The sequence below is a fragment of the Lissotriton helveticus genome, chromosome 5_1, assembly GCF_964261635.1.
Source record: "Lissotriton helveticus chromosome 5_1, aLisHel1.1, whole genome shotgun sequence".
NCBI lineage: Eukaryota > Metazoa > Chordata > Amphibia > Caudata > Salamandridae > Lissotriton > Lissotriton helveticus.
The window spans coordinates 522,759,348-522,903,526 of record NC_136065.1 but is presented as its reverse complement, the minus strand read 5'-3'; the positions used below and the strand labels follow the sequence as shown (position 1 = coordinate 522,903,526).

Below are 144,179 nucleotides of genomic sequence, written 5' to 3'. Positions count from 1 at the left end.
GGAGGAGACCAAGAGGGAGGCCCAATGGCAGCGATCCTGTCTGTGGATCTCGCAAAAGCGTTTGATAGCTTAGAATGGCCCTATTTATTTTCTGTTATGAGAGCCTTCTGGCTTGGGTAAGGATACGTTCGCTGGACCGAAATATTATACTCTTCGGCGTGCGCTAGAGTGGGGACGGTCATCTCTTCCCCCTATCCAGTGGGGCGAGGCATACGACAGGAGTGCCCGCTATCTCCATTATTTTTTGCCCTGGCCATAGAGCCATTGGCTGTCAGAGCCAGGCTGGGGAGAGCGTTCCAGAGCTTACGACTCCGAGGTCAAACACATTTTATCTCGCTACATGCGGATTATCTCCTGTTGTTTCTAAAAGACGCGGGAGATGGCTTGAAAGGGGCTCGAGCACTGTTCCAAGAGTTCGGGGACATTTCTGGACTCAGAGTCAACTGGGCGAAGACTTGCGTCTTCCCGGTTGACCCGGCATGCAGCCCGCCTGCAGCTGCGCAAGACATCGCGTGGGAACCCCACTGCCTTAACTATCTAGGAACACATATTTATCACACCCACGAACACCTACTGGACGGTAATATTGGCCGGGCAATGCGAAGCCTCAAGAATAGCATGCAGTTCTAGGGAACATTGCCTTTATCTGGAGCAGGTTGTGTGGCCCTATTAAAGATGGTAGTGCTTCCCCGGCTACTTTATTATTTCCGAACGTTACCGGTGTGGATACCCGCCTCCTTATTCCGACAGCTCAGGTCTATGGTAGGTGGCTTCATTTGGGGGAGCGGAAGGCGGAGAGTAGCACTTGATACATTAATGCGCCCGAGAGAAGAGGAGGGTCTTGCGGTCCCTGATTTCGAATTATATTATCTAGCCGCATAGTTTCAAGGGCTTACTCAAGCGGTGGCGCTGGAATTTAGGGGCCCTGAAAGGGACTATGAACCGGAGGTGCCTCGGCATGTGCTATTGTTTATTATATTCCAGCAGAAATTGTGCGTGAATTCGCTGTCCATTGAGGAGCGCACTCTGCAGCTTTGCTGGTAACGCTATTATGGCAGAGTCAAGGTGCGGAACCCCTATGCCCGGGAGATACCCTTGGGTATGTGTCCCGCCCTTCCAAACGGTGGGGAGTGGGAGTCGCTCGGACTACAGGTGGTGGGTAGACCTGTTTGATGATGGCACGCTATTACCCTATGGCGCCCTGCAGGAGAGATTCGGGCTCCCGCGCAGACACTACTTACTCCATTCGGCCCTCACGGCTGCAATACAAAGTTACTGGGAAGAGGGCCTTTCGGAACCCCCGGTGAGCTCGGTGTGTCAGTATGTGGTGATGGCAGCAGGCACCTACAAGGCTGTCACCTGTTTATATAGGCGTATGCTCTGTGAGGGATTGCAGCCTCTGCAGAAGTTGCGCGAACAATGGACGACAGATGTTGGTAGAGACATACCGGACCCAGCTTGGTCGCAGATTATTAAGAGGGCATGGAAGAGTACCAGAAATGCCAGATTTCAATTGGTTCATTTCTTCATACTGAATAGGGCCTACCTCACCCCGGCAAGGATCAACCTATATTTTCATGTAGACACAGCGCAGTGCCCCCGCTGCAGGCTTGTGGATGCGGGCCTATTGCACATGCTATGGGATTGTCCTCAATAGGTTACATACTGGGAGGATGTAGTGGAGTTGCTATGCAATATCACAGAACGGTAGATTACTCTGGATAAGGGTACCTGCCTATGACCTTGGTTCCCCCATACCAGAAAGACCAAAATAACGAGTAAATTCCTAGACCTGGGGTTGATGTTGGCCAAAAGGGAAATCACAATCCATTGGATAGCTGCGGGGGGGGCTAGTTTTGCTAGATGGAAGGGCGCATTGCTTACAAGGGCAGGAAGTGAGAGTGTGATTCGCCTGCAACAGGCCCAGAGGTCCCACAATGAGAAAGCGCTGGATGCAGCCTAGGCGTGGGAAACCCTAGTTACATAATTGAAGGCTACAGATGTGGACTCGGGATCAGAGCTGAGCGAGTCTTCGGGGGGTGGAACTTAGTGGACGACTGCAACAATACAAGAGACGAAATGTATGAATATGTTCCCACTCCTATTATAGTCATGACCTTCTATAACAGTTGTATGTATAGTACCCTGTACAGTTATGTTTCTCCAAGTGGTTATTGAGATAAGTTACGCTGTAGTAGGTGCACGCCGGTGAGAGTGGGCGGGGGAGGGAGGGTTACGGGGGGATGAGTAGTGGAATTAATATTATATAGCTTTACAGCACATGTATAATTATGCTGCAGTTGGATACATTATTAGTACTATGAGGATGTTGGGGCTATTTAAATGTTACCAGATGACTGTTTCTTATTTATCCTGGCCTCTAACCTCGACTGTACTTCTGCATACCAAGTGATTTTGTCATTCTTTCAAATGAGACAGTAGTGCCTGCCCGACTGTAATTACCTACTGGGGATGTTGTTTGTGGTTGAAAATGAATAAGCAGATATTTTTTTTAAATAAACTGAGGAAGAGTATATAAGGTGTTTTTAAATGTGCCATTAATTTGGGTGATCGCCGTATTAAAGACATGATTGAGATCTTTAAAGCAAGATGTACATCGGTCGCACTTTACGGGGCTGGGATTTGGGGAGCAGAACCTTGCTATGATCTACAAGTGGAAGAGAACTCCTTTTTAAAAAAGCTTTTATGCCTCCCTGTTTCAGCCCCCTCTGATCTCATCCATTGCGAGGTTGGTCTTAATTTTTTGAGTGATTTAATAGCATTGAGACCGCTTCAGCTTTGGCGTTCGATATGGTCTAAAGATGAGACAACTTTTACTAAGTCTATCATAAACGATTGTCAATGCCTGGAAAATTACCTTAAGATACCTTGGCTGAAATATTTAACTAAAACTTATGGGGATATTTTTGATCAATCTGTTTTAAGAAAGCATAATGAGACATCAGTAACATCTAAACAGGAGTTAAAGAACATCTTCTTGTCACATAAGAATGCATGCAGGAGGGAATCAATTAAGAAACAAACCACATACCAGTTTTACCACCTATATATGGATACGGTGGGTTTCCAATCCTATCTCTCATTAGTCACAAGATCTTCCGATCGTTATGTATTAACCAGATTGAGGTTAGGCCTTGTGCACCATCTGGTTACGTTTCCTGTGAAGAACCAGCACCCCGTTAGTCCTTGTCCTTGTGACGGGTCTACAAAACAAAGCACTCTGCACTTTTTGTTTTTATGTGATCTTTTCCTGCCTTTAAGGATTGTTTATCTCAAGCCCTTGTTTAAAAAGTATGAAACTAACACCATCGATGCTGCTATCACCCTACTTTTTGCACTCAACGATCCTCATGTATGCTTTTATACTGCCACATTTATTTTAAGTGCAATTAAGATAAGAAAGAGTATGCTGTTCTAACGTGAACTTTTATCCGCCGTTCTGCTAGGGGTAGTCCTATTGCTTCTGCACTTTGCACTTTAGTATTTGCACTTTTAAGTTATAGTGAAAGGATTCATCGCTACAAATATCATGTTATGCTGCTACGAGTCTATTGTTAACATCTGGAGTTATGTGTTAATGAATGCACTCTATACTGCATTTTATTAAAGTGCATTTAAGATAGAATGAGTGTGCTGTTCTAATGTGAAATTTTATACATGGGGATAGTCCTACCGATTTTGCACTTTGCACTTTAGCTTTTGCACTTATTATGCCATTGCGAATCAATTTTTTCGCTATTGCCATCAATATCAGGTTATGCTGCTACGAGTCGATTGTTTACACCTGGAATTATGCTTTAACTTATGCACTATATACCGCAATTTGAAAAGCCCCGATGGTCCTCCCTAATTTAAATATGCAATGCTACTCTGTGCTCACTGCTTATTTTAAGAGAAGATAAGAATTGTCTGTCGGATAATGTAAAATGATAACCGGTTGTGTTTTCATAATGTATGTTGATTTGTATCATGGTATTTTAGTTTGTTACGTGCTATATATTGTGCTTTTATGGGTGTATGTCCCAACCGAATAAAGCTTATTTTTATTTGATTTGAATATGAATATATGTAACTCCCATCTTGATTTCATGTGATATCTTTTGAAAGTAAACATTGAAGATAGTTAAACATGATGATGGATGTGGTTTAATAACTCAGTTGTTTAAGCAAGAAAAGAGTTTCATCCGGTTTAGCAAGACCACATGAAGGAGCAACAAGATTTGGGAACACGGCCTCACTTAGGTCGGTTAAGAAAGCCCTCACTAAGCATGGGCGTAAAATCCGTTCCGCTCGCGGATTTTGCGGATTTTCGGTAAATTCGCAATCCGCGAACTCTCGCGAACTTACCGAAAATTCGTAAATCCGTGCGAAGCGGATTTTTTTGCTTGGTCGCACTTGCCAACTAGAATACTATACAATTTCGCTGGAGTAACTTGCGAAAACGTAGATGCGGCGGGCAGCGACAATCTCGCAATTGCGAGATTGCAAAATTTGCAATTTCGCACAAGAAATCCACCAGCAGGCAGCATAAACCTTGAAAATTATGATTTTTATCAGAATAACTCCTCAGGTTGACATTTGCCTGCACTTTCTTTTTGCAAGGAGTCCATTTTGGGGGGGGGGGGGTGGGTTTGAAGGAAGTGCCCCACAGTCTCCAACTTCCTGTTCCTGTCCAGCAGGCTCCTCTCAGTGCTTTCTTCATGTGCTGGTCACTTTGATTTGGATCTTGACCTGGAAGGATTACTTTTTGTGGATGCTGCTGGATATTTGGATTTTTCCAAAACAGAAAGCACTCAGCAGGTGCAAAAGTTCAATCTTATCATTAGTAACCATTCCCTGTAGTGCTTCCTGAGGGGCCCCTTCAGAGTTCATTTGCCTACTTGCAACTATTCTATGACCCTGCTCTGACCCTCACATCAGGCTCAGAGAATAGCTACAAGTATACAACAAAGGTCCTGTTAAAAAAATTACACTGCAACAGAAAGCAATTACAGACATAACTGAAAGCACTCAGCAGGTGCAAAAGTTCAATCTTATCATTAGTAACCATTCCCTGTAGTGCTTCCTGAGGGGCCCCTTCAGAGTTCAGTTGCCTACTTGCAACTATTCTATGACCCTGCTCTGACCCTCACAGCAGGCTCAGAGAAAGCAATTACAGATAAGGAAGCAGGTTCCAGCCAGGAAGTTCAAATTCAGTAACACATTAATCAGCCCCTAATTCATTTATGTCAGTTGAGGCAGAGCAGGTGTGCTTTTCCACCCATAATCTACAGTGATGAACTAGAGGGTGGCATGGGTGAGCCAGAGGGTGGCATGGGTGAGCCAGAGGGTGGCAGTGGTGAAACAGAGGGTGGCAGTGGTGAAACAGAGGGTGCTGTGATGAACCAGATATAGAAACAACATGTTCGCGACCGTTGCTACCCGAAAAGTAAGTTCGCGTTTGTGAACTGGTACAAAATCCTCGCGAACTGGCAGAAATCCTTGCGAACACAAACAAAAAAAAATCCGCAAATTCGCGAGATTTCGCCGGATTTTGCGGATTGCGAATCCGTAAATACGCAATTTCGCGGATTGCCAATTCGCAAAATCCGCCCATGCTTACTGGTTACTCACCTAGGGTGGTTTCTTGTGTCCCCACACTTCTACGTCTTCTGGGTGTAGTCTTGACTTGAGTCGTGGTTCGCATACCACTATTTTAGTTTATGGTTTGGTCTCCCCGGTGACCACTGTGTATTACGTGCTACTTACCTGTTTCTATTGAAAAGTATTGTGTGCATTGTGTGTATCTCCGGCTAGGAGATACCTGTATGTACTAGTGAGTGTTATATAATAAATACATAGTTTTATAAATATACTGTGTGGTTCTTTTTCACTTAATCTATATCAATAAGATTATGTTCTAGTAAAACAAGCTGCTTTACACTCCTTATGGACTAAGCCTGAAGGCTGCTCTCCACAGCTATCACTTAGAGAGTTTTCTAAAGTTGTCTAAGACCACTAAAATCACCCTAAGGGTTGTCTGGATTGGTGCAAGGTGCCCACTTACATATGTGTACACCATATACACCAAGCCAGTTTCTCACAGTCAGGATTGGCCAATTTAACTGCCATATCTTATGGATTACCTGTTAGTACCAATTGGTCTGTATAGCTTGAATCCAGTGGCATAGTAAGCACGGGACCCACATCTGGGCGTGCCATGCCCACTTTGGGCAACTACAGCAACACAAAAAGATGATGGACGAAATGCTGAACATTGTCAAACATTCACCCCAGTCGTTGATCTGGGTTAAATACAAAAGGCACACACAGCAAAGTATGTGCCAGGATTCACTGAACCACAGACAGGCACAGTCAGTGACCCAGAATGCACATCCTTCCCTCGTGTCTTGGGATGTAGACTTTAAATTGAATCCAGGTTGCATTGTCAGCCCATGCTCCTGCTGGCCCTCCCCAAGCTCTCACATGCTATGATCTGGCAGAAGAGTGTCTCTTACCCTTTGATAAACTGGCTCAGTTATTGCTGTTTTGGAAGGGCAGCTCTGACCATGTGTGAAACTGTGACAGACTGGCTATGTGAAAGCGCCTGCCCAAGAGAAACAGTCATGGTCGAGCCTGTTGAATCAGGAAAGTAGGTGTAGCGAAATAGAAAAAGCCACCTACTTGGGATCTAGAGAACCAAGTTCGAGATCTAGAAGCAGATCAAAATTCTGTGTGTGTCTGCAAATCGCTTATTGATTCCACATCTAACAAATAAATACATTTAAATAATGAACCGTGAATTTCTTTGCTGTGTTAATATGCTGGAGTCTGGAGAGCAATATTGAACTTATTTTGATTTAATTTGATATATATTTTATATCAGGTGATAATGAGGTTGCAGAGGGCGTGGGCTAGTGGTTACAGCTTCCGACTATGAAACAGGAAAAATGGCCTCGGCTCTACATCATATGACTTTGGACACATTTGTTCATTTCCCTGAGGAGTAAAAAGTAAAAGTCCACAGTCCTGTGCTCAATACAAATGGAGGTCAGCACACAACTCTTTGCAGGAAGGGACGCCCATTCGGCAGCACTGGACATGATGGGAAATATGGTCCCCTACAGTACGGCAGGCTGCAAGCATAGGAGTTAAGGGACTACCTAGTGAAAGGAATTCAGCTGGCCGCTGACTTGTGAGGTATATGAAAGCAAGCCAATAGGAGTGCATTACAAGCACTCTTTCTGAGGAGGTGCACAATTTCTGCCCAATCAAGTTGTGTAAACACGTCTCCCAACGTGTGGGCGGAGCCAAAGCCTCCCTCTTGGCGATCATCACATAATTGTCTGGCGAGAGCTGCACTGTCGAGCCAGACCATAGAAATCATAAAGCTAAGGAAGGTATTCTGTAGCCATTAGTGAGACTGTTCATTTATAGCTGGTAAATAGACTCAAACAACTTTGGAGCCACAGGAGATAATAGACAGAGCAATCTGGCAAAAGTGAGTTCTTGAATGCTGGAGGGGCAATATGTGGGCTGTATGGGTACCGAAGGGCGGTCAAAATGATGAAATCAGCAAAGGGGATCAAAGGCTAGGCAAGTGGCTGTAAGGGCAAGGTAAGGGTGATCAACAAAGATAGCCTCAGAGATTCAGCTGAGCGATTGTCACTTAAAACCCTCAGACTCTTCACTGATCTGCTGTTCGCCCGCCTCGTCTCTGCGCCAGACACCTCCAGACACTGGTGCGCTTTACCTCATGATTTTTGGGCTCTGATCACACTGCTGTTTGGATGCACACTCGTAGAGCCGCCCAATGCAGTGCTGTCTCCTCCACCTGTTCCCGTTGGCCCCACGTGTCTGTCACGGTGCAATCCTCACTATTGTCCCACAGCCAGAGCCACCACATCCCCGGCGTCCTCTGCTGCAAAACTGATTTAAAGTGTAAAGTGTGTCGGGATAGAGACTATAGGTTCTAGTGTAAACCAGAGAGAAATATCTGTATCTGATGACAGGAATAGTAAAACAATGCTCAATTAATTTGTTTTCATATTCTTTTTTCCTTTCTTCCTTTTCTTATCAGACCTTTTATAATGATCTGATTTTTGGACTTTTAGGAGCATAAAATAATGTGGTGAACAAGGAATTTCTAATGATATAGAGAATATAGTTTAGAGGCACGTCAAGGGTTTTTTCGGCCACTACCGTAACAGGAGAGTAGGAGAACTCCAGCGGCACATGTAAAAGCACCTATCGCCCCCACCACATCACCTATAATGAAGTTGTGGCGGCAATAGAGGTTGAGCCTAATGTACAAGGCAGCATTAAGCCACTTAACGTGGCTTAATGCTGCCTTTTACAAAAGGCACCCTTTCACGCTATGGTTAGCGTGATAGGGGTGGGCAGTGGGTGTTGCAGTGGGTGTTCCACCGCAACATCCATTCATTTCTATGATGCCCCTTATATACAAGGGTGGCGTACACAGGAGGCAGTGCCAAAATTATAGCAGGTTAAAACTGGTCCTAATCCCTTCGCCGCAGGGCTAATTCACCCGCGGCGCGGGGAGAAGGGAGCTGAGCGCGACGCCGCGGTGCTTGTGACGAGCTTGGTTCGTCATGCAGCACGGTGGCGCTGTGCTCATGACGAGCTGAGCTCGTCATGACCACGCCTGCTCAATGGAACGCCCAGCACAGCAGAGGAATTATCCCCATGTGGGCATTATACGGCCGTTACGACGAGCTCAGCTCATCATGAGCACAGTGCCACTGTGCCTCATGACGAGCTGAGCTCGTTATGAGCGCCGAAGGTGTTAAGATGGCAAAACTAGGAGGAATACATTCTTTCTCCTTTTTTTCCATGTGTGCTGCCTTGTGCAGCACACATGGAGAAAGCAAAATGCCATTGTTTGTTTATCTGTACGAAGGTGTCCCTTCCTGCACATAAATAAACTTTAAAAAAAATGCAATTTTATCACTTTCATGTGTGCTGCATTAAGCAGCACGCATGAAAGTGATAGAATGGCATTTCTAGGATTGTTTATCTGCAGGAGGGACACTTTCCTACACATAAAACATCCTCCCCTGCACAGAGACACCCTTGCACTCTGGTGCAAGGGTGCCTGCGTTGGCGCTAATTTGCTAAATTTAGCACCGTCGCAGGGGGAAACGCAAGGCTGCACCACATTCTTGTAAATATGGTGCAGCCTTGCATTTCAGAAGTGGACGAGAGAGGAGTTAAACAAGGAAGGCTAGCGCCTCTCTCCTGCGATTCCTTGTATATATCTCCCTCAATCTCTTGAGATTTTGTTTCATCATAAAGATTAACATTTTGATGTTATTAGGTCAGAGTAATATTGAGTTCCAGTGAACATATGATGTAAATATAGAGTAATAGGTGCTGTGAAATAAATTATTTCTAACACGATTTGGAGTACATTGAGGAGATTAGGCCAATGTAACCTTGAGTTGTATTGAACCTATGATATAAACATGGAGTAACAGGTGCTTTATGTAGAAAAAATGTACTATGAAAAGATTTGGAGTATATTTAGGCTTATTACTATGAAGTAAGGAATTTTAGATGAGTGAAATTGTCCATATAGAACCAGAGAAAGAGTTTATGTAGCACCAATGGGAATCCACTTTTGTGTAGATATGCTGGAATTTTTGTTTGTGAATTACAAACTATCTGGATGGAAATTGTAGTAGTCTAAAAAAATAGTTTTGTTTCTATAATTTCAGCCCTGAAGAAGCGGTCTGTACACACAGCAAAATCAGTTTTCGCTGGAAATATTGTATATTAAAGAATTACACGTATGAAATGAGGTTCCAGTCACAAGTGTATTAATTCATGCTGTTGACTGATGATTTGAAGAACATCCTTCGTTCAAGAATAACTTACCTTCTGTTTGATTCCTTCTATCTGCATAACCACATGCTATTGACTAATCCTCATGAGATTTTGTTTTGTACTGTTTGGGATGATGATGATAATCTTTATTTAGATATGACAAAGATATCTTTAAAAGAAAATTACAAAATTCACATTGTATACAAACTGTTAAAATAAAAAGAAAACAAGGCGATCAATTAGACAATCGTATTAAAAATAGAGATCTTCCACATCCTGGACCTCCTAATTCCATAACATTTTAAAAGAAAGAAGAAAAAAAATAAAAATTTAAAACGTAATGTACAAAACTATTCACCCCATTTTTGTTACACTGACAGTCAGTGGTATCGTACATGTAAAAGACAAACTAGTGTTCTTAGAGGTACCACTCGATGTGTTGGCCAGTTAAAAAAAAAAAACATGATGTTCTTTTCATTTCATCTTCCCCTTTTTTTTCTTTTGGGGATGTGGAGGAAATATATTAGATGATTTAAACAATAAAATAAGGGGGAAGCATTAGCAGGACCTCTTTTGCATAAAGTTACGATATGCTTGCTGAATAAAAATTATTAATCCTATGTTTAAATCTGTATTTTCGGGGTTCAGAGCCATGATGATAGCTTGCCTACAGGTCCGAACACCCAGCCTGTTCCATTCAGCTTTGAGTTTGCACCTGCGTTGGGAATTAAGGGTTGGGCAAAGGCAGACCACGTGCAACAGAGTTTCAGCTGTCTTGCCGCACCCTTTACAGGTTAGGTTTTCCACCGTACGTCGCCAGGGGGGCAGATCTTGCAAAAATCGCCAGTCACCCATTCTAATAGCCATAAGGCTACCTTTTAAATACAGTGAGTATGTGCAAGACAGGTAAGTGGCGGAGGCTAACCGTCTGTAAGAATTTACAATAGCCCAAGCATGACTGCGTTTGGAAAAGAGGGCTTTGTCCGTAATGAGTGAACTCATTCTCACACATTTTTTAATACCGGTTTTGAATGCTGTCTGGCTAGGGTTAAGGGCCCATAAGTCACTCGCCGACATTTGATGAATAGAGTCCTTAAAAAGGTGACCAAACGCACCTCCTGGATTTTTCTGGGTGATTTCTAGCCAGACTAAGGATTCTAGTGTGCCTAGGTCCGCTTGTCTCAGTTTATGACAGAGGTTTAAGTATGCGCCGATGTTAGAGGCCTCATAATTTAATAACCCCAGCTCTAATCTTATCTGTGCTGCAGATGCGGAATTTGGCAGATGGAGGACCTTTTTATAGATTTTATTTGTGTGTTGATTTAAGACAGTGTTCAGTTTGGCCCTAAATATCTCTATGCCGTATGATAGGGTAGGGCCAATTTTTGCTCTCGGGACTTCCAAAAGTGGCGAGAGAGTTGGGCCAGAGAGATTTTTTGTGAGCTTGGCTAGTGACACCCCAAGGGTCATAGCTTTAACTGCAATCTCGTTGCGCTGTTTAATGAGATTACCTCTAGATTCCAGGTGAACACCTAGATATTTGTACGAGTGACCTGTAACAAGGCTTGTGTTGTTATATGACCACCCACCACCGACATGCCGTTTCCTTCCAAAGGGGACAACTTGCGTTTTCTTTAAATTAACCTCTAGTTGGCATCATCTTGTTGCTGCTTCCTGTTCCGGAGTGCTGCAGGTGTGTGTACTGCTTCCTGTTCCGGAGTGATGCAGGTGTGAGTGGGCGCGCTGAGCGGACGCGCTGGGGCCACGGCTCTGATCGGCCTTGATCTCCTCGCCTCATCTCCTTGTCTCCCCCCTCAGCAACTTGGGCGAAGCGGCTCCCTGGCTGGCGTCTGGCGTTTTGCTCGCTTTCCCGCCCCCTCCCTCCCTGCTACCCATGGAGTACGGAGCGGGAGCACAGGGCAGGGCAGAGAACCGCAGCGGCCAAAAAGCGGGAATGGCCGGGTAGCGGCAGGAGCCGCAGGGAGGCGTCTCAGGAGCACCTCAGGAGCTTCTCGGAGGAAAAGCACTAGCACAGGCACAGCAGTGGCAACGGGCAGGATCCTCCATATCCACCATATCCATCAGTGCCCAATCAGTTGCAGCAGCTGACGCGGGAATTGGGGAGCCAGCAAAGCAACAGTGGACAGCCCGCCCTAGCCCACCTTAGCCCGCCCCGGAGCAAGTCAAGCCCCTTCCATGAGTTGCGAGTAGCGGTTGGACCTACGGTTGCCATTCAGTGCGGCAGGAGCCGAGCGGCGGCCGGGAGAGGTGTAGGAGCAACTTGTGCTTCCCGTGCAAGGGATAGCTGTAGCTTCGCATCACTGCTGGAGTCGTAGGACACTGTTCAGTGCGGTGAGTGGATATTTGTGGACAACCTGTGATCAGGTCTTTTGTGGGGCGGGACTGCTCTCAGCAATTTTAGCAATTTTAGTGACTTTAGCGCCTAATTAAAGCACTGTGAGCACCGGTAGTGAAAGCGAGTCACAAGGCGCAAGCAACTTAAGCAGCATAACCCACAGCAGCCTAAAAAGCCAGCAAAAACCTCTAAAACGCCGCTGATAACGCATAAAGATGAAGAAAAACACCTTAAACTGTATAATATAGTCTAAAAGTGATTAAACAGCCCAAAAAATTCTCCAAAAAAACCCAAAAAACTTGAAGCATGAGATCAGGACATGTACGCGGGGCTCCCAAAGCCGCTGCGAACCAAACTGTGAGGCGGAAAAGGAAGTTGAAGTCCCCGGACGGCATAGAGGGACAACCACAGGTCAAGTCAAGACCTGTTACACAGGAGGATAACACCATAATTGAAATTCTACAAGACTCCCTGAGGCTAAGCAATTCAACTTCAGGGACTAAAACAGCAAAACGCCATCTATTCCAGCCTAAAATTGATACTAAATTCTGCTTTCTTAAAAATGCAGGTGACACCCTGCTCTCATGTCCCAGGGCACCTGAGGGTATACCAACACCTCTCCTGCCTTCCAGACAAGAGGATCGTTGTACGGAGGAAGGGATTGAAGGGTCTACCGCCCAAGGAGGAAAAAGGGAAAGGCAAGGGTTAGACTGCCCAACAACAACAACAACTCCATATGGCCCAGCAGTCACCGTAAAATGGAATTTCAAAACCCCAGAGAGAGAGCGCACTGAACTGCATTCCGAGGATCTACCAACATGTGCGCAAGACAGGGGAAATAGGATTGAGATCTATGGAGTAAGGAAAGGACAAGTAAATAACATTGAAGTATCAAGTAACAACAACCGCAACCCTGCGAAAGCCCACAACAACACAATGGCCTCAACACCCAGGCCCACCAACCAACATAAAAATAACGGCGGAAATTGCGCATCTCTAGAGCCATTAGCCATCTGTGAACTAGACAACCCAACTGTAATCTTACAGTCGAGACTCAAACCCGATCCTGAGGAGGTACCCCTGGAAGCAAACACGGACGACCTAAAGGCAGAAAGGGGACCTTCTGAGAGCTCAAGGGACAAACAAGGCTCAGAAGATGGAGCACGATACGTCTCAATACAACAACAACGCGATCCGGCGATGCCCCAAACCTATATGCCGAATGACCAAGTAGAACCAGTTCAACAAGCTTACCCAGACAAGGACGAGTGGGAGGCACTGCTTGCAAACCAAGGAGAGATACCAACAATAGACACAAGTGGCAAAATCAGCAACGAGGCTGGAAGCCCTCAAGTGGATATGCAAGGCACCGATCACGGCAATGCTTGGGCAAGTTTACTTAAAACTGTGAAACTCCTAGTGGAGGCCCTGCAATACTAGACCGATAAAATGGACTTGCAGCTAACCCTCCTGAACACGCTGGCCGTCTATGTTGTGGCAATTGACGGCAAGCTGGGGAATCTGAATAAAACGCTGGAGAGCACTCTTTATCATACGTCAGTAGTGCATCGAACCTGTGGGTGCAGCCCAATTGTGGACAAATTAGCAACTCGACATGCTGACGGATTTATGCTTACAAATCAGAAAGGCATCAAACAACGCCCACACCCGGCCCACCGAAGAGCAGACCATGCCTAGTCACTGGGAAGATACAGCAAGCGACCAGCCGGGGGAGGGCGGCAAGGAGCACGCACCGATTACATCCAACAAATTGGGAACCACTATCAAAAATAACAACAACCCACAACCTACAGTACCTTCTCCTAGCCACAGCCATAGACTACCACAGGCAGAGGCACAAAACTTTGAACTGAAATTAAATGCAAAACAAAGACGCGCACAACAACGAAAAGGTCGGAAACACAAGCAAAGTCCCACTAGGAATGGCTTCCAAAGACTCTTTGGGGCATCTTCACTGCAAGGAGGGACAAAGCTACACTCCACTGGGTCATCATCAGCTCTCAAAGGGACAACGCAACAGAACATTACCACATCTGAAATAACCGCCACTAAGAACTCTGCAAACATGACTAGTGGCGTCCAAGACTTCTTCAGCAGAAAGAAAGAAAACTGCATACTCGCGGATGCCCGAGGGGAGGAGGGAGCTAACCCTTCCCAGTCCCCTCGAGTTGGAAACCTCACCACTAACCAAACTAACATCAGAATGGAAGAAGACAAAGGGACGAGAACCCACATTAAAATGATAAACCAGGACTCTAGACACACTGACAACGCCACAGTTACATTTTCAAAAAATAACATCGCCGCGGTGGGGTAAACAAACCAGGGGAGTCTGAACATCCAACATAGCGAACAAACAGCTAAAGGGGAAAATGAGAAAGCACAAAACAGTCGGCTTCTGCCCATAGACGCAGCAGCCACACAACAAGTGGCTAATAAGCACCAGACACCTCAAAAACTTAAATCTCCTGATACCCGAAGAACCAATTCAAAATAGCCAGAGTCCAAACTGGCAAAGAAATTCATGCCACATACAAGGAATCCAAATGACATCGAATAGCGCATTGAACGAGGCCATTAGGCCAATTCCCCAAAACCAATTCGGTGTCTCTAACTGGACAGGGGCAAGGGACACTAATGCAATATGGTTCATACCTGAATACGCCTCTAAAGGGAGGCACGACATCCTGAACCGAGGTAACATACTGCGGTTACTTTCCCACATACCGCAACTAGCAGATGTAAAAACAACAGACTTGGAGTCAATAGAATTTATTAATTGCGGTGACGTAAAGGTAGGCGAAAAAACAAGAGCTACATGGACCACTGTAACAATAGCACATAAAATACTCTCAGAAAGGGACATCCTAAAATCCTGGGGGATAGCCATCGCCCCGTATTATAAACCGGGTTACCCGGATCTGCTAATCCCAGCCCCACGAGAGGGTCTGTGACAGTATCTACTAGACCAACTGCATCAGTGCTGAGAGGAGCCTCAGGGTATTGCAACATGGACATGAGGCATCAAACAGAGCAACTAAAGAGCCACATCGATCCCCTTATTATGCAAGCTCGGGAAGGAGACACACGATGGTTCGCAAGAACCATCAACAATACAAAAGATTGACGCAATCTTCGCTCACTTTATAAGGGAAAAGAAAAATTGGACACTGTACGGATCTGTTCATGGAATATAAACGGCCTCGCCAATAAAGTAACTGATGTCGACTTTGTCACCTACGTCAGGGCCTTCGACATTGTGGCACTACAAGAAACATGGGCAGAAGATCCGCCCCATCTTCAAGGATTCTTGCGGTTCCACACAAATGCCACCAGGGGGGCAAAATATGGCCATCTGCAAGGAGGGTTGGTCATATATGTGGCGAACACAATTGCTTGTTCTGTTCGCATTTTTGGCCCTCCACTGCATTCATCACTAGCACTTACTGTAACTTTCTCGCAAACATCGACAAACCAAAGGGACATGAGTATCATGATAATAAACGTGTACATTCAACCGAAATTAAAAACCAAACTTATTAAGGAAATGTACAAGTTTGCTGAAACATGCCTAAGAGAGGGCCCCACAACCGATCTTAATTTAACCGGGGATTTAAATTATTATCTAATGGGATCTTCGTCGGATGAAGAAATGCTGTTGCATAACGCAAACTGGAATATCCCGCTGCAAGGGAAACCGGAAATGTGTAAGCAAACCAAGATGGGAAAAACGATCTTGGAGGATTTAGAACATCTTAACCTGAGGGCTCTAAATGGCAGACTGCCAGAAGATAATCCTCCGGTAGCCACACACAACTCTACAAAAACCAGCTCATTTCTGGACTATACCTTTGTTTCTTTAGGCCTCTTCCACCAAATCAGATCTTTCCAGATGGGCAATAAAGGCGACAGCGATCACCGGCCCCAAGAAATAGCTCTGAGAATAGTGACCTCAACATTCGAACGCTGCCGGGAGCCTCAAGGAACAACAACTACCATCGACCTAAGATGAATGAAATTCAAATTAGCAGCAAGCAGCAAGATGCTGGAAAATGCAAAACAACTTTTTTTTTAAAGGGTCGGAAACGGAGAAGTCGAGAAATGGAAAAACTTCTTATCTGGGATGGAATCATACGCTACCAAGGTTAAACCACCAAACCAGCAAAGATTCAGTGGCACAATGCCCATGTCATACATGGCAAAAAAAGAAATTAAATATGCAAAAAAAAGGATTAACCAACTTCTGAGACACCTTCGGGACAGACCCAGTGATAAAACTCGACTGAAAGCAATACAGAATCGAAGGGCAACCCTTAAAAAACTGAAAAGGGACGCGAACAGAGCTATGGAGGAAGATCTCTGGGCCAAATTACACGCCGACGTCAAACACAACAACAGCTCCAGATTTTGGAGGACCATAAATCAATTCATCAATACCAATCATGATGGAATCTGCTCCTACATCTCTGAGGAAGTCTGGGCAAACTACCTCAGGTCCCATTCCCACCGAGGCAGTGACCAGAGAGACCATGATCAAGCAGAGCGAAACAAAGCAGATTACCAAAAGACACACAAGTCCTGGGCGGAAAACAACCTCACCTACTCTGAGAACTCAGGAACAGTTACATCTTCCGAGGACCCCCATACCAACAATATAGATGCCATCAAACGGCAGATAGGAAAAGGGAGAAGAGAAGGCGCCGCGGGCCCAAATGGGCTGCCACCAGCATTGTATAAACAGGAGGCAACCTTCTGGGCAGAAGCTCTGGATCCACTCTTCAGAGAAATTAGATCACTGAAGTCCCTGCCTAGCTCATGGAGAGGCTCAATCATCTCCCCCATCTATAAATCCGGCGAGAAGTCGGATCCACAAAACTACAGATTAGTGGCATTATTAGACAACGAAGCCACATTTTTTGCTGGTTTGCTATTGGAGGATCTCCAGGCTTGGGCAGAAGAAAAATCCATAATTCCCCTACAACAGACTGGCTTTATAAAGTCGGTTGGGACAATGCCAAACATACTAAGCATGGCCATGCTTATGGACAAGGCTGAGGCCACACGGTCGTCTCTATTTTTATGTTTCATTGATTATAAAGCCGCCTTCGACCAGGTCAACCGCACCAGACTGTGGTCCAAACTACACAGCTGGGGGCTGCCACAGCCTTTACTCAAACTAATAATGAACTTACATACGAATACGTGGCTACAGGTGAAGCTGGGAAACGGAACGCATCTATCAAGGCGCATACCGACGGAAAAAGGGCTAAAGCAGGGTTGCGTCTTAGCACCCACACTTTTTAATCTGTACATTGCCGATTTAGTCCCGCTACTAACCAGCTGCAACTCTCATGCCCCGAAATTACGAGATATTTTATTACCTTGTCTCCTCTACGCAGATGACATAGTCCTGATCAGCAAAACAAAAGTAGGGCTACAACATCTCTTAAACACAAAGCGGGAATTTTCCCAAGCAAATGACCTGACCATTAACCTTGGCAAAACAAGAACAATGATAGTCAGGAGGAAAAGACGTCAAACTGCTGCCTGGTTCTGGGGTGAGACCAGAATAGAGGACACGATGGAATATAAATATCTAGGCGTGAAGTTGGATACAGGAGGACGGTTTGTGGCACAGAAGACCAGCATAAGACACAAAGGTCTAGCTCTGGCAATTACCCTAAGAACATTAAACTCTAAATTAACAGGCCCATCGATCCTACCACTCGTTGAGGTTGCTCGGGCAAAACTCCTGCCAACAATCACCTATGGCAGTGAGGTACAGAAAGGGAAGGATGCAAAAATACTGGATGCCACAGTAACAACAGCATATAGGGTCATCTTCGGGCTGCCGAAATACACCTCACCTGCCCAAATTAGACTCGAATTTGGCATTCTGAAACAATCACTTGCTAGACAAGGGGCCTTTATAATCATTTCGGACAAAGTGCGAAGAGCAGAATGTGGCACGCTAAACGAACAGTTGTGGAAGGAGCTACAATCGCACCCCGCATTACCAGCCGCGGAATATCTACACAGTAGCCTTCATAATTTGATGCTAAACCAGCTCTGGGAGATACCGACAACCAGCCATACTTTAAAAAAAATAGTGTGGAAAACTGTGAAACTCCTTTCATGGCTGGAGGACAAGGATGCACTATCAAAGAGATCCCACGGCTGGATGACCCTGAACACATACACGAAGCCCGGCATACAAACCTATTTCAACTTGGGTTATGATAAAAACATAAAAATTGCTTTTATGAGATATAGGCTCGGACTGCTCCCTTGTGCCGAGCATCTCCCTCCCTGGCTTCGGATCCAAGCTGGCTCTGCGTGCCGCCTATGTGGATCGGCTCAGGAAGACATGCTGCACCTACTATGCTCCTGTAAAGAACTTACAAAGGAACAAGTTACATTTCTCAAACAACCTTTAAATCAACGAGGGATCCGTACCAGGAGGCAAGCTTTGCTATCATGTTTCGAACCGAGCAACCCACAATTGAACTGTAGAACAGTAAAATATCTGAGACTGTGCGGCAGCAAGATGGCAGAATTACTGACAATAGGAACCGAACCAGAAATAGCACTTGCATAAACGCAAGGGGTCTGTGAACACTTTGATGATATGATTTAGGTATCCAGACAATATGGCTTTTTAGATACAAGAGTTTTAATTATGTACATGACAGTTTTTAAATGAGTATATTTTTTGTATTGCAATGGTTTTAATTAACTATGCACTATGATTCTTCCCTTCAGATTCTGCTCAGCCCCGGCAGCTTCGGCCTCTCGTGTCTCCAGCCGCCGGCAGAGGTCTTCTCCGTCCGCTGTCCTTCAGTGCAACCGGACTTTTGGACGGCATTAGACCCCACCTCATAGTGGAGAACGTGGGGACGGCGAGGCAGTGGTCGCGGGAGCCGCGAGCTGCAAACCCGGCAGCGGGAGGCGCGAGCCGCGGGCCGGAGCCGTGAGTGAATCGGATCTACAGGAGCGGCAGGAGGCGGTCTAATTGGGAACACCTGGAAAGTGAGCTCCGAGCGCGGTGCTCGGGGATCAGAGGACGACCGCGAGCTGGCTGCTTTGTCCTGTGTTGGGAAAACGTGACGGTTTGCCGGTAGAGAGTCAGTCTTTGCTGCTCCGCAGGAAGTTCCCTTTTGTTACGTTGTGACATTTTGTATCCAGCGCAGTTTCGGATAAGGAAGCCCGAGGAGCCTGGCTGGTGAGTGCATGGAGCACGGGGAAATTATCTAACTATAGGGGCTCCTTCTCACCAACTTTCACTCCTGACGCTGAGAGGAGCTGAGAGGAGTGCGGGTTTCGAGGGACAGAGGGGGTTGCCTGCTGCTCTGGACCTGACCCCACGGCGCTTACACCCGGGGACAGGACTACACTCCCCAGGGTGCACCTGTGACTGCATACCTGTTCTGGCTCGGGGGGGGCATGCACATAAGCCATTCCCCCGCAGGCCGCAGCCAGGACAAAGCCCGAGTCAAAGGATGAGCATGTTTGTTTAAAGGGGATCTTTAAATAATTGCTGAAATTGACAGTGTGTTCATCTGCCTCTGGGACCTACCCTGTTTCTGAAACATCATACCTCCAAGCCGCTGCGGAGTTTCCTGTCTGCCTCCCGCCGCCCCACTCGATAACAACATCAGCTGAGTGGTGCCGCCGAGCGGAGAGCGGCAGGGGACTTCACTTCCCAGCATCCCATGCGGCTTGTGCTTGAGGAAACCGCACCAGGAAGCGCATAAAAACGGCATCAGCCCCGCCTCGCGGGACGCCGGGCGAAGCCCGGGCCAAGGGCGGGCCCGTTTAAGCCCGTTCAAGACCGGGTAAGACTGGACTGGGCCATCCTATTTACATTCATATTTGCCCTGTATTACCCACCTTGCCACCTTCATTGGATATATTGCATGCTCTATTCCCTCTATTATTGGTACAACTATCTCCACTGTTAAAAACACCATGAGCACTAGAGGTACTAGGAGTAAAACAGCACAGGGTGCAGCACAGGTCATCGGACCAATTGATCATTATATCACTAGGGCAAATGAAGCAATTGACCAAGGTATAATCCTTTTAGAGCGCAGGGTATCCCAAGATTTAGCCCTGGCCAAACGGTCATCGCTGGGTTCCCTAGCCGCAGCTAGGACCCTTATTTTACTACGGGATCCTGGCCCATTATTGGAAGTACATGTAGAAACCCACACTGTGCCAAGTGTGGTGGATTTGTCGGCATCCCTGGAGTTCTCGGACTCGCAATCGTCCATGATGTTAGAAAAAACCCCTGTTCTTTTTGCAAGCCCGAGGCGGGAGGATCCCGACTCAGCGCCAGATCGGGGAACGAGGGAGGGGGCCATACCCAAACAAAAGAAACACAAGAAACCGCTTAAAGCGAAACATACTAAGAAACACACTCATCACAAAGAACCACCTACTAACCAGGCAACAGGTTCAGCAGGTTCAACGCCGAGAGAGTTAATTACTAAACCAACAGAAATAATAAATCTCTCCATGAACACAGCGAACCTCAGTGTAACTAGTAACACGGGAGGAGGGTGTAAAGTTTGCGGGGTAAATAACCAATTATTAATTAGACTGGGTGAACTTGTTAAAACCTACATGCAACCCATTGAAATGAGTCTCATTAAGATCGAAAAGCAGATAGCTGCTCTGAATGCAACTTCTAATATAATGAAGGGGCGGGGCTGGCGCAAACAGGGGGCACAAAGTGAACAGCAAAACCCCTAAGGTAGGGGTGCAACCCACAAAAGTCGTTACTGAAGCGACAATTGCAAATCCGAAGCCCCCCCTGTAGTGGCAAAGAAGGTCCCGGAGACAATAAAAACTCCACTCCCCCCTGAAAATTCCGAAGTCTGTCCCTACTAAATCGTCAGGGGCCCAACATACCAACACCAGGAATAGGGGGAGGGGTGGGTACCCAATACACTTACCACCAGAAGCAAGCCCTTACGTCGTAATTATGACTGGGGTCCCTGAGCTGAGTCCCAATGTGGAGGAACCAGGTTGGTCCTTAAAAAACAAGGTATTGCATTGGTTATCTACCAACAGACCGTCCCCACCGCAATTGGCTAGCAGAGTTTCAATGGTCCGCAGGGTCCCCTGGATAGGTAAGGAGTCGAAAAGAATCCCGGGAGACTGTGTTATAGTCAATTTTGATGACCCGAGGAGGAGCCTAGCTCGCGGCCGTGATGGTCGCCCTTTAGCTCGGCTCCCGCAGCCCTCCGTCCTGATTGACGATCCTGTCTTTTATCCTGTCCGAGGACGACACATCTTTTGGGGCATTGAAACATAACGGCTTGTTTGTACTTACCATCCGACCCCGGGGTCTCGGTGTGCAGTGGCTCCGGAGTTGTGGCCTCCGAGGGATCGGGGCCTCTGCGAGACTTGGACCGGGACCTGGCTGGCGGGATCCGACGGCTCTCGGCCCCGGCCGAGAGCGAGAACCAGTGTTGGGAGCCGATGTGCGAAGATCCCGGCGATCCTGACCCGGGCCTGCCCTGGTGGCCGCGCGGCCGACGTGGGTGAGAGGCCCCGGGACCTGATTCTGTGAAGGGGTCTCCCTCCGCCGCTGCTTGGTTCGGCGGCCCTGGTCCTCGGGGCCCGGACTTCGCTTGTTTGGGGCGCCGGAGCTGGTGCTGGCGGAGACCCGTTTTGGGCGGATATCCTTTTGGCATCGAGGCCGCCCTTGCTGGGACCCCCGGAGCGTGTAAAGTCCTACATTTGCGAACTGTTATTTCCGGGGGTCTTGGTGGGCGGCGACTGGGCTGATTCACGAAATGGCGGCCGACCCTCTGAAACGAGAATCACCCTGTGGCGGCGGGCCCGTGTTGCCTAATCGTGTGGGGAGCGGATCTGGTGGACGTGAGCCGACGGTCAGAGATATCCTGGAAGCCCTGAGATCCCTACACGCTTCCCTGGCCCTGGGAGTCTCGGTGGGTCCGCCACGATCTGCCGCCATTTTGGGCAGCCATTTCTTCTTGTCGCCCTCTTGTTTCGATGACTTCATTGCCTCGCCCCCCTCGATTGACTTGAGTGTCTCCGCCGCTGATCGAAGACCGTGTAGTGTGCCGGTGACTTTGGGGCGCCCTGCTTTTCATGGTTCGGACCCCGGGGACTTGGATGCTGTATTGCGACCATGTTTGACATTGTTGCCTGAAACTATTGGTGGACTGCCTCCTGTGCTTACTTCGATGACTTTGCCTGTGTCTATAATTGGGACCACTTCGCCCGATCCAGTGGCGCAACTGAACTCCTGTTTTACACTGATCGTGCTGCGATTGTTGATGCATCTACACTTTTGGTTCGGACAATTGCTCCCTTGTAGATCTATCTACCCCCCACGTAGCTATGTTAGTCACCATTCCACTCGACTATATGCTGATTTCGTATTTAGTATGTGGTTTTACATTGCCATGTGGTGGGTGGGATTTGTCGCTCGAAAGGGTTGGGGGTGAAATGTACGACTTCTGTTTGATTCCCGGTATACGATTTAGTAGCATCATTGTTTTTAATCGTAGAAAGGTGGGCGGTCCCCTTCTCTTAATGTTTTATAGCGCGTGATGGGGTGTCGTCCTGGTCTGTTTTTGACTGTAGTTTTCTGGTTGGGCGGAGGGCTGCGGCCGCCCGTTCGGATTATAGTTATTCTGCTCCTCCCTCCTGTCCTTTTTTCTTCGCTTTTGTTGTTCCTTTTTGTCTCGTTCTTCTTTCTTACTTCTCGCTATATTTCGGGTTCTGGTTTAGGGCGACAGGCACGCTGTCTGAAGGGTAGGCCATAGCCTTCTACAGGGGTGCAGGGTGGGTCGGGTGGGTTGGGTACTATTTTTTGTTTGTCCTCTGGTTCTATGGTCCTTTTCTATCTCTTTTTCGTGAGGCCGCATCTGTCCTGACCTCCTCTGGTGTGTTTCGGGTGGGGGGTGTGGCGTCGTTAATCCTCCTGATAGGTTTCGGCTGTCTTTCTCCCCGATTGCCATCCCCCACTTGGGCCGCTACTCCTTTTGTCTCCTGTCTTCCTGCCACGGGGGGCCTGGGTCGGCGTGTCTTCTTCCTTTCGTTTTTCTTATTTCTTTATTTCCCTTTTTATTGTCTTATTTTGTTTTCCCTCCGTTTTCCCTTCCCTTCCCCCTCCCCTTCCCTATTTCGTCCCCCCCCCTTTTCCTCTCGGTGTCCTAGAAGTTCTTATGACGAGTTGGTTTTGGTTTATTGTCTTTCCGATCCCTCTGTTCTGGCTTGGTAGTGTCCTGGGTGGCGGGCATGTTACGAGAAGAATGCTCGGGGGCTGATTGTGTCTCACATATCCTGATTTCTTGAATGCATTGTATTATCCCCCCCGATCTTCTGGCCCCATGCCCCCTTATTAAGGTTGCAGTTGATTACGGGATATCGGATGCCTCCGTATTGAAAGTGCGCCTGTCATACGTCTTCTCCCCTTATTATAAAATTAAGCCTTATTTACTCCTGTGTTTTAGCCCTTTGGTTCCCGAATTTTTTCTCCCCCCTTTTATATTGTACGGCCTCTGCTTTGTATTGATTGATTATGTGATATTTGCCTGGTGACTCCTGATTGTTTTGTACATTGCGGCCGGCCGGATGGGTTGTAGGCCTTGACTTGTCTCTCCTTTTTGATGTCAATAACGGTTTTCAAAAAAAAAAAAACATTTGATGACCCATACACAGTTGAGCACATTTGTTCCTGGGGTATGCCGGTAACGAACAATGGGATTGGCACAAAAAGACTCTCCTTCTTCTATCCTCCAATACCTCGTTACAACGAAGGCCCAGAATGGAACTGGACTCAAGTAGGAAACCGGGAAAGGAGAAGGGAATGGGTCGACTGGTCAGGAACCGGAGGTAGAGACACTGCTCCTCTGGCAGGTTGGAGAGGCATACCAGTCGCAAACAGATTTAACTGTTTAGAAATGGTGGATTGACCACCATCGCGTACTGGTCAGGGTAGCTCGGAGACAATATTTCTTGGGTCCAAATTCCAACAACCATCATTTAGCTCCCCAAGTTCCTCCACAAATAAGTACAAAAAAGAAGTGGTCCGAGTTACCAATCATATGTATACACAAGTATTTACTTCATACCAAAAGACACCACATATAATTCAGTACAGTGGAATATAGTCACTGATGCAATATTCTTAGTCAAATTGCATTTATTCTCCACAAAAGTTCATTCATTTAAATTTCAAACAAGAAATTCATCATATTGTGATTGATATTCATTCAATGTAATTGTGAGTTCATTACATTGGAATAGTGCTCTCAGTGTAGAGGGGAAGGGGAGTGAGAAGGTTTGTGAGGGACTGGGTAAAGGTGGTGTGACATGGAAAACATCACAGTAAAATCAAATACGCCTTTACAATCAAGGTAGTATTAATGTTCCCAACATACATCACACATAGGTAAGAAACATGCATTGCTTTAGATCCTATGGTGTGGCAGGTTGGCGCCGATCCATTAGAGACATTAGCTGTTAAGAAGGCGTCACCCGGTAGGGCGGGGGAGGTGGCCATCCCAAGATCACCAGAAGCAGGTTTGGTCCATGATAGATCTATAATTTCTGTCGAACCCTCTAAAACACAATCAAATGTTCCTGTGCCAGAATTGTATCCCCCGATAGGCACAAAAGCTTCCAACGTTCCCCCCAAATTTAATGACTCGTCAAACTCCATTCTAACCCTTTCCATTCTATTCTGGAACGTTGCTGGTCTTCGCTCCAAAGTAAATCTTAAAGCTTGGTTGGATACAGTTAGTGTACACCAGATAGTATGTCTGCAGGAAACCTGGGCCATTGACCCTATACACCTTCTCGGTTACAAAACATATCATGTCCCGGCCAGCTCTAGAACTCTCGGTAGATCTAAGGGAGGTCTTGCAGTATATACCGCAAATAACTTACCACCTATGGACATAAATGTCCTTTTGTCTGGCGAGAATTACCAAATCTTAAGGGCTTCATTTAATAAATGCATGACACATTTCCTGGTTAACTTTTATAATAACCTTCAGTCAATTGAATGTGTAAAAATCTTAACTGAAATTACATCTTTTTTAAACGAACAGCGGAATAAACATATTTCCTCTACCTCCTATGTGATTTGGGGGGGGGGGATTTCAATATTTCATTATGCAATAATTATAAGAATGGCACCTGTGGTCTCCAGGATGAAAATGGATGTTCCCTGACACACTTTACACATACGAAGCTAGGTAATTGCCTAAATGAGTGTCTATTTTCACTAGAGATGGACTTTGCGAATGACCTTGTAGATCCCCCTGCCGATTTTTTGCCAATGTTCCATGGCAGGGGTCTGTCAAGTGTCATCGATTACATTTTATGTTCCCAGGTTATAAAGGGTCAATTGGTCACCTTTAAAACAGGCTCGGATATTAGTAGCGACCATTTTCCCAATAGTGTTACCCTGTCAATTAAAAATGTTACACCTTTATTAACGAGGCCAAGTTTACTGAACCAACAATCGTTGTCTATGGACAAAGTAAACGGTTTTTCTGTAAAATGGTCCAAAATTGACCCCGCAGTAATCACTAGTAAAGTGGTATCCAGAGTCAGCATGGGCGTAAAATCCGTTCCGCTCGCGGATTTTGCGGATTTTCGGCAAATTCGCAATCCGCGAACTCTCGCGAATTTGCAGAAAATCCGTAAATTCGCACGCTGCGGATTTTTTTGCTTGGTGATACAATATTGCGGCGCGCGGCGTTCACTTTCCGTCATTCAGCGTTTGCCGAGTTGTTTTTCTCGATATTTTGCGAGTGCTGCGCCATTTTGGATCTTGCTGCATAATCCAGCAGGAGTTTGGCGCCCGCGAATACGTAATCGCGGCTTGCCACCTTGCACAGCACGCATCGCGAGAGTTCGCAATTGCGAACACGTAGGTGCGGCGGGCAGGAACAATCTCGCACTCGCGAAATAGAGATTTTGCAATTCTGCACAAGAAATCCACCAGCAAACAGCATAAACCTTCAGAAAATGATGATTTTTATCAGAATCACTCCTCAGGTTGACATTTGCATGCACTTTTTTTTGCAAGGAGTCCCTTTTGGGGGGGGGAGGAAGGAAGTGCCCCACAGTCTCCAACTTCCTGTTCCTGTCCAGCAGGCTCCTCCCAGTGCTTTCTTCATGTGCTGGTCACTTTCATTTGGACCTTGACCTGGAAGGATGACTTTTTGTGGGTGCTGCTGGATATTTGGATTTGAGGCCTTTTTGACTTTCTTTGGATCACTTTTGGATTAGAAATCAACTTTCACAAGTAAGTTTGTTTGGGGCATTACAGTTGCTGCAACTACAATTTTGGAACTTTTTCAGAACATTAAATAAAATATATTGTGGGTAGCCACAGTATCCAGTAGGACCAGGGTTGGTTATGGGTGCATGATACAACTGTTTTGTTGAATTTAAACATCATTGAGACCATGGATGGGCTGGGATTGTGCTTAATTTTGTGTTTTTTGTCGATTTTTTGGGGCTGCTGTTGGGGCCTTTTGCCCAGGGGTAGTGAGTGGTGAATGGACTGAGTCTGCCAGTGGGGTCTTTTTAATGTAAACATCCTGGATGGCATTGGATTGTGGTGATTTGTGTGTGTTTTTCGTTTTTTTGGGGTGCTACTGTTGATTTGGACTGGCCATGTGGGTGGTGGTGGTGGCCAACTTGAGTGCTGGTACAGGCAACATGTGCTTGGGGTGCAAGGGGCCATTTTGAAGAGAGGCAGTGTCTGAGGCCTGCACTTATTTTGCCTAGCTTTCATCCATTATGCCCAGGGGTAGTGAGTGGTGCATGGGCCTAGTCTTTCTGTGGGGTGTCTTCTTGAATTTAAACACCATTGAGGCCATGGATGGGCTGGGCTTCTTCTGAATTTTGTGTTTTTTGTCGTTTTTTTGGGGCTGCTGGTGGGGCCTTTTGCCCAGGGGTAGTGAGTGGTGCATGGGCCTAGTCTTTCTGTGGGGTGTCTTCTTGGATTTAAACACCATTGAGGCCATGGATGGGCTGGGATTGTGCTGAATTTTGTGGTTTTTGTCAATTATTTTGGGGCTGCTGGTGGGGCCTTTTGCCCAGGGGTAGTGGTGCATGGACTGAGTCTGCCTGTGGGGTCTCACTCTCTTTAATGTAAACATCCTGGATGGCATTGGATTGTGGTGATTTTTGTGTGTTTTTCGTTTCTTTTTGGGGTGTACTGTTGATGTGGACTGGCCATGTGGGTGGTGGTGGTGGTGGCCATCTTGAGTGCTGGTACAGGCAACATGTGCTTGGGGTGCAAGGGGCCATTTTGAAGAGAGGCAGTGTCTGAGGCCTGCACTTATTTTGCCTAGCTTTCATCCATTATGCCCAGGGGTAGTGAGTGGTGCATGGGCCTAGTCTTTCTGTGGGGTGTCTTCTTGAATTTAAACACCATTGAGGCCATGGATGGGCTGGGATTGTGCTGAATTTTGTGTTTTTTGTCGTTTTTTTGGGGCTGCTGGTGGGGCCTTTTGCCCAGGGGTAGTCAGTGGTGCATGGGCCTAGTCTTTCTGTGGGGTGTCTTCTTGGATTTAAACACCATTGAGGCCATGGATGGGCTGGGATTGTGCTGAATTGTGTGGTTTTTGTCGATTTTTTGGGGGGCTGCTGGTGGGTCCTTTTGCCCAGGGGTAGTGGTGCATGGACTGAGTCTGCCTGTGGGGTCTCACTCTCTTTAATGTAAACATCCTGGATGGCATTGGATTGTGGTGATTTTTGTGTGTTTTTCGTTTCTTTTTGGGGTGTACTGTTGATGTGGACTGGCCATGTGGGTGGTGGTGGTGGCCATCTTGAGTGCTGGTACAGGCAACATGTGCTTGGGGTGCAAGGGGCCATTTTGAAGAGAGCAGTGTCTGAGGCCTGCACTTATTTTGCCTAGCTTTCATCCATTATGCCCAGGGGTAGTGAGTGGTGCATGGGCCTAGTCTTTCTGTGGGGTGTCTTCTTGAATTTAAACACCATTGAGGCCATGGATGGGCTGGGATTGTGCTGAATTTTGTGTTTTTTTCGTTTTTTTGGGGCTGCTGGTGGGGCCTTTTGCCCAGGGGTAGTCAGTGGTGCATGGGCCTAGTCTTTCTGTGGGGTGTCTTCTTGAATTTAAACATCATTGAGGCCATGGATGGGCTGGGATTGTGCTGAATTTTGTGTGTTTTGTCGTTTTTTGGGGGCTGCTGATGGGGCCTTTTGCCCAGGGGTAGTCAGTGGTGCATGGGCCTAGTCTTTCTGTGGGGTATCTTCTTGGATTTAAACACCATTGAGGCCATGGATGGGCAGGGATTGTGCTGAATTTTGTGGTTTTTGTCGATTTTTTTGGGGCTGCTGGTGGGTCCTTTTGCCCAGGGGTAGTGGTGCATGGACTGAGTCTGCCTGTGGGGTCTCACTCTCTTTAATGTAAACATCCTGGATGGCATTGGATTGTGGTGATTTTTGTGTGTTTTTCGTTTCTTTTTGGGGTGTACTGTTGATGTGGACTGGCCATGTGGGTGGTGGTGGTGGCCATCTTGAGTGCTGGTACAGGCAACATGTGCTTGGGGTGCAAGGGGCCATTTTGAAGAGAGCAGTGTCTGAGGCCAGCACTTATTTTGCCTAGCTTTCATCCATTATGCCCAGGGGTAGTGAGTGGTGCATGGGCCTAGTCTTTCTATGGGGTGTCTTCTTGAATTTAAACACCATTGAGGCCATGGATGGGCTGGGATTGTGCTGAATTTTGTGTTTTTTTCGTTTTTTTGGGGCTGCTGGTGGGGCCTTTTGCCCAGGGGTAGTCAGTGGTGCATGGGCCTAGTCTTTCTGTGGGATGTCTTCTTGAATTTAAACATCATTGAGGCCATGGATGGGCTGGGATTGTGCTGAATTTTGTGTTTTTTGTCGTTTTTTGGGGGCTGCTGGTGGGGCCTTTTGCCCAGGGGTAGTCAGTGGTGCATGGGCCTAGTCTTTCTGTGGGGTGTCTTCTTGAATTTAAACATCATTGAGGCCATGGATGGGCTGGGATTGTGCTGAATTTTGTGTTTTTTGTCGATTTTTTGGGGCTGCTGGTGGGGCCTTTTGCCCAGGGGTAGTAGTGGTGCATGGACTGAGTCTGCCTGTGGGGTCTCACTCTCTTTAATGTAAACATCCTGGATGGCATTGGATTGTGGTGATTTTTGTGTGTTTTTCGTTTCTTTTTGGGGTGTACTGTTGATGTGGACTGGCCATGTGGGTGGTGGTGGTGGCCATCTTGAGTGCTGGTACAGGCAACATGTGCTTGGGGTGCAAGGGGCCATTTTGAAGAGAGGCAGTGTCTGAGGCCTGCACTTATTTTGCCTAGCTTTCATCCATTATGCCCAGGGGTAGTGATTGGTGCATGGGCCTAGTCTTTCTGTGGGGTGTCTTCTTGAATTTAAACACCATTGAGGCCATGGATGGGCTGGGCTTGTGCTGAATTTTGTGTTTTTTGTCGTTTTTTTGGGGCTGCTGGTGGGGCCTTTTGCCCAGGGGTAGTCAGTGGTGCATGGGCCTAGTCTTTCTGTGGGGTGTCTTCTTGAATTTAAACATCATTGAGGCCATGGATGGGCTGGGATTGTGCTGAATTTTGTGTTTTTTGTCGTTTTTTTGGGGCTGCTGGTGGGGCCTTTTGCCCAGGGGTAGTCAGTGGTGCATGGGCCTAGTCTTTCTGTGGGGTGTCTTCTTGAATTTAAACATCATTGAGGCCATGGATGGGCTGGGATTGTGCTGAATTTTGTTTTTTTTGTCGTTTTTTTGGGGCTGCTGGTGGGGCCTTTTGCCCAGGGGGAGTAGTGGTGCATGGACTGAGTCTGCCTGTGGGTCTCACTCTCTTTAATGTAAACATCCTGGATGGCATTGGATTGTGGGGATTTTTGTGTGTTTTTCGTTTCTTTTTGGGGTGTACTGTTGATGTGGACTGGCCATGTGGGTGGTGGTGGTGGCCATCTTGAGTGCTGGTACAGGCAACATGTGCTTGGGGTGCAAGGGGCCATTTTGAAGAGAGGCAGTGTCTGAGGCCTGCACTTATTTTGCCTATCTTTCATCCATTATGCCCAGGGGTAGTGAGTGGTGCATGGGCCTAGTCTATCTGTGGGGTGTCTTCTTGAATTTAAACACCATTGAGGCCATGGATGGGCTGGGCTTCTGCTGAATTTTGTGTTTTTTGTCGTTTTTTTGGGGCTGCTGGTGGGGCCTTTTGCCCAGGGGTAGTGAGTGGTGCATGGGCCTAGTCTTTCTGTGGGGTGTCTTCTTGGATTTAAACACCATTGAGGCCATGGATGGGCTGGGATTGTGCTGAATTTTGTGGTTTTTGTCGATTTTTTTGGGGCTGCTGGTGGGGCCTTTTGCCCAGGGGTAGTGGTGCATGGACTGAGTCTGCCTGTGGGGTCTCACTCTCTTTAATGTAAACATCCTGGATGGCATTGGATTGTGGTGATTTTTGTGTGTTTTTCGTTTCTTTTTGGGGTGTACTGTTGATGTGGACTGGCCATGTGGGTGGTGGTGGTGGCCATCTTGAGTGCTGGTACAGGCAACATGTGCTTGGGATGCAAGGGGCCATTTTGAAGAGAGCAGTGTCTGAGGCCTGCACTTATTTTGCCTAGCTTTCATCCATTATGCCCAGGGGTAGTGAGTGGTGCATGGGACTAGTCTTTCTGTGGGGTGTCTTCTTGAATTTAAACACCATTGAGGCCATGGATGGGCTGGGATTGTGCTGAATTTTGTGTTTTTTTCGTTTTTTTGGGGCTGCTGGTGGGGCCTTTTGCCCAGGGGTAGTCAGTGGTGCATGGGCCTAGTCTTTCTGTGGGATGTCTTCTTGAATTTAAACATCATTGAGGCCATGGATGGGCTGGGATTGTGCTGAATTTTGTGTTTTTTGTCGTTTTTTGGGGGCTGCTGGTGGGGCCTTTTGCCCAGGGGTAGTCAGTGGTGCATGGGCCTAGTCTTTCTGTGGGGTGTCTTCTTGAATTTAAACATCATTGAGGCCATGGATGGGCTGGGATTGTGCTGAATTTTGTGTTTTTTGTCGATTTTTTGGGGCTGCTGGTGGGGCCTTTTGCCCAGGGGTAGTAGTGGTGCATGGACTGAGTCTGCCTGTGGGGTCTCACTCTCTTTAATGTAAACATCCTGGATGGCATTGGATTGTGGTGATTTTTGTGTGTTTTTCGTTTCTTTTTGGGGTGTACTGTTGATGTGGACTGGCCATGTGGGTGGTGGTGGTGGCCATCTTGAGTGCTGGTACAGGCAACATGTGCTTGGGGTGCAAGGGGCCATTTTGAAGAGAGGCAGTGTCTGAGGCCTGCACTTATTTTGCCTAGCTTTCATCCATTATGCCCAGGGGTAGTGAGTGGTGCATGGGCCTAGTCTTTCTGTGGGGTGTCTTCTTGAATTTAAACACCATTGAGGCCATGGATGGGCTGGGCTTGTGCTGAATTTTGTGTTTTTTGTCGTTTTTTTGGGGCTGCTGGTGGGGCCTTTTGCCCAGGGGTAGTCAGTGGTGCATGGGCCTAGTCTTTCTGTGGGGTGTCTTCTTGAATTTAAACATCATTGAGGCCATGGATGGGCTGGGATTGTGCTGAATTTTGTGTTTTTTGTCGTTTTTTTGGGGCTGCTGGTGGGGCCTTTTGCCCAGGGGTAGTCAGTGGTGCATGGGCCTAGTCTTTCTGTGGGGTGTCTTCTTGAATTTAAACATCATTGAGGCCATGGATGGGCTGGGATTGTGCTGAATTTTGTTTTTTTTGTCGTTTTTTTGGGGCTGCTGGTGGGGCCTTTTGCCCAGGGGTAGTAGTGGTGCATGGACTGAGTCTGCCTGTGGGGTCTCACTCTCTTTAATGTAAACATCCTGGATGGCATTGGATTGTGGGGATTTTTGTGTGTTTTTCGTTTCTTTTTGGGGTGTACTGTTGATGTGGACTGGCCATGTGGGTGGTGGTGGTGGCCATCTTGAGTGCTGGTACAGGCAACATGTGCTTGGGGTGCAAGGGGCCATTTTGAAGAGAGGCAGTGTCTGAGGCCTGCACTTATTTTGCCTATCTTTCATCCATTATGCCCAGGGGTAGTGAGTGGTGCATGGGCCTAGTCTATCTGTGGGGTTGCTTCTTGAATTTAAACACCATTGAGGCCATGGATGGGCTGGGCTTCTGCTGAATTTTGTGTTTTTTGTCGTTTTTTTGGGGCTGCTGGTGGGGCCTTTTGCCCAGGGGTAGTGAGTGGTGCATGGGCCTAGTCTTTCTGTGGGGTGTCTTCTTGGATTTAAACACCATTGAGGCCATGGATGGGCTGGGATTGTGCTGAATTTTGTGGTTTTTGTCGATTTTTTTGGGGCTGCTGGTGGGGCCTTTTGCCCAGGGGTAGTGGTGCATGGACTGAGTCTGCCTGTGGGCTCTCACTCTCTTTAATGTAAACATCCTGGATGGCTTTGGATTGTGGTGATTTTTGTGTGTTTTTCGTTTCTTTTTGGGGTGTACTGTTGATGTGGACTGGCCATGTGGGTGGTGGTGGTGGTGGCCATCTTGAGTGCTGGTACAGGCAACATGTGCTTGGGGTGCAAGGGGCCATTTTGAAGAGAGGCAGTGTCTGAGGCCTGCACTTATTTTGCCTAGCTTTCATCCATTATGCCCAGGGGTAGTGAGTGGTGCATGGGCCTAGTCTTTCTGTGGGGTGTCTTCTTGAATTTAAACACCATTGAGGCCATGGATGGGCTGGGATTGTGCTGAATTTTGTGGTTTTTGTCGTTTTTTTGGGGCTGCTGTTGGGGCCTTTTGCCCAGGGGTAGTCAGTGGTGCATGGGCCTAGTCTTTCTGTGGGGTGTCTTCTTGAATTTAAACATCATTGAGGCCATGGATGGGCTGGGATTGTGCTGAATTTTGTGTTTTTTGTCGTTTTTTTGGGGCTGCTGGTGGGGCCTTTTGCCCAGGGGTAGTAGTGGTGCATGGACTGAGTCTGCCTGTGGGGTCTCACTCTCTTTAATGTAAACATCCTGGATGGCATTGGATTGTGGTGATTTTTGTGTGTTTTTCGTTTCTTTTTGGGGTGTACTGTTGATGTGGACTGGCCATGTGGGTGGTGGTGGTGGCCATCTTGAGTGCTGGTACAGGCAACATGTGCTTGGGGTGCAAGGGGCCATTTTGAAGAGAGGCAGTGTCTGAGGCCTGCACTTATTTTGCCTAGCGTTCATCCATTATGCCCAGGGGTAGTGAGTGGTGCATGGGCATAGTCTTTCTGTGGGGTGTCTTCTTGAATTTAAACACCATTGAGGCCATGGATGGGCTGGGCTTCTGCTGAATTTTGTGTTTTTTGTCATTTTTTTGGGGCTGCTGGTGGGGCCTTTTGCCCAGGGGTAGTGAGTGGTGCATGGGCCTAGTCTTTCTGTGGGGTGTCTTCTTGGATTTAAACACCATTGAGGCCATGGATGGGCTGGGATTGTGCTGAATTTTGTGGTTTTTGTCGATTTGTTTGGGGCTGCTGGTGGGGCCTTTTGCCCAGGGGTAGTGGTGCATGGACTGAGTCTGCCTGTGGGGTCTCACTCTCTTTAATGTAAACATCCTGGATGGCATTGGATTGTGGTGATTTTTGTGTGTTTTTCGTTTCTTTTTGGGGTGTACTGTTGATGTGGACTGGCCATGTGGGTGGTGGTGGTGGTGGCCATCTTGAGTGCTGGTACAGGCAACATGTGCTTGGGGTGCAAGGGGCCATTTTGAAGAGAGGCAGTGTCTGAGGCCTGCACTTATTTTGCCTAGCTTTCATCCATTATGCCCAGGGGTAGTGAGTGGTGCATGGGCCTAGTCTTTCTGTGGGGTGTCTTCTTGAATTTAAACACCATTGAGGCCATGGATGGGCTGGGATTGTGCTGAATTTTGTGGTTTTTGTCGTTTTTTTGGGGCTGCTGGTGGGGCCTTTTGCCCAGGGGTAGTCAGTGGTGCATGGGCCTAGTCTTTCTGTGGGGTGTCTTCTTGAATTTAAACATCATTGAGGCCATGGATGGGCTGGGATTGTGCTGAATTTTGTGTCTTTTGTCGTTTTTTTGGGGCTGCTGGTGGGGCCTTTTGCCCAGGGGTAGTAGTGGTGCATGGACTGAGTCTGCCTGTGCGGTCTCACTCTCTTTAATGTAAACATCCTGGATGGCATTGGATTGTGGTGATTTTTGTGTGTTTTTCGTTTCTTTTTGGGGTGTACTGTTGATGTGGACTGGCCATGTGGGTGGTGGTGGTGGCCATCTTGAGTGCTGGTACAGGCAACATGTGCTTGGGGTGCAAGGGGCCATTTTGAAGAGAGGCAGTGTCTGAGGCCTGCACTTATTTTGCCTAGCTTTCATCCATTATGCCCAGGGGTAGTGAGTGGTGCATGGGCCTAGTCTTTCTGTGGGGTGTCTTCTTGAATTTAAACACCAATGAGGCCATGGATGGGCTGCACTTGTGCTGAATTTTGTGTTTTTGTCATTTTTTTGGGGCTGCTGGTGGGGCCTTTTGCCCAGGGGTAGTGAGTGGTGCATGGGCCTAGTCTTTCTGTGGGGTGTCTTCTTGGATTTAAACACCATTGAGGCCATGGATGGGCTGGGATTGTGCTGAATTTTGTGGTTTTTGTCGATTTTTTTGGGGCTGCTGGTGGGTCCTTTTGCCCAGGGGTAGTGGTGCATGGACTGAGTCTGCCTGTGGGGTCTCACTCTCTTTAATGTAAACATCCTGGATGGCATTGGATTGTGGTGATTTTTGTGTGTTTTTCGTTTCTTTTTGGGGTGTACTGTTGATGTGGACTGGCCATGTGGGTGGTGGTGGTGGCCATCTTGAGTGCTGGTACAGGCAACATGTGCTTGGGGTGCAAGGGGCCATTTTGAAGAGAGCAGTGTCTGAGGCCTGCACTTATTTTGCCTAGCTTTCATTCATTATGCCCAGGGGTAGTGAGTGGTGCATGGGCCTAGTCTTTCTGTGGGGTGTCTTCTTGAATTTAAACACCATTGAGGCCATGGATGGGCTGGGATTGTGCTGAATTTTGTGTTTTTTTCGTTTTTTTTGGGCTGCTGGTGGGGCCTTTTGCCCAGGGGTAGTCAGTGGTGCATAGGCCTAGTCTTTCTGTGGGGTGTCTTCTTGAAGTTAAACATCATTGAGGCCATGGATGGGCTGGGATTGTGCTGAATTTTGTGTGTTTTGTCGTTTTTTGGGGGCTGCTGGTGGGGCCTTTTGCCCAGGGGTAGTCAGTGGTGCATGGGCCTATTCTTTCTGTGGGGTATCTTCTTGGATTTAAACACCATTGAGGCCATGGATGGGCTGGGATTGTGCTGAATTTTGTGGTTTTTGTCGATTTTTTTGGGGCTGCTGGTGGGTCCTTTTGCCCAGGGGTAGTGGTGCATGGACTGAGTCTGCCTGTGGGGTCTCACTCTCTTTAATGTAAACATCCTGGATGGCATTGGATTGTGGTGATTTTTGTGTGTTTTTCGTTTCTTTTTGGGGTGTACTGTTGATGTGGACTGGCCATGTGGGTGGTGGTGGTGGCCATCTTGAGTGCTGGTACAGGCAACATGTGCTTGGGGTGCAAGGGGCCATTTTGAAGAGAGCAGTGTCTGAGGCCTGCACTTATTTTGCCTAGCTTTCATCCATTATGCCCAGGGGTAGTGAGTGGTGCATGGGCCTAGTCTTTCTATGGGGTGTCTTCTTGAATTTAAACACCATTGAGGCCATGGATGGGCTGGGATTGTGCTGAATTTTGTGTTTTTTTCGTTTTTTTGGGGCTGCTGGTGGGGCCTTTTGCCCAGGGGTAGTCAGTGGTGCATAGGCCTAGTCTTTCTGTGGGATGTCTTCTTGAATTTAAACATCATTGAGGCCATGGATGGGCTGCGATTGTGCTGAATTTTGTGTTTTTTGTCGTTTTTTGGGGGCTGCTGGTGGTGCCTTTTGCCCAGGGGTAGTCAGTGGTGCATGGGCCTAGTCTTTCTGTGGGGTGTCTTCTTGAATTTAAACATCATTGAGGCCATGGATGGGCTGGGATTGTTCTGAATTTTGTGTTTTTTGTCGATTTTCTGGGGCTGCTGGTGGGGCCTTTTGCCCAGGGGTAGTAGTGGTGCATGGACTGAGTCTGCCTGTGGGGTCTCACTCTCTTTAATGTAAACATCCTGGATGGCATTGGATTGTGGTGATTTTTGTGTGTTTTTCGTTTCTTTTTGGGGTGTACTGTTGAAGTGGACTGGCCATGTGGGTGGTGGTGGTGGCCATCTTGAGTGCTGGTACGGGCAACATGTGCTTGGGGTGCAAGGGGCCATTTTGAAGAGAGGCAGTGTCTGAGGCCTGCACTTATTTTGCCTAGCTTTCATCCATTATGCCCAGGGGTAGTGAGTGGTGCATGGGCCTAGTCTTTCTGTGGGGTGTCTTCTTGAATTTAAACACCATTGAGGCCATGGATGGGCTGGGATTGTGCTGAATTTTGTGGTTTTTGTCATTTTTTTGGGGCTGCTGTTGGGGCCTTTTGCCCAGGGGTAGTCAGTGGTGCATGGGCCTAGTCTTTCTGTGGGGTGTCTTCTTGAATTTAAACATCATTGAGGCCATGGATGGGCTGGGATTGTGCTGAATTTTGTGTTTTTTGTCGTTTTTTTGGGGCTGCTGGTGGGGCCTTTTGCCCAGGGGTAGTAGTGGTGCATGGACTGAGTCTGCCTGTGGGGTCTCACTCTCTTTAATGTAAACATCCTGGATGGCATTGGATTGTGGTGATTTTTGTGTGTTTTTCGTTTCTTTTTGGGGTGTACTGTTGATGTGGACTGGCCATGTGGGTGGTGGTGGTGGCCATCTTGAGTGCTGGTACAGGCAACATGTGCTTGGGGTGCAAGGGGCCATTTTGAAGAGAGGCAGTGTCTGAGGCCTGCACTTATTTTGCCTAGCGTTCATCCATTATGCCCAGGGGTAGTGAGTGGTGCATGGGCCTAGTCTTTCTGTGGGGTGTCTTCTTGAATTTAAACACCATTGAGGCCATGGATGGGCTGGGCTTCTGCGGAATTTTGTGTTTTTTGTCGTTTTTTTTGGGCTGCTGGTGGGGCCTTTTGCCCAGGGGTAGTGAGTGGTGCATGGGCCTAGTCTTTCTGTGGGGTGTCTTCTTGGATTTAAACACCATTGAGGCCATGGATGGGCTGGGATTGTGCTGAATTTTGTGGTTTTTGTCGATTTTTTTGGGGCTGCTGGTGGGGCCTTTTGCCCAGGGGTAGTGGTGCATGGACTGAGTCTGCCTGTGGGGTCTCACTCTCTTTAATGTAAACATCCTGGATGGCATTGGATTGTGGTGATTTTTGTGTGTTTTTCGTTTCTTTTTGGGGTGTACTGTTGATGTGGACTGGCCATGTGGGTGGTGGTGGTGGTGGCCATCTTGAGTGCTGGTACAGGCAACATGTGCTTGGGGTGCAAGGGGCCATTTTGAAGAGAGGCAGTGTCTGAGGCCTGCACTTATTTTGCCTAGCTTTCATCCATTATGCCCAGGGGTAGTGAGTGGTGCATGGGCCTAGTCTTTCTGTGGGGTGTCTTCTTGAATTTAAACACCATTGAGGCCATGGATGGGCTGGGATTGTGCTGAATTTTGTGGTTTTTGTCGTTTTTTTGGGGCTGCTGGTGGGGCCTTTTGCCCAGGGGTAGTCAGTGGTGCATGGGCCTAGTCTTTCTGTGGGGTGTCTTCTTGAATTTAAACATCATTGAGGCCATGGATGGGCTGGGATTGTGCTGAATTTTGTGTCTTTCGTCGTTTTTTTGGGGCTGCTGGTGGGGCCTTTTGCCCAGGGGTAGTAGTGGTGCATGGACTGAGTCTGCCTGTGGGGTCTCACTCTCTTTAATGTAAACATCCTGGATGGCATTGGATTGTGGTGATTTTTGTGTGTTTTTCGTTTCTTTTTGGGGTGTACTGTTGATGTGGACTGGCCATGTGGGTGGTGGTGGTGGCCATCTTGAGTGCTGGTACAGGCAACATGTGCTTGGGGTGCAAGGGGCCATTTTGAAGAGAGGCAGTGTCTGAGGCCTGCACTTATTTTGCCTAGCTTTCATCCATTATGCCCAGGGGTAGTGAGTGGTGCATCGGCCTAGTCTTTCTGTGGGGTGTCTTCTTGAATTTAAACACCAATGAGGCCATGGATGGGCTGCACTTGTGCTGAACTTTGTGTTTTTTGTCGTTTTTTTGGGGCTGGTGGTGGGGCCTTTTGCCCAGGGGTAGTGAGTGGTGCATGGGCCTAGTCTTTCTGTGGGGTGTCTTCTTGGATTTAAACACCATTGAGGCCATGGATGGGCTGGGATTGTGCTGAATTTTGTGTTTTTTGTCGATTTTTTTGGGGCTGCTGGTGGGTCCTTTTGCCCAGGGGTAGTGGTGCATGGACTGAGTCTGCCTGTGGGGTCTCACTCTCTTTAATGTAAACATCCTGGATGGCATTGGATTGTGGTGATTTTTGTGTGTTTTTCGTTTCTTTTTGGGGTGTACTGTTGATGTGGACTGGCCATGTGGGTGGTGGTGGTGGCCATCTTGAGTGCTGGTACAGGCAACATGTGCTTGGGGTGCAAGGGGCCATTTTGAAGAGAGCAGTGTCTGAGGCCTGCACTTATTTTGCCTAGCTTTCATCCATTATGCCCAGGGGTAGTGAGTGGTGCATGGGACTAGTCTTTCTGTGGGGTGTCTTCTTGAATTTAAACACCATTGAGGCCATGGATGGGCTGGGATTGTGCTGAATTTTGTGTTTTTTTCGTTTTTTTTGGGCTGCTGGTGGGGCCTTTTGCCCAGGGGTAGTCAGTGGTGCATAGGCCTAGTCTTTCTGTGGGGTGTCTTCTTGAAGTTAAACATCATTGAGGCCATGGATGGGCTGGGATTGTGCTGAATTTTGTGTGTTTTGTCGTTTTTTGGGGGCTGCTGGTGGGGCCTTTTGCCCAGGGGTAGTCAGTGGTGCATGGGCCTAGTGTTTCTGTGGGGTATCTTCTTGGATTTAAACACCATTGAGGCCATGGATGGGCTGGGATTGTGCTGAATTTTGTGGTTTTTGTCGATTTTTTTGGGGCTGCTGGTGGGTCCTTTTGCCCAGGGGTAGTGGTGCATGGACTGAGTCTGCCTGTGGGGTCTCACTCTCTTTAATGTAAACATCCTGGATGGCATTGGATTGTGGTGATTTTTGTGTGTTTTTCGTTTCTTTTTGGGGTGTACTGTTGATGTGGACTGGCCATGTGGGTGGTGGTGGTGGCCATCTTGAGTGCTGGTACAGGCAACATGTGCTTGGGGTGCAAGGGGCCATTTTGAAGAGAGCAGTGTCTGAGGCCTGCACTTATTTTGCCTAGCTTTCATCCATTATGCCCAGGGGTAGTGAGTGGTGCATGGGCCTAGTCTTTCTATGGGGTGTCTTCTTGAATTTAAACACCATTGAGGCCATGGATGGGCTGGGATTGTGCTGAATTTTGTGTTTTTTTCGTTTTTTTGGGGCTGCCGGTGGGGCCTTTTGCCCAGGGGTAGTCAGTGGTGCATAGGTCTAGTCTTTCTGTGGGATGTCTTCTTGAATTTAAACATCATTGAGGCCATGGATGGGCTGGGATTGTGCTGAATTTTGTGTTTTTTGTCGTTTTTTGGGGGCTGCTGGTGGGGCCTTTTGCCCAGGGGTAGTCAGTGGTGCATGGGCCTAGTCTTTCTGTGGGGTGTCTTCTTGAATTTAAACATCATTGAGGCCATGGATGGGCTGGGATTGTGCTGAATTTTGTGTTTTTTGTCGTTTTTTTGGGGCTGCTGGTGGGGCCTTTTGCCCAGGGGTAGTAGTGGTGCATGGACTGAGTCTGCCTGTGGGGTCTCACTCTCTTTAATGTAAACATCCTGGATGGCATTGGATTGTGGTGATTTTTGTGTGTTTTTCGTTTCTTTTTGGGGTGTACTGTTGATGTGGACTGGCCATGTGGGTGGTGGTGGTGGCCATCTTGAGTGCTGGTACAGGCAACATGTGCTTGGGGTGCAAGGGGCCATTTTGAAGAGAGGCAGTGTCTGAGGCCTGCACTTATTTTGCCTAGCTTTCATCCATTATGCCCAGGGGTAGTGAGTGGTGCATGGGCCTAGTCTTTCTGTGGGGTGTCTTCTTGAATTTAAACACCATTGAGGCCATGGATGGGCTGGGCTTCTGCTGAATTTTGTGTTTTTTGTCGTTTTTTTGGGGCTGCTGGTGGGGCCTTTTGCCCAGGGGTAGTGAGTGGTGCATGAGCCTAGTCTTTCTGTGGGGTGTGTTCTTGGATTTAAACACCATTGAGGCCATGGATGGGCTGGGATTGTGCTGAATTTTGTGGTTTTTGTCGATTTGTTTGGGGCTGCTGGTGGGGCCTTTTGCCCAGGGGTAGTGGTGCATGGACTGAGTCTGCCTGTGGGGTCTCACTCTCTTTAATGTAAACATCCTGGATGGCATTGGATTGTGGTGATTTTTGTGTGTTTTTCGTTTCTTTTTGGGGTGTACTGTTGATGTGGACTGGCCATGTGGGTAGTGGTGGTGGTGGCCATCTTGAGTGCTGGTACAGGCAACATGTGCTTGGGGTGCAAGGGGCCATTTTGAAGAGAGGCAGTGTCTGAGGCCTGCACTTATTTTGCCTAGCTTTCATCCATTATGCCCAGGGGTAGTGAGTGGTGCATGGGCCTAGTCTTTCTGTGGGGTGTCTTCTTGAATTTAAACACCATTGAGGCCATGGATGGGCTGGGATTGTGCTGAATTTTGTGTTTTTTGTCGTTTTTTTGGGGCTGCTGGTGGGGCCTTTTGCCCAGGGGTAGTAGTGGTGCATGGACTGAGTCTGCCTGTGGGGTCTCACTCTCTTTAATGTACACATCCTGGATTGCATTGGATTGTGGTGATTTTTGTGTGTTTTTCGTTTCTTTTTGGGGTGTACTGTTGATGTGGACTGGCCATGTGGGTGGTGGTGGTGGCCATCTTGAGTGCTGGTACAGGCAACATGTGCTTGGGGTGCAAGGGGCCATTTTGAAGAGAGGCAGTGTCTGAGGCCTGCACTTATTTTGCCTAGCTTTCATCCATTATGCCCAGGGGTAGTGAGTGGTGCATGGGCCTAGTCTTTCTGTGGGGTGTCTTCTTGAATTTAAACACCAATGAGGCCATGGATGGGCTGCACTTGTGCTGAATTTTGTGTTTTTTGTCGTTTTTTTGGGGCTGCTGGTGGGGCCTTTTGCCCAGGGGTAGTGAGTGGTGCATGGGCCTAGTCTTTCTGTGGGGTGTCTTCTTGGATTTAAACACCATTGAGGCCATGGATGGGCTGGGATTGTGCTGAATTTTGTGGTTTTTGTCGATTTTTTGGGGGCTGCTGGTGGGTCCTTTTGCCCAGTGGTAGTGGTGCATGGACTGAGTCTGCCTGTGGGGTCTCACTCTCTTTAATGTAAACATCCTGGATGGCATTGGATTGTGGTGATTTTTGTGTGTTTTTCGTTTCTTTTTGGGGTGTACTGTTGATGTGGACTGGCCATGTGGGTGGTGGTGGTGGCCATCTTGAGTGCTGGTACAGGCAACATGTGCTTGGGGTGCAAGGGGCCATTTTGAAGAGAGCAGTGTCTGAGGCCTGCACTTATTTTGCCTAGCTTTCATCCATTATGCCCAGGGGTAGTGAGTGGTGCATGGGCCTAGTCTTTCTGTGGGGTGTCTTCTTGAATTTAAACACCATTGAGGCCATGGATGGGCTGGGATTGTGCTGAATTTTGTGTTTTTTTCGTTTTTTTGGGGCTGCTGGTGGGGCCTTTTGCCCAGGGGTAGTCAGTGGTGCATAGGCCTAGTCTTTCTGTGGGGTGTCTTCTTGAAGTTAAACATCATTGAGGCCCTGGATGGGCTGGGATTGTGCTGAATTTTGTGTGTTTTGTCGTTTTTTGGGGGCTGCTGGTGGGGCCTTTTGCCCAGGGGTAGTCAGTGGTGCATGGGCCTAGTCTTTCTGTGGGGTATCTTCTTGGATTTAAACACCATTGAGGCCATGGATGGGCTGGGATTGTGCTGAATTTTGTGGTTTTTGTCGTGGTGGCCATCTTGAGTGCTGGTACAGGCAACATGTGCTTGGGGTGCAAGGGGCCATTTTGAAGAGAGCAGTGTCTGAGGCCTGCACTTATTTTGCCTAGCTTTCATCCATTATGCCCAGGGGTAGTGAGTGGTGCATGGGCCTAGTCTTTCTATGGGGTGTCTTCTTGAATTTAAACACCATTGAGGCCATGGATGGGCTGGGATTGTGCTGAATTTTGTGTTTTTTTCGTTTTTTTGGGGCTGCTGGTGGGGCCTTTTGCCCAGGGGTAGTCAGTGGTGCATAGGCCTAGTCTTTCTGTGGGATGTCTTCTTGAATTTAAACACCATTGAGGCCATGGATGGGCTGGGCTTGTGCTGAATTTTGTTTTTTTTGTCGTTTTTTTGGGGCTGCTGGTGGGGCCTTTTGCCCAGGGCTAGTCAGTGGTGCATGGGCCTAGTCTTTCTGTGGGGTGTCTTCTTGAATTTAAACATCATTGAGGCCATGGATGGGCTGGGATTGTGCTGAATTTTGTGTTTTTTGTCGTTTTTTTGGGGCTGCTGGTGGGGCCTTTTGCCCAGGGGTAGTAGTGGTGCATGGACTGATTCTGCCTGTGGGGTCTCACTCTCTTTAATGTAAACATCCTGGATGGCATTGGATTGTGGTGATTTTTGTGTGTTTTTCGTTTCTTTTTGGGGTGTACTGTTGATGTGGACTGGCCATGTGGGTGGTGGTGGTGGCCATCTTGAGTGCTGGTACAGGCAACATGTGCTTGGGGTGCAAGGGGCCATTTTGAAGAGAGGCAGTGTCTGAGGCCTGCACTTATTTTGCCTAGCTTTCATCCATTATGCCCAGGGGTAGTGAGTGGTGCATGGGCCTAGTCTTTCTGTGGGGTGTCTTCTTGAATTTAAACACCATTGAGGCCATGGATGGGCTGGGCTTGTGCTGAATTTTGTGTTTTTTGACTTTTTTTGGGGCTGCTGGTGGGGCCTTTTGCCCAGGGGTAGTGAGTGGTGCATGGGCCTAGTCTTTCTGTGGGGTGTCTTCTTGGATTTAAACACCATTGAGGCCATGGATGGGCTGGAATTGTGCTGATTTTTGTGTGTTTTTTCGACTTTTTAGGGTGTATAACTGATGTCCCTCTGTCTTCCATTGCTTGTAGGTGCACAAGAGAACCACCAGTGCCAGGAAGAAGTCCTGCTGCGGTGTGTGCAGCACAACGTCACGTGTGGCCACAGACAACTCTGCAACTTGTACAACTGCGGCCTGCTGTTCAGAGTGACATCTGAAGAAGATGGCCCCAAAAAAAGTTGCCCGTAGCTCCTCTAGCAAGAAAGTTGCCAGTAAGGAGCAGAAGAAGCAAGTGGCGCCACTTACCAAGGAGACTGGTGTCATGACGACCGCCACATTTTTTGGGATAAAAAAAAGTACGCCTGCAGCAGCAGCGGGGTCTGCTGGGGACCTAGCTGGGAGCAGCACCTCCGCTCCATTGGGCTCAGTGCCACCACCACCACGCCAACTTAGGTCCAAGCCCTTGACTGCTGCAGAGGCAGCCAGTATAGTTGTTTAATCACCATCGACCGGTGATGTTGGCTCATCGCAAGAAAGTAGCAGCAATGTCCCTCAATCAACACAGGTTGTTGTATCTCATCTGACGAGTGTTGAACAACCACATCCGCAACAACAATCACATGTGCAAGTACAAGCCCAGGTACATGTGGAAGGAGAGGCGGCGCAAGGAGAGGAGCAAGCAGACGTGCATGGAGGGGCACAACAAGTGGCCACAATAGTTGTTCCTCCAGAAGTAGGGGCACATCTGGAAATCGACAATCAAGCCGAGGTATCATTCGAGGAAGCCACTCCTCCTGATGATCATTCATTGTCTTCCACATCCCGAGCAAGGAAAAGATCAAGGGTGTTGGTGTCTACATCTTCTTTAAGCCCACCTGCTTCTGATGATATGGATCTTACTTGGGAACCAGCACCACTGCCGTCTGAGAGTGAGGTTGAGGAGGCACACCATGATCTGACAAAGGTAGCTAAGCGTAAAAGGAAGGTCGTCGAAAGTCTCATAGTTATGGAGTGTGATGACGCTCAACAAGAAGTGGCGTATACTCCTGCTGCTGAAGACTCTCACGACGACGATGCAGTCATCATCACTAACGTCACTGAAGCCCCAGCGGGCATGCAGCAAACAGACATTTTGACCCTAGCCCGACAAGCTGCTGAGCGTGATGATGAAGTAGACGAGGAGGCAATGGGAACACCACAATCATTGATGTTAACTAGTACACCACAACCTACCGCTTCCATATTTCTTACTCGCCAGAAGGGACCTCCATCCACCTCGACCTCAATTAGTGGTGGTGAAAGTGCACAACATAGTAAAGTTCAGCAATACACATCCTCCACTTCATCTGGCATTAGCAGCACGACCACCACCAGTATCGCCTCCTCCGGCCCCCACAGACATTTCAAGTCCGCAGTTTGGGACTTCTTTAGTGTTTGCACAAAAAGGGAAAACATAGCCATTTGTAGCATTTGTAAGCTTGCAGTTAGTCGTGGTAAGCTTGGTACCAACTATGGGACTGGAGGCCAGAGAGGTCATCTTGAGAGACAGCACGCTGTCCAATGGTTTGCGCACCTAAAGGAGATCAAGGAAGCCCGAATTGCAAGTCAAGAAAACGTTGATGTTCCATCTGATGATGACGAGGAGGAAGTAGTGTCACACACTTCACTTACACCCAGTACCCCTGGGAGCCACACTAAGAGTGTGGGACAGAGTGAGACACCAATGCGAAAAAGTTCATCAGCGAGCGTAACTGGGTCGAAGAAGTCATCATCATCATCCCGTAAAATGGTCCAGGGCAACATTAAAACAATGTTTTTTTCAGACACGCCATATGACCGCAACCACCCAATGGTGCGTCTGTATAACACTAAGCTGGCTAAAATGCTAGCGCTGGATCTTCTACCTTTTTCTTTTGTAGAAGGGGTTGGTTTTCTCGAATTAGTGGCAGCGCTCTGCCCTAAATGGAAGGTTCCTAGCCGGTACTATTTTGCCCGAGTTGCGGTTCCAGCACTACATGAAGATGTGCTGGAGGTGATTGGGGCAGCTTTGCAGAAGAGTGCTGTTCACACTATACATCTCACAACAGACATGTGGACCAGTGGCGCAGGCACTGATTACATGTGCATCACTGCACACTGGGTCTCTTTTTCAGGGGTTAAAGCAAAGCTAAACGCAGGTGCTGACCTGGACCAAGTTTTTAAAGCTGCTCGGAAACATGCAACACTAGCCATGTTTGGCTTGGAGAAACGTCATACAGCACAAAACATTTTGAATGAGTTCAACACAAAGGACTTTCACTGGCTGTCTCCAAAAAAACGCGGCATTGGTTATGTTTCCACGGATAATGGCGCCAATGTAGTTAAGGCCATGGAACTGGGTGACTATTTCAGAGTGCCGTGTTTGGCGCACTGTATAAACCTGGTTGTTAAAAAATTCTTGGATAAAGAAAGTCCAGCATGCCAGTTAGTGGTCACCTGCTGAAAAATGTGCAACCATTTCAGCCATTCTTTTAAGGCCCGGAAGCATCTGAGGAGCCTGCTACATGAACGTCGAATGCCAGTGAAAGCACTCATCCAGGAGGTGCCAACACGTTGGAACTCAACCTTCTACATGCTTGAGCGTCTGTATGAGCAGTTTACGGTACTCGATCAGTATTTCTTAACAATGGGTACAGCTGTGAAGGAGGACCTGAGGTTAAATGCGGCGCAATGGGAGCTAGTTAAAAGCCTGACAGACATGCTTCGTCCTTTTGAGTTCTTCACGCATGCAGTCAGCAGGGAGGACTGTAATTTGGGAAAAGCTATCCCATTGTTGCGCATGCTGGAGCACAAACTGAAGGCGGTGTCTTCAAAGTTTCAAAACAATGAAGAAAAGCAAGACGCTTTTGTTTTGGTGGAGAAATTATTAGAGCGCCTACGTGGCGATGAACGTCTTCAAAAGATCCACTCAGAACAGCATTACATTTGTGCTACTATTCTGCATCCACGCTACAAAAAGGCGCTGGCAGGCTCTGCATTATTTCCTTTTAGTGATGAAGATGTTACAAAGTACAAACGTTGGGTAGCCTGGTCAGCCATCAGGTTTGAAAGAGAACGGAAGCAAATTGAAGGAAAAGGCAGTACATCAGCATCAGCAGGCCATCCCCAGTCAGAAGACTCCACTTCTGCACCTGTGGCTGTGGCAGAAGTGACCTCTTAGCCGTTAAAGACACCGGCAACCGCATCATCTGCACCAGACACAACAGAAATATCGGGTGATGAAGAGGATTGGCTAGCTGAGATTGGTTATGGTTCTGAAAAGGTCAGAGCGAAAATTCAGCAAAGTGGAGGAAACCTGGAGAACTTTGAGTCGATGGTGCAGGATTATCTGGATGACTCAACAGAGGTCTATGTTAATGCTGACCCATTGGCGTATTGGCATGGGAAAAAAGAATTGTGGCCAGAGATCTCCTGCCTGGCTATACATCACTTGTCTTGCCCACTCGCAAGGGTGTCTTCTGAACGTGTTTTCAGTGCTGCTGGTGGCATTGTAACTTGCAAACGGGCCCGCCTCTCGCCCAAAAATGAGGAGATATTGACAATGATCAAGATGAATGAGCACCTCATACCACCAGATTTCAAAGTACCATATCGCACGACGGAAGAAGACGAGGAGGACAGCAACTTAGATGAGGGAATTTCTTCTGTGTTAGGTGACACTGACCTACTCCTGCCTGATTTCGCAGAGTATGAGGACGAACTCTTCTTCCCTGACACGAGGCCTGAAAATGAGCCTATGAATTCAGACATTTTCTTTTTCGTACTTATTGACTTTTATTCCTTTGTTTCTGTCTTTCTTTGTTTTGCACAAGTTAATATAATTAAAACTTTAATCACCTGTACTTTTGCTTTTTGGCTGGTCTTCTACTTGTTTTCGCCTGGGTTGACGGCTCTGGGGCCATTGCTGGGAAGGTCTAATACCGGATAAAACTGGTTTAAACAACATCCATGAGGAAAAAGGTTTTGCATTTTCTGACTTTTCGCTCAATGTAGCATTTTCGGGGGCCTGTTTGGGGGGCTTCCTGGTGTTTGTGGGTGGGTTTCGGGGTCTGGGAGCACTACTGGGTATGGATAGTTTAGATAGCAAGAGGTTTGAAGGAAATCCATGGAGGCAGAGGGGAGTTAGGGCCTAGCTGCAGAGCGCGCGCTGAGTGATTTTGCGAATTTTCAGAAAAGTGACTAAGTCCACATTTTTGTACTTTTGCTTTTTGGCTGTTTGGGGGTCTTCTACTTGTTTTCGCCTGGGTTGACGGCTCTGGGGCCATTGCTGGGAAGGTCTAATACCGGATAAAACTGGTTTAAACAGCATCCATGAGGAAAAAGGTTTTGGCACTTTTTGTAACTTAGGGTTCGTTAGGGTTAGCCCTAGCAGCAGGATTGCATGTGTTTCGGGGTGTTCTTGATTTTTGCAACTGAGTTCTGGGGTTTTAGAGCACTCGTGGGAATGTGTAATTTTTGTTGCAAGCGATTTGAAGACAATCCATGGTGGGAAAGGGGGGATCACTCACTTACTCTGTGAGAGGCACTTAGTGTTGAAAACATTTAGCCATTTACACTTAAAGGAAGAAAATGACACAGACTTAAGTTTCAGGAAAACAAACTTACTGTTAAACCACCACCCACCAGACTCAAAAGCAGTAGTATGGTGGGAAAGGGGGGATTTGGCATAGTTAAAGAAAGCCTTTGCCACTATTCTTAACTTAGGGCTCGTTAGGGTTAGCAGTATTTCTATTGCATGTGTTTGGGTGGGGGATTTTCGAGTCTTGGAGCGATGCTGGCTATGGATACTTTTGCTTGCTTGCAAGTGGTTTGGAAATACAATCCACGGTGGGTAAGGGGGTATTTGGGCCTACTTTTACTTTCAAAGTACGTTTTGTCACCAGTTTTCTGCTAGGCCTCGTTTTTTGAGATCTGATTGGGGGTCTTCTACATTTTTGCGACTGGCTTTAGTAAGGGTCTGGGTGGGAGCACTGCTGGGAAGGTCTAATTTTGTTCTAAAACACAGTTTACAGTACACCTAGCTTGAGGGGAAAGATCCGCTAAATTAATTTGCCCATACTTATTTATCCTTCAAAAGGTGACTCAGACAGAGAACGCACTGTCAAAAATATTGTACTGTCTATTAGGAAAATCAAAGTGTGACTTTTTGCACTACACAGCGTACATACATACCTTATATTTATTTATCAGTGGTGTTGTAATAGCACTTCCTATTTTTCGTTCAATAATTACAGGCCGGGTTTCAGTCTGTGCAATGGGGAAAAAAGGATGGAGTCAGGCTTCACATTAGCGAGCCGCAATTCAGCATCCGCCAGGCAGGCAGTGGACAGGGTGTCTTCTGGTCACCAACATTGATGGACGAAGCGTCAGCTGGAATGGAGGAGTGCCGCTAATAAGAGGAATTGTTTGCTGCATGCAACTTACTTACCAAATTCAACAGGACAACTACAACAACATACAGATACAGTATACATTGTTTTCTTCTATGAGTGTGACTGCATTTCTTGGATCTCTCTCTGCTTCTAAATTGATCCCTACAGCCATTCTATAGGTTTTACTTCGGCTAATTTTTAAACCTAATTTAATGTAAGAAGTGTTTCTCTGAGTGCAGAGATAGGCAAGTGAAAACGCTGCAGCCCTGTACTGTCGCATTCTAGTACTACTTACTTTTCAGTAACAATGCATGCAGTAGGGCATGCACTTCCTTTATGTCACTTAAAAGATTTATGGTTAGCTTTGTACCCAAAGATTTCTTTATCTTGAAATATTGTTTGTCCATGCTGTGCTTTTTTTTTCTCTCAACAAAATCTACCCAAAAAGAAACCCCCATTCCCCTCCATTTTCCAAACCCTAACCCTCTTCCCCCGGGCTGTGTGGTTTTGCTTGATGTGTGACTAAGTGACATCAATAATTCCACACACTTGCTGGGGAGGATAAGGTCATGGCAACAGGCTGGTGAAGGAATCAGAGGATATATTCTAGACTTACTCAGCTTCAGTACTATTTCTTGTAGTAGTAGCCAATGTCAAAGAAATTCAACGCAAGTACTAGTTATACTTTCAATACTTTACCATTTGTTAGGCTCTGTGTGGCACTGTTCTAGTGTACTGTCACCTGCTATATTCTCTATCGTACCGTTGTAATGCTACAGTAAGGACAAACAAGGTTTCATTTTCTTTTTTTCCATAGGCATGCAACTGCCACTGTGTCACACCACTAGTACCACCGCAATGAGGACATTTCATCCGCCCAGGATTGCCAACCTTAATCGCCATTTCCCGTGGAGCCAGCCCTGGGCCTAGCCCTACTTTCAAACACAAATTACAGGTAAGATAAGCGTTTGGTGGGAGGTAGTATAATGGAGTATTAGGAATAGACGAGAGATTGACGGTAGTACTACTAAAGTCCTAGGACTCTTCAGGAAAACAAACTTACTGTTAAACCCCCACCCACCAGACTCAAAAGCAGTAAAAAACAGGTATGGTCAGATAAAGTTCCAAAAAGTATATTTTTGTAGCCCTAACAAAATAATCTCCCGCAAGACCCTCCCTAACCCCAACGATTGTCCTTCAAAAGTCCCAAAAACAACCCAACTCCCAATTCCCACCCCCCAAAAGTCTCTAAAAAAGGGGCAAGGGACACTACACTATGGGAGGGTGCTGTTGACTTTAGCGGCCAGGGCATCATACTCCTTGCGGAGGGTGGCATGGTCGAAGCGGAGGCCCTCCACCAAGTTCTTATAGGTTAAGACCTCCTGCTCCAGGTAGGACACTCTGAGGGATAAGCGGCGCTGGCGTGCCTTGCAACTCCTGTGGGGGGGGGCAGCTGATGTCTTTGCTGCTCGGCGGTGGCGGTTGGCTTTGGTAGCCCGGCTCCGTACCGCTGGAGCACTGCGCTGGCTGGCAGCCCGTGGGGGCACGGAGGAGGATGCAGCTGTCCCAGTGGATGTTGTTGTTGTACCGGTAGACTGTGTCTCCTCCTCCTCCAGGGCCACCAGCCGCCGATATTCGGCGACAGTGGCATCCAGCCTCCGTTGCCGGGCCATTTGAGCCAGCTCCCTCCTTGATGGTCTTCTGTTTGATTTGGAAGGAGCAACTATATGAAGAAAGAAAGACATAGTCTGTAACCAATGCTCCTTAAGATTAACACAAAATGATTGAGCAGAAAGTTGTGTCACAGTACAAGTAGCAAATTGAAAGCACAGTACATAACTATTGAGGACAGTATCTATCTATCCTCCCACTTCTTCATCCTTGCTCTAACATTAGTGGGAGTTTAAGGAACAAATTATACGAGCACTATGGACTTCCATTACAGTCGACTATGACAGTACACCAGTCTTATTCTTATTCTTCTCTCTTGTTTAGGAAAATTGGTACGTTATCTTATGCAAGCCGGCATAATGCCAGCGCAGTGAACTTGCACCCGAGAAAAACAGACGCACACCATGATGAGTGAGACAGACTTGCGTTACTGTACCGGTCCAGTACATGCAGGTGGTGAAGCTCTTACTTTTCTATTACGGGTGGCACTGAGAATACTCTGTTAAAAGGGCTACTGCTTAATTAATTTAGCTTTCACCCTACAGTGCAAATGAGTACTAGAAAAGGAAAATGAAGAAGCTAAATAATCTGATTATCTATCACTTCACATGGGATGTATTTGATGACATATGGGATGACTTTAGGTGCTTTGCTTATTATTGAGTGAACAGTGATAAACCCACACTTGAATGACGTACTACTACTAAACTAAAGTTATTAAGAGAGGTAGGGAGTGTCCACCGTAATAACCGGATATATGCTGTGCTTGCAGTTGCAATACAAACTACTGCTACTATTCATGGTAGTATTTGGACAAAATTACAACTTCTTTTCCTTGCCTTTCCTACACTGGAACGGAAGTGCGGGTGCGGTGTTACATGCTCTTCAAAGTAACACTTAGTTCATCCAGTGACCGTCTACTCTCTCTAGATACACATATGCTATCTAAGAGTCAGATAATACCATGATCCAGGCATCCATCCATTCAAAGTATATGCACACATACAGTTTCTGTTTCACCCACCCAGGCTGTTCTCCTTCCACCCATCCTTGCTTCATCATTCACCCAGCCATGCACCATACCATATTCTTTCCTTCCCAGCCACCTCGGGGACCAAGCAAACACATATCATTCTTCTTTGCCAGTCATCATTAAATTTCTCGTCCTACCACACTTACTTACACCCTTCTTTCGCTTTTCGTTCATCCCATCCATCAAGTTCATCTCAGATCTTATTAGGATTCTTCTCGCCAAAAACTTCACAGCTAAATCGAAGTACATTTAGAGGAGGCTACTACCTGGTTGATTTATAATACACCCGTGCAGAAAGCACACTATGCAGTCTTCAATCTCAATAAGTAAGGAATATATAGCTTACCTCTGCCCGCCACCACCGTGTGAACCCTCACAGGCACGTCCGGCACTTGCACCGCCTCCTCCCCAGAGTTGTTCCCCTCGTCCAATACCACCACCTCCGCGCTGGCCCCGCCACCAGATGTTCCACCTACAAAGTACATTTAAGAATGTTAGAATACACCACTCACTACTATATAATATTTGGTCTAGGAGGAATAAAGAAATGTGAAAAAAACAGAATACAATGTAATAATTTGTGACTGTCTACTCTGAAGTAAAAATGTCCCTTTTTCCAGGGAAGGCTGTTGTCTTGCTGCACTTTTTGGCACAACTGATGAATGCTTGCTTTTTATTTTTAACACGCACCACTTTTTCTCCTAACAGACAGAAGCTTGACGTCTAAGAACACAAGCAGGATCAAGTTCAAACCAGGTGAGAGCTCGGCTCGACCACAAGAAATGTGTCCAATTAATCGTCAGCACTAAGCACTTTTCCATTTTCAGTTAAACGTTTAGTTTTATGACAAAGTTGATTTTAATAAATGTGTTTACTTTTAATAAAGCTTTTAAACTTAAATAGACTCTGTGGTTTTTGGTCCTCCAGACTAGAGTGGATGAGCTAAAGGTTTTGGAATTTTTGCAAGCATGAGTCCGTGCCTCTGACACTTCTTCACTCTGACTCCGTACTCTTGTCCTGCGTTGGATAATCTAATCATCATTGGAGATCAATCATCGGTGACTTTGGGAGCTAAATGACTCTGCCACACTATCTAGTCAGTAAGGAGATTGGGGGTTCAACTACAAAGTCTGTTATCACTGAGGTATTTGGAAAGTCTAACAGAACCTATTATAATTGATAAGCTAAGCAATGCATTATTTAGTGTCCATAGTTCTGTTTGTGCAGATTTGTCCCTGCAACAGTAGTAGAATGGATTGTCCTACTATCCAAACCAAAAATAAAGTAGTATCTTATTCTTTCTTGGTGGTCATTCTCCTTTTTATTGTTGGCAATTGTCAAAGCTTAAACATTTAGAAGACTTGAAAAGACATTATGGACAATCCCAGAGGACTGCACTCAGTGCATAGAGCTATTGCTGACTAGAATGGGAGTCCAATGGAATTGCCAAATGTGCTATCTTAGTTAGCTACACAGACAGACTAATAAGAATAATCTAGTAATACCACAGGGAGTCATAGTCGAGGCAGGATAAGAATTTAGATCCAGTCTACAAGAAGATCAAAGACGATTTAGAAAAAATCGAATGAGGAACGCTAGGAAAAAATAGGTACTCTATATTAAAATTAAAACTTACTGGGGCCAGCAAAGGAGCCCTCGCCTGCCCGATCCTGGCCTGCATCCTGAACAGCACCCTCCTCCTCCTCCTGTGTCCTCTTGCCCCTGGGGGGAGCTGATGTACAACATGAAAGAAAGAAAGACCAGAAAACATGGATGATATTTGTCAACCAAATCAAACATTTCAAAAGAACAATAACAAAATATTTTGGCGAAATAGCAAATAGACAACTATTCCACGGGATATATTGACCGATCTCATGTGGTCGACTACGTTATTAGTATTGCTTGATTTGCGGACCGTTGACTTGGAAAGTTCCTATGTAACTCACTAAACAAACTACTAAAAAGGTTTGCCTAGGCCTGGCAGGCAGCAGTCCGCAGCACGCGAAGTGACAGACAAAGTCCATCGTGCTTGCAGATCAGTGAATACTCAAACTATCAATCCACCGACCACCACCACTATTTCTTCTTATAGCCATGTGTCTAAAGGAAGGACTGGACTCGAGTCTGTAGGGGCTGATTTAGAAGCCCCTTGCGGCTCTTTTGCTCCATTGTTGCGTGACTTTTGTGACGCAGCGGCAGAACGAAAGAGGCGCCATGGTGCGGGGTATATTAACAAAGTGACGCATATGGGAGATGCATCACGTTGTAAAGCCCTGTGCCATCAGGGGGCGTTCTGGCGCAAGGGAGGGCGTTCCTGCGCAGGAACGAATCCTAAAAGTGGCTGAAGGAAATCTACAAGATGTCAATCAGTCACTTTTAGGACAATGATGCGTGACTCAAATCCTGCGCCTGCTTGAAGCCGACGTACGGCTTGATGCAGCATTGGAGAGATAGGGCACCCCAGAGCATTGCTGGAGCTGCGCCATCGTTGGCACGCAACTCCAGCAATGCGCCGCCTTTACGGCACAGATGCGTAAGGCTTCTGTGACGTTTTGGGCCCATGGTGCGCCACATTGTAAATACGGCGCACCATGGGTGGTGGTGGCATGGCGCACAATTACTGGCGCATCCCTGCTACTTTGCAGGGATGCGCCGGTAATTGAAAATCTGACCCTTAGTGTCTAGCATTACGCAGTTCTTTACACTACACTCATACATAATTTCTCAGGCCAATGAAATGAACACAAAATAGAAAACAAATAAGCATAGAAGCAAGGCTACTGAGAAGGAGAGCAGTGCACCTGAAATGCATAGAAGATTTTGAAATATAATTTACCTACAATGTAATCGGCAGCATTATTGCTCTTGGTAAAAAACAAAAATTTGCAATATAATAACACACAGAGCGGGATAAAACAGAGTAGTGATGAAATAGATAGAAATAGCTACTACTACTCACCAAGCCCGGGGATCTCTACGCCGAGCACGTCCAGCAAGTCGCGTTCCCGGTCCATGAGATCCGTCCAGCGGTGGGTGGCATGGTTATAGGTGCGCCGGACCCCAGAGTGTTCAAACATGGCCCGGCACACCTTCTCCCACCGCTTCCGGCGCTCCCGGATCCCGTAGCCGGTAGCGATCCTGCCCCCTCCCATGATGGTCTTGGGGAGGCGGCGCTGGACGGGAAAGACTAGTGCGGCCACCTCCTCTGCACTAAAAATCTCCCGAGCTGTAACTGTCTCCCCCCTCAAACGCCCGCACGGGAGCCGGGCACGGGGTGCGGGCCCCTTCCCCTTTGCGGGCTTCTTCCCGGCTCCCTTTGCCATGGTCTGGGAAGAAAGGAAGCAAAATAAGAAAGAAGAAAAAGAACAGGGAAGAAGAAAAGAAAAGCGTTTAAAAAAGTAGTTTAAAATTAACAAAAAGTAGCAGAAAACACAAAAATATAGAGCTAGAAAAATAGAGGGATGGATAATAAGTAAAATAGATTAAAAAAAACTTCAAACAAGCAAAGGATGGCAGAGATTAAGAAAGGATACAGAGAGCATGCCCAGAACCATAGCAATGAATGAGAAACAAGATGGCCGCGCCCGTTCACGACCGCGTGGGTAAGTTCGCACGAGATTTTCCTCGCGATCACACGCGAAATTGTACTAGCGAGCCGCACACTTTGCGAGATTACACATAGCGCCCGGAAACGGAATTACGTCACGCAAACAAGATGGCCGCGCCCATGTACGACCGCTAGGGTAACTTCGCAAACGTTGCGCTACAAGCGGCTTGCGAACACGCAAAAAATCACGCGAACAAACACGCAGCAAAAAAACAAATGGTGTATTCGCACGAATTCGCGGCTTCCGAAATCGATCTCGCACGGATTCGCGCCCCGCAAACCGCGCAAAATTGCAGAAAAACGGTTTTTGCAAAACTGAAAGCAATCAGCAGGTGCAAAAGTTCAATCTTAACATTAGTAACCATTCACTCTAGTGCTTCCTGAGGGGCCCCTCCAGAGTTCAGTTGCCTATTTGCAACTATTCTATGACCCTGCTCTGACCCTCACAGCAGGCTCATAGAATAGCTACAAGTAGGCCATAAAGGTCCTGTGAAAAAAAATTGCACTGCAACAGAAAGTAAATTACAGATAAGGAAGGAAGCAGGTGCCAGCCAGACTGGAAGTTTAAAAATCAGTGACACATTAATCAACCCCAAATTAATTCATGGCAGTTGAAGCAGGGCAGGTATGCTTGCTTTTTTTCACCCCCATAATCTACAGAGATAAACCAACCAGAGGGTGGCAGTGAGGAATAGGATGTACCAGAGGGTGGCATGGGGTGTACCAGAGGGTGGCAGTGGTGAAACAGAGGGTGCTGTGAACCTGTGATTGATGAACCAGACGTAGAAACAACATAGTCGCGGCCGTTGCGAGCCGACAAGTAAGTTCGCAATTGCGAACTGGTACACAAACCTCGCGAACTGGCAGAAACCCTTGCGAACACAAAAAAACACAAAAATCCGCAAATTCGCGAGAGTTCGCGGATTTTGCGGATTGCGAATCCGTAAATACGCAAGTTCGCGTACGCCAGATTCGCAAAATCTGCCCATGCTTAATCCAGAGCCCTTCCGTCGATGTACAATTGCTTAGCACCAGATTCCTCACCCCAGACGATCATAACCAGTTTTCTGAAAATTACTAGAACTATACAGGAGGAACTGTTTCGCAACCAAAAGTCCAGAAAACCGGATTCCAAAGGCTGGTTTAACTCAAATTGCCGCAAAGCCTTAACTGACCTAAAATTAGCTCTCCATGTCCCAGTAAGAAACCGTGCCGAAATCACCAGACTAAGAAAGCTCTATAAACAAGCACAGCTTAACTGTAGGAATGAAATTAAGAAGAACCTGTGGGCCCAATTACACGAGAGTTGTCAATCAAAAGACAGTTCTCTGTTCTGGGGTACAGTAAAATCACCCTTCCTGGTAGATGCTTCATCTTCACAACATCTTGATGTTGCAGTGACGGCCGATGAGTGGGTAGCTTACTTTTCAAAGATATTTGGTGGACCCCCTGAGGATGCTGACAACGAGGTTCACGTGGCAGGTGACCGTCCCGGGGACCAGATATTCCCTATTGACCTTCTCTTCGATCATAAGGAGGTCATCATCGCGCTGTCATCCTCCAAATCCGGTAAGGCCCCTGGCCCGGACGGAGTTCCACTAGATATCTTTGCACACAGCCCGGAACTTTGGACACCTCTTGTCACTCAGGTTATGGCAACAGTCACAAAAATAGGTCTAATAGACTCCTGGTCCACCTCAATTCTGCTCCCAATCTTTAAGAAGGGCGAACATAACAACCCAGCATGCTACAGGCCCATCTCCCTCCTGGATTCCTTGGGGTAAGTTGCCGGTCGGCTGATCTTGGAACGTCTCCAGGATTGGGCGTTCACGAATAACATGTTGACAGATCTCCAATATGGTTTTCAGGAGGGACTTGGTACTGTGGAGCAGGCTTTGAACCTAGCCCTTTTGATCGGTAAATACGTGGGGGCCAAAAACTGAAATTTGTATTTAGTCTATGTAGACCTCAGCGCAGCGTTTGACTGTGTCATCCACTCGAGGCTGTGGTCGATTCTTGGTGAACTAGGGGTAGATCCACCTCTTGTCCAATTCCTCCGCGAACTTTATTCAGACGCTACTGCTCGCGTCAGATACGGGATTGGCGGTGAATTATCTCCATCATTTGCCATTAACAAAGGTGTTAGACAGGGCTGTGTCCTGGCTCCCTTCCTATTTAATCTATATACCAACGGGCTGGAAGCGGCCATGCTCGAAGGGTACCAGGATCTTCCATCTATTAATCACCGCCCTATTCCCGCGTTATTATACGCGGATGACTCCGTAATTTTAGCCAGAACCTTAAATCAGCTACAAAGACAGCTAAATAAATACTGTCAATTTATGCTCTCTTTAGGCCTAAAAGTGAATAAAAACAAAACCTATGTTATGCACATCGGTCCCAGGGCGAAGAAACCCAAACCAGTTTTTATTGATAAAGTAAGGCAGGGAATATCCCTATCTAGGAATTTTAGTGGACGACGGACTATGCTGGAAACAAGCCCTGGTTAGTAAAAAGTTACTTTTTCAGAGAGCGACCTCAGCTCTAGTTTCCTTTTCGAGGAAACTGGGTAAGCCTGCTCCGGCGGAGTTGCTAAAAAATCTATCACGCAAAGTGTCATAGCGTGGCAACCTACGGTGCAGGGGTCTGGGGTTACGCTCCTATCGATACCCTTCAAACGGTTGAGAATGGGTTTCTTAAATACTTATTGGCAGTTCCTCAAAGTGCTCTAACTTACGGTTGCCACATCGAGTTGGGACTTGATTACTTGACAGATATTATTAGATGCCAACCGATCTTGCTGTGGCACCGTATTTGGACCAAAACACAATGCCATTTAACCCGCTCATTGATAATCGATTGCTTGTCTCTGGCAAACTGGGGTAAAATCCCATGGCTCCTGTACGTGTCCAACTTCCTTAAAGACTTGGACTGTACATCTTATTTCTTAGAACCCTCCATGATGACAGACTTTTCCAGGAAAGACCTGAAAAAACTATGTTTAACTCATCTCAGGGAATTACGTTTTTCTAGAGAAATTAGTAAAACCTCAAATGTACAGATCCTATCAGTCCAGACTGCTTTGGGTATTCAACCGTACCTAACATTCCATCTAACCAGCTATGATATATATGTATTAACTAGGTTTCGATTCAACTCTTTTTTTCACCTAGTTACATTTCCAAAAGGGCAGGACTGGTCACTTAATCTAATGAAATGCCCCTGTGACGGCATATCTTCCCAGTCCACGATGCATGTCATGTTGTTTTGCAGATATTATGAGCTCCCTCGTAAGCGCTGGATTGTTCCCTTACTGCGAAAAATGGGCCTGAGAACATGTCGACCCGCTTATCTGGCTCTGCAGTTTTTGGACTCTCAATACACTGCTAAGTGCGTAGCATGTTTTTTAAAATCATGTTTGCAAATTCGCTGTAATTCCAATGTCTGCATATGAAATATGAAATATTGATAGCAAGGGTTTTAAACGTCGTCTGTTTTTAAATGTATTTTGATATTGTGGTCTTTTTATACGTACTGTTTTTTCTTTTGTACTTTTTATGGTTTCGCCAAGATGTAACCGAATAAAAGTTTTATGACTGACTGACTGACTATGCAAATAAAGTAAACTTGAAAACTTGAACTCTAGTTGGTTCGTGATTGTGTAACTAAGTACTGTACTGTTTAGGATGACAATAAGCTGTTTGTGACAGAATGTTTTAAATAAATTTGACTTAAAATCGATGTTATCGATGATATCTATGTTAATTCAGTGGTTAACATCTGATACTAGTAGCTCCCTATGAAAAATGTATATACCTTATTACGTGATGACACAGTGGCTCCTAGAAGAAGTCACCCTTTCTTCAGCCAATCCAGGAAAAAAAAAAGAGACTTTTGCTGCATCCAGTCCTTGGCCGGGGGTACCCATGTGTGTGCTGCATCCAGGCCTTGGCCCAGGGTACCTATGTGTGTGCTGCATCCAGTCCTTGACTAAGGGTATCCATGTGTGTGCTGCATCCAGTCCTTGGCCGGGGGTACCCATGTGTGTGCTGCATCACAGAGTCAGATCCTGCTGCGGTGCATCTCTCATTAAATCCCCGTGCCAAAAACCAATCATTGATGCCAGCTGAGCCAATTCCAAAGCACGGCCGACCACAGTAATCCTGTGATCCGCATGACCAGGACAGCCCTGAAGGATCAGGACTCTTTTACTCTACCAGCAAAGCTGTGCACCCCACCATATATTCTAGTGAGTCATGAGTGAAAGAAAGAAGCGGGTCTTTAGATCCAAGCTGATGCAAAAATAGTGACAGGCACCGCAGAGGCATAAAACATATCAGTACTCTGCAATAAGGAGCATGCTCTTTGTTTCGCATGCGCTTTGAAAAGATTGATGTGTTATTTGATTTGCCTGGGAATTCAATGCTTAGCTTCCATTTTGCTTGGACTTTTTAACTCTAATAAAAATGGAAATTAAGGAAGAGTTCCAATAGAGAGCTTGAGTTGGAAGAGTGTAACTCCTGCAGCCCATAAATGTAAGAATGTTATGGGATGTCAGTTGGATGACACTGTTTACAGGTCAGTGCACAAACACAGTACTGTTTGCAGCCAAGCGAGTGTGCAGCGGGTATTCTGTGACATAGAATGAGACCCACAGAGGCGCCTTGGTCTAGAGTGGATGAATCTCCCTTCAATGAGTGTTACTACCTTCAATTCGCAGGATTGTAGAGAACCCATTGGTGGCAGTAAAAGATTGTAAAGGCCTTTCTTACAAGTTATGTACCAGAAAGAACTTCCTGCTGGACTCTGCTCTGTAATTTTTCAGTTGGTCTGCCAATTGTTTGCTGCATCAATTTGGGACATGGATGATGCATTTTTGTTTGTGTGTAATCCATCCATGTGCAATAGGCTGTGCATGGAGAGATGGACAGAGCCTTAAGCAGCTATGTGAATTGCAGTGCTATCCTCCAGCATTTCTTAGTTTCTTTGTAGTGAATCAAACTCCAGAGTGTGGAGGATAGGAGACAGAAGAACCCTGTATTGTAAAGTGAAAACCTTAACACCTTACTCCTTAAGTCTTCACAAGAAGTGTTAACCACAAGTTAGGAGGTGGTTCAGTGGCACTTCTGTGACTTTGTTTTGGGTTTGCCTTAGGAGGAGACTCCCAGCTCCTGCCCTCCTTCAAATTACACTGTGGGACAAAGGGCCTGATTACGATCTTGGCGGATAGAATACCCCATGACAAACATGATGGATATCACATCTGCGGTATTGTAAGTTCCTTTGGATGTAATGGAACTTGTAATGTGGCGTGAGGGATATCCGTCGCATTTATGATGGAGTATCCCAGCCGCCAAGATCATAATCAGGCCCAAAGTCTGGACCAGTTTGGGAGGTATACATATAAGTCAGGAAATGCTTGAAACAAATACCCGAGTTGGACTGTGGAGTACGCACACTCTGTCTGCACAGGTGGTATAAGCGTGAGGCAAAACTACCAGACAGTGTGTCATGGTTTGTCTTGCGTGGGGTTGATAGGAAACACAGCATTCAGTGAGGCCTCACATTCCACTGGTGCTCACAGACTTGGTCTGCCTGAGGAACAACAAAGATAGAAAAGTTATGGCACTCAGGAAGAATTGTCATTATTTATTTATTTAGTGTTTTATAGAGCGCAAACGCGACCCGTTAGGGTGTCAGAGCGCTTTACAGAGATCACAAATTATAATCAAGTATGAAATAGTGAAAGAAAAAAAATATATATAAGTAGGAGCAGAAGGAGGCAAAACGTTTGGGGAATAACAGGGTGTATACAATGTTCAGATCATAATGCAGGGTTATCCAGCAAATACATTTGTCGGAGTACAAGGTCAGTACAAGATGGATAGCAGCCAGTCAGTCCAAACTCTAGCGGCAACAAAAATAAGCAAAGCCACTATGCAGTGTTAGCAATGATGATTTATGGGTGAAACTTGCCCAATAGGAAGATTTTGGTTCCCTTTTTAAATAATGACAGAGAGGGAATTTTTCTGAATAAAGACGGCAGGGGGTGGCTGTAGCACAAAGTCTCTGGTGGACCTGGAGTTTCTGGCTCCACCAGAAACCATGATTTTCTGGGCGAGATATGCTGGAGATTTTGTGTGTAGTGCTTTTTGGGTGGTACATACCAGTTTGAGTTGGATTCTGGCTTTAAGAGGAAGCCAGTTCAGTACCTTCAGATGCGGTGAGATGTGGTCCAATTGTTTTGAGCCTGTTTAGAGTCTGGCGGTGGCGTTGAGGCAAGCTTTTAGGGGGGCCATGGAGATCTTGGGCAGGCCCGAAATGGTTGAGCATCCGTATTAAATTCTGGAGATAGCTAATGCCTGGACTGCCATTTTTAGGTCCAAGGCATCAAGGAAATGTTTTAGTTTCCAGGTAGCTCAGGTGAAACCTGGCAGTTTTAGCCATCAAGTTGATGTGGTCTCGCATATTCAGGTTGCTGTCCAGGGTTATGCCAAGAGATTTAGCAGATTCCACTATTGTCAGTGTGCAGTTTAGTGCTGTGATCGACTTGGTCCATTCCTGGATGTCAGTGTTACTTTTAGGGGGGAGATTAGAAGGAACTCTGTTTTTTGTGCATTTAGTTTGAGCTGGTTGCAGGTGAGCCATTGAGCAGTCAGCTTTAGCGCCTCATTCAAAGAGTAGATCTCCTCTAGAGATGAGATTTTGATGTAGATCTGGGTATCATTGGCATTCATGTGGAAGGAGATGTTGGCGGTATGTATTAATTCAGCTAACGGTTCAAGGTAGAGATTGAAGAGGGTTGGGGAAAGAGCTATTGGTTAATATCCATTATCCACCTTACCACAATTACTTGGGGAGGAATAGACAGACTTAAAAGAATACAAATAAGAATGTTACTCACCACTTACTCAATGAGTGCTGGTGTCCTAGCTTTCAATGAAGAACTATATTATACCTTTCTCAGAGGAGCAGCCTAGATTAGTTCTATGAGTCTCAGCTCACAACGATTATTGCTTTTATAAATGTGTATTACTTGCTTGCCCTCTAAAATGTATGAACTGTATAGATTTGTATGTTAGAAGTGAATCACTTTTTCGTTTTGAGTGAAAACAATGGCTAGACCTGCATTTTTTTCTGACATTGGATGTCTTATTGCCTTTACCTTACACCATGTAGTAGGTACCTGTATACCTGGTTTGCCTTTGCCTGTGGTTTCCAGTTCCTGCTTGTTCTATACTGATCCAGTGGCATTGCAGGGGTTTTCCCGCTCACCGTTCTTCCAACCAACAGAAGCCTTACCCACCACAGGACCTACTTAATGTGGTGAAGGTGTGCGAAAGGCAAACCCGTCTGCTCATGGACCACACCCAGCACCATGACCCCTGGCTCTCCCACCCCCAAAGATATATAATTGCCGAGCTCTACACCCTCGACCCCAGATGCCGCAACAAACACTGCCATTGCACTGAGCCCCACTCCATGGAGGACCTTTGACCTGTACCCACTGCCACTTCACGTGCCACTGTACACACACCAGCCCACCAACCAGACACACCCCGAACACACCATAGACACCACCTGAACAAAATACCAACTCACATGCGCCTTTCTAAACACACTCTCACTATGTAGGCATTCTACCTAATTATGGGAGCTTATTGACACCCTCACACCTAACATTGTCTTCCTCACAGAGAACTGGCTCAACCTCATATCCACCCCAGATATTGCCACAGTGATCACTCCCACACATGCACCAACAAGACGGGAGGAGGAACAGCCATCTTCCACAAAAAAACATATAGTGTACCACCACCAACACCTACACCTCCATGGAATAGCTCAAATTCAAGCTCCACATGGATGACAATACAACCATTAGAGGCAACTTCGCATACCAACCCACAAGCCCACGCTACAGCTTCTGCAAAACCATCACAGACTTCATTGCTCTCCTAGCCTTAGACTCCAAGGACTACAACTTCCTCGGCGACTTAAATTTCCATATTGATGACCCCAACAACAAAAACACTGCATACCTCCTGGTCAGTATAAGCAGCCTCGGATTGGCCCAGATCATCCACAACCCTACACACACCTCAGGAAACACTGTGGACCCAATTTTCACCTTTAGCAACCGTGTGAAATACAGCCATGTCACAGAACTCGCATGGACTGATCACTCCATCGTCCACTTCATCATCTCCTGCCCCCGTGCCACCAGCCCCAAGATGACCAACACCTCCCAGTGAAGGTGGAATAACGTCACAGAGACCAGTTGTGAGAACTCACCAAACACCTCCAACCCTAATACCACAACCAAACTAGAACAGTGAGTGAAAAACTTCAACCCCAGGATCACCAATTGCGCAAACAGCATCATCCCCATCAAGAGAAACAGCCATAGAAAATCCTCAAAAAAGGCCATCTGGTACACCCAAGAACTCAGAACAATATAACAAGACAGCAAACAATTGGTGAGGAGATGGCACAAGGACACTTTGGACAAGGCAGCCTTCAAGACCTCCCTCAACCTCTACTACTGCCTGCTGGGGGCAACAATGAAGACAGTCCTTCATGCATACATCAAAACCAGCACCAACAACACCAAGGAAATTGCCAACATCATTAGGGAATTCTCCAAACCGGCAGCCGGCAAAACATCACATCCTCACAGGAGCTGTGCGACAACCTCACCCACTTCCTCATCGACAAGATCGCAACCATATACAGAAACTTTGAACCTCAACCCACACCTATGAACTTCCTCGACAGATACAACACCACAGTAACTAACATAAACAACACATTGACCACCTGGAATATCCTCTCTACCCAGGACACCACCTACACCATGAAATCCATCCACTGAGGAGCTCACACAGACCCATGACTGCACCACATCTTCAACTTTGGAAAGCAAAGTATCAGCCAGGAACTCAACACCTCTAACACCTCTGCAACAGTTCCTGACACCTGAAAACAATTCAGACCACTATTCAAAAAACCCTCCGCCAATCCCAGCGAACTCAAAAATCTACAGCCAATCTCTTGCTCCCATTCCCAGCAAAGGTCCTTAAAAAGATCACCAACTATCAATTTGGGACACATCTGGATCAGAACCAGCTACTTAATGCCTTCTGCAGCAATCACAAACCCAAACTGCCCTGATTGCAGCCACTGATGGCAAACACACCCTCCTCAACTGAGGAGAAACAGCAGCTTTGATCCTCATCGACCTCTCGCCAGCCTTCTACAACGTATCCCACCACACACGGATCAAAAGACTCCACCATATCTGCATCCTAGGGGACATGCTCAGATGGATAACCTCCTTCCTCACAGGAATTAACCCAGAAGATCCACCTCCCACCTTTCACCTCTTAACCCCCCCAGGGCACATCTCTTAGCCCCACACTCTTCAACGCATATATGACCCCACTGGCCAACATTGTCAGAACTCACGGTCTCAACATAATGTCCTCTCACTTACCAACAACCCCACCACCACCAGAACCAACTTCCACAGATGCATGACAAACGTCGCTGACTGGATGAAGAACAACTACACGCAGCTGAATACAGACAAGATGGAAGTACTGAACTTTGGCAACATCAGCAACACATGGAACGACTCCTGTTGCCCTCCAGATCTAGGACCCACACCAACTCCCTCCAACCACACCAGAAACCTCAGAATCATCATTGACAACAAGCTTACCATGAAATCACAGATCAGTGCCATCTCCTCTGCCTGCATCCTCACTCTGCGCATGTTACGTAAGATCCTTAAGTAGCTACTGCTACACACGATAAGCACAGTGACACAAACCCTCATCACTAGCCGACTGGACTATGGCAATGCCTTTTATGTAGTATTTGCCACACACCACTTACAGATACTTTATACCATATAGACGCCACATCAAGACTCATTCTTGGCCTTCCCCCATGAACCTACATCGCACCCCCCCTCAGGAAACTCCACTGACTCCCCATCCAGAAGATATGCCAATTCAAGCTGCTGCCCCATGCACACAAGGCTCTACACAGCCAAGGACCTGCCTAAATTAACCACCACCTTAACTTTGACCAACCGTCAAGAAGACTATTTTCTGCCTCCCTTTTACTTGTAGATAATCCCCACATCTACCAAAGCAGAAGTGGAGGATGCTCCTTCTCTGGCATTGCAGCAGAGACGGGACCCCCCCTCCCACACACACACACACCTCCGAACCATGACCTAACTTTCGGAATTCAAAATCTCTCTCAAGACCTGGCTGTTCAAATAAGCCTCTGGGGTCTGCAAGTGCCTATCGGGTGATTAGTGGCACATTATAAATCCTGATTGGTCATTTTATTAATTGATTGACTATTTCCCTGAGAAAGCCTTGTTCTGCTTAACTTCTCTATCAGAGGGCCAAGTGTTAAAAGAGTGTACCAGCTGCTCAGTTTTTGGTACATCTGTAAGCTTAGACCCAGGATGCCATTGGTAAAAGACTCTCATTGCTATACATTAAGCCCAGTCTTGGGCCTCCTGAAAATGATACCACATGTCTTAATGGCTACATAAGAGAAATCTCATTGTGCCCCGTTAATGTTATAGTCAGTGGATTAGTTGGGGTGGAGTAACAAGTGAAGTAGGCCTGCTGCAGTCTCAGTTCCTGTAATACATATTGTCTCAGCTGTCAGTAAACCTTTGGAACCTCTTATAGAATATTTCTGCCGACCACGAATTACTGTTCGTCTCTTGCTATCTGAGATGTGTATTCCTCTAATGCTGGCCATTACTGACTGGTAACATTAGTGGACTCACCCACCCTGGCTCCATGACATGTGGTAACCATCCCTGATATCACTTCAGGTGCTCTGAATATGTTAAGAGAAGCTCTTTGCATTAGTAAGGGTGATTTTGGGCGGGGGTAATAGCAAGGGATTTTTTTTTCATCATGCGTTACCATTTGCTGCAGCTACAGCTACCCATGAATAATAGATTTAATGAATAAACATGTCCCTATAATGAACTGTCAGCAGTAACGTTATTCCCTGTCAAGTAGGTTGTAACCACAGAATGCATATTCTGTGGAATATTTACTTCATCAGCTACAATTTTGTAATATTAAGGTACTGGTTCTTAGCTCTAGTTTCTTTTGTCTCTGTTATATTTAGCAAGCCCTGTGGGATAAGGGGACTTGTTTTCTGATTCTATGGAACATTTATAAGTACATATGGGTCTCCCAAACAATATCAGTATGTCACTCAAATGCGAAATTTGGAGTAACCAGGGAACTGGCCCAACATTGGGCACCACTGTTTTATACCACTTCTTTCTAAAAGCACGCCTGGCTAGGTTTTGATAGCTTCCAGAGCTGTAGGAATGTGTGTGTTTCTGCAGGAAAAGGGGAGAACACAACACCTATGTCACACCCCTGTGGGCCATACACGTTCGAAGAAAGCCTTTTTGTGAGCGAACCTACCAAAGTAGTTGGATGGACCATGATGAGCCTACCACAATTGTGTCTACTCAAATCATTACACAGGCACAATAAATTAGGGCTGAAAGAATTAAAATACAAAATATTATATTGTGTTAGTGGAAATGCAAGCCTACCATTGTTGACAGATCTGCAAAGCTATGTAAAACCACCTGCACACCTTTTTACGACCCATGTGACTGGCCTCTACCTTATCAGCTGGAACATCTTTCTTCCTCTCCTTAGGAGAGACAGGGTTATATTGTACTTTTGCCTGGTATGGCTGTTTCCTTTTTCAAATGGCATGACAACTCATTGTTTAGTGAGTGCGACTGGCAACCTGTTATTCGGTGAAGCACTTTCTTTGCAGTTTTATATAGCGCAAACTCGAGTATCAAAGCACTTTGTATGAGTACCAGTTGCATTACAGATGGACCCGCAGGAGCATATGTACAAATAGCGGAGTGAGGTGTTAGCCTTCCTGGCTTAACGACACACTGCCACTTCAGAAACGCAGGGATGCATCATATTTATAAGAATATGGCGCAGTCCTGCGTTTTGCCCTGCACTGGCGCTAAACTTGGCAGCCTTGTGCCAATACAGGCACCCTTGCACCATTGTGCAAAGGTGTCTGCATGCAGGGGAAGATTTCTTACTTGCAGGAAGCTCCCCCTTCCTGCAAACAAACAATCTTGAATTGCCATTTAGTGGCTTCTATGTGTGCTGCTTAATGCAGCACACATAGAAGTTGCAAAACGGCATTTAAAAAAAAACGATTGTTTATGTACAGGAAAGGGCTCTTTCTGTACAGTAACAATCATTGACCTTTTTCTGTTTTCATGTGTGCTGCACAACACATCACACATGAAAACAGCAAAAATGAGGAGAAACAAAACATTTCTCCTCGGTGCGGCAGGGTAAGACCAGGTTTTCCCTTGTCTTAATTCTGGTGCTGCCTCCTATTTATGCTTCCCTTCTAAAGAAGGGGCAGGGTCAGAAACAATGTGTGTTGCGGTGGAATACCCACAGCAACACCCAGTGCCTTCCCCTTTCACGCTAAGCTTAGCGTGAAATGGGGCCTTATTCACAAAGCAGCATTAAGCCACGTTAAGTGGTTCAACGCTGCCTTGTAAATAAGGGTAAGCTCCTATCGCCACAGGAACGTTGTAAAAAGAGACCTTCCAGTGGCAAAAGGGGCTTCTAAATAAGCCCCACTATTTATTTATAGGCACAGGGGTATTAAGTGATTTGCCCAAATTCACAGGAAGTTTGAGCCTCCCAATAGACCTGAACATAGTTTTCGAGTTTCAAACTTAGCCCTAGCCGCTAAGCCACACCCTAGTGAGTCTTTTAGCGATCTGATGTTGGGCAAGGTGGCATTATAACCATTATATCACAGCAAGTTCCTGGCTTAACGTCACACTCTGCCACTTCAAAACGCAGGGCTGCACCATATTTAGAAAAATATGATGCAGTCCTGTGTTTCCCCCTGCGCTGGCGCTAAACTTAGCAGCCTGGCGCCAATGGAGGCACCTTTGCACCATAGTGCACGGGTGTCTGCGTGCAGGGGAAGATTTTTTATGTGTAGGAAGCTCCCCCTTCCTGCACATAAACAATCTTCTAATGTCATTTTGTGACTAATATATGTGTTGCTTAATGCAGCACACATAGAAGATGCAAAACTGCATTTAAAAAAAATTATTGCAAAAATGAGGAGAAACTAAACTCATTGCAGCAGGGTAAACCAGGTTTCCCTGGCCTTAATTCTGGTGCTGCCTCCTATTTACGTCTCCCTTGTAAATAGGGGCCAGCGTCAGAATCAATGGGTGTTGCAGTGGAACGCCCACAGCAACACCCATTGCCCTCCCCTTTCACGCTAAGCATAGCGTGAAATGGGGCCTTAGTTACACGGCAGCATTAAGCCACGCTAAGTGGCTTGACGCTGCCTTGTAAATAAGGGGAAACCCCTATGGCCACAGGAACGCCGTAAAAAATTACATCCCTGTAGCGAAAGGGGCTTGTAAATATGGCCCATTATTTGTTTTTAGGCACAGGGTATTAAGTGACTTGCCCAGATTCACAGGAAGCTTGAACCTTGCAATAGACTCGAACATGGTTTCCCAGTTTAAGAGTTGGCCGACCTAGCCGTTAATGAATGTGTGCGGGTATTGCACTCAGTGCTCCTTATTTTTATATGCTGCTCGTACGGTATGTGTGCTATGCTGGATAAGTGCCTGCAACACTGTAGCTAATCAAATGATGTGGCCTGGCCCTAGAAAGCGACCAGGACTCCAACATGCACTGCTTGAAAAATCAATATTAATACATTCAAACAAATTAGTACTCTCTTAGACGATTTGTTTAATTCGTTTCAAAACAACTTCATTTTGTACTCTTCCTTGTGTGCATCAATCATTAATTGCAAAGCAAATCATTGTCCATCTCATTATCTCAAATCATAAGTAAAATTAATCAAAAACATGGCACTTCAACACATAATGTTTGTTAAAAACCCAATGCATTTCGGGGCTTCAGCCCCTTCGTCAGGGGTCTGTAAACGAGAACAAGAAAGAAAAGAGGGGAAAGAGAAAAAGAGAAAAAGAGAAAAAGGAGGCTTCAGTTACTTTTGCTGTTTCATGGAAAATTCTATTTTTTGAATTCTAAATGAATGAATGATATATCTCTCTTACCTCAAACTGTGAGGTGTCTCAATCAATCCAATGAGAAAGACAAAACTATATTTTATAGAAAATCTAAAGAGATAAAGTCTTATTTAGTAAAATTCAACTAAAGAAGCAGGGGTAGCTGTTGATATTATGGGAAATTTTAAACCCATACCTGAACATGTATTCTTAATAACACGTCTGTGAAAAAATAATGGGAAATGAGCTGTAGTCCGTTTTGACTTGAAACGATACATAATCATGTAGATTCTGTAAATATATGGCGCTCACCTGTTTATCTTGGACTCACGATTGTAATGTTTTACCTTAAAAGAAATTAAGTATATATCAATCTATGTTTCATTCGGGAACTCGAACTTAACGATGTATTTGCATAAGAAGGGAACGTTAACTCTAGGAAATGAGGGGACGTTTACCTGCGAGCCTTTGCCGATCCTCAGACTCGCTGTTTAGATCAGTTCTGTAGGGTTTCTGTAGATACATAAGTAGGGAGGAGCGCGTTAAATCGGCGTTTCTCTATGTAAAGCTCAATCATTCGCATGATTGTTTGGGATTTTGAGTATTACAGCGAGGCTTACCGTTAAACAAACACAGGGTCTCCTGTCACAGTATCTCGCAACGACTTGGAGTAGATAATGCTAAAGTACTTTTGCAGAAAGAAACTTTTTGGATACGTAAACTCCAAACACTAACCCCAAGTGGACTAAATGATAAACTGGAGATGAGTTGTTTTCTTTAGAATGCCGTAATTGTATAATAAGCGAAGAAATTCCAACTCATAAAACTATATCTAGAGTCCCTCGGGCGCACCAACAAACCTCATATTCACGCACATAGGCTAGTTCAAAAATATACCACCGCGACACCAGAGTGATTAACATATTGTATTTCAAATGCTTACATATCACACAAACGCCTTGAAAGAGAAATTTATTTCTGTACCCCCCCTTTTTATGATTGATATTGAATATGATTTCATTTGAATAATGGGTGAAATAACCGTTTTTTAACTGGAGCTGGAGTGTTTACATCTTTACACTGTACAAAAATACTATATGGTGTTCATGGATTGAAATTCAGTTGTCACCTTGGATTGAAGTAGCGTGCTAGTCACTTTCATTTTTATTTATTTTTTGTCAATTCATTGTTAAAATTATGTGACAGCCCCGTTATTATGATTATTTCAGTCGAAAAATCAATTTATGATTGTGAAATCATTTGGAAATATCAATGATCTGTCTACCGTTACTTATGACAGCCCATTCTTTTTGTTAATTCCCTGTTAAAATCACATGACAGCCTGTTATTATTATTCATCATTTTTATTTATTTTTTGTAAATTGTTCATGAATTAATTCATGATTGTGAAACCATTTGAAAATATGTATCATGTGTTTACTTCTCTTTTCACTCGTCTATCCTTTCAAAAATGAATACTTAGCATTAAACAATCAATAGTGTAGACTCGTGTATTGGCACTTAAAAATGGCCACCGTTTCGCCGGTTCAAAATGTGACAGTCCTTTTTCTACTATCGAGACACCTAAAGCAACATCGAAAAAGGACCATAAAAACAAAAATACGGGTCGAACTTTGTTCGTAATCCGAGATACTGTGACAGGAGACCCCGTGTTTGTTTAACGGTAAGCCTCGCTGTAATACTCAAAATCCCAAACAATCATGCGAATGATTGAGCTTTACATAGAGAAACGCCGATTTAACGCGCTCCTCCCTACTTATGTATCTACAGAAACCCTACAGAACTGATCTAAACAGCGAGTCTGAGGATCGGCAAAGGCTCGCAGGTAAACGTCCCCTCATTTCCTTTAGTTAACGTTCCCTTCTTATGCAAATACATCGTTAAGTTCGAGTTCCCGAATGAAACATAGATTGATATATACTTAATTTCTTTTAAGGTAAAACATTACAATCGTGAGTCCAAGATAAACAGGTGAGCGCCATATATTTACAGAATCTACATGATTATGTATCGTTTCAAGTCAAAACGGACTACAGCTCATTTCCCATTATTTTTTCACAGACGTGTTATTAAGAATACATGTTCAGGTATGGGTTTAAAATTTCCCATAATATCAACAGCTACCCCTGCTTCTTTAGTTGAATTTTACTAAATAAGACTTTATCTCTTTAGATTTTCTATAAAATATAGTTTTGTCTTTCTCATTGGATTGATTGAGACACCTCACAGTTTGAGGTAAGAGAGATATATCATTCATTCATTTAGAATTAAAAAAATAGAATTTTCCATGAAACAGCAAAAGTAACTGAAGCCTCCTTTTTCTCTTTTTCTCTTTCCCCTCTTTTCTTTCTTGTTCTCGTTTACAGACCCCTGACGAAGGGGCTGAAGCCCCGAAATTCATTGGGTTTTTAACAAACATTATGTGTTGAAGTGCCATGTTTTTGATTAATTTTACTTATGATTTGAGATAATGAGATGGACAATGATTTGCTTTGCAATTAATGATTGATGCACACAAGGAAGAGTACAAAATGAAGTTGTTTTGAAACGAATTAAACAAATCGATGAGAGAATACTAATTTGTTTGAATGTATTAATATTGATTTTTCAAGTAGTGCATGTTGGAGTCCTGGTCGCTTTCTAGGGCCAGGCCACATCATTTGATTAGCTACAGTGTTGCAGGCACTTATCCAGCATAGCACACATACCGTACGAGCAGCATATAAAAATAAGGAGCACTGAGTGCAATACCCGCACACATTCATTTTCAATTTCCAGCTGCAAACAGCGGGCATTAGCACCATATCAGAAAAATGTCCTTCGACTCGATCGCCGGAATCACTGATAACAGAGCTAATACTAAAGTATACACTACAGACGATGCAACGGAAATTTACAAACTAATCAAGGAGGCGAAAACTTTTGATGTTCGAGGAGGTTCTATTGCGCAACAACTTAAGCAATTGGAATATCTAACAAGACGGGAATTGAATCAACGCTTACATGCATCAACGCTGATACAGTATCACCGTGTTAAGCGCATCCCAAGAGGATTGAGACTTGCGATACGACCAATGCTATATAGATTAAATAGTAATCCCAAATTTATGGAGAAATGGTATGAGATACTAAATAAGTGTTCACTTGAATTGATTTTATTATTGATCGAAGAACTTGCTAGAACAATCAATGACCTGGAAGAAGAAATCTTTAACCTAAAGAAAGATCTATCCGCTACGATGGAGGCAGAGCCTTGGAACAAATTCTTAGAGGAGATTGAAATTAAGCTTGATAAATATGGAAAAGAACTTCAGGCAACAAAATTGTGAAAATTCAAGCGCGATACAATAGACTATAAATTGAATGAGGCCTACACTTGGGCAGAAATTTATGCAACAAGACGATATACAGGGAGGAAACAACAAACGGCATCATCTGATGAGAGTGTAGTATCGGACAGCGATGCAAATATGTTAAGGCAACCTGTGGGCCAACAACAACGCCCTAAACCTAGCACACAACCATCTGTAACAGCCGATTCAGCTTCTACTTCATCCAACAATACTTTTTTAGAACAGGTTCTTCCCCAAAGCAAACCACCGGATCAGTTGACCACTCAACAAAGCGACAAAAAACGAGACGAGGAAAAGGAAAAGGAACGAGAGAGAAAAACTGGTCTACGCAGTCAGACCAAAACCTCGTGATCAATATTTCCCAATATCCCTTGTCAAAATTTGAAGAAAACCTCTTAAACAAAGGTACAACTTTTGTGAGTACATACCGTACAAATCAACTAGAAACAGAAGTAGCTTTTTTCAAATTTATGAGGCTTCTGCGACTTAAATATTTTTTCACAATTGTTGATCCCATTGAAACTGAAGATAATTTGACCATGAGGTTTAAACCAAAAAGCACCTTTTTAGCTCCGGTTTCCCACAAGAGCCTGGATACCTTTGAGACCCTTGTTAAAGCAGATATGAATAAGATTCAATATACCAGTAAACTCAACAATTTAACTAGAGCTGAACGCAGTGCTTTAAAAACCCTGGCAAAAAATGCATCAATAGTAATCCAAAAAGCGGATAAGGGTGGTGGACTAGTCCTTATGGACACTGATTTCTACACACGAAAAGGTAATGAACATGTCTGGGATGACATCACATATGCTAAATTAGATCAAGACCCTACGGTAAGAATTGTGTCACTATTGGATAAGATTCTTGATAAAGCCGAAGAACTAATTTGGATAGACAGCACGACCAAACGCTTTCTGAAACAAGCCTTCCCCAGAAGACCCAAGATGTACTTTCTGCCTAAAATTCACAAGGATTTGCATAATCCCCCATTTAGACCTATCGTGTCCGGATGCTCATCCATCTTTGAAAATCTAGGGATTTTTATCGACGCGCATATGCAGTCATTCATACAGCAGTGGCCAACGTACCTTGAAGATACATCAGATTTCTTGAGGAGTCTCTCAACAATTGAAACTACGGGATGTAAAGATTGGATTCTATGCACATTAGACGTCACGTCTCTGTATACATCAATTCCGCACAAACAAGGATTGGAAGCCATGGAATGGGCATTACTCAGGCACGATAAACCGGAGGGCACTAAATTCATGATCCTGCAACTGTTGGAATTTTGTTTACAGAACAGCTATTTTTCGTGGCAAAATGAATACTATACCCAACTGACTGGAACAGCAATGGGATTTCCTGGAGCTTGTATCTATGCGAACATCTTCATGGCCAAATTTGAGCTAGATTACATATTGGAAGATGCCACCTGGCAGGAAGGAATAGTATACTACAAAAGATATATAGACGATATCTTCATAATCTGGAAGCGATCTATATCGGAATTGATTGGAAATATCAACAGTCTTAACATAGCCCATTCAAGAATCAAATTCACGCACCATATCAGTGAAACAGCATTGCCATTTCTGGACGTCATGGTAGAAACAAAGGGAGACAACATACACACAAGCTTGTACAAGAAAGCAACAGACAAGAATACAGCATTTCTCTATGGAAGTTTTCACCCTGCAAGTTTGATTGATAACCTGCCTGTGTCTCAATTTATGAGGATAAAAAGAATATCCTCGGACAGTTCAATTTGTGACAAAAACTTGGAAGAACAAAAACAAAGATATTTGGACAGAGGTTATCCAAGGAAACTATTGGAAGCCCATATAGAAAAGGTCAAAACTATTTCAAGAACGGATTTGTTGAAAAAGAAACTCAAAAAAACAAGTAAAAGACTAGTATTTGTATCGAAATATTCTACTGCCTCTAGGGACATCAAGAGAATAATTCAAAGAAGATGGGAATTACTGCAGATCGAAAATGATTTTGGAACACTATTTTCTGACAGACCATTGTTTGCATATAAAAGAGCACAAAATTTGAAAGAGCTACTGAATAAACCAGTACAACAGGAATTACAACTCGAACGAAGGGAAACGTACAAAGGAACCACCAGGTGCCACAATTGTAAGAACTGTAATAATGTTATACCGGGCGATACTTTATTGCACCCACGTACTGGAGAAAAAATTCATTTGAAGCATACTACAAACTGCAATTCAGAACATGTAGTCTATTCCATTAAATGTCCTTGTGAACTATTGTACATAGGCAAGACGGACAGAAAATTGAAGATACGACTCTCAGAGCACAAGAGTCGTATTCGCAATAAGAATTCAACTTCTCCAATAGCTAAACATTGGATGGAAACTGGGCATACAATAGCACAGCTGAGATTTCAGATAATTGAACAAATTCCGCAACGACTTGGAGTAGATAATGCTAAAGTACTTTTGCAGAAAGAAACTTTTTGGATACGTAAACTCCAAACACTGACCCCAAGTGGACTAAATGATAAACTGGAGATGAGTTGTTTTCTTTAGAATGCCGTAATTGTATAATAAGCGAAGAAATTCCAACTCATAAAACTATATCTAGAGTCCCTCGGGCGCACCAACAAACCTCATGTTCACGCACATAGGCTAGTTCAAAAATATACCACCGCGACACCAGAGTGATTAACATATTGTATTTCAAATGCTTACATATCACACAAACGCCTTGAAAGAGAAATTTATTTCTGTACCCCCCCCTTTTATGATTGATATTGAATATGATTTCATTTGAATAATGGGTGAAATAACCGTTTTTTAACTGGAGCTGGAGTGTTTACATCTTTACACTGTACAAAAATACTATATGGTGTTCATGGATTGAAATTCAGTTGTCACCTTGGATTGAAGTAGCGTGCTAGTCACTTTCATTTTTATTTTTTTTGTCAATTCATTGTTAAAATTATGTGACAGCCCCGTTATTATGATTATTTCAGTCGAAAAATCAATTTATGATTGTGAAATCATTTGGAAATATCAATGATCTGTCTACCGTTACTTATGACAGCCCATTCTTTTTGTTAATTCCCTGTTAAAATCACATGACAGCCTGTTATTATTATTCATCATTTTTATTTATTTTTTGTAAATTGTTCATGAATTAATTCATGATTGTGAAACCATTTGAAAATATGTATGATGTGTTTACTTCTCTTTTCACTCGTCTATCCTTTCAAAAATGAATACTTAGCATTAAACAATCAATAGTGTAGACTCGTGTATTGGCACTTAAAAATGGCCACCGTTTCGCCGGTTCAAAACGTGACAGTCCTTTTTCTACTATCGAGACACCTAAAGCAACATCGAAAAAGGACCATAAAAACAAAAATACGGGTCGAACTTTGTTCGTAATCCGAGATACTGTGACAGGAGTCCCCGTGTTTGTTTAACGGTAAGCCTCGCTGTAATACTCAAAATCCCAAACAATCATGCGAATGATTGAGCTTTACATAGAGAAACGCCGATTTAACGCGCTCCTCCCTACTTATGTATCTACAGAAACCCTACAGAACTGATCTAAACAGCGAGTCTGAGGATCGGCAAAGGCTCGCAGGTAAACGTCCCCTCATTTCCTTTAGTTAACGTTCCCTTCTTATGCAAATACATTGTTAAGTTCGAGTTCCCGAATGAAACATAGATTGATATATACTTAATTTCTTTTAAGGTAAAACATTACAATCGTGAGTCCAAGATAAACAGGTGAGCGCCATATATTTACAGAATCTACATGATTATGTATCGTTTCAAGTCAAAACGGACTATAGCTCATTTCCCATTATTTTTTCACAGACGTGTTATTAAGAATACATGTTCAGGTATGGGTTTAAAATTTCCCATAATATCAACAGCTACCCCTGCTTCTTTAGTTGAATTTTACTAAATAAGACTTTATCTCTTTAGATTTTCTATAAAATATAGTTTTGTCTTTCTCATTGGATTGATTGAGACACCTCACAGTTTGAGGTAAGAGAGATATATCATTCATTCATTTAGAATTCAAAAAATAGAATTTTCCATGAAACAGCAAAAGTAACTGAAGCCTCCTTTTTCTCTTTTTCTCTTTTTCTCTTTCCCCTCTTTTCTTTCTTGTTCTCATTTACAGACCCCTGACGAAGGGGCTGAAGCCCCGAAATGCATTGGGTTTTTAACAAACATTATGTGTTGAAGTGCCATGTTTTTGATTAATTTTACTTATGATTTGAGATAATGAGATGGACAATGATTTGCTTTGCAAGTAGTGCATGTTGGAGTCCCGACCTAGCCGTTAAGCCACACCCGAGTTATCTATTACAAGGTCCAGTCTTTTAGCAATCTTATGCTGGGCAAGGTGAAATTACAACCTTCATATTACAGCGAGTTCATATGGGGACCCAGGGCAACATCCTTTAGCGGATCATTAACACTGTTTGTGAACAGACCATAGGTTGTGTATACTGTACAGTTCTCTGTAAAAAAAAACGTAGCACTATCATATTGTTCTACAATTTACACACAATCAAATCTCCTTAGGCCTTAAATACGGGTACCCCAAGAGGCAGTTAGTATGGGCCTTTAGTGAGGCACTATACTCTATAAAATGAGTTTTCATATATCACGTAAAGATGAAGTAACAAGGTGCATCATGAGGATAGAAATCCCACCCTAGAGTGCTGTATTAAGCCTGCCATAAAAAGCACCAAACCCTCATTCTGCTCATCTGATCCCATCCCTCCCACTTTTATAAACAACAAGAAAATTCTCTATAAGGAAGGACATTTTGAGACACACAGCCACTGGGTTTGTTTACTAATTACCTTGTCTCTGACTTATGCCAGAGAAGCCATATGATCCTCAGTTACATCTTTTCCTTCTTAGAATGAGTAAGGAGTCGAAAAAATCATTTGGGGTAAAAAGCGAAAAATCTCCTGCGAGTTAGGGGTTTAGATACTCTTTCACTTTTTTTACTTTGTTATTTATTTCCTCAAGAAAGATGTATGTGCCCGTTACCCTGCTCACGGACACTACATAACAGTTGAAATAGTGAGATTATTTTTGTCCATTGAAACATCCCAAATAATGAAGATGGTTGAGAATAGTTGAAGAAGATTCATAAATGTGATCAACATGGATTTTTTTATGGTGATTTGTGTAAGTATAGTTTCTTTGATTCTTCATGGCTTTTTAATGGCTGGCATAAGCGTTTCCATAAGCAAGGGACAAATTAGTAGGCCTGAGTGACAAAAAACTCCACAGCGCTCCACGGAGGTCCACAATTAGCAGAGTGAGATAAGGCAAACTGCTGATTTTTAGCACAAGAAGTAAAACCGCGTGAACAGCACCACAAGCAGCGCAAAAGGAGCAAGCTTCTTTCTGCCAATTGAGTACATGTTTAACTTGATTGGCAGCTTCCTCAATGCAAGTGGCCGGTTTCTCAACGTGAGCAGTAGCGATATGCTGTGACCGCCCATGTTGAGGATTCTTGCTGGGAGATAGTCTAGCCTTGATGAGCCAGGAGAGAGTAAATATTCCACTCCATGCCACTATCTGGGGTTTTTCGGATCTCCGTGCTCTGTGCGGAGTGCAGAGTGGGAAAAACTCTGCAAACTCCGCAAGTGCAGCAGAGTTTACTGCCCAGCTAATAAACATAATTCTTTTCTTCATGTTGTTTCTTTTGCACATGTCTGAGCCAAGCAAATTCATAGACAAAGACCAGTGTGTCCCTGTGTTTCACATTTGTGAATGTGATTTAAGAAACACGTTCCATCCAAATCCTAAATTCTGCATTAAAAAAACCTTGCTGAGAGTACTTTTTCAAGAGTGATGCATTGTGTTGCAATATGCCCCATAATGACTTAGTTTTGAAACACTATCTTGAAGGATTATGCCAGTCATGTAGCCAAGAATATATGATAGCTGTCCGTAAAGGCAAGAGTATTGATTTTCTTCGTTTTTTTTATTTAGTGCCAAGGGCCCTTAAAATGCATAACAAACAAAAAATGCACAATGGTGACGGATCCTCCATAAATGTTGTCAGTGATATCAGTCACAGTGGTCAGAATCAAAAGTCAAGGAGATGGCATTTAGGCTGGAACCTGAAAGTTGAAAGGTACAAGGTCAGATTGGTCAAGTAGACAATTGCCCATCCTCACAGTTTAGCAAGCAAAGTGGAGGACCATGAGCTCATACAGTATCTTTTGCCTTGCTTTAAATGTTGGCTTGCAAAGAACTTGAATAACTTTAACCAAGGTAAAGGGGGAGTTAGCTGGGAAGAGATTGTGCCTCTTTAAACACTACAAGAGGTAAGACATTTCATAAAATGTGCTGCCATACAATATTGTACTCCAGTAGCGGCCTCATCTCTTCTTCAGTGTCACAACCTCTCCCACGCAGGAGCTACTCCACAGAATTCTAGTACTCTTTGAAGTCTCTAAACAGCCAGTATGTGTTTTGTAATCATACAGATAATTTATAACAATGTCACCGCGACCTGATAAACACCAGTCTTCGGCCCCGATGTAGGTAAAACGCATTTACCGATTTTAAAATACCGATCCGTACCGAATCGGTATTTCACAATCGGAAAATGATATGTAGCAAAAATTATTCGGAACAATACCGATTCGGTAGCAATCGGTATCGTGAGTCGATACGTACCGATTCGCCAAATAAAAATGCGGATCCTACCGATTCGGTAAACGCCGAATCGGAAATAGAAATACGCCCCATGGGCCGAAAGGCCAATAGGAACGCATAATACATACCGATTCGGTATTTACCGAACATATTCGGTATATTCCGAATCGGAAAATACCGAATCGGAGAATGCCGATTCGTCGAGCAGGGTAACTGACACTGAAGACATCAGCCAATGAGCTGGAAGCACCCTCCCCCACATGGAGTGGCAACCCAGGCAGGTGCAACTCATCAGAACTTTCTGGAAAGCTGCCTGAGCTGAGCAAACACAGTGAGCAGCAGTGTTAGCAGGATCCCTGTGAGACATGGCAAACAGCACTGAGAGCCAGAAGGCAGAGCGCAAGAGGAAGACCAAATTCAGCACCATGGAGCTGCAAACGTTGGTGGAGGAGGTGGTGAGGGTGCACAGGCAGCTTTATGGAAGCCTGTCCCTCACTGTTCCGGAGAGCACCAAGAGGAAGCTGTGGATAGACATCGGGGAAAAAGTCAACGCTGTTGGTGTCACCCACAGGAGCCAAGACGACCTCAAGAAGAGGTTTTACGATATCTGTGGCGTGACAAAGAGAAAACTGGCTGACCTGCACAAGCAGGCTGGACTTACTGGAGGAGGCACAAACCGGGCGCCACCCCTCACTCAGCTGGAGGAACTAGTGGCGACGACCATTGAGAGGGCGATTGTCGTGGGAATTGGGGACGTGGACAGCTCATTCCGAGCTACAGCTACAGGTAAGAAGCATGCGCAACTTGACACACCATACCAGCCACCTCCCCTATAGACCCAATGCACAGCCAAACCCCAGGCCAGTACTGCTAGCAACAGACATGAGCAATGCATCTTGCTAAATGTAGTCATCAAAAGTACCCAATAATGCCACTGCAGAAGCATAAGAAAAATAACTGTAATACTGCATCTACGTTTTTGTAATGAGATGTGCAATGCTTTAATAGTAGTGACTGGAACACATTAGCACTCAGTTGACAAATGCTTCTTTATACCTAGGGGCACCATCAGGCGGGGGAGCAGCACCAACTCATGCACCAGCTCCAGCACCAACAGCCAGTGCGGTGGCGGTGGCAAGCACCAGTGTAGCAGCACAGGAGGAGGACAACAGCAGTGCCCTGGGCAATGAGGAAGACACTGGACATTCCCTCACACATCCACACTCCCCCCGACTGTCTCTGTCTCAGTCGCCCACATTGCAATTCTCCCCGGAGATCACACCACCACAGAGCCACCCTGCACCTGCCACATCCCCTGCCAGGAGGAGAATTGTTGCTCCATTAATCATCATGGAGGGAGCAGCGGGTCAGGCTCCTGCACAAGACCCTGTGACACCAGCGTCACCCCAGCACACACAGCAGGGCAGCAGAAATCCACGGAGGCCACGTGCAACCAGCAGTCCAATACAAGCACAGGGAGGCAGCGTCTTCGCAGGGCTGCAGACCAGTATGGTGACAATTCAGAGAATGCAGGCAAAATCCATCATGTCCTGCCATCGCCAGTTGCGCCTGCACAACCTGCAGATGGGGGAAATGGCACAGGGCTTCAAGACATTTGTAGATAGCAACAAGGAGATTGCAACATCTATTGGCCGAATGACCACTGCCATCACCCAGCTCTGCAACAGGATGGATGACCATGAGCAATGTCGTCGCAGGGATGCACGTATACAGAATAGGTCACTCAACCGCCTTGCAGCTGCGACCGCCCAGCTATGCCAACGTGGGGCAAACATGGAGGCCAGCCTCACACAGAACATGTCAGAGGTCACTAGGGGCATGGGCCGTATTACCACCGCCATGGAGACACTACTGATCTCCAACACTGTTGTGAATCCCGTCCTGGGCGAGGCTGGGGACAGCAGCAGCCGCAGCAGCCCGGCCAGCGCAGTGTCAGAGCCGCGCCGGAGCAGCAGGCGCTCAGCTGAGGCTGCTGGGCATACAGAAGGGGGTGAGGCTCATCCTAGTGGGGCTGCTAAGCGCAGCAAAAAATAAGACTGGCAGTGAGGGTGAGGCAACCCGGACAATGGACATTTCAACACTTCTTGTCTACCTTTTCTTTTGTTGCACATCAGTGCAGTAACGTTGATGCAACATTATTAAATTTCATTTCTGAAAACATACATTGACCTGTTTGTGCATCTGTACTCACTCAGAAATAGTTGTCTGTTATCTCCTGACGCCTGTATCTGCCGTCAGTTGGTGCAGGGACTCCAGCAGGTTGTGGTAGTGGCACAGCATTGTCATCATCAGGGTCCTCGTAGTCGGATAACTCAACCTCAGTGCCTTTCCTGACTGCAAGGTTGTGCAACATTGCACAGACAGCAATAATCTTGCAGCAGGTGATGGGGGTATATTGCCTTGCACCTCCGCTCTTGTGCAGACATCTGAACCTGCTCTTCCAGATGCCAAAGGTCCTTTCCACTACATTCCTCGTGCTTTTGTGGGCAAGGTTGTACCTCCTTTGGCTGGGTGTTGAGGGGTTGAGGTAGGGGGTGAGAATGAACGAGCGTAGGGCATATGCACTGTCGCCTAGAAGGAAAAGGGGTAACATTACTCACATGCATACATGTACTTCACACTGCAATTTTGGTTATGGGGGTCTGACACTGTGTCTTACCTAGGAGGTATCCTTCACCAAAATCCCCTACCATCAGCCGTGCATAGATTCCGCTACTCTGAAAGATATAGGAGTCGTGGGTACTCCCCGGAAACTTTGCAACCAGGTCAGTGATGACACACTTAGCATTGCATATCACCTGCACATTTATGGTGTGCCGTGACTTCCGATTGCGGTATACGTATTCCGTGTCAGCAGGGGGGCAAATCGGAATGTGTGTGCCATCTATGCAGCCAATGATGTGGGGGAATCTTGCCATCTGATAGAATTCAGCTTTTGTCTGTGCCAGTTCTGCATGGGTGGAAGGGAAGGAAATGTAGTGGTCCATCCTCTGAATCATGGCATCAAGGAACTTGTGGAAGAACCTTGACAGGCTGCTCTGGGTCACCCCTCCTGCCACAGCAACTACACTTTGATAGCTGCCAGACGCCAGCAGGTGTAGGCAGCATAGCACCTGCACCTGCACAGGGATTGCGTGTGCCCTTGGGGTGGGGTGCTGCAACAGGGGTTGGAGGTCCCTAATGAGGTCTCTGATGGTCTCTGCCTCCAGCCTGTACCTCTGTAGGATCTCTGGATCTGTCAGCATGCACAGGGTGATCCGCTGTCTATACACCTGCTCCTGTCTCAGCCATTCCCTCTCTCCTTCCTGCTGTAGCCGTAGCCGTCTTGCTATGACATAGAAAGCTGCCATGTTGCAAGTAGAACTGCATTTTGGGTCCTTTTTTATAGGTTGCACCTGGTTACCACCTGATTCCAATCCATGGTAAATTCCGACTCTGAAATACCGAATTTGAAGCAAATTCGGTATTTCAGTGCTTACCTACATCTCATTCTTCAGCTTTTCGCATCGATTCGGATTATCACCGATTCGGTATTTATACCGAATCGGTGATTTTACCGAATCGGAAAGTCACCGAGTCGGTAGAATTCCGAATCGGAAAAAAGTAGGAATCTGAAAAATCTCCGATTTGGTATTCTACCGATTCGGAGATTTTTCAGATTCCTACTTTTTTCCGATTCGGGATTCTACCGACTCGGTGACTTTCCGATTCAGTAAAATCGCCGATTTCGCCGGATTTCGGCCTCCTACATCCCGTTGTCTCTATTTCGATCGGTAACGGCCGAAAATACCGATTTTCGGCCGTTACCGACCGACCTACATCGGGCCCCTAGACTCTAGGGGGCAGATAATGTTACTTACCCATCGGGCCTCCCTTGCATCTGAACTAGATTTGCAGAATTATTTTGCTCTTCTGTGGCAATCACAAAGCATCCATAGTGGGATGACAGCCAAGCTCTTGGGGGCTCTATTCTCACATGATGCACGTAATTAATTCAGTCTTTCTCTTTTAAAAGGTTTTGCACCCAATCTTAATCAACATAAAAGTGTTTCTTTGATGATGAGGAATGCTTTGAATGACCCTACCCCGGAATCGCTCCTCCTCCAGCACCAATGGATGTGAGCCTTAGTCTCTCCATGTCGTATGTTGATTAAACTTTTCCCCAAGACTCTTGAAAACCTATGTATTTCCTTTTTTTTCTACACACCCAACTGTAATGTAATTTAAAACATTAATCAAATGTTTTCTATCAGTAGTGTCTCTGGAATTTTGAGACTATGAAGGGCCGATTGTATTCTTGAATATCTAGGACAAGAATATTGTGGCACAGTAAAACAGTGGACAAAATATCGAGGGACAAAATATCGAATGGTAAATGCACAGAGGGATGTATACATTTGCCATTATCAACGCCACATAAATGAAGGTATATGGGTATGTTTTTTTTGGTACACAGATGTGGAATTAGGTACAGAAAATCTATACACATACCTTTTGACATTTTGTCTCTCGATTTTTTGTCAATGATATTAGTGCCATACAATATTGATATTCAGAGACACATTTGGAAGGCCAAATTATGGAAAACAGTGAAAATGATGCAACATAATGTAGTGCATTCTGTGACAATACTATTTTGCTGTTTCACCACACATTAATGCTGTTCTTGCAAGACGTTCTTCCTCTCTAGTACCAATATAACACTTGGGTGAAACAATCAGGTGAGTAGTTAACGTTTGCCACGGCGCAGCACCATGTGTGATTTTTGATCCTTCTAAACTAGCAAAGCATTTATTTGTAGAAAATTGCAAAGTGTGTATCATAGGGCGGATTATTTGGCAAGTAAAGCAAACCCATAATTGTATGGAAGAAGCCCCTGGATACCCTCATGGGTAACAAGCACTGCTCTACAAATCCACCTTACATTTACATTACATTCCAGAGACCCCATTGGTTAGTGACGGTTAGTTGTGTGATTTTTCCAATTAAATAGTACTCACACTCTCTCTCACATTGACAGAAAAAAGAATCAAAATCTTACCTCGCCCTCTGTAGAAAGTATGAACTCGCATAACCTGAGAGTGCTTTTCATCATGTTGATCATGTTCTCAAGCTGATAGATAGAGAGAATGATAACAAGAAGGCTATTTAGACATGTAAAACGGTTGATATATTTTTCTCTAAAATGGCAAACTGTGGGCATTGCCAACAACCGGTTGATCCTAGGTAATAGGATAGGATAGTGTTTATAAACCGCACTTATACCAGCTGATGTCAAGGCGCTAAGTGAACAGGGAGAAGTAACAGCACCAACAACCTGCTAGGAGGTAAATAAACAGGGGCCAGATGTACGACCGGGGCATTTAGCGACTTGCAAATTGCGCTCAATTGAGAGTCACAATTTGCAAGTCGCTAAATGCCATGTACAACAGTGTCAGAGACACTGTTTGCGATTACCAATAGGGTTGCACAATACATGCCTCATCAGTATTCATGAGGCGCTCGCAGTTTGCGACCCCAGTAGGAATGGCTGGCCTTCCGAGGTATGGCGGCCTGCTCGGCTCAGCAGACCTCCATGTCTGGGACTGCTTTTCAATAAAGCAGGCTTTTTTTTATGCAGCCCGTTTTCCTTAAAGGAAAACTGGACGTATTTAAAAATTAATGTTTTCGTTTTCCCCTGCATTCGCAAAGTGGAAGGGGTCCCCTGGGGACCCCTTCTCATTTGAGAGTGCATTATCACCCTCTTGAAGAGGGTGGTCACTTGTGAGTGTTTTGCGACTGCAATTGCAGTCGCAAAACATTCTTACATAGGGTAGCAAGTCGCAATTAGGGAGGGGCACCCTTGGAATGCCCCTTCCTAATTGTGAGTTGCAAATCCTCTTCAGCGAGTTGCAAATAAACTGCGAGTTGCTAAATTGGGTTTGTACATGGCCCTATTCGTTTTTGCATATGCAAACTGGTCGCTAACCCGTTTGCGCATGCAAAAATGGGTCGTACATCTGGCCCTAGATTTTAAGACCTTCCTAAAGACCGAAAGGGAGTCTGCCTTGGAAATTGGAAGGGGCAGAGATTTCCAGAGTTTTACGGCTGCCACAGAAACGAAGCGGCCACCTCACTTGCACCTGCGAAATCTGGGAGTGACAAATTTTTTAAGAAAAGGAGATTTTTGTATTCTTTGCTCAAAGCCAATGCCAGCCGTATCCTTTGCCTAGTTTAGAAGTGAGGCTAAATTTGATCCTAGAGTGAAATGGAATTTTTGAGCCCATAAGTTCTTGCTTGTCCACAAGTAGGATCAACCCTGTGCATTTTGTTCTCATCTCTCACAGAAGATGTTAGTCTAGTAGTCAGAAGTATGATTGTTTTAATTAATCCCTGTTTCCAGCAGGAGATAGATTCCACCTGTGTCTGTTTACTCTGTGCACTAATACCAGCTTTGAAATTAAGAAATCATCTCTAGCTTTCTAAGGGTACCAGTGGATGAGAGACGAATTGAGTGGTGTGGCTCACTGGTTAGAGGCGGCAGACCCGGGAGCAGAAGTCGGCCAGGGACCAGGGATCAATTCCCGACGCGGCAGGGTTGTGGACTTGGGTCAGCGGACTCGATAATTCTCGCTTCGGTGCTTACTCTAATCAGGGGTTCCACTCGGCAACTCTGAGCATTAGCTTGCCTAATCTCCACAACGGCCCCATCAACTCTGGGGATGCCTGGCTCCACCTTGGGGGGGTAACTGCAAACACAACAATGATGGACAGAATGTGGATCAATGTCACACATTCACCCCAGTCCAAAGATCTGGTCCCAAATCCATCGTTTTTCCACTCCACACAACCCTGGGTTAGACAATGGCGATATGCAAATCAGCGCTGACCCTGTGCCCCATGGGAACAGTCCAGTCCGAACTACAAAAGCCATGTCCTTCCCAGAACGGAAACAAGCATCCGAGGACCGGACCGGTTTCGAGGTAACACCTCTCTTCAGCCCGGCTAGCTTGATTCCAGTGGTGTGGAGTGCCTGGGACTCACGTCTGAGCATCCCCAGTACACTTAGAGCGGTAACTGCAAACACAACAATGATGGACAGAATGTGGATCAATGTCACACATTCACCCCAGTCCAAAGATCTGGGCCCAAATCCATCGTTTTTCCACTCCACACCACCCTGGGTTAGACAATGGCGATATGCAAATCAGCGCTGACCCTGTGCCCCATGGGAACAGTCCAGTCCGAACTACAAAAGCCATGTCCTTCCCAGAACGGAAACAAGCATCCGAGGACCGGCCCGGTTTCGAGGTAACACCTCTCTTCAGCCCGGCTAGCTTGATTCCAGTGGTGTGGAGTGCCTGGGACTCACGTCTGAGCATCCCCAGTACACTTAGAGCGGTAACTGCAAACACAACAATGATGGACAGAATGTGGATCAATGTCACACATTCACCCCAGTCCAAAGATCTGGGCCCAAATCCATCGTTTTTCCACTCCACCTTGGGGACTCCCAACAGGGACCATCCCACAGGGAAAGCCAGGACGGGTTCCCCAGAGTTATACAGCACCAGGAAACCTAGTACGGGTAGCAGTGCGCTTTACAAGCTCAAATACACACACACACACCATTCACTCCTTGCTAGTATCATAAAGAATTCCTTTATTTCTGAGAATGGAGTGCATTTTCCACAGGCAATTATTCCTGTGATATCTTGCAGATTTACTTTGATTTGTGAAGATGGAATGGAAGAAACAGAGTTTGAGAGAGGAGGCACATGAACATGATGGTATGGTATTTTAAAGAAGACTCACATGTTTCTCAGCTGCTAAGGTGGGGATGTTGAAGGCATCCCTGTGTACCGGTGGTGTTATTTCTTCAAGTAGTTTATATGGATACTGAAAATATAATAAAAAAGATCAGCATTACCAAGACCATTGTCAACAAATGTGGACAGTCATGAGTTTCGCAGAGATGAAAGTCATGAAACGCTGCACACCTCAAGCAACTAAAAATGGAAAAAAACCATTTGTACAAGTAACTGCATACTATGCTTGCTTCCTATTTTGGCATTTCACATCCTTAGAACATTGTGTTCATCACCTTTAAAGTAGAAGATATGTGTGAGTGAGTGAAATATTTCTATTTTTGAGTAAAGGATCAAAGATGCAGAAACAGTGAATAATGGTGAGCTGGCAATGCACAAGTGTGCTGCTACCAGAAGAGCTCACTCTGCTCTTTACCCAAGAAATCTTGTATGACTCCTTCTAAACAAAACATTGTCTACCTTATTGATAAATACCATCCTGGCTCCAAAAGGCTCACGTACCATTGTCATATCACTCTCCTCCACTACATTGTAAAGAGCATCAGGAGAAAAATTACCGGGGGGCATGGCCAAGCACCCTATGATGGTGGCCACATTTTAAGTGAGCTGGTGTCAGCTCTGAGAATCCTGCTGAATCCGACCCTTAGGCAACCTTTTTTTGGTCGCAAGCACAAGAACAATGGCCCTTATATTCACCCCCTTTGGCCCACCCGGGCCCATCCAGGGAGCCCGGGATAAGAGAGATATAATTTCGGTGATCGTCAACTTGGGTGTGTGTATAACCTGCTGAGAGACGGCCTGCCGGTGGCAAACACCACCTGGAGCTGTGAACCCACCGTGGTGAACCGCCCTTTGCATTGACTTCTGGGACAAGCGAGGGAGAGAAGACAGCTAATTAGCCAGGGTGTGGGACAAAGCTATTTTCACTTCCAAGTGGTAGCCCGTAATAACGGAACGGGTGCCTTAGAGTGGAGGAGATGGCGCTACGAGTGGTCAGGACTGCACCTGCAGCCTGGACAAGCCGATTATGGTGCGACCTTTTCTCTGATGCAAAAATCCATGAGGCGGCCTCTACACTTGTCCCCTTTGGCTTACCCAAGCCCATGCAGGGAGCGGGGACAAGAGAAACGCATTAGGCAAACAAGACCCTGCCATGAGACTGGCATGGCACCAACGGACACAACCTGGGGCTGAAATCCCACAGCAGCGACCCACCTTTACCTCAGCATTGACTCATGGGGCACAGCGAGGCAGAGGAGACAGTCACAAGGAGAAGAGAGGTAGGGACCCCCTTTCGCCTTTAGGCAGCCACATGGGCTTGTGACAGCCCAGCCAAATTGGCGGACAAGGGAAGATGAGAGAGACTGAGCAGCATGAGAATCCAGGACTACGATTGCAGCCTGGGTGGGTGGAGACCCACACATGATGTCTCGCCCCAAAGGTAGGAGAAGGGCACACAGCTTCCCCCTCAGGAGGTGACCCCCCTGGAGCCCAGAGGTCCTGGGAGACAACTACAGCAAACACTGGGCTTGGACAGTCAAACAAGTACAGCAACACTCCACCTCGCTGTGGTGTCTCAAGAGGATAGAGGGGGTGGCCCTGTCCTGGACCCTCAAGGCATGGCATCACAGAGACAAGCATGGGCAGATGTTCCCTGTATCAGGTGTAGGGGGTGACCCTCCTGTGCTCTTATGGCTGGTGGGCCTGCCAGACGGCATGTAAGACCAGCGCCCAGAGAAATTCCTCAGGGAACAGTTCAGACCCTGGAGCCTGGATTTTGAGTAATCCCCCTACTTTTTTCTGGAAAGGGCACACTAGGTGCTTGCCCTAAGGCCTCTGCCAGGGGGGACACCCTATAGCCATTGTCATCAGGGTACTGAACTTTGTGATTTGATAATCTATCCTGTAGCAGGTACGCCAACATCTAGACATCAATTGCACAAACTCCAGGGTTATGCTCTTCCCCGATTAGTCAAGTCAAGTCAAGTTAGAATTTGTATAGCGCACTACTCACCCAGAGGGTCTCAAGGCGCTTGAGGGAGGGGGGTACGTTATTTATCGAATATCCAAGTTTTTAGTTGTGTTCTGAAGGAGAGGTGGTTCTGTGTAAGGCGGAGGTGGGTGGGGAGAGAATTCCAGGTCTTGGCCGCAAAGTAGGAGAAGGATCTTCCCCCCATGGTGGATCTTTGGATACGTGGAATCATGGCAAGGGCTTGATTGGACGATCGTAGTTGGCGGGTGGGGGTGTAAAAGGACAGGCGCGTGTTGAGGTATTCGGGTCCTAGGTCGTAAAGGGCTTTGTGTGCGTGGGTGAGGAGACGGAATGTTATTCTTTTGTTGACGGGGAGCCAGTGGAGGTCTTTTAGGTGACCGGAAATGTGAGCTTGGCGGGGGATGTCTAGGATAAGTGTGGCTGAGGCTTTCTGGATGCGTTGGAGTTTTTTCTGTAGTTTGGCTGTGGTTCCGGCGTAAAGGGTGTTTCCGTAGTCCAGTCGGCTTGTGACCAGTGCATGGGTGACTGTCTTTCTTGTTTCGGTGGGGATCCAACGGAAGATTTTTTTTAGCATACGTAGGATATTGAAGCAAGATGATGAGACGGCGTTGACTTGTCTGGTCTTTGAGAGGGAGGAGTCCAGGATGAAGCCCAGGTTACGTGCGTGTTCCGTTGGTTTGGGTGCGTTTCCCAGGGCTGGTGGCCACCATGAGTCGTCCCAAGCGGAGGGGGATGATACTAAGATGAGGACTTCCGTTTTGTCCGAGTTCAGTTTTAAACGGCTGTTCTTCATCTACTCGGCCACTTCTTTCATCCCATCGTGTAGGTTGGTTTTGGCGGAGTTTGGGTCTTTGGTGAGGGAGAGGATCAGCTGGGTGTCGTCTGCATAGGAGATGATGTTGAGGTTGTGTTGGCGCACGATGGATGCGAGGGGACTCATGTATACGTTGAAGAGGGTGGGACTGAGTGATGATCCTTGTGGTACGCCGCAGTTGACTTCGGTGGCTTCCGATTTGAAAGGGGGGAGGCGGACTCTCTGGGTTCTTCCGGCGAGGAACGAGATGATCCAGTTCAATGCTTTTCCTTGTATTCCGACGTTGCTGAGGCGTTGTATAAGGGTGCTATGACAGACTGTTTCGAAGGCTGCGGAGAGGTCAAGTAGGATGAGGGCAGCTGTTTCTCCGTTGTCCAGTAGAGTTCGAATGTCGTCTGTTGCTGCAATGAGGGCGGTGTCGGTGCTGTGTTTGGCTCGGAAGCCGGACTGTGATGGGTCGAAGGAGCCGTTGGATTCGAAGAAGGCGGTGAGTTGACTGTTGACGGTTTTCTCAATGACTTTGGCGGGGAATGGGAGGAGCGAAATGGGGCGGTAGTTCTTAAGTTCAGTGGGGTCTGCTGTGGGTTTCTTCAGGAGGGCACTGAGTTCGGCATGTTTCCAGCTTTCAGGGAAGGTAGCGTAGTTGAGGGAGCAGTTGATGACATCTCGGAGATGGGGTGCAATAATGGAGTCTGCTTTGTTGAAAATGTGGTGGGGACATGGGTCGGTTGGCGATCCTGAGTGGATGGAGTTCATCAAGCGGATGGTGTCTTCAGTGGTGATTGAGTTCCAGGCGCAGAGGTTGTTGGAGGGGGGTTTTGGTTCGGAGGTGAGTGGGGTGGGCTGATCGCCGAAGCTGTTATGTATGTCAGCCAGTTTGTTGTGGAAGAACGAGGCTAGAGAGTCGCAGAGGTCTTGAGAGGGAGTGATGTCGTTGGTGCCGGCGGTGGGGTTGGTAAACTCTTTGACGATGTTGAATAGTTCCTTGCTGTTGTGGGCGTTGTTGTCGATTCGATCCTTGAATGCAGATTTCTTGGTGGATCGGATAAGTTGGTGGTGTTTGCGGGTGGCGTTCTTGAAGGTGGCCAGGTTGTCAGTGGTTGGGTTTTTTCGCCAGGCATTCTCGAGGGTGCGACAGATCTTCTTGGAATTCTTGAGGTCATCATTGAACCAGGGAGCTTTTTTGCTGCCTTGCTTGATTTAATGGTTTTTCAAGGGTGCTAAATCGTCAGCGCTGTGGGTGATCCATTGTGTGAGGTTGATGGCTGCTTGGTTAGGGTCCGACGGTTTCGCAGGAGGGTTTTGGTGAAGTGATGTGAAGAGCTGGTCGGTGGTAATTTTGTTCCAGTTTCTGCGGGGAATTGGTTGTGGGTGGTTGTTGGTCGTGGTCTTTTTGTAGGTGAAGTGCACGCAGCTGTGGTCCGTCCAATGGAGTCCTGTGGCGTGATTGAAGGAGATGTGCTTGCTAGAGGAGAAGATAGGGTCGAGCGTGTTCCCGGCATAGTGGGTGGGGGTGTCTACAAGTTGTTTGAGTCCGAGATTGGCGAGGTTGTCCAGAAGGGTGGTGGTGTTGCTGTTGTTGTTCTTTTCCAGGTGGAAGTTGAGGTCTCCAAGTAGAATGTAGTCCTTGGAGGGGAGGGCGTGAGGGCTGATGAAGTCGATTACACAACTAAAGTGAAGCTCCTTTGTAAATCTTTCTTATAGGTTAAGTAGAAAGTCAGGGCTGTGGACATTCAATATATGCTGATGTACCCTGCAAAACTGAAATTAATGTCTCAGTGGAGAACCATTGTCTTTGTGAGCCCGGAAGAGGCCTGGGACTGAGCAGCGGAGAGGAAATAACTGCCCATATAAACAAAGGAACCAATGACATCTCGGGAGACCTTAGGTGGTCAACCATCCCACCCTAGTAGGAAATGCAGCGGAGTGATAGGAGGGGAACTCTGGTCACAACCGGAGAACAGACGTAGGGCATCCTCCTCAGAGAGCTCCGGTGATCACCTGGGTGGGGACCCTTCTAGTGGATAATAAGAAGTTATTCAGTATTATAGAGGAGAATTTTGGTACCCTTCCTTCCTTTCCTCCATGTATAGCTACAAATGTTTTCTCATTCACTTATGGAGAAGAGACACATTGCCTCCAGAGAGAGGGGCTTGTGTGGAGCGAAGCTACACAAAACTATGGTGATTACTTTCTGCCGACTTTCCCCTCCCATTCCTTCCCACCCCACCGCTGTTACCTGTGCCAGACGCGCCTGAAGTTGGGTACTATAGGGCTGATTTTGGTTGCAACACTATGCCTCACGCAAGACACATTACACGGCCACGGACCCTAGTCAAACGGGCTCAACGACTCACCAAGACCTCTGACAACAAAACCGTCCACTAAAAGCTGTTGTCTTGCAATGTCAGTGGGTTGCTGGATAAAATAAAATGCACAACAATTCTCAATAGGTCCACAAGCTGGCCCTGGTGGTTCTCTTGTTGTAAGAGACATATTTGCTTGGGAGTAGGGGTTCCTTTTTGGAATAATATGGCTTTAACTGCGTATATCATGCAGGGTTCACTAGGTGCTCAAGAGGATTTACCTTTCCCCTGATGGCCATTCATGCTATCTGAGACACCATGGATAGATATGGGGTGGTTACTCGATTCCTGAATGGCATCCTATGGATGGTGGTGTCTGTGTATAGTTCACCGAACCTGCAGGCGACCATGATGAAAGATCTGATGACAGTTAGCGCCTCAGTCTCGGAGTGGGACCTTATCATATTGGAGTCCCTGCCCACTTGCAATCCATGGAAAGCAAAGAACCAGTCAGTACGTATTATTTCCACTGCTGGACTCCAAATTCACAGAAGGGTACAATTGGACCACTGACCGATTGAACTAACTGGGGATGCATAGGTCTAATACGCACTGAAGCTTTCAGGTTGGGTGACTGAAGATGTTAGATTATTGGAACACATGAAGGAAAAGATAGAACTCTACCTCAGAGCAAACTCTACAACATATGTCTCCCCAATCACATTGTGGGAGGGAAGGAAAGCAGTTCTTCAGGGGGACACAATAGCAAACCCTACGGGGGCAGCAGTGTCCGATTCTCAAAAACAGAGTATAAATTTGGAGCAAAATGGGAACATTGCTACACAGGTATGCAACCAAACCTGGCAGGCAGGTTTGTCCCATAGACACGGGGCCCGACGGTGAGGTGATACACGATGCTGAGGCAATCGGCAATGTCTGCGCACATTACTATGAGAAACTTTACCAATCAAACACGTCAGGCAAGTGGAGCAACAACACCCCATAGTTGCTGACCTGATCATGCTGCAGGACTTGTGTGCACCTCTGTTGAAGGAGGAGTTATTTGCAGCCTTGCAGGAGATGCATTCTGGGAAGGTGCCCGGTTTAAGTGTATTACCTATGCAATTCTTAGAAAAGTTTGCATCAACACTACTCTCTCACTTCTTTACAATGGTTGAAGCTGCAGGGACAGCTATGATACTTCCCTATGATATCTAGGGGGCCTCAGTTGTAGTTCTCCCCAAACCATATAGGCCACCTACAGACTGTGCATTTTACAGCCTGATTCCCCTAATTAATATTTAAGCCAAAATAGTTGCAAAAGGCCGTGGCACCAGTCTACTGAAACAGATGAGATCCCTGGTGAATTGCGATCAAAATGGCTTTATGCCAGCCAGAGGCACTCGGCCTTGTCTTAGGGGATAAATATGGCCTTGTACCACATACATCTGACCACACAGCCATGATACAACTGGACTTAGAGAAGGCCTTCAACTCTGTTGAATGGACTTTTCTCCACACCATCCTTGAAAAGATTCATTTTGGCCCTAAAGTCCTTCAGTATTTATAGAGGGTATACACAGTGCCATGGGATAGGGTCAGAGTGAACACCATTTACTCACAACAGTTCCAGATAGGCAGAGGCCACTGGCAGGGCCACCTGCTGTCTATTCTCCTATTCGCTCTTGGGATTGAAACACAGGCCGAATAGATCGGGGGATGCGCAGGTGTGGGGCTTGAGGTGGGGTGTGGAATTAGGGAACTGCATCTCTTTTTATGTGGACGATGTCCTCCTTTATATTCAGCACCTAAACCAACTGATCCTACAGCTGATTTGCATTCTAGAAATCTACAAAGAAGAAACAGGCCTGAGGGTGAACTGGGGGAAATAAGTCATAATCCCTGTGGAGGCCATTCCTCCAGATTTACTTCCAGGCGATCTGGAGCATTTAAATAGTTGGTGTTTGACCTGTCAGCCTGAGGGTGGTCTTCCCCAATCTTTTTGCCTCCACATTTGGCTGATTCTTTTGTTGGCCCTAAGACTCTGAGCGTTTTACCACTCTGAATCAGTGCTAAAGGGCATGTGCTTCTTCCTTAAACATGTGTACAATTGGTATATACTTAATTGATCTTGAACTGAATCTGTCAGAAGGACTACTGTGCTGCTTAAATGACTCATCTTTGGCTTGGAAGTCCTTCTTTTCTCTGATGTTGCTCTGCTGTCTGGTGCTCTCTGACTGTGCTGAAGGAGAGCTGGGCTCTGCCTTTCCTCCAAGTGATCTCCAAGGGCTTGTTGGCTGGCCTCCTATTGCTTGAGACTGAGGGACATTAAAGTCTCTATATCTGCTCCAGTGCCTGAACTCACTGGAAGTGGCCCAGACACTTGCAGCATGGAATCAGATGAATTTTATGTTTGGGCTTAACAGAACTGGTGCATCAGCCAGTTGCGGGAGTAAAATGGACACAGCGCATCAGAACTAGCGCTTTGCCCTCAGAGATCGATACATCAGACTGCGTATCGCCGCTGCTGCAGCTTGGTGAGATTGATGCCTCCTCTAGACTGTGTGGCAGAATCCGAGGTGGCACATCACTCAACACATCTACCGCCCTTTTCAGAACTGAGGCATTGCCTTCACTACGTGGAGCAGATTGACACATCTCACTGTTTGAGACCAGAAACTGTACTTTTTTCACTGCGTGTGTCCTGTAGCTGGCCTGCGCTTCCACACATTTGGCCTGAACTTTGAATTTGACCCGATACAGTGCAACCTAAAGTAAAAATTTTAGAGCTACTTGCTAATAGGTGCTTTAATGCATTTCTTCATTTAAAATGTTTATTATATCTCAACTTCTATACATTGGATTTGTGTCGTTTTAGGCCTGTTTTGGCTATATATAATTGTCTATTTTTTTCTAACTGTGTCTAGAGACTTGTTGTGGCGTATTCATTGTGTTACTGTGCATGTGTATGTGTTGCACACATACTTTGCACATTTTGTCTTTGGATATGCCTGACTGTTCTGTGCTAAGCTAAGCACAGGTTATCTTTTAGTGTGTATCTTGCTTATCCTGACCAGGATTATGGCTTTTGCTTGGACAGGGTGCGTACCTTTGCCAAACAGAAAGCCAATTTCTAGCACTGGGGCATGCGCATATCAAAAGACCCACTGGAATGCGGGGGCAGGAATATAACCCCTTTGACATGCAAAATTAAGGAACATATGGCAAGATGGAGCTCTCTCCCCCTGATCATGATGAAGTGAATAGCCCTCTTCAAAATGGTGGCCTGGTCACAGCTGTTGTATGTTTTGCAACACTACATCCACAAAATACCTAGACTTTGGTTTACAACCCTACAGGCCAACTTCAATATCTACAAGTAGGAAGGATCGTCGCTGTGAATCTTCCATAAGAACCGCATACAATCCCCTTATGATGGTGGACTAGGGGCAGTAGACATCAGTTTGTATTACTTTACAGGGCTGCCCAACTGGTTGTGGTTAATGACTGGAACTTTGGTGCAGGGGGACCCACTACGAGACTCGCGTGGACTCTCCTTACCGGGCAAGCACCAGGGTTTTGGCTGCATGGGGAGTCCCTCCTACCCACCCCCCTGGCCAGTCCAGCCATTCCAGTGATTAGCTATAAAGAGGCATTGCAATGGATATGATAGTAGAGAGTGCCCACTAGGAAGAAGCCATTGTGGAAGGGTACATGGCTATGGAAAACAGTAGGGCTCAAGGTTACTGAAATAAGTTGGGGATCTCTAAATTGGGAGACGTCTGGCAGACACACCATATGATGTTCTCTGACCATCTAAAAGCTGAATGTAATTTACACAGATCTCAGAACATATTCCCGGGTTGGGACAGGTAAGAGGACAAAAACTGATGGTTGGGATAAGTTGTTTTTTGGCTAAACATCACATAGCGGGCCATTGAGGATCCGGGAGGCCCTCCCAATCTCAAAGTGGCTAAGAGGGATGGATTTCTTATTTTCAGCTGAGGAAGCAGTGAATAGGTCCAGAGGGGGACCACAAAAGTATGCTAACATCTGGGGACAGTGAAAAGCGCAGCACAAAATACCCATAGAGGCCCACCCATAGGAAGTTGTTGAAGGAAAAGCACACAGTTGACCGGGGCACTGACCCATCTATAGTGCACCGGACTAGTTGCAGTGGACTTAACTGTGGTGTACTTCATGGTATTCTGGAACTAGATGGGATATTAAGAAAGGGGAGAATCAGGTGGATGGCGATGCAGTGTTACAGTATTGTGATCCTAAAATTGTTGAAAACTAAATAAAAATTATTTTTTAAAGAAATTAATTACTATCCAGCTACAGGAAATACAACAAGAATTATCCCTTTGTGCAATAGCTGCTCTCGAATCAGGGAGAAATGCAGCAATGAATCTTCACCAATCTGTTCACATCACAGTCAAAGCTGACCCTGCAGTTGTGCCAGCTGAATTTTTTCACAACTTTTTGTATTATTGACCCAAGTCCTACAAACTATCATGGCATTTTCAGTCAGGAAGAAATCCCTCAATATGGTGGGCTGTATGTCTGCCAGGTCAGTAGAGTACATGCCACCACTGCCCTGTCCGAACGGAGTACACTATTTGATGGTCTGACCCATCCATCAATACTACAATATTTATGAAGTTCAGATTATAGAAATATCTATGCATACATACATGTAATATCAGTTTTTATATTGTTAGGTTACCTAGCAAAAGGTGGGACTGCTGTTGTGACTAATGTATTCTAAGAAAATCGTATTACATGTTTCTAGATTGACAACTGTTGGTTAAGGCAGGCACCTCACATCGGCCTTTTTTGGTGCTGTTGCATTTCTCTCAAAACTCTTCATCTAGTCTGAGCCTTTCAATGACTTGCTTTATTAGCCAGTTATCATCTACATCACCCCTTTCATATCCCTCAGCCAATGAGCAGAGACCTTCAAAGTTATTGGATTACATAATTTAACAAGCATTTGCAAAACATTAGGTCTCCGATTTTCGATATTTAGAGCAATTGACGTACATGACAATGCCTTTTACCTATATGTTTTGGTTTGGAGTGAAGTTGATGTATGTGGTGTAGAGTGTAAATATGTGGGTTGTATTAGACATTGTTAGTTATGGAATTGTGTTGTGTATTTGTGTAAGGGAATTTTGTGGCATGGTGAATAGATAGGGATGAGAGCTACACAGAATAGATAGAAAAGAAGATCGAGAGGGATAGTAGTTTGTGCAGGAAGTGGTGATTGATATTGAGATTTTGGAGCAGAACGAAGGGGAGAGCAGGCCACAGATGCATAAAGAGTGAGCACACATGTAAGCAGAAGACATCCAAAGAAGAGGAGGAGAATGTGGGTTTGAGGGATGGAAATTTTGAAAAGGCACGAGAAAGAAACTGTGCTTCAAGATCTGAAGTAAACCATATGAGAGAGGCGGTAAGGGTGTGTGAGAGAGTGAGAGAGAGGGGTGAGAGAGAATACAAGTGAGAGAAAGAGAGAGAGAGAAAAAGGCATGAGTGGAAGGGGCACCCATGGGGGAGAAGCGAGAGGTGGACCAGTGCAGAGGGTGAGGAGGTACAGGAAGGTAGCGTGTGTGAGCAGGCAGTATAGAGAGGCGACAGGGAATGTGAGGGAGGGATGAGAGGGCAGTGGTATTGCAAGATGAGAGTGGGTACTGTGAGTGTGAGGGAGAGATGAGAGGGGCTGTGGGTATGTGGAGGAGAGATGACAGGTTTGGTGGTAGTGCAAGTGTTGGGTTGGAGTTGTTTGTTGTGGAATTGTGTGGCGTAGTGTGAAGTTGTGTAGTGGAAATATGTGGCATGGTGTGCTGTGGAATTATGTGGATAGAATTTAAGAGTGACAAAGGTTTCAGCAAATGGGAAGCCCATGGGCAGGCTGAAGCCCATGTAGTAGATGCAGTATGTCTTGGTTTGAGACAGCGCATGTGCGCTGTCTTGAGCCAAGACCTAAACACATGACTTAACCTAGCTGTGTAATTTACCATCAGAGAGATACCTGAATAGTGGTGCAAAGCTTTGCCTGTACCAACTCATATGTGTTCTTTTCCGCACTCTCAGAGTGAGGCATAGAGCAAGATAGACTGACCAAGCAGACACTGTGGTTTATGAATCAGTGGGAGCAGTATGCTTGACAACGAAAATGGCTGCGTGTGTTTTGGCCACGGTATAGGGGCAAGGGACAAATTTGTAGATGCAGAAATAAATGTGCAATATGTCATCCTGCCCTTGGGGGAATGTACACGAAGTAGCACACATGTGTACAAATGTAATCCTAGGAAAATCACATGTACATGCAAATATGGTGTAATCCAATATAATAAAAGAAACATATGTAACAAGTTTCTTCAGATTAGATAATGAGTGTAAAATGACTCAGATGGTTCCCAAAATGTTTATAGTGTAGTACCTTACAATCTGCCACTCTTTTCGATCACATACCAACCTTTTGACCCACAGTTACTTTCTGAGAAATGTAGGAATTGTTCTTGTTTTATTGAAGAGGTGGCGTGCGGATTGAGAGGTCGCTTTGGTGCGGCCCACACTATGCAGTGAAAGGCCCTACCTGCAGAGAACCCAGGTGGACAGTGGCAAGGGACAATTAAGCATTTGCATTTTCAAATCCACTGCAGTGTGAGAGGGTGCCTAGCCCCAGGAGTCAGAATCAGAGAACAATAAATAAGACTCGCCAAAAAAACAATTGAAACAAAGCCCCCCGCAATTTGCGCCACCCCCTGCCAGGGCACGTTATACAAATGTAAAAGCCCGATAGGGACCCATCTCAGCACCTGCTTTTTAGTACTGCTGGTGCACCGGCAAGACCCGGCCCACTTAAAGCCCTGGCACTACGTGATATTTATTTGTGCCTGGGTTGTTAAAAATAGTATCTTCAAGACTAGTGGCAGTGCTATGAATCTAAGGTCACAAGAGTTATAAATGAAAAAGTAAATTATTATTATTACGGTGTTCACGCTGTTAAACATGAACATGTGCGCAGAGTCAGAAAAATGAGACCAGAAAGAAAGTACACGAGTAAACTGAATGTTTCTGCGGGGTGAGGATGCAACATGCATAGAAGACTGCAGCCCTCTGCATAGTTTACCCCAAGTTTCCTCGTATGACTTGCAGCCCCTCTCAGTCCCTTCTAAGATCTCATTGCAGGCATGCTTATAATGAGATCTGGTTGAGCGCTCCTATTTGATTTTAACAACTTGGAAGCAGTGTTTAGCCAACAAAGCATTGGGTACTGTCAGAAGTATGCTATCCCTACAGAAATCAGCTTTTAAAACAACAGGCTGCATGCTGTTCCAATTTTTTTGGTGCAACCGCTTAGATCAATAAAACAGCGGTTATGAAGGGGCACATGCTGAACAATGGAAACGCCACAAATGTAAAAAAGAAAAAACATGAGTCAGTAATTTGTCAGGATGAAAGCACAAGACAATACAAAGCATTTTCAAGATCCACAAGAGAGAAGCGTCTGCACTCACTGTCTAAAACAGTATTAAGCAATGAAAAAATTAGTCCAGAAATGAGTATCTAAAATGGCAGCTGTTAAAGACCTCTGACCTCCAGGTCAGGGAAACTGCTTTTCCCTAGCGCAGCTCCGTCTGTTGCCTTTTTCCCCTCTGTGCCTTTCTGTGCCTTTTTTCTCTCTGTGCCTTTATTTGGCACTGTTTTCTCTTTTTCCCTCCTTGTGCCTTTAATGTGTGCATTTTCTCTTTCTGTGCCTTATTTTCACTGCCCAGTTTTCTGCTTCGCTCCCTTTCCCGCCCTTGCTGCTCCCGCGGCCACTCCCTCCTGCATCTTTCAGCTCTCACCTCCCAGCTGCTCTCCCTCACCGATCCCTACTTAATGGTGGCTGCTGTGCAGCCTCACAAATGGCATGCAGCAGGAAAGTAGTTGGGGCGTGATGGCACACCAAAGGCAAGCCTGTCTGCGACTGGACCGCGACCAGCGCCAGGGACCCTGGTCCACTGACCCCGCTGCTACGACTCAGCAACCCTCCACGTACTCAATCCTCAACCCCGTAAGAAACAAAACAACAACTGCCAGCTGCCAAAGGCGAACACCACCCAAGCCCAGTTCTCCTGCTGACACTGCTGCCGCACCTTCACCCACCACTAGACCCTCACTGCTACCGCCAACCCACCGGACGCCAGCGCACCCATCCCCCTGAGATGCATCCTCCTCAACAGACGCTTCCCGCACAGATATGCAGGAGAAATCTGGGACCTCCTCAACACCATCTCGCTCGAAGTCGCCTTCCTCACAAAGATCTGGACTAACGCCAGCTATGCACCTGAAATCGCAACTGCCATCCCTAACGGGTACAAGATCCAGAAGAAGGACAGCCCCAACCACTTGGAGGTGGACACACCGTCGTACACAAAAACTCCCTCCAACTAACTACAGCCAGCACGACTGACTCCTCATCCCCATGGAACACCTTCATATCCAGATCCAGATCAACACCAGAACGACTCTATGGAACACCCTTGCCTAAAGACCTCCTGGACCATGTGCCACGTTCAGCACTACCATTGCGAACTCATCGTGTCCCTCGCCCTCGTATCCACGGATTACATACTTCTCTGAGACCTGAACCTCCACCTCACCAACCTCAGTGACCCCATATCCACCGCCCTCCTGGACAACCTTCCCAAGATTAGATTGAGACAGCTCATTAAAGTTATATAATAGTTGACTCAGAAAGCTGTAATCTGAGCGAAGAGTACCCTTAAGCTCCAGAAAACCATTAGTCGCCGGAGAAACTGGGTTCACCTCTCACTACTGAAAACATACCCATCTGTGATGTCAATGTTTACAAAAGGGGTAAGATGCTCAAAGCGAGGAAAGGGGTTAAAAGAGGAAGAGATAAAGGAGGTTTCTGGTGAAGATGTTATGGACACCGATGTAATAGCAGGGAATAGGGTGGAGAGTCAATGTATAAACCCGGAAGCTCCCTACCATGTTGTAATCATTCATCAGAATTATGGGGGTGAAATTGATGCGTTCCAACCTCCACGTGAACTCGATGAACAACAAATAGAAAGGGAGGGTAGCTTTCCGGAAATGGAGATCGACTCATCGACGGGCAAAGTAGAAGGCCTTCCTCTGGAGATGAACGTTGAAAAAAAGGAAGTCATTATATTATCCCCATTGGCAGGATTGGTATCTCTTTTGGATAAATTAATCGGCACACAGAGATCCGTGCCTGGTTTCCTATCGTCTCAATCAGGTGATCTTTCTTTTAAAGCACAACAGCGGATGGAATCCAGCCTCAGATCTGGGCAGGCGAAAATGGAGGATTATACTTTACCGGACATTGCTAGGCAAATGGAAAAGAATGCAGATCTAATGACACAGTTGAAAAAGTCTGGTAATATGGAGATGGATCTAAAATTGTACCCGGTTTCTGAAGCGTATCCGGCTCCAGCAGGAGCTCAAACACCTATGCCTACTATGTACAGCAGTACGCCTACTATGTATAGCAGTACTCCTATTAATCTATCCCAAGCTGCTGACTTATTAGATCTTTCTGTTGAAAGGATATCAGGAGTCTCAGTGGGTAAGGGGGATGATAAAGGGACAGGAAAAAAGTATTTGAATGTAAGTGAGAATGCTTGGACGGGGGGATTATGGAGATTTTTTATGCATTAGAAAGAACCCTCTCCGCAATCTTATCTTTGCTGGAAAAAGCACATTAAATACTGATAACATATTAGAAGTTCTCTCGCCCATATTGGTAGGGGTTCAAGACCTTAAGCAGATTAAGGAAGCCCTAACGAACCCAGAAAAGGCTCCTTTAGTATCTAGTCAAGCACGTCAAATACATAATGGGATACAAAATAGTGATACAAATTTAGTGGAAGGGGAAATAAAAGAAATGTTTGTGGGTCCGAAAGTGCTTCTGCCGAAAAGCCAATTATAAGCTTGTCTCGAGCAAATCTTCTCGAGAGTGACATGTTACTACAATAACGGAAAATTTAGAAGTAAAGGTACTCTCAACTCCTAACCCATTACGTGTTTACCCAATTTTAAAAAAAAGTAATAAAAAAAATTACGTCTTTAGGCACCTGAAGAATCAGCTAACATCTTAGTTAGTGCACCCCTGGGAGAGGTCTCCATAGTGAGTAAAGGTAACGCTAAAAATGGCCGTAGGGGGAAGAAGAAGATGAAGAATCGCCGTTTCCCCAAACGTAAACAGAAAAAACTGCGGTTCCATCTTGAAAGTGAAATAGCAAATAGCTCTACATCCCCATCTATCAAAAAGAATATAAGGACTCTGGGTCAAAATGATATTCAGCCGAATAGCTCGGATTTAGTGTTGATCGCCCCTTCTAATCAAGAGGGTCGGGAAGAAAGCAGGCCAAATCATGACACAAGCAGTGACCTTATATTGGATAATTTAGGTGGCCCTGTAATAGATCCAAATATAGCTCCTGGAGGTGCCGTACATCTCCCCTGTGGGCAGGATCTATCACCGATGAGGCACGAGTCCAGCCAGGGGATAGGTGGGGGTGGGGAGTGACTACGGCTGTTAATAGTAAAGGGGGTAAGTTAGAAAGAGATTTACTCTTGGGACAACTAGGTATAAATCAAATAAGGAATATTGGTCCAGGCGCCGGTCAAGTGAGTAGGGTTTTAACTTTTAGCTCCCTGTTCGAAGCTGAACCAGCAAAGATGTTGAATTGGTACACTAAGATTGGAGGAGTGCACCCCCTAGAACTAAAGCTACCTTCTCATCAGGGGTGGTGTCAGCACTGGTTTTAGCAAACGTCGATGGTTTTAGGAAAAGAGGAATAGACTTGATCCCTAGTGTAGTTCCTTGTAGTGGTCCATCCGAAAGTCTTGGAAAAATTTATCAGGCGCAAGGGAATGGCTCCACTGAGTACGGGGGTGTAAACATCCTCAAAAAGTATGAGGACATAGAAATAACAGTAGGAAGAAACTCAGGTATTAGAGAAATCAAGATTTTAGCACCTGAAGTTTGGTGGGTCCCTAGTGCAAATGGGGAGGATGAGGTAACAAAGTGGAGATGGGTTGCAGGTGCTCTGAATGGGGCAAAAACATCTACCACAATGCGCACAGAGCGTGGGTAGCCACTTGGGGAACATCATATCATGGAATGTGGGGGGGTTAGGAAAATCAAGTTATAAGCTTAAAGCTTTAGCAGAATTAGACCTCAAGATAATCTGCCTTCAGGAAACATGGGCGGGGGAAGAGTTCCAGGTTGAGAACTTTTATGTGTACTGTAGCACAGCAAAAAAATCAGTAAAAGGGCATGCAAGTGGAGGCCTAGCCATCTTACTCAGTTGTGACATAGCATGGGACCCTGTGATCTATAAGCATCCCTCAAATTGCTGTATTTGTGCAAAGCTGAAAATAGGAGTAGATAACTTGGGGCAAGCGATGTTTCTATTATTGGTAAATGTGTATATTCCCCTGGGGAGGGCATCTAATCCATTGGTCGACTTCATTTGCACTTTTGTGCAAAGTTTAGATAATACTGAAGAATGCACACGTACAATGATGGTAGGAGATTTTAATGCTAAGCTATGTAATAGTGCAGTCTTGTCTTTCTCTAATTCGGACCTGAAGGAGGTGTGGGCTATCCCAGAGTCTGTATTTCTGGCCCAATTAAAATCTGATAAACGTGGCCTATCCCTTTTGCAAAATTTTAGGAATCTAGACCTTGTACTTTTAAATAGTAGATTCCCAGAGGACTCTCCCACAGCTTATACCTTTAATGGGACATATGGCCACTCTTTAATTAATTATATGGCAGTCTCCTTTCAATTGTTTAGTGCATGTACACAGTTTAAGGTACTCCCCACAAAGTTGAGTGACCATAAAATTCTAGAGGCAAACATGGTTATAAAAATTGAGAAGCCTGAATTCTGGAATCAGAGGAGTGAAAACGTCACTTATTCTCGAAATAATGGCCGTACTTGCTGGTCATATAAGTCGCTTCCAAACTTTAAGAGGGTTTTCAAGAATATTGCTTTTAGCCCAAGTCCGGAGACACCGGTACTGAGGTATGAGAGGGTTTTGGCAGCAATTAGAAGATTAGGAAGGAATAAGCAAGGTGCGAGAGTCCCCCCAACAGTAATAATACCATGGGAAATTAAAAAATTGAAAAAGGAGATTAATGGTTTAATTAGAAATCAATTCAGAGAGCCCAGGTTACAAAGGCAGAGAGAGATATATATGCTAAAACAGGTTCAGAAAAGGAAAATAGCATCAGATCGGAGGATGGCTGAAGACGAACAATGGGTTAACTTACGAGAAGTGGCTTTATCTGGGGATACCAGAAAGTATTGGGCATTGATAGCAAAGTTCTGTGATGGGAGAGAAAAATCTAAACCCATTTTAATTCCAGAATCCGAATGGTTTATCTATATTTTCCAGCTTTATGCACCAAATCACCCAGTTGATCAGATCGAAGAGGTCGTTAATACTTCATTAACGGGGGGGTGATGTGGGAGCACCGATATGTTTGGAGATTGAAGGATACATTAAAGGAGCAAGACACTCTAGTGCGATGGGGCCAGATGATGTTCCTGTAGCCATAATAAAACAGGACTGTGATGATTGGGCAACAGAGAGAGATATATATGCTAAAACAGGTTCAGAAAAGGAAAATAGCATCAGATCGGAGGATGGCTGAAGACGAACAATGGGTTAACTTACGAGAAGTGGCTTTATCTGGGGATACTAGAAATTATTGGGCATTGATAGCAAAGTTCTGTGATGGGAGAGGAAAATCTAAACCCATTTTAATTCCAGAATCCGAATGGTTTATCTATATTTCCCAGCTTTATGCACCAAATCACCCAGTTGATCAGATCGAAGAGGTCGTTAATACTTCATTAACGGGGGGTGATGTGGGAGCACCGACATGTTTGGAGATTGAAGGATACATTAAAGGAGCAAGATACTCTAGTGCGATGGGGCCAGATGATGTTCCTGTAGCCATAATAAAACAGGACTGTGATGATTGGGCAACAATTTAACACCCGTTGTTTGTCCATTGTTATAATGATGGGGATATCCCTCAATATTGGAAGGGAAGTATATTAGTCCTGTTATACAAGAAGGGCCCTAAAAACTCCCCAGCCAGTTTTAGACAAATTTCCCTTTTAGATGCAACAGGGAAACTGTTCGCAAAGAGTATCCTAGGCCACTTGCAAGAGTGGGCATTCGGAAATAATGATATCCCTTTGGAACAAACAGGATTCCGTAAGAATAGTGGCACACTGGATAACATTTCTATTTTGCAAACCTTAACTGAAAAATATCCAGTGGGTCGGGGTGTCCCATTATACTCAGCCTTTATAGATTTCTCCACAGTGTTCGATAGGGTAGATTGGGGGACACTGTGGAGGAAATTGGTTACAATGGGGATACCAGGAAACCTCCTAAGATTAATAATTGTTCTCCATTCTTCGACTTGGACAAAGGTTTTATTGGGGGGAAACAAGGCCTCTCAAAGAAAATAAGAACACACAATGGGCTGAAGCAGGGGTGCCTCCTGGCCCCTCTACTCTTCTCCATTTACGTCAATGATCTGCCGAGTAGAGTAGGACAGAGTAAAGGGGACCCTCCCCAATTAGGTAACCTAAAACTGAATTGTCTGCTATATGCAGATGATGCAATAATAATGGATTTAACACCAATTGGATTGCAAAGACGACTGACTGACCTAGTTGGGTACACTGAGAGTATTATTTAAAAATAAATATCTTAAAAAGTAAAGTTATGATTTTTAGTTATCAAGGCTGTAAGGTCAGAAAAAATTTGAAATGTTTTTTTGGGAAAGGAAAAACTGGAAGTAGTAACTTTTTACCCATATTTAGGAAAAATATTTACTAACAGGTGTTCAGCTTACAGACACATGGATCATTGCAGAGGTAAAACGATTTCACAAGCTTCTGCAATGAATCGCCTTTACACGCAATGCGGGAAAAGAAATTTTGTAGTTCTGAAAATTCTGGACTCGTGTAATAAACTTTGTCTTAGCATGACGATTTTTATATCAAAAGGCAGAGAATGGCTAGTACACTATGTACAAGCATTTTCGTCATATTCGAGTGATGATTTCACCTCGAAATCGTCATTTTCGTCCTGAACCTTTGGCTTCCATGTTGTGTACGGCAGCCATTTTGTGAGTTGCCCTCACATAGGCTTATAACTACAGCCAAATTCGATTCCAAAGGACACGTACACCTTAATTGACTTTTCTGTGACCTGGGCAAGCTGGAACCATTGCCCCAGGCCGAACCTGCCCGGCCAGTTCCTCTCCCTGTGGCCGAACGAGATAGCATCAAGGCACAACATGCCATAAACCCTTTTCATCGCACACACACCCTGCCTAATCTTGCTCACACCTGTCCCTGTTTCTTTACATATGTCTTGCTTTACGAGGAGGAGGTGCCCGTTTTTATTGGGGGTACACCGATATCTGATGAAAATGTTGGGCCTTGCCGGGTAATTTGTTGTGGGCTGGACGAACTGAAATATGGGCTTGTCATCATGACTCTGCTTTTTCTTCGTAGTGGAAATATGTGAATGGTCAACAGTAATGCCAAGAATGTTTGCCTAAAGCTTAATATTTTGTATGAAAAGAGAAGCCTGGCTTTGTAAGATTGAGCAGTCTCCTGAGAATATACATGTGTTGTACTTCTAGGACGCCTGTTACTTGGTTGCAGCCAATAAATTTGATCTTTGACTTCACCTAGAAGACTGAGTTTCTGTGTCTGAATCAGGAAAGTACTCGAGGTCTTTGGGTGTTGTCCCTGGCACCGCTGGGTTACCGGTTCAGTACCGGTTCTGAAAAACCCAGTACCTCAGCTGGCGCCCACGTGGGGCGATACCAACGGTACCGGTCCAAGCCAGAGGTTCGTGAGGAGCTTTGTGTGAAAATTCTGGAGGAAGGCCGCCACTTCATCAACCCCTGCATGTCGACGTGGTCCGAAAGTCTTTGCTGCGAGGTTCCCCGCTTCCCGACGGCTACGAAGGACTGCTGCCCTGGCTATCGCCCTGATTTGGACCCTTGACGTTTGGTAGAGCGAAACGATAGACGAGTCTTCTGGTGACGTCATCGATATCTCAGTTAAGTATAAGTGGAGCGTCTCCCAGTCCAAAGTTGGTCTTAGTTTGGGTATCCCTTCGGGATCTTTGATTTGGAACTTGCAAGTACCAAAGCCGAAGGACTCGTGTATTCACGAGAATATCGTAATCGATAATCCTTTGAAGTTTGAAGCTAGACTAGAGAGCGAAGATGCCTGGTCTTAGCAGACTTGGAAATTTGTTTTGTCTTGGTTGTAATAATAGGGATTCCCGATTGGAGGACTCGTGTCCGGTTCCTCCGATTGGAACTCCAACCTATGAATTGTATGTGAAACATGGAGTAGGCCCCATCACATATAATGAAGTGTGGATCAAATACACCAGAAAAGATGGTGTTTTAAAATGGCCCCAATATGGTAGCTTTGACACGGAAATCTTAGATAACCTCGAAGTTAAACTTTTTAAGAAGAAAGCCCGGCCGGCGATGTTTGACTCTTTCCGCCTATGGCGTAAGGAGGCCAAACAGAAGGAAATTGAATTAGCGAAGAAAAATAAGAGAGAAAGGGGTATTTCGATAATGCAAGCTGCTATGCAGTTTAAAGATAACGAAGAGGAACAGATGAGTGAGCAGTTGCACAGGCAACGTAAAATGGTAATAGATAAATGCTATCCAGTTTTGCCGCCTCTTCAGCAAGATGCAGCAAAAGAACTTGAAAAAGCTCCCCTAATGTCACATTTGTTAAGTTCACCACCCCCTTTTGCGCAGAATGCTACGGCACCTCCGCAACCTTTAGTTGCGCAACCTTTAGTTGTTGTGCCTCCTGCTCCTCCACAGCCACCAGCTGTTCTCCAGGTGGTTCCTATTCCTCCGGTGCAGCCTCCTCAGGGGCCACCGACTCTGACATCTGCTTTGCCTTTACTTCCTGCAACTTTAACTACTATATTGACTCCCACTTCTGGTATTCCTTCTGACACTGCCTCTGCACCTGCCTTGCCTCACCCTGCTTTTCCGCTTGTCTTTTCATCGAATTCTCCCTCTGTTCGACAAAGAGTGACTAGCACGGTCACTATTCTTCTATATCCTTTCTTTGGGGCGACAAGTACGACCCCTACTTTAGAGCGTACACAGTTGCGTAGCCAACTGCCTGATTCTAGGGAGAAGGAAACGTTGAATTACTTGGCACATAGATGGGTGACCGAACCGACAAAATATGACTTAGAGTCTGTTATGGATGTCTTCCATCAGTGGGACGCATCGAAGCAGAGATACGTTTTTGAGAAAATGTGTGTTTTTCTATTTGAAGATTTCGAGGACAATGATTTGGAACCTAATCCGCCTGAGTTGAGCCATGTACGGTTCGAGTTTTCAAAAGGCGCAATTATGGGTTCAGATGTTAAGAAAGCAGTTGCGACGTTGTTGTCGTTAAGGACTGAAGGTGTTTCTCGTTCGTTGTTTGAGTCTGATTCTTCTGTTAAGAAGAAGGGAAGACAATATCCTATGAGAGAAGTTCCTCCGGTATGGAAGGAAGAAGTAGCAGCTGGTCATAATAATGTTCCCCCAGCTATACCAGCACACTTTCAGCATGTGTGGGTACATGTTCCATGGAAGCGAGCTGAAGTTTTGGCCCTTAAACAGACATTGCCTGATCCCCGTAAGAATCCTCCAGGGTATTACAAGGAATTGTCGCAGACTGCAGGTTCATGCATTATGAATTTAGCCAATATCGATATGTTATTTGGAAATGTTGTTCCGCAGCCTCTATGGGGAAAGATTCGTCATGCGGATCATGATCAAGAGTTAGGTGACACATGGGCTAATATTACTGCTGCAGATGGCCGACAAGTTGGTGGTGCTAAACCTGAGCCTTTAGTAGCAGATCTCCCTGGTAGGATCATTAATTACATGAAAACTTTAATGCCTGCCATGCGAGTAAATTGGGATAAATTGTCTGCGTGTAAGCAGAAGAAAGATGAAACGGTGTCAGATTTCTTCACCAGGTTTAGAGAAACGTTTGTTGACCACAGTGGTCAAGATATGAGTACAGAAGGTGGTCAACGGTTATTCGTCGATAAATTTGTGCACAATTTACTTACCGAGTTGTGTAAAAAGTTGAAAGATTCAGAGAGTTCTTGGGCAGTTTCCTCTTCAGCACAGATATTGGCTACTGCCCAGTACTACGAAAATAGGGACAAAGATGAGAAAGATAGAGCAGAGAAGAAAACTAAAGAGTTGAAAACGAAGGTTCTGTTACAGCAAGCGTACCCGCCACGTGGTGGTCAAAATAGTGGTGCTCAGAGTGACTATCAGAATAACTATCAGCAGCATCAACAGTTTCAGAGGAACTCGCAAAGAGTCGAGTATACTCAACCACATGTCCCTGTAGGTCCCAATCAGTGTTCATATTGTAAGGAAGAGGGTCATTTTAAGTATAGTTGCCCTATTTTGTTACAGCGTGGAAATGGTGTTTCTGGTGCAAGAGGTCGCGGTGTTCAACAAGCTCCTAGAGGTAGAGGACGTGGAAATTTCCCCCAGAACGCACGCTCCTTTCCGCCTCAAAATTCAATGAATAGTTTTGATCAGCAAAATAACGCGTCTGGTAGGACAGCTCAATACTATGCTGATGATTACTATGCAGAAGATGAGCATATGGAAGGTAATGATTGCTAGGACAGCCATAGACAAAGAGAGGGAGTTGTTTCAGTTCCAGTAGATCAGAGTGGACCTTACGTCGAGGTGATTATATCAGGTGTGTCAGAGCCTTTTCTGTTGGATACTGGTGCTACAAAGAGTTCTATTATGCACTCCAAACTCCCTGGCGCACCTTTGTCTGGCGAAACGAATGTTTCCGTAGGTTTTTCTGGCGCCCCGGTTAGAAATCCGATTTCTGACCCTTTGTCTCTTTCTGTTGGTCCTTGTGAATTCGAAGCACCCCTTATTCTGACAACAGGTTGTGGTGAAAACTTGTTGGGATTGGATCTGTTAAAAAGATTGTATGCGACTTTGTACTGTTCTCCTTCGGGAGTACAACTTACACTGGGTAAGAAAGTGGTTTCTCCAATGTATTTGTCAAGGGATAAACTTCCGACAGAATTGTCGATTCTTCCTGATATTCTTTGGGCTACTGGTCCTAATGATGTGGGTCTTTTGGAAATACCACCATATGTTGTGACATTGAAAACCAATGTTAAAATGCCACGAATTCCCCAATATAAAATTTCTAGTGAAGGTGAAAAAGCTTTACTAGCGATCATTTATGATCTGATTGAAAAAGATGTAATTGAAGAGACAAGAGGCAACGTTTGCAATAGTCCTGTTCCGCCTGTTTTGAAGCGAACTGACCCTTCCCAGCCACCTGTTTACAGATTTGTGATTGATCTTAGAGAGGTGAATAAAATAGTTGTGCCACAATTTTCAGTTGTTCCTGACATTACTGCCCTATTGACTATGATTCCAGCTTCTGCCACCTGGTTTTCGGTGATTGACTTGAAGAATGCTTTCTTCAGCATCCCGATTGCTGAGGAGAGTAGGGATATTTTTGGCTTCAGTTTAGGAGGTCGAAGCTTCCGCTTTAAATGCGCTCCCCAGGGCTACTGTGAAAGTCCATCAATATATAGTCAAGCTTTAAAAACACAGCTTGATACGATTGTTTTACCTGATGGCGCTACCCTCATTCAGTATGTTGATGATTTGCTTGTTGCTGCAGATACTGAGAAAATCTGTAAAGAAGCCACGTTGTCTTTATTGCGTCATTTGTGTGAGTTGCATCACAAAGTGTCTCTCTCAAAATTGCAATATTGTCGGCAAGAAGTGACCTATTTAGGTCATCTCTTATCGAAGGAGGGAAGGAAACTGACCCCAGAAAGAATTCAGGCAATAGCAAATTGAGTGTGCCAAGAACACAGAGAGAAGTGCGTGCTTTCTTAGGTATTACATCATACTGTAGACAGTGGATACCAAATTTTTCCTTGCTGGCCAAGCCCTTGGTGGCATTAACGTGTAAAGATACACCGAACCCCCTCCCATGGTCTGAAGAGTGTCAGAAAAGTTTTTCCAAATTGCGCACAGCATTATGTTTGGCTCCTGTGTTGGGTACCTCCGACTACAGTAAGCCCCTTACATTGTATGTCCATGAGAAAGAGGGTTGTGCATTGTCAGTGTTGACACAGTTGTTTGGAGACACGCAGCGTCCATGTGCGTATTTTTCGTCGACTTTGGATCCGGTAGCTAAAGCATTGCCGAGTTGTTTAAGAGCAACAGCGGCAGCAGCTGTTTCTATTCGACAGTCTGCTGGTTTAGTGATGAATAACACGTTAATTGTGATGGTTCCACATGCAGTGGACACGTTGTTAAACAGAACCAAGACAAAGCACTTAACTAGTGCTCGATTGTCAGGTTACGAGTTGACATTGTTAGCGAGTCATGTGCACATAAAAAAATGCAACACTCTTAACCCAGCTACGTTGTTGCCGAGTGTAGAGGCATTAGATGCTTCAGAACAGCATGATTCGAAAGGGAGAATAGATCTTAGGGACACTCCTCTTGCAAAGTGTGATGGTACCTTATGGGTGGATGGTTCATGCTTCAAGCTTCCGAATGGTGATACGACTGCAGCATATGCTGTCACGACTTTGTATACAATTTTTTAAGCTGCACGTATCCCACATAATTCAGCTCAAGCAGCAGAGTTGATTGCACTTACAAGAGCATGTGTGTTGTTGAAAGGAATGAAAGTGACTATCTATACCGACAGCCAGTATGCATTTGGAGTGGCTCACAGTTTTGGACGATTGTGGAAAGAACGTGGGTTCCTGACTTCGCATGGAGCTAAGATACAGCATGGTCAGTTGGTGAATGAGCTTCTTGAGTCACTTACTTTGCCGTTGCAAGTTGCGATTGTGAAATGTAGCGCACACAAGAAGGTGACTGATGATGTTGGTCGTGGAAATGCATTTGCTGACGAAATCGCAAAGGAAACAGCGAGGAATGTGATGAGCAGAATGTATGTTGCAGGCCCTGCAAGATGGATTGGTGACGTTGGAATGTGTGAAGACACGATAGAGAGTGTGAAATCGATCCAAGCTGAAGCTACAGAGAAAGAGTTGACTGTGTGCAGAGAAAGTACGGGTAAAATGGATGCCAATGGTTGTTGGGTTGAATTGTCAGAGCATCAGCGATGGTTGTTGCCTGATGCGTACGTGCTTGCAGTGGTTACAATGGCCCATGGAATGGCTCACATCAGTGTGAAAGGGATTTGTAAGTTGTTGGCTCCAGTATGGCAAAATGCTGGAATTCCTAAGTGTGCAGAGAATGTGGTCAAGAATTGCATGGTGTGTCTAAAATACAATCCTGGTAGGGGAACCCCAACTCCAGCTGGTCATTTTGCACCTCCTACGTATCCGTTCGAGGTTTTGCAGCTAGATTTCATCCACATGGAGAGGTGCAACAATTTAAAATACGTACTCGTTGTTGTTTGTGCCTTTTCAAGATGGGTGGAAGCCTACCCCCTAAAGGACAACACTGCCTTATCCACAGCTAAAGCCCTTGTGAAAGTGTTCTTCCCTAGATTCGGAATGCCTAGAATGGTCTGGAGTGACCATGGAAGTGAATTTGTGGGTCGAGTGATGAAGAAAGTATGTGAAGGGCTAGGCATCCAAAATAAGTTTCACGCTGCAAATCACCCCCAATCAGCTGGACTAGTAGAATGCTATAATGGCACGATAAAGTTAAAACTGGCCAAGATTCAAGCGAGCACTGGTCTTAAATGGCCTGAGGCTCTGCCCTTAGCACTCCTATCCACCAGAATGACTGTGCATTCGCGAGTGGGACTTACAGCCTGATTCATGTACGGGCCGTTTTGCGTGGCCCTAATAGCGAATCATAGCGACTCGCTATTGAGGACACGCAAAACGGCATTCATGTAGGAATTGCTAAATAAATAGCGATTCCTACATGTTCTCTATTTGCGAGTAGAAATTTCCTACTCGCAAAAAAAGGAATAACTCCCCATTCATTCCTATGGGCCAAAAGGCCCATAGGAATGAATGGGGAGTATCCCTTATTTGCGAGTAGCAATTTACTACTCGCAAAAAAGATAGCGATTTTAAGGGTGCCAGGGGTGTCCAAAGGACACCCTGTAGCACCCCTAAAATGCACATTTGAACAGGTGTTGCGCACACACATGTCCAAAGGACATGTGTGTGTGTAACATGCAAAAGAAAAAAATGCACTAAAGTGCTTTTTACACTATTTACGCAATTTACCACCAAGTCAGACCTGGTGGTAAATTGAGACCAAATATAGCGATTTCGCTATTTCTATTTGGTTGATGAATTGCATTTAAGGAATCTCTATTAGAGATTCCTTAAATCCAATTCCTCGCAAATATGCGAATTCTTAAATAGCGATTTTTGCATTTGGGATGATGAATACCAAATGCAAAAATCGCATTCGCAAAGGGCCAGATTCTCAGAATCTGGCCATTTGCGAGTGCAATTTAGCTTCATGAATCAGGCTGTTAGTCCTTACGAGATCGTTTTTGGCCGCCCGGCCAACATATGGGGAGTGCCAAGGCCCACAAAGTTCAGTGAAATCGAACACCCTGTTTTGCTTGACTATTTGTACGAATTGACGGCTAAATTGCGTGTTTTACACCAACAGGTCCATGACACCCTGCCTCTGGTCTCTGAAACTCCAGGTCATCCCATCGACCCTGGATCCTGGGTTCTAGTAAAGAACTTCCAGCGAACAAAGAACGATCAGCCCAGGTGGACCGTACCGCATCTCCTTCTTCTCTCAACAAGATCAGCCGTTCGAGTGGAAGGGAAGAAACACTGGATCCATGGGATCCACTGCAAGAGGATCCCTTTGCCTCTGCCATTCGACCGGTGGGTCCAGGAGGGTGTCGCCGACTCAGAGACTGAAACTGTGCCACGTTTTCTGCCTTTCAGTGATGCACGTGTAAAAGGAACAATTACTGAAAGAGAGAGTGACAATATTTTGCAACTAGCTGTATCACCGTCAGTTCGATTGGACACTACAGAGCCTGAACTCCTGTTTCAGGACCAGACAGTACCTGGAAAGAAGCGCTATAATTTGAGGCCGAGACCTATGGACAAATAAAAGTTTTTTTTTTCGCTATTTTTGAAAGCGCAGCTCTCCCATCTGAGAAACTTGCTTAGTTTTTGCTTTTCGAACCGCCATCCGGGTTCCGCTGCTAGGGTCGCGATTGCCCAAAGTCTTTGGGGTGCAGCTGACGACGTTAGGTCGACAGTTCTGGTTGGTCTAAGGGAGTTGCCCTAGACTGACAGAAGCATTCCTTAGCAGAAACAACCTACCATCGCGAGCAGCATTTTAGAGAGGATGGAGTTTTTCGAGATGGAGAGATCTGCCAAAACTGTGAACTTTAAAGCTAGAATATGTGAAATGATGACCAAAAAACGTTTTCTGATAGTATGCATTTTTGTTCTATTCAGTGTAATGACGTTTTTTATTGGATACGTTTTATTCTCTTATCAAGTGACATTTGCACCCACTACATCGCCCGTACCTCCTCCTACTGTTTCCTCACATTCTTTTCAACCCCTTCCTGAACACGAATCAGCTAGGAGATTAGAGTTTATTAATAACTCCTTTGTTCAGCTCTTGCACCAACACCAACTTGTAATGAACACGACTAACTGTTGGGTGTGTGGTCTTATGCCTCACATAACGGATAAAGGTATCCCTTATCTGGTCCTGCCTTTCAGCCATAATGGTTCTGTGAGGGCATACAGAACAATGTTCATATATGCACATGAAGTCTACCCCCTACGTTCTGTAACAGACAATCCTAAGAATTGTGCTCTAGTTAAGGGTATAGTGGACATGATTAAGGAAGATATTTCTTACGAGACTATCCCGAGAGATGGGACACTAGTATACATAGGATGGAACGTAACTGGATATGGAGCTACTCTGAGTGAGAAACAGCAAGAGATCTTCCCCGATTTGGATTGTACCCCATCAGGGTCACCTGTGTCTGCAAGGTACTGGCAAGAATCCCAGAGCTCAGTTAGGGAAGAGTATCTGTACTGAACATCTCAGACTTCCCCTTCGTTTTTAGCAGCTGAGGGTACCTATTTCATCTGCCATGATAGAGCCTATACATGGTTGCCCCCTGACTTTTCGGGCACATGTTTTGTTTCGTTCCTGTTGCCTCCCACCTACACAGCAGCGGCAGACTACCATAAGACAAGGATAGTTAGAGGTGTGTTGAGTAAAGAAGACACTGCAGGACAAGAATTTGGGGACTTCGCAAAGGGTTTTCTGCCGTTCTGGGGACCAATGGTTAATAGCAGGAACATAAGGCAATTAACAAGGGTGGTTGAGTCCACAGTAGTTGAAACTGCCGGTGCCCTTAGTAACTTGACTGCTGAGCTCCCCTCGGACCGTCTTATGACCCTTCAGAACAGGGTCGCATTAGATGTCATACTTGCAGACCGAGTTGGGGTATGTAAATTGATCCAATCGAGTTGTTGTGTTTTCATTCCAGATAACGCTCCAACAGTGTACCAGGCCATCTCCAAACTGCATAAGATTTCCGAATCTATTCATGTGGATAAAGGAGATTGGTCGTTAATGGGATGGTTCTGGGAACTGATATCCGCCTGGGGGTGGAAAATTCTGATGGTCATTGGGATGGTCTTAGCCATTCTTTTCTTTTCCTGTCTATGCGTGCAGTGTGCTCCTGCAATATGTGGCCTCTGTGCTACATCATGTGTAAGGAAGCCTGTATCAAAAGACGAACTAAGTAATAGAATGATGTTACAGCAACATCTCAATGACTTTAGGAATATAGACCTGGACTCAGATTAGCATGAGGATAGGTTAATTGCCTATGTAAGGGCAAAAGGAGGGTTTGTAGTTCTGAAAATTCTGGACTCGTGTAATAAACTTTGTCGTAGCATGACGATTTTTATATCAAAAGACCGAGAAAGGCTAGTACACTATGTACAAGCATTTTTGTCATATTCGAGTGACGATTTCACCTCGAAATTGTCATTTTCGTCCTGAACCCTTGGCTTCCATTTTGTGTACGGCAGCCATTTTGTGAGTTGCCCTCACATAGGCTTATAACTACAGCCAAATTCGATTCCAAAGGACACGTACACCTTAATTGACTTTTCTGTGACCTGGGCAAGCTGGAACCATTGCCCCAGGCCGAACCTGCCCGGCCAGTTCTTCTCCCTGTGGCCGAACGAGATAGCATCAAGGCACAACATGCCATAAACCCTTTTCATCGCACACACACCCTGCCTAATCTTGCTCACAGTAATGCCAAGAATGTTTGCCTAAAGCTTAATATTTTGTATAAAAAGAGAAGCCTGGCTTTGTAAGATTGAGCAGTCTCCTGAGAATATACACGTGTTGTACTTCTAGGACACCTGTTACTTGGTTGCAGCCAATAAATTCGATCTTTGACTTCACCTAGAAGACTCTGAGTTTCTGTGTATGAATCAGGAAAGTACTCGAGGTCTTTGGGTGTTGTCCCTGGCACCGCTGGGTTACCGGTTCAGTACCGGTTCTGAAAAACCCAGTACCTCAGCTTCTCATATATTATTTCAGTCTATAAAATAAAGATCCCTCCAACCCTGAATTATGCTAGCGAAACAATAGACGCACAAGAGTGGGCCAAATTTGAGAAAGTGGAAGGAAAGATCTGGCGCCAAATATGTAACCTAAACCGTGCAGCGCCGATTGCAGTGCTTAGACTCAAATTTGGTCTCCTATCCACATATGTGTTATCAATGGCCGCGTGCTTAAGGTGGTGGAATGCTCTGATAAATGGTTCTGACAATTCACTAAGGGCAGCGTTGCACAGGGAAATATTTGTAAATATGCTATTTTTAGAAATTATTTAAAAGCATTAAGAATGTTTGGTTTAGATATGGATGGGGCAGCGATTCTATGTAAAACAGCCTTAAAAAAGATAATTAAGAAAACAATATATGAGGTTTCTCGTGAAAGAGATTCTAAATTGTGTTCAATGAACAGTAGTATGGATTGTATTGTCGGAGTACCATTGTTAAAAATCCCCAACCTTATGTCTTATGGAACCTGAAACATGGAGTACGTAGGGTGATCCTGTTATTAAGATTGAATTTATTACCCCTAAGAATTGTAACAGGTTCCTGGGAGGGTATTCCCAAAAATGAAAGGTATTGTCAGCTATGCAATTTCGGTATACAAGATCTCAATCATGTTTTGTTTGTGTGCCCTGCACTCCACTCAATATGACGTAGACATTTAAGGATTGGCTTTCTAAAGTATAACATCTCCACAGCAGAACAGGCCCGTAACTGCCTTCTGTCCCCTTCATATGAATTGATGTGTTTTAAAAATGTTCGCTTTTTTAAAGAATTTTAAAATATTTATTAAAATCGTAAAAAACTCTTGTGATTTGAATGTCCATAGCACTTGTATTTTCCCGTCATTGGCTAAAGAAATTGTTTGGTGCTCAAACTCCAGACAATCTAGAACGCTGCAGCCAGACTTATCCTAGGCATCCCACGTCAAGACCACATCACCCGGCACATCCGAGAACTCCACTGGCTCCCCGTAGAAAAGAGAGTGACCTTTAAGCTCCTCACTCACGCCTACAAATCCCTCCACAAAACCAGACCCCAATACCATAACAAAAGAATCTCCTTCTACGCACCCAAGAGAAGCCTCCTCTCCACCGACCTTGCCCTGGCGAACATCCTACACATTCACAGAACAGGAGGGAGAGCCTTTTAAGCAACCAAGAAATCTCACACATCCACAGAGCCAGAGCGGGAGGGAGAGCCCTCTCCTGCATTGCAGCCAAGACCTGGAACAATCTCCCCCTCAGCATCAGACGAACTCCCACACTGCAAGCATTCAGGAAGAGCCTCGAGACATGGCTCTTCAGATGAAACGGAGCTGCTTTAACACCCCCCAACCCCATCACCGCCTTGAGAATCTCACGGGTGAGTAGGGCGCTTCACAAATCCCTGATTGATTGATTGTTTAAAAGACTTAAGTAAATTGTCTAGTGCACTCGGGGAGGGTTCAACACAGGATGAGGCATGAAGAATTCATGCAATGAATTAATGGAGTTTTAAAACTGAACAGTGACAAATGTAGCAGCAAATAGGAACCCTAAGGGCAGGTTGAAGTCCATACAGTAGATACGGCAGTGTTGGTTCGAGACAGCGCATGTGTGCCATCTAGAGCCGAGACCAAAAAAGCAACCACTATTGTAAGTTAAGACCTTTGCCAGAAAGTGGATCTTTGAACTGTCTGAAAAAGTAAAATATCCATCTAGTGCTGACTTCATGCAGCATCTGGGCAGTGTTAAACTTCATACTAAAACCTACTCTTCAGAAATGGATCCATCACACTTAAGGACAATTGTAAAATTTTTCAGCTAGTTTTTTTCATTTAAAGGCTGGCAGCTCATAGGTTTTCTGCCTTAACAAACAATGGGGCATATTAGCAAGAACCTAGTTAAAATTATTGCTGTTTTAGTGGCTGAAAACTGCCGCTAAAACTGCGGTAATGGGCTTGATAATATGCGTTATAGAATTCCAATAGAAGCCCAGGTTAGATGTGCATGCCACGGGTATCTCTGTTAAAATTTAGAAATTAAATATTAAATTAAAAGAAATACAAAAAGAAAAGTGAGAAACTGTTATTTCTAATTTAAATGCCATATAAGAAATTGATGTTAGAGGATCTGACTCTTGCTGTAAGGTACATGAACCGCAAATCCTATGCCTAACGATAACGCTATCCTCATCAATTGCCCATTACTGTTATGCAATGTAACTCAAACACAAACCCCTAACATTAGCAGCATAATTTACGCCTCCTTTCCATAAACCTAAACTAGTCAATCCAGCAAAGTATCCTTAAACTTAACAAAATCATTTACCCTAACCCTATATCATACCCATACTTCATCTCTAGCCCTGAAGGTATCTCTAAGACTAACATTAAACAACAACTGTTCCCTAATTGGCACAATATAAATGGAGTCTAACACACACACACACACACATACACACACGCACGCACGCACGCACGCACACACACACACACACACACACACACACACACACACACACACATCCCTCTGGTGTTAACACTACAGTCAACACTGAAGGGAGTGCAAAGTGTACCATGATACAGAGGATCAAACTTACCTGGGTTATGATGTAGTGTCTGGCCATACCCTTTTCCCTGCCAGACGGATTTTAATGACCTCCTTATCACATGTTCCTAATGTTCCTTTTTGTAAATTTTGCATTCCAGCCCATTGATTACACTTCATCCGGCCTGAGCCAGAGTACAACTCAAGCCAGAGAGTAATGCCCCAGCTATAAAGTACAGCCCCAGCCTGAGAGTAAGGCTCGGGTGTGGAGAGTTTGGCCCAGGTGCGGAGATTCCAGCCCGGCTGCAAACTTAAAGATACGACTCATAAATTACCTCTTTGAATACCAAAAGTCGTAAATGACTTCTGTGAATACCAAAAGTCGTAATGTTAGACTTTTGTCTCAGATAACCTTTGTGAATCGGCCCCAGGACGTCCTGTATGTAACACAACTCACGAGGACCAGTGAAGGTTGTCTCCTGGCTTGGGGCAGTCACTATTTCAACAGGAGTTATGAACAGAGCCCCTCCCCTTTCCACAATGTAACTGTATTGTGTATCCTGTGGATGCAGAGCCCAGCCTTTAGCCAGGGCTGGTGTTAGCCAGGCCTGATCCTGAGTACTCCGCCACCCTAGAGTCCAGGGACCGGTCTTAGACCTGGTCTTGTATTGATTCCTAAATGCGGAATGTCTTGAAGCGCAGCCTTTCCGTCTGTGCTCTATCACTTCTGAAGTCATGAGTAATGCAAAGGAGGAAGTAAAGGTTGAATGTTCTTGTTGTTTATAGTCAGTTTAAGACATTGTTGCATTTGGCATCAGAAGCCCCTTCAAAATAAATGTCTACATTTCTTTTGTTTTTGATATTGTATACCTCCAATGCCTTTGTGGTTTAAATCTCTTTATTGATTTCAAACATTGAAAGGGAGACAGGACCTCCTGCTCCTGAAAGACAGTGCTATGCAGACATGACTAGTCAGCTAAGGTAACATTAATTGAGTAAATGCTAGGAGCGGGTCTACAGGAGGAGATTCCTAAACAAAGGAAGGAGTTCCAGAAACAAAATCCTCCCCCCCTCCACCCCCTCCCCCCCTGTACACAAACCAATAAAAGTAATAAGGAAAAGAAATGGGGAAGAGTGCCAGCCCAGTGTTGTTCAGTGTGGTCGCCTTGGGTTGCGCTTCTCAGGGATCTGCATGTCTGCCAGTCGTAGGAGCCTTATATATCGGGGACAGGACAATTCCCTGAATTCTGCAGTGAGAAGGGTCAAGAAAGGGCACCATAGCTCTGGAAATTAGTCCCCCCTACCCGCTACAGTCAGGGAAAGTTTCTCCATGCCCAGTACCATCCAGAGCCTCTGAAGCCATCCTCAGTGTGGGGGGGGGGGCCTGTGGGGAGTGCCAGTGTGCCAGTATGTTTTGCGTGGCTGCTCCCCGGGCAATGGCGATGAGGCGGCCTCTCCTGGATTTCAGAGGGTACATCAGTGGGTTGGGCATCCCCAAGAGTATGTACGCTGGGAAGCGGGGGAGTTGTGTGTCGAGATGAAAGTCTATGTCATCTAAACTTGTGGCCCAGTATGGTTGGATGCGGTCCAAAGCAGATGCTCCAGGGTACCCCCTCAAACATCGGTCGCTAATGTGAGAGTTGAAGTGATGGAGGCGTTCCAGTGTGTAATACCAATAGATGGCAACTTTAGTCAATGTCTCCGTAAGCCCCGAGTGGTACGCTGAGTGCCGGGCCCTGTAATATATGCAACTCCATTCTTTGTGGGACAGGGTCCTACCTAGCTCTCGTTCCCATCACACCCTCCCAGCGTTGTACATGTGGGTGGAAGCTGCTAAAAGGTGCTTATACAAATCGGAGATCAGTTTTTTATCCAAGGATCGGGTAATCAGCCACTTCTCCTAGGGAGTTAAGAGGCGCGGTGCTCCGGATTTCATTTGTGGCTGGAGTGCCCCGTGTCTGCTCTAGGTTGTGGGAACGGTATAATGCCTTTCAGGTCAAATAGGTGTCCCAAGGACTGGCACGGGGAGGGGCGCCAATCCTTAAAGGCTCTGGGGTCCAGTCCTGGCTTGAACTCAGGATTATTAAAAAGTGGGATCAGTGGGGAAGGAAATGACGTCAGCTCATGTGTTGTAGTGGTTCGGTCCCAAGCCTCTAAAATCGTACCTGTAATATAGGATGCGTAGAGGTTGGGTGGCCTGTGCTTCTTCCAAAGGAAGGGAATACCCTGCAAGGGCATGCCTGCGACTGCCTGGTCCTGGAACAAACAAGGTGGTCCCAGATACTAGAACGAATAGACCATAACTTGAATAAATTCAAAGAAAATATAACAATATTGTTTTTATTCACAACGTGTACCATAGAAAATTATTCATAAAATACATCCATAATTGATCACATTTAATGCCCCTAAAGAAATGGAGAGGGAAGGGTAGTGTTTGGATGGTGAAGATACTGAATGAATGAAAGAAACAGTGGTCACTATGACCTCAATTAACCAGAAATAATAATTAATTAACAAACTAAAATTCACTATTCATAAATTGATTAAAACAAAATCATGCCTAAGGAAATCACAAATGATAAATCAGGAAAGAGGCTGAAGATGAGAAGGAGTGTCGACGTTTCGACCCAAAATGATGCAGGCATGGGAGGAAACCTTGCTAGAGGGTCTTCTTCAGGACAAGGGCGCGAGAGGGGGCAGTGAATCTGCATAAAGAGTTAATAAATCAATATTAGTAATGGTCATAATGATCCATATTAATCATAAAATAGTTATAAATGGCCGAGACGGGAAAAGTTACTGTGAAAAAAACAATCGTTGAAAACAGGTCAAAAGGAGGAATACATAAGAAGGGGAACAGGTGTCTACCAAGAATTGGTTAGACACCACTCAGAGGTGATATCATGACCCAATCCTAATTAAGTGGACAATGCCTAATTTCATCTAAGGTTAGCTGTTGCTAATGCGTGTGACATCAAGCATAATGCAACCTTACCAAAATCAAGGTCTCTTAGAGATTTGGTAAAGAGCTCTCGGAAAAGGTTTGTCATAGAGGGATAACATAAACAACCAATTCGTATCGTGCAATAAGTCAAGGACATAACCAGATTTGTCAATAACCATAGGTATAGGATAACAACCATTATGGGCACATTGGACTGGTTACCTTATCTAGGGAACGTAATCAGAGATGGAAGAGTAATCCGTCACGTGAATCAGGATCTTATAAAGGGTAGATTATCAGAGATGGAATCATTGGCAATTGGGTTAAAATAGTTTGTCAAAATAAGCAACAATTAGCCATTCGCCTACCTGAAAATCTTAATAAAGCAGTAGGGCCAAAGGGGTTCCTATGTGATTAATCTCTCCACTCATGCATTCAATCTTGTTCTATAAAATGCAAAAATGAGTGCTTAGTATTAGCTGCACGAGTGTTGCCACAGTGGTGATTTTACTGAAGTAAAATAATGGTGAAGTGTCACATACCTGACACACTCAAGACGCTGGACTCTAATGAGGGGATCTGGATTGGAGGTTAATTGGAATCGATGGTGACGACACCCGTCGGGAGGTATTCAGCTTCTAGGAATTATAGAAGCGACTATATTGAGTTCTTTCCACAGATACTGCCCAATACCTAAATTACCGCATAGCAAAGTAATAGGTAGCCTACCTTATAAAAAGGAGGTTCGCGGGCTGTCAAGAGGATATACCGTATCGTATTGAAATGGCCACATGAGTTGGTGAGGGATCTGCAACGACATGAAGCCGGCGGGTAATTATTGCCGTATCATCAAAAACAGAGGTGCTACTATTTAAAGTAAAGTTCTAACTTGCACACCTTCAGAAGAGAAACGCGAGCTTACACGGGGGTTCAATTGGTCCACTTTAGTCGGCGTTCGCCGTTCGAATGAAAGAAAGGGATATTAACTTCCTGGTGGAAGTTCCGATCACGTGACCACCTATGGTCATGGAAACGGAGAAAAGACTCCCGAGGTGGTAGCCCAGTGCATTCCAAATTAGATCAGTAAAAATTTTGAGGAGTTAATTATCAAACAAATGAAAAAGGACTCCTCTGAAAAATATTACTTGTAGCGGAATGGGTCATTTTCGCAATATTATTATGGGTAATGTAGATCACGATGTTCCCCAAAACGATGTTATGTAAGGGGCACTCGATTGAATGCATTGATCTACCATTCAATACATATGGACATACAGAAACAAAAGTACACTCAGGGGCGATGTGTGACAGACTACAAGGGGTCTGTTTGCACACCTTGAGGCGCCATTGTTTGCAATGTCATGCATCCCGACTGAGATTAAATTGGTGAGGTATCCCAAATTGATACACCTAAGACAGAAATGTACGCAAGGGTCGAAGAGCAGGATTATAGAATGAATATAAAGAGGCAATACATTTGTTAATTGTTATCACCGATAAACCATAGACAGTGCGGCGTACCTATCCTACAAGATGGTAAGGCCGTCCCATCGTTGAATGTTTTGCTATCATGTCAATCACGGAAGCAATCAGAATACATATTCACAGTATTGGGTAACATATACTTAATACAACATAGGAATTCTAGATAACCATATTAGGCGTACCTATCTGGCACGATGGTAAAAGCCGAATGGTTACCCAGACCAATATCAACAATAAACGGGATATTCAGAGATCTAAATGTACATAATCGTAGATCGTATAAATGCTCAGAAATCTAAATGTACATAGTGATAGATCTTATAAATTCGCCATTTGGACAAAGGTACTTTCTGTTTCATTAAGACCTGACTTTACAGAATCAAACAGAAACATCCATTTAGCTTCTCGGACGTTAAGAATATTAGAAATACTGCCACCTCTGGGACCCAATGTGACTTTCTCCAAGATAACCCACTTAAAATTGTCTGGTGAGTGCTTTTCAGTTATGAAGTGGTCTACTAGTGGGGCTCCTACCACCCCACATCTGATCCTGCTGGTATGCTGCAAAATCCTGACTTTTGCCTTCTGTTGAGTCTGACCTACATAGATTAGATCACAATCACAAATGATGGCATAAATAACATTAGAGGTGTTACAGTTCGTGTGTGATTTTAAAGGGATCGGGTAGCAGATATCGTCCGATATCAGCGGCCAATGTTTGTTTGTAATTTTCTTTACCCTATTGCTTTCCGTTGAAAAGGTAGTTACGCAGACCATCCGGTTATTCTGTAGGTCAGTGTTCTGTTTAGGTTGTAACAAGCACTCACTCGGGTTATACCAGGCTCGTTTTTTGGCCTTTTTAACAAGGCGTCGAGGGTACCCCCTCTGTATTAGTCTGCTCATAAGGTCTTCGTCTTGCTCCATATAATGTACCTTATCCGAACAATTCCTGCGAAGTCGCAGGAATTTCCCAATGGGCAAATTATCCCTAAGGGACCTAGGATGGTGACTCCCATACTGAAGGAGCGAATTACGCTCAGTTGGCTTCCGAAAGAGAGTTATTTGCAGGGTGCCCTCTTTGTTGTAAAATTGGCCGCTGATATCGGACGATATTGGCTACCCGGCCCTACCATTGCATGCTTTCAAAAGGGGCAAAAACATCAGGGATCATGTTGTCCGATCCTTCCTCCCCCCGGCAGGGCCGGACTGGCTACCGGGCAGTTGTGTGTGCTGCCGTGCTGGGGGCTAATTTCGTTGATGTGGACCTGCGTGTGCAAAACGAAATTCGTTTTGCTTTTTTTATTTCAAATCGCACACAGGTCCCCATCAACGAAATAAGCCCCCACAACAGAGAAATTAGCCCCTAGCTCAGCAGCACACACAACTGCCCGGTAGCCAGTCCGGCCCTGCCCCCCGGTGGAACCCAGAACTGTGTTATCGCTTTGGAATCTTCCACCAGTGACAGGCCACCACAGATGCACCAAGTGTAAAGCTTGCACCAATTCAATTCAGACAAAGGTTTTCGAGTATAAGGATCACAAGATCCCTTTAAAATCACACACGAACTGTAACACCTCTAATGTTATTTATGCCATCATTTGTGATTGTGATCTAATCTATGTAGGTCAGACTCAACAGAAGGCAAAAGTCAGGATTTTGCAGCATACCAGCAGGATCAGATGTGGGGTGGTAGGAGCCCCACTAGTAGATCACTTCATAACTGAAAAGCACTCACCAGACAATTTTAAGTGGGTTATCTTGGAGAAAGTCACATTGGGTCCCAGAGGTGGCAGTATTTCTAATATTCTTAACATCCGAGAAGCTAAATGGATGTTTCTATTTGATTCTGTAAAGTCAGGTCTTAATGAAACAGAAAGTACCTTTGTCCAAATGGCGAATTTATAAAATCTATCACTATGTACATTTAGATTTCTGAGCATTTATACGATCTACGATTATGTACATTTAGATCTCTGAATATCCCGTTTATTGTTGATATTGATCTTGGTAACCATTCGGCTTTTACCATCGTGCCAGATAGGTACGCCTAATATGGTTATCTAGAATTCCTATGTTGTATTAAGTATATGTTACCCAATACTGTGAATATGTATCCTGATCGCTTCCGTGATTGACATGATAGCAAAACATTCAACGATGGGACGGCCTTACCATCTTGTAGGATAGGTACGCCGCACTGTCTATGGTTTATCGGTGATAACAATTAACAAATGTATTGCCTCTTTATATTCATTCTATAATCCTGCTCTTCGACCCTTGCGTACATTTCTGTCTTAGGTGTATCAATTTGGGATACCTCACCAATTTAATCTCAGTCGGGATGCATGACATTGCAAACAATGGCGCCTCAAGGTGTGCAAACAGACCCCTTGTAGTCTGTCACACATCGCCCCTGAGTGTACTTTTGTTTCTGTATGTCCATATGTATTGAATGCATTTAATCGAGTGCCCCTTACATAACATCGTTTTGGGGAACATCGTGATCTACATTACCCATAATCATATTGCGAAAATGACCCATTCCGCTACAAGTAATATTTTTCAGAGGAGTCCTTTCATTTTTTTGATAATTAACTCCTCAAGATTTTTACTGATCTAATTTGGAATGCACTGGGCTACCACCTCGGGAGTCTTTTCTCCGTTTCCATGACCATCGGTGGTCACGTGATCGGAACTTCCACCAGGAAGTTAATATCCCTTTCTTTCATTCGAACGGTGAACGCCGACTAAAGTGGACCAATTGAACCCCCGTGTAAGCTCGCGTTTCTCTTCTGAAGGTATGCAAGTTAGAACTTTACTTTAATTAGTAGCACCTCTGTTTTTGATGATACGGCAATAATTACCCGCCGGCTTCATGTCGTTGCAGATCCCTCACCAACTCATGTGGCCATCTCAATACGATACGGTATATCCTCGTGACAGCCCGCGAACCTCCTTTTTATGAGGTAGGCTACCTATTACTTTGCTATGCGGTAATTTAGGTATTGGGCAGTATCTGTGGAAATAACTCAATATAGTCGCTTCTATAATTCCTAGAAGCTGGATACCTCCCGACGGGTGTCGTCACCATCGATTCCAATTAACCTCCAATCCAGATCCCCTCATTAGAGTCCAGCGTCTTGAATGTGTCAGGTATGTGACACTTCACCATTATTTTACTTCAGTAAAATCACCACTGTGGCCACACTCGTGCAGCTAATACTAAGCACTCATTTTTGCATTTTATAGAACAAGATTGAATGCATGAGTGGAGAGATTAATCACATAGGATCCCCTTTGGCCCTACTGCTTTATTAAGATTTTCAGGTAGGCGAATGGCTAATTGTTGCTTATTTTGACAAACTATTTTAACCCAATTGCCAATGATTCCATCTCTGATAATCTACCCTTTGTAGGATCCTGATTCACGTGACGGATTACTCTTCCATCTCTGATTACGTTCCCTAGATAAGGTAACCAGTCCAATGTGCCCATAATGGTTGTTATCCTATACCTATGGTTATTGACAAATCTGGTTATGTCCTTGACTTATTGCACAATACGAATTGGTTGTTTATGTTATCCCTCTATCACAAACCTTTTTCGAGAGCTCTTTACCAAATCTCTAAGAGACCTTGATTTTGGTAAGGTTGCATTATGCTTGATGTCACACGCATTAGCAACAGCTAACCTTAGATGAAATTAGGCATTGTCCACTTAATTAGGATTGGGTCATGATATCACCCCTGAGTGGTGCCTAACCGATTCTTGGTATACACCTGCTGCCCTTCTTATGTATTCCTCCTTTTGACCTGTTTTCAGCGATTGTTTTTTTCACAGTAACTTTTCCCGTCTCGGCCATTTATAACTATTTTATGATTAATATGTATCATTATGACCATTACTAATATTGATTTATTAACTCTTTATGCAGATTGACTGCCCCCTCTCGCGCCCTTGTCCTGATGAAGACCCTCTAGCAAGGTTTCATCCCATGCCTGCATCATTTTGGGTCGAAACGTCGACACTCCTTCTCATCTTCAGCCTCTTTCCTGATTTATCATTTGTGATTTCCTTAGGCATGATTTTGTTTTAATCAATTTATGAATAGTGAATTTTAGTTTGTTAATTAATTATTATTTCTGGTTTATTGAGGTCATAGTGATCACTGTTTCTTTCATTCATTCAGTATCTTCACCATCCAAACACTTCCCTTCCCTTTCCATTTCTTTAGGGGCATTAAATGTGATCAATTATGGATGTATTTTATGAATAATTTTCTATGGTACATGTTGTGAATAAAAACAATGTTGTTATATTTTCTTTGAATTTATTCAAGTTATGGTCTATTCGTTCTAGTATCTGGGACCACCTTGTTTGTATCAATTATTCACCCAGGTCCCAGTGACTTATTGGGTTAACCCGTGTTTTTAAAGCACATGGTCCTGGAACAGCCAGTGTTTTTCAGACTCCAGGTGCTGCCACTCCACTAAGTAGCGGAGCCGGGCCGCATAAAAATAAAGCTGCAGATCTGGGATGCCAACCCTTCCCTGCTCCAGGGGGTAGAACCGCTACCGCCCGCCTGAACCGTGGTTTGCACCCTTGCCAGATGAAGTGTGACAGCTCCGACTAGGTCTGCTGGATCCAACCCACTGGGGAGCGTAGGGGAAGAGTCTGGAAGAGGTAGAGGACCTGGAAGAGAACCGTCATTTTGGCAGCTGCCATCCTACCCAGCCACGAAAAGAGGTAATGTTTCCACCTACCCAGTTCTCTGCGGATTAAAGTGTGAAGCCTGTCGTAGTTGGCTGCAATGGTAGCTGGTATGGTGGGGCCTAAAAGCACTCCTAAATAAGGAACTGAGGTTGAGGACCACTAGACAGGGTGTTCTTCCTGCAAATGGGCCAACATCTGTGCAGAAAGGGAGATGTTAAGGGCAATAGATTTTTTGTGTTAATCTTGAACCCCGAGGCCTTGCAAAGGAATGTAGTTCCACAAAGAGAGCCTGCATAGACTGGACAGGATCAGTGATGGAGAGCAAGATCTCGTCCGCGTACAAGCTAATCTTATGGACGTCTCCCCCGAATGTAATCCCTGTGATGAGGGGGTGAATCCTAACCCTCCGTGCAAGTGGCTCCATACAGAGCGCGAAAAGAATAGGGGAGAGAGGGCACCCCTGCCGGGTGCCCCTACCAATATGAAAACAAGTGGACGTCTGGCCGTTAAACCGCACCGTGGCTTGGGATGAGCGGTAGCAGTTGAGGATGCGGGTGCACAGGACTTCTCCCAGACCGAACCCTTGCAGAACGTGCTCTAAGTAGGGCCAAAGGACCCTATCGAAGGCCTTTTCAGCATCTATGGCCAATAGCATACATTCCTCCCGGAGGCGGGATGCCATTTCAATGAGATGTAAGACTTGCTTGGTGTTATCGCTAGTTTGACGCTGGTAAATAAAGCCCGCTTGGTCCGGCTCCACCAATTGGAGCATATAGGGAGCTAGCCTCGTAGCGAGTATGCTCGTATATAGCTTGAAGTCAATGTTTAGGAGAGAGATTGGTCTGTACGCACTGCAATTGGTAGTATCCTTCCCGGGATTCGGTATGACTACAATCGAAGCCTCCAACATTTCCTCTGGGATTGCTCCGGGTTGGGCAAATGTGTTAAACAAGTCATGTAACAGGGGGGGCCACTTGGTTACAAAAGGTTTTATAGAAGGCCGCGGAATAGCCATCCGGGCCAGGTGACTTCCCAAGCTAGAGGCACCAAATGGCCGCAATGACCTCCTCTAGCCCGATGTCCCCATCCAGGCTGGTAGCCTGGTCAGGGGTCAGAGACCGAAGCTGCGCAGTTTCCAGATAGTCGAGGCTGCGCTCCCGGGAAGTGGGTCACCCCCACAAGCAGGTTACACTACCCTCAGGGTCTCCGGAGTCTCAGGGCCCCCTTCTTTCAGTCCAGCGCAGTGTCCCACCGTGGCAAGTCCTGCTCTAGGTGCAGCCATGCTGCGTGGTATTGGGTGCAGCAATCTGGTGGCAGCTATAGTCCCCCCGGCCATAGCCGCTCCTGGTGTCTCTCTCTGCCCGCGTTGGTGATGTCTTAATTGCCTGTGCTAAATGCCAGGGATCCGCTCGAAGCCGCGTTGAAAGTCGCAGCCACTCACCCCCAGATACAGGGTTGCAAATCGTCAGTGGGTCTGGATCCCGGGCCTCAGGGCCGGCACGGCGGCCGGAGGTGCCTCCTTACCCTAACTCTTGACTGCTCCGTGCAAGGGTCCTCGCATGGCGGCGCTCAGGCGTCTCTTCCTGCTCCGGGGCCCCTCAGCGGTCGGCCGCCGCACGGTAGCGACACAAATCCCCCGCCGCCTGTGCGCATCGGGGGGTGGTGCCGGTGATGCAGTTCTCCCTAGGCCCCGATCTGGGCCTCGAGGCCGATGCAGCCTCCAAGCATGCCGCGGTAATGCGGGCCGATCCGCACCCTGTGGGGCCTCAGTTGAGTGGTGCTGGGGGGTCTCCTCCCCCTCTTCGCGGCCCTCCCAGGCAGCGGGCCCGCGGCGCACCACGCCACTAGTGTGGGCCCACCGTGGGCGGCTCCGCTGCACGAAGCCGGGCGGCCGCCCGAACTCCGCGTGAGTCCCGGAGGCAGGGCATGGGCCGGGACTCGAGCCGGCCGGGTTCCTCACAGCAGGGCCAAAGCGTTGTTGCAGGGCAATCCAGGGGGAGGTCTCACCTCAGTCCCGGATGAGGGGACAGGCCCCGTGGCTCCTCGCGGTGCCCCTCCGTCGTCTCAGCTGCAGCGGGGGTCTCCCAGCCGCCGGCCGCGATTGTCCATGGTGCCCCACCAGGAGCGCTGTCTCCCTTGGGTTACTATGGAGGCGATGGGCGGAAACGGCGGTGTAGATAGCGGGCCTCGGCGGGATCCGACAAGGACCGCCCCTGTTGTTAGGCCTCCGCCGCGCCAGGAATGTCGCCTCTGGGCTTGCGTTCACTGTCGGGCACAGCATCCCAGGCTCACCAACACAGCTCCCATCAGCAGAGCAAGACAGCGCGGAGTTCCGCCAACAATGTCAGTAGTGTCGGTACCTCCAGGGTGTTATCAGAAGCTTTTGCTGTGGACAGCAGGCAGGAGCTCGGGAGAAAATGTCCCACCTCACCACCATCTTAGCCCGGCCCACCCCTCCTATGCCTCTAGACATATTTTTGCTTTTCTTTCTTGTAAACTTTTATCTAATTTCAAATTATACTTTTATAAATGTGAGTTGCCACTCCAAGGGAAAGATGGAAAAAAGAGACAAAAAGAGATGCATGGTTCTTACCAGGTCAATAGCAAAAAGATAGCCTTTGTACTCTTCAATCACCCGATGGCTTTCGAATGGATGAGTCTTGGCGCATGTTTGAAATCCAATTATTATATCCTGCAAAGAGTGAAAGACAACTCACAGCATTAGGGAAACATTAACCAAACACAGGCATTTAGGAATAGAGATTCCATATTAGAAAGAAATTATAAAGATACAGTTCTTGATTGGACCTTCAGTGTTTACAACTGGCAATGGCAAATGGTTTTCCACTAGTAAAGCAAATATATTCAGTTCCCAGAAAGCATGTTTTAAGGATACCCCCTATAAAACTATGCTGGAGTGTCCTTACCATGCTACTGAAGAAGCTTCTATGGACAATAAGATGAGAGTTCAGTCACTATCTGTGTTCTGTAACTAGGTTCTCTCTGGTTTTCACATAAAGGAACTGCAAGGACAGTTTAGTACACAAGCATTTGGGATGAAGGAGTGCAATTTCTTTAGAAGGAATGCTTATCCTCACTTCCTCAAGTGTACTGTGCAGTGAATACACCAGATTCTGTTCTGCCCTTCATTCCTTGAGAAATCGCCCCCCTCTGACAACAGGTAGAAACAGACAGCTCTGTTATCTATTTGGACCTCTCTGAAAGAGTAATTTCAAAGTCTTCACAAAGCTTTAGATCTTCAGCCGATTTATCTGCTACATTGATTAAGCTTGATTTATCTTATTAATTCACTTGTGTCTATCAGGACAGATCACCTAAAGAGGCATAAACAATCCCTGATGAAATGCAGCAGTAGTAACCTGAACAAAGGCGCTATACTTCTAGTGTCGGCTAGCTTAGTCTTCATCCCCCCTGTGGAGGGTTTCCACTCATATGATTTGGCTATCCATGGGGTAGATATCACACTTTTGGGTGACAGGATGCGCTGAGTGAGGAAGGTGTCACCTGTCATCATTAATTTACCATCAGGCTCCTTTAATGAACTTACAAACCTGAACAATGAAAACCCAGATGCTCTTCAGTCCGTAAGACTCCATATGTTTGTTCTGGTCATACAGGGTGAAATTTTACCTAAGTGGTATAGAAATACACTTGATACTTACTGCATGGTGAGGAGTTGTGATGAACTTAGTAGAGTTTAACATCTTTCAAAGGTAACGTAAGATCAGCGCAGTATCATCGTCTGTGGCGAGGCACTTACCAGGGCACTCGAAAATAAAACCCTAAATGGGAGTGAATTAAAGACAGTCTGAGTTAAGAATCAGCATAAACTTCTGACCACTTTATGAGAGTAATACTTACAGAGGAGTGTTCATCTTTAATACACACTACACAAGTCTTCATCTCACACTTTGAAACAGCACTTAATGAGTTGGGCAAAATGTTTGTTATGTTATGTTATATCTTCTGGACATTGTAGAGATTTGAATATGGCCATGAATATGACCCAAAAACAACGAAGAGGGAGGACTGGGAGCCAGTAAAGGTCCAGTATCTGGGCTCCGAAACTACTAAAGCAAAAAGCAGTGGTGATACTGTTCCTTTCAGAAAGCAAAGAAGAAAGAAAGGCTGACAAAGAAGGGTGAATCCCTGGGATTATTTCTTGGTGCACTCACACATCAATGAAGATGTAATGTATCATCATCGGATGTGCTCCTCATAGGGCTGGTGCTGCAGTGCTCCACGAAGGGTCGCTTTAGCGAAGATCTTTTTAGTTTTGCTATTTGATGTAAGGTTCCAGTGTGAGGGCATTTTGAATGTGTGGTGTGGAGTGAATGGGTATAGTGAAATGAAGGGAGACTAAAACTGTCTAAGAGATACCACACTAGACTTTAATGTGACGGGTCCCTCTGCAAGATTAAAAAACGTGATTTGATAGGGGCTACTACAGGGACGTGATCTATCCAAGTAGCCTAAATCTGTGAGTGTGGTCAGGTTAACATGTTTCGCGCATGATGGCCCAAAAAGGATCCACAGTGCTTCTTCAGAACATAAAAAGGATGGGATAACCCTACCCCACACCTAAGACATAATATGCAGTGTAGGTATTGCCCTAGAAGATAATATCTTGTTCGAAAAGTTTAAAATTGATCATCCAACCTAGAAACTAAATGAGAAAATAAAGAAAACAAACTGTACACAAATTTGTTTCATGTATGGCAAGAAACTCATGTAGTCCTTTTCAGAAGGGAGCAACAGTGTATTTTCTGCCTCTCCACGAACAGCAAAGGTCTGAATGATGAAATCCCTTGGTGCAATGTGTAATTCCTAGGTCAGTCTCCTGCAAAATCAGATACTCTCTTACAATGGATTTATTGACATTCGGTCATATATGGGATCTGATCTACCATTTCACCATTGAGACTATGTAACATATCAAATCAAATCAAGAATATTTATTGAGCGCACAAATCACCCGAAAGTCTCCTGGCGCTGGTGGATGACTCGGAATTGTCAGCATGTACAGGTAAGAAACTAATGGTCGAGCAGCCATGTTTTTAATTCCTGGCGAAAGTGGTTATGGTCAGAGGTGATGCACAGGTATAAAGGTAGTTTGTTCCAGAGGGTTTTTGCGAGAGAGGAAATAGCCCGACCCCTGTTTTTTCACAGTGCGAACTCTGAAAGGAGTGATAAGGGATTTGTAACTGGATCTTAAGGGCCTGTTTGGCTGGTACAAGTTGAGTTTTTAAGTCCAGTAGCTGGGACATCTACCATACATGTTTTTAAGTGCTAGGCATAAGGTCTTAAAGCAGGTTCTCTTCTTCACTGGCAACCAGTGAAGATGTATTAGGCTGGGCGCTGAGGGGGATCCAGATGGAAGCTTTAGCACCAGCCTGGCTGCTGACTTTTGCAGGATCTGAAACCTCAAGCCTGGAGAGAAGATCTGCATTTATTGCTGTCAGCAGAGCATTGCCGTAATTCATACGGCTGATAATCGATCCCTTTACTAATGGTTTCCTGGCTTCTAGCGGGATCCACTTAAACACTTTGCGCTGATTGCACATAATGCCAAAACAGTAGCCAATTATGTGGTTAACCTATTTTTTTCATTGATAATTGATTATCAATTTGGATTCCTAGATTCCTCACTGTCTGCTTTGGGGATAGGCAGGAACCAAGGTTTTGGGGCCACCAGTCATCAGGTCAGTGCTCATTGGCCTTACCAAAGACTACTATCTCAGTTTTGCTTCCGTTTAATTGTCGGTTGGTGTTCATCCACCTATTCTTAAAACGTGATTTTGTGTCCATAGGGTCAGGACCAATGGTGATCAGAATCTGCATGTCATTGGCATATGACACTACGCTAAAGCCGTACGATCTGATCACCGTAGCCAGTGGAGTCATATAAAGATTAAACAACGTACGGCTCAGAATTGAGCCCTGTGGCACTCCCATCTTGACAGGCCTACTGCATTAAACTAAATCGCCTATCTGTACTGCAGTAACTCGATCCATTAGATAACTTTTAAGCCGTTTAAGGGCCTTCTCCCTGACACCAATTTACCAGAGCCGTTGTTCAAGAATGCTATGGGATATGGTGTCAAAAGCAGTTGATAGATCTAGCAGGAGAAGAATAGATGACTGCCCTCAATCCAATGCTAATCTGATGTTGTCTGTAACTTCTACCAGCGCTGTTTCAGTACTATGGGCGGCCCTGAAACCTGACTGTGAAGGATCGAGTAATCCATCACTCTCGAGATGGTCAACATATGGAACACCCTGCTATGGAGTCTCATACACCACACAAAGCAGTGCTTATGATAAGCCTTTTGCGACTTGCCATGGGTCTCTTTTTCATTACCAAAATTGTTTCTGTTGATACAATGAGGTGGTACAATCCATAAGAAAACATTTAACTGTGTTAGTCTACTGTTTTAGACGCCGCTTTACTAATATAATTGATGACTTTGGGCCAGCCCACATTTAACTGCTACCCATTCCAAGATGGCCACCACAGAAGGATGATACTTCTGCTATACCAGCACATGAGGGGCTCGCTTCTATGAGTTCCAGCATACCCCTTCTCTTCTCTCTTATCCTCATTAGCCATTGGCCCAATAGCGCTCTCCAAGCATGCTAATCCATTGGCGGTGTACCTCTTAGACGCCTGTGTTACTTATTAAATGTGACCGCCCATATTTACAGCATGAACACAGACGCCAATATGCCTAGATTCCACCATGAGGGATGGCTAGCACTTATGTGCACCTGTCTTGCTCCCCGTTCCTATATATGGATGAGCAATTAGGTGCACCACAAGTTTCTCTTACTGTCAACTTCCAGTAAGAAAACCTTCAACTGTCTTAGTTTACTGCTTAGATGCCACCTTCCAAAAACTATGGTTGACTTTGGTTTGGCCAGCATTTGAGCATTACACACTTTGAGAAGGCCGCCATTGCGGGATGATACCTCTGTTACACCAGCATGCGAGGGGCTTGCTCCTATTGGCTCAAGGTTGCCCCTCCTCTCCTCATTGGCCATTTGGTCATCATTTCTTCCCGCAGGTGCACACACCACACCTGTAAAAATTACTCCGATTAACTGCACCTTAAAGCAGAGGAGGATAGGTCTCTTGCGCTCTCCGTGCAGAAACCACGTGAGTATGGTTGCTTCTCTTGAATATTACCTATTTTTCTTTTTTTTCAACTCTAAGGCCATTTTGGTGTCTTTGATGTACTGTTTCTTAATAATGACTATCATTTCTCTTTCCACAGTTAGCACCTGAGTGCTACTCTCTGCTTTTGACCTATGGGGCATAATACATTGAATCAAAGGGTAAGACCCTGCACTCACACCTGAGGACAACCAATCACTTATGATGCGATGTGTAACACCAACAGGGATTGGTTTTATGTTGTCTGTTCCACATATGTCCACTTGCTTTATCTGTTATATTGTAAGTACAAGTGTGTTTTTTACATTTTTCACGTTGTGATGACTGATCAGCACCAACAATAGCATGCACATTTGTACCTTTGGAGACAGTGTGATACAGTGAGCTGGAAAAGTGATTCCGGGAAATCATTGGACCATATATAATAAACATTTGCTTACTGTGTGTTTTTTTTTATCATATTCTCATTTATTTTCTGGATTTGAAAATCATTCATTCAAATAATCTTTATTTCGGTCAAGGGCCTTAAAAGATAGAAAGTACAATTAAAAAAAAGCCATCATTACAACTGTGTGTATCATCATTGGATTAAAGAGTACAAAATTTCATTTCATGAAGGCTAAAGATACGATTAAACAAGCATTTGCATAGCCAATAGGTCTCGCCTTTGGGACCTTATAAGTGTTTAGACATGCAACAGTTGATGTTGTTGCACCAAAGATATTGTGCTGCATAACTAAATACTTATAAGGTCCCAAAAGCGAGACCTATTGGCTATGCCAATGCTTGCTTTGTGTGGGAGAGTGTTGCAGTTTCAGTGGTTTGCCTTGTGTGGTGCTGGACCTACCACGGTTTGTTTTTGGCAGTATTACCTTACAGGTGTACATTTTGCTCCACCCACTTCTTTAGGGAGTGGAAACGTGTAAGTCAACACCTCGGAGTAACTTTCTACAGAGATTCTGTGAAAAGTCAAACGTAGTAAAGATACTCAAAAGTGCAATAGTAAAGTTACATGTGCAACTTGCTCACAAGTGTAAATTACTTTTGTAAATAGCTGTGAAAGTGTTGATTGTATTAAAAGTCGATAAAGCAGATTTTTTTTAAATACAATAATTTAAAAATTCAGTTCCTGATGAAATATGAGGATTGAGAAAAAAGTTTTTGACATCATCATTAAAGCAGTTAGTTTTCTAGGCCCTAACCCTCCCACATGCACACTCTAATGAATTAGTGCACTCATGCTAGCATGCAATAAAGTCTGGCTTTTGTGCAACTTGTATATTTAACCAGAAAAGCCTTGCAACACACAACACTGCTGTATTGTTCGATTGACAAACATTTCCCCATCTTTTATTCAATGTAACAATTGGAAGTAATTTCTGTAACCAAGAGTTATCTAGCAAATCTATAGCTAGGTCTTTGTAATATCATGTAATATACTTTAAAGGACATGCTCGACAAGCAAAAACGAAAAGCTTGGTGGGTTTAAATTAATATTCAGTGCTCAGACCTTATTTCTGCATGGTGTTATTCGCCAGTTGGTCAGGTGAGCATGGATCATGGACTCAAATGCTTCACATGTCCCGCAGGATAGCAACTCTCAGGTCGGAAATGCTCATGTGATGTTCAGCTAAGTACCCTTGTCATTGAGGGTTAAACATCAACCCATTTCTTGACTCGACTGATCCAGACTAGGAACACCTTCTTCAGTCTAGGTTTAATTAATTTCTTCAGCATCAAATCATGATTAGTGGGCTTGCACCTTAATACTGCTCGCTTTCTAGTCCCTAAACCTGTCACATGAACACACTGAGGAATTAGTGATTACAAAAACGGCATAAAATCAGACATGGCTTGTATGTAACATGTATATATTGCCATGAAGGCCCTGTCACCGGATACTCTGTGCTGATGCTAGTTAATATGGACCAGGTGCCATAATATATAAAGGGAAGAAAGGTTCATTGCTTTTGTTGATAGATATAGTCTGATCTGAAAAACAACTGCTCAGTTGACGCACTAGATTAGAATATTTGACACTCAAATGGAAAATAGCTTTTAATTTTCATGGTTACCTATAGGACCGAAGTTCATGTCTTAACTGATAATCGTCCATTAATATATGTGTTCAGGAAAGCCAAGGTTAATGCAACTGAACAAAGCTGACTCTCTGCTGTCTTTGTGTATATTTACCAGATGCAAGCCTAATTCTAAAGGTCATCATGCCTCTCGAATTTCACCGAGAGAGCTTATTCATTTTCATCTCGGTCAAAAGCCGTTAATGTCACAAGGGAAAAGGTTTATACTCAAAAACGTTAGCTAGTCCACAAATCGCATCACTGCATCCCCATGTCGACTAGCCATGTTTATTGAGAAACAATCTCCTTCCAATTTTCACTGAAGCGTTTGACTGAATTAATTTTTATGTCAGCCTTTATACGCTTGTATTTTTGTTCAATAAAAAAATTCTAATGAGTTTTTGTCCCAATTTCGCTTTACCAATTGATTTCTGAAATTTATTTTAAAAACGTGTAAATATTTTAAATAGCTTATTTTTAGTGCTACCTTCACTGACCCCTCGGTGCGAGAATCGCGTCGTTCCGAGGTCCCTCGCAGCCATTCCTCAACCGGTTCAGCTGATTCAGGTGCTGACGCCAGTAGGCTAGGAGGGGGGACGCCATCTTGGGGGGAGGAATAGGGTAGCGGTCCAGTAGTCGGACGCTTCCCGCCCGCCCAGATTATTTAAGAAGCACTTCGCCTTGCCGGCTCTCAGAATTGTTTGTTTCACCCCTGAGGCGGAAGCCGGGGGCCCTCTATTCTATCCCTGTTGCCCACGGGCGCTTTACCAATTGATTGCTGAAATTTATTTTAAAAACGTGTAAATATTTTAAATAGCTCATTTTTAAGTGCTACCTTCACTGACCCCTCGGTGCGAGAATCGCGTCGTTCCGAGGTCCCTCGCAGCCATTCCTCAACCGGTTCAGCCGATTCAGGTGCTGACGCCAGTAGGCTAGGAGGGGGGACGCCATCTTGGGGGGAGGAATAGGGTAGCGGTCCAGTAGTCGGACGCTTCCCGCCCGCCCAGATTATTTAAGAAGCACTTCGCCTTGCCGGCTCTCAGAATTGTTTGTTTCACCCCTGAGGCGGAAGCCGGGGGCCCTCTATTCTATCCCTGTTGCCCACGGGCGCTTTACCAATTGATTGCTGAAATTTATTTTAAAAACGTGTAAATATTTTAAATAGCTCATTTTTAAGTGCTACCTTCACTGACCCCTCGGTGCGAGAATCGCGTCGTTCCGAGGTCCCTCGCAGCCATTCCTCAACCGGTTCAGCCGATTCAGGTGCTGACGCCGGTAGGCTAGGAGGGGGGACGCCATCTTGGGGGGAGGAATAGGGTAGCGGTCCAGTAGTCGGACGCTTCCCGCCTGCCCAGATTATTTAAGAAGCACTTCGCCTTGCCGGCTCTCAGAATTGTTTGTTTCACCCCTGAGGCGGAAGCCGGGGGCCCTCTATTCTATCCCTGTTGCCCACGGGCGCTTTACCAATTGATTGCTGACATTTATTTTAAAAACGTGTAAATATTTTAAATAGCTCATTTTTAAGTGCTACCTTCACTGACCCCTCGGTGCGAGAATCGCGTCGTTCCGAGGTCCCTCGCAGCCATTCCTCAACCGGTTCAGCCGATTCAGGTGCTGACGCCGGTAGGCTAGGAGGGGGGACGCCATCTTGGGGGAAGGAATAGGGTAGCGGTCCAGTAGTCGGACTCTTCACGCCCTCCTCCACACTGGATAAAAAGATGACATCTTCCCGTACGCGCAGCGGGCGCGCCGAAGGCGCGCCAAAGGCAAGCCCGCCTGCGCCCGTCCGCGACGGGCCGGGACCAGGGGCCACGACCCCTGCCCAAACAACTGCCCAAACAAACCTCATCTCCTATAGCTCCAGCACTTTACTACAAATGCGTGGCTCTATTAACTCACAATGTGTCACATCCTGGGACCCGACCACAAAGCACTTTATCTGCCAACATTGTACTTATCAAAGCAGCCCCTCTAAACCTTCTCCATCATATCACATGCTCCTTGTGAACTGCAGATCGCTTCCGAAGCATGCTCTGGAGATCTCTTTGCTGCTCTGCGATAACAACCCTGACGCCCATTTTCTTACAGAAACCTGGCTACACACTGACTCCGATCCCGATATTATTCAGGCACTTCCTGTAGGATACCAAATCCTTCGAGCTGATCGCACGTCTGGAAAGGGCGGCGGTATAGCTATCATTTATAAAAATCAATATTCCTGCCGCAGCTCTCCCACTGATCTGTCTAACTGCGAATGTCTCACATTTGCGCTGGACTTCTCCCCCACATGTACTTTTTCAGGGACTCTCGTTTACCGGCCCCCTGGCACCCCTAGCAACTTCATTAACAACTTGGCACCTGCAATAGCCAGCGGAGTTTGCAACCTGCCGAACTACACTTTGTTAGGCGACCTCAATGTCCATTTAGATGATCCTCAGGACTCAGCAGCTACTGAACTATCCCACAGTCTTGAGGCACTAGAACTCACCCAGCGAGTGTTGGGATGTACTCACCTCAAGGGACACCTCTTGGACCCAATCTTCAGCAACTGTACTCACCTTACAGTCAGTCTTCCTATTCCCCTCCCGTGGTCTGACCACTCCCTGATCCCATTTTTCTGGTCCCCATCAGGGTTACGCCCCATACCACCCCTCGTACCTAGGAGAGATCGCAACTGGGCAAAACTTAGTACTAATCAGTGGACATCCACTCTGGAAGCCTCCATTCCTGAAAGCAACCCTGATCCGGTTGCCAGTAATGACAACTTTAATAAGTGGATCACTTACTCCTTAGATCACATCATTCCAATTAAAGAGATTAAACCTAAACAGAGGCCAAAAAATGTTCCTTGGTACTCTCAGGACCTACGCGATCTGAAGAAAGAGTGTAAAAAATTGGAAAGAAAATGGCGCATTGACTATTCTCAAACTAGTAAAGACGCATACCGAATGGCCATAAGACATTATAAAAAAAGCATTAAAAACGGGCAAGCCATTTTTTTCAAAAACAAAATAAATGAGGCAGCATCCAAACCGAGGGAGATATACCAAATTGCCAAAAGCCTGCTCAAACTTCCGGACAATCTCCCAGACCCTAGGAATGCACAGACCCGCTGCAACGTACAGGCTGAATATTTTTACAATAAAATAGCCATGATCTACTCTTCCTTTCCGCAAGCCCCTTATCTCCAAACAGACAATAAGGAAGCAAGTCTGCCACCTACTATCACCTTGGACAGCTTCCCACCACTGGAACCAACTACCCTGGAAACATTAATGCTCCAGGTCAAATCTGGATCTCCTAGTGATCCAGCTCCAGCTCAGTCACTCAGAACAATTACCCCCGTCATGTTGCCCACCATCCTAAACCTGATCAACAACTCTTTATCCTTAAGCATCGTACCACCTAAATGGAAGCAGGGGACAGTTAGGGCCCTTCTCGAAAAAGCCAATATCGATCAAGAAAATCCAGCGAACTATCGTCCGATCTCCCTACTGCCATGGATAAGCAAAATTGCGGAAAAATGTGTAAACCACTCCCTCACAGACTTTCTGGAAACGATCAATCTACTGGATGCATCACAGACTGGTTTCCGCCCTATGCACGGCACAGAATCTGCACTCCTCTCTGTGATGGAAGGAGCCAGAACAATTATGAATCAGGGTGGCACTGCGGCCATTATCTTATTGGACCTCAGTGCCGCTTTTGACACCGTAAACCACGACATTTTATTGCACAGAATTTTAGAACTAGGAATTATCTCCAAAGCAGCAGCCTGGCTCAGTCATTTCTCTTGGATCACTCGTTCCGAGTCTGTGAGGGAAATATCACCTCATCTAGCAAACCTCTCCGTTGTGGGGTTCCTCAGGGCTCCTCCCTGAGCCCCACACTGTTCAACATATACATGCGCCTCCTTGCTGAGATAGTTCGCCCTTTTGGCGTTCAAATCGTGTCCTACGCTGACGACACTCAGCTGGTGGTAACCCTGAACCACCCCTCGTCCCAACTAAGTGATCTAAGGGGATGTATGGAGGCAGTATGTGGTTGGATGACCCAGTATTATCTCAAACTAAACGGAGATAAGACAGAGCTAATGGTACTGGGTAACCCCCTACCGAAATCCATTGACTCCATGTGGCCACCAGCTCTAGGCCCTGTACCTCCAGCCAAAAATACCATCAAGAGCCTAGGAATCTGGCTGGATAGTACACTGACTCTCCGCTACCAGGCAACCAAACTACCTGCCACCTGCATGGGCATTCTGAGACTCATCCGGAAAATCCTTCCGCTCTTACCGTTGAAAGCAAGACAGATCATGGTTCAGGGCCTAATTCTCTCACGGCTTGATTTCGGGAATGCCCTCTACCTAGGAGCCCCCCAACTAACCCTAAAAAAGCTCCAGCTGATTCAGAATTGTGCGGCCCGCACTCTGCTGCGCATCCCCCGCCGCCAATCCGTGAAATCCGAACTAAAATATCTCCACTGGCTACCAGTGAGGGAAAGAATCAACTTCAAAAGCATGTGTATCGCCCACCGTGCCTACTGGAGGAAAGGAGCAAGTCTGAACCACACTTTGATCACCCCCTATTTTCCTAATAGACAGCTTAGATCAGCTCATACCTTCCAAACCACCATTCCCAGGATCAGAAGAGAGAGGAGCGGAGGCAGGATGTTTTCAGTAAATGCGGCAAAATTCTGGAACTCCCTCCCAATCTCCCTACGATCAGAACCCAACCTTCTGCTCTTTCGGAAAAAATTAAAAACCCTTCTTTTTAGCAGATAACTCAGACCCCGCCACATACACCTGTGAAACAAGCAATTCTAGCGCTAGGACGCCTGCGGGTAGCTATCGCGCTATACAAATGCTAATCCAATCCAATCCAATCCAATTCGAATGACAGTTGTGATCTTAAGGCGCAAAACAAACATGCACAGGTATATTTATACAACACACTGTCCTTTGCCATTATGCAGAAAAAAACACTACCACGGCGTTTTAGTTCAGACCTTCGGAAGTCAATTGGGCAATAACCACGCCACACGCCAAAGTGGGGTAAAGGGCCGCTTTATTGGACAGGTAGGCATAATAATAATAGTGCATACATAAAACATTATTAACCAGTAAAAAGGTATAGACAACAATGATGTACAAGTGTGGAAACAGATGGGGTGGGAGGGCGGGCCAAAAAATCCAGCTCCCTTTAGCCCTCTCTGAGGAAAGGCTGCCTCTGACGCACGATGACACAGGAGAGCCGGCTTTCGCGCCCTGCGCCACCTGTGTGATTAACAGTGACGTCAGAGCCGGCCTCCGTGTCTCGTGCCCCTGACCCCCAAGCAGCTGCTCTAACACGCACGAGGCGGAGGGCATACCACAGCCCGAAATCGCCCAGGGGTGAACACTCTGCGAGTGTCACCCCCAGAAACCCATCGGGCAATAACCACGCCACACGCCAAAGTGGGGTAAAAGGCCGCTTTATTGGACAGGTAGGTAGAATAATAAAAGTGCATACATATCATATACATACATTTCCCCCCTAACACCCCCCTCCCCTAAGCTATGCCATCCCAAAGCTCCTCCAATAACGCCTAACTCAGTCTCCTGCCTACCTCTTGGCTCCAACTACTCCCCCCTGTTTCTCTCAGCCCAAACCTATTCCTAATGCCCCCAACCCTTCCTGCCTGTCATGCTTTCCTCCAAATCTGCCCCCAGGAAAAACCCCATCACAGGTGTTTTTCCTGTCCCCCCCATAACTGTCATTCTTGTAAAAATGTTACCGAAACCACTGTCGCCAAACAGGAAAGCTTTATTACGAACACGATAACGTGAGCAAACATGAGCAAACTGTACTGCCACTAAAACAGCCAACAACACAGAAATGTAATACAAATGTAACAAATTACCAAATAGCCCCCGTTCCCATAAAAATGTTTTTTTTTTAAAAACTGCTCTATAAAGAAATTTGAGAACGGTAATGAGAGAAGTGGGAAAGGAGAAGGAAAAAACATCGCAAGAAGAAGGAGAAGGCATAGAAAAAACATGATTTGCAAAAGGTCATGGGCACCAGAAAGTAGAGGAAAAAAGAAAAGGGGAGAAAACTGAAGGAAAGGAAAGGTAGAGAGAGGGAAAAAACATGGCAAAAAGCTAACAATGCTATTGATAGCAATATAAACAAGCCCCACTGTCGCTATAACAGTAACTGTTTAACACCATGGGTTAATGCTCAATATTCCGGCCAGCATGTCCTTAATATTTAACAAATACATTTCGTTCCCTATGAACGTCAGGTGAACCCCGTCATGCCTGAAAAATTGAAAGTCAGCAGTTTGAATTTCCTCATGTAGCAACCAAAAAATTCTGTGTTTAAAACAAAAGTGTTGCA

General features: G+C 45.5%; 1 protein-coding gene across 1 annotated transcript; it reads right to left on the bottom strand.

The window, feature by feature from the left end:
- Positions 1-78,545: 78,545 nt before the first annotated feature.
- Positions 78,546-132,736, bottom strand: LOC144753255 (uncharacterized). Its single transcript, XM_078641005.1, has 5 exons — positions 132,210-132,736; positions 131,120-131,218; positions 86,986-87,069; positions 84,233-84,304; positions 78,546-78,629 (listed from the first exon to the last, which is right to left on the bottom strand). Exons 1-5 carry the CDS (start codon positions 132,249-132,251, stop codon positions 78,618-78,620), a joined length of 309 nt encoding a protein of 102 aa, XP_078497131.1. The 5' UTR covers positions 132,252-132,736; the 3' UTR covers positions 78,546-78,617.
- Between the last annotated feature and the right edge of the window lie 11,443 nt (positions 132,737-144,179).

What these genes read in the sequence shown, in the direction of transcription:
- LOC144753255 (XM_078641005.1), bottom strand. Translation starts at nt 132,251, where the DNA reads ATGTTAAACTCTACTAAGTTCATCACAACTCCTCACCATGCA. An exon ending in ATCTTTTTGCTATTGACCTG is followed by an intron (nt 87,070 to 131,119) that starts GTAAGAACCATG and finishes TTATATTTTCAG; the next exon opens with TATCCATATAAACTACTTGA. An exon ending in CCTTAGCAGCTGAGAAACAT is followed by an intron (nt 84,305 to 86,985) that starts GTGAGTCTTCTT and finishes TCTATCTATCAG; the next exon opens with CTTGAGAACATGATCAACAT.